General features: G+C 45.9%; 5 protein-coding genes and 1 pseudogene across 24 annotated transcripts in view; 2 read left to right on the forward strand and 4 right to left on the reverse strand.

Moving 5' to 3' along the window:
- The first annotated feature begins 4,467 nt into the window (after positions 1-4,467).
- Positions 4,468-20,779, forward strand: LOC104335619 (elongation factor 2-like; annotated as a pseudogene).
- PIAS2 (protein inhibitor of activated STAT 2) lies at positions 20,757-53,249 on the reverse strand. 10 transcript variants are annotated; one of them, XR_012761986.1, is made up of 16 exons: positions 53,141-53,249; positions 44,561-45,035; positions 41,388-41,472; positions 40,726-40,776; positions 40,510-40,600; positions 33,519-33,653; positions 30,626-30,731; positions 29,945-30,018; positions 28,922-29,082; positions 28,195-28,328; positions 27,579-27,750; positions 25,222-25,361; positions 24,683-24,741; positions 23,798-23,845; positions 23,435-23,472; positions 21,711-21,759 (listed from the first exon to the last, which is right to left on the reverse strand). XR_012761986.1 is itself a non-coding variant. In XM_075411812.1 (15 exons), exons 1-15 carry the CDS (start codon positions 53,162-53,164, stop codon positions 21,653-21,655), a joined length of 1,821 nt encoding a protein of 606 aa, XP_075267927.1. In that variant the 5' UTR covers positions 53,165-53,249; the 3' UTR covers positions 20,757-21,652. The 10 variants fall into 10 exon arrangements, 7 of the variants coding, with proteins under 7 accessions (XP_075267927.1, XP_075267923.1, XP_075267926.1 ...); XM_075411812.1 differs by lacking the exons at positions 23,798-23,845; positions 24,683-24,741 and adding an exon at positions 22,505-22,558 and having other exon boundaries at positions 20,757-21,733; XM_075411808.1 differs by lacking the exons at positions 23,798-23,845; positions 24,683-24,741 and adding an exon at positions 22,505-22,558 and having other exon boundaries at positions 20,757-21,759.
- A 5,810-nt stretch (positions 53,250-59,059) lies between these two features.
- Positions 59,060-94,480, forward strand: KATNAL2 (katanin catalytic subunit A1 like 2). Of its 3 annotated transcripts, none has more exons than XM_075447053.1 (16): positions 59,060-59,222; positions 65,737-65,807; positions 66,199-66,365; positions 69,527-69,569; positions 69,982-70,105; positions 71,194-71,304; positions 72,138-72,236; positions 73,006-73,083; positions 75,557-75,655; positions 76,185-76,248; positions 78,224-78,342; positions 81,175-81,266; positions 83,162-83,272; positions 90,700-90,862; positions 92,519-92,621; positions 92,960-94,480. In XM_075447053.1, the coding sequence occupies exons 1-16, from the start codon at positions 59,172-59,174 to the stop codon at positions 93,097-93,099; spliced, it is 1,635 nt and encodes a 544-aa protein (XP_075303168.1). In that variant the 5' UTR covers positions 59,060-59,171; the 3' UTR covers positions 93,100-94,480. The 3 variants fall into 3 exon arrangements, with proteins under 3 accessions (XP_075303168.1, XP_075303169.1, XP_075303170.1); XM_075447054.1 differs by having other exon boundaries at positions 71,194-71,289; XM_075447055.1 differs by lacking the exons at positions 59,060-59,222; positions 65,737-65,807; positions 66,199-66,365; positions 69,527-69,569 and adding an exon at positions 69,675-69,791.
- Positions 94,481-94,530: 50 nt separating this feature from the next.
- HDHD2 (haloacid dehalogenase like hydrolase domain containing 2) lies at positions 94,531-112,714 on the reverse strand. 8 transcript variants are annotated; one of them, XM_075447061.1, is made up of 8 exons: positions 112,569-112,714; positions 110,880-110,921; positions 109,618-109,719; positions 106,789-106,997; positions 103,477-103,561; positions 97,249-97,465; positions 96,724-96,787; positions 94,531-95,741 (listed from the first exon to the last, which is right to left on the reverse strand). In XM_075447061.1, exons 3-8 carry the CDS (start codon positions 109,716-109,718, stop codon positions 95,638-95,640), a joined length of 780 nt encoding a protein of 259 aa, XP_075303176.1. In that variant the 5' UTR covers position 109,719; positions 110,880-110,921; positions 112,569-112,714; the 3' UTR covers positions 94,531-95,637. The 8 variants fall into 8 exon arrangements, with proteins under 8 accessions (XP_075303176.1, XP_075303175.1, XP_075303174.1 ...); XM_075447060.1 differs by having other exon boundaries at positions 109,618-109,723; XM_075447059.1 differs by having other exon boundaries at positions 110,777-110,921.
- A 1,879-nt stretch (positions 112,715-114,593) lies between these two features.
- On the reverse strand, positions 114,594-120,569 carry IER3IP1 (immediate early response 3 interacting protein 1). Its single transcript, XM_075447065.1, has 3 exons — positions 120,405-120,569; positions 117,385-117,486; positions 114,594-116,109 (listed from the first exon to the last, which is right to left on the reverse strand). The coding sequence occupies exons 1-3, from the start codon at positions 120,493-120,495 to the stop codon at positions 116,054-116,056; spliced, it is 249 nt and encodes an 82-aa protein (XP_075303180.1). The 5' UTR covers positions 120,496-120,569; the 3' UTR covers positions 114,594-116,053.
- Positions 120,570-140,616: 20,047 nt separating this feature from the next.
- LOC104335617 (SKI family transcriptional corepressor 2) overlaps positions 140,617-141,816 on the reverse strand; it is a 28,937-nt gene continuing 27,737 nt past the window's right edge. For both annotated transcript variants that reach the window (XM_075410828.1, XM_075410827.1), the window contains one exon: positions 140,617-141,279. The gene's annotated coding sequence lies outside the window, so the exon portion shown is untranslated. The remainder of the gene's footprint in view (positions 141,280-141,816) is intronic.

Genomic DNA, 141,816 nt, shown 5'->3' on the forward strand with positions numbered 1-141,816 from the left:
TCACAGGCGAACAAAAAGCTGAACTGCCTTCCTGAAGTGCCTGTCTCTCTACATCACTAAGCAAGGCCTCCAATGTAGACACCTCTGTTAAATGCTTAATACCTTGTGAGATGGACACCGGCACTTCAGAAGTGCAGGCAAAATCTGAAGAGGTTGCTTGACTATAACCAAAGCACAGTTCAAAACAAAAAAAGTAAAAGAACTCATCAGCTTTCTGATTAATAGTTTTAAAGGAACTGCATGCTGTTTGAAAAAGCCTATGAGGGAAAGAAAAGTTAAAGTCACATGTAATATATAACTATCTATCCTTTATTATCTGAATTTCAAGATGAAACTAAGTTTAGTGGGATAGTTAAGGGTGCAAAGCAACAGGCTGCTGGAGATGAGAGGTTACAAAGTTAAAAAAACCTATGGCAACGGATAAAGGAAATTTTCAGCTTTTAAAGCAGTGCTACCCTGGAAAATCCCAAAAGATGGTAGTAAAATTATTCACAGCCTTTCAAAGATTATCATACCATACAGCTTCAACTTACAACTAACAGAATTTTCTTTTCACAGTCCTGAAAATCAAAAATTTTAGGCTTTTCCTGCTCTTTACAAGGTTTACTGCCATCAGTTTCACACCTTTTCTAACACCGTACTGGTCAGGTACCTTCTTGCTGCCATAAGCGCAGCCATCGCAGGCTTTTATTCATACAGAAATACTGTAACACAGAAGATTCACGGTAGTATTTTGAGGTCAATGGTCCACTGCTTCCTTGATGAAAAATTTGCAGGACTGGTCCCTGTTAGCAGTCTAAAAATTACATGAAACATCAATTGTAAAGAAACAGTTGCCTCATCAGGCATTTTGTATCAGCAAAAGCTTTTCTTGTAGAGTGGCTTAGTAATTAGTTGCATTTTTTTCTTCTCATGTATCACTACTAGAAATCAGATCCAAACACATAATCTACTGAAACATGCGTAAACCTGCTGTCTTCAGAGGATCCCCTCAGAGGTGTTAATGGCAGGTTTAAAGAAGTGTTTTATTTGGTAAATAAAACAAATAGGCTACAGATTGACCTCAGTTAACCGCAGTGTCTTAACAATACTAATACCGCATGTGAGAAAATAATTTAGCCAATACATTTGAATAAGACATGAGTAAGACCCTGGATTCACACAACAAGCTAGGCTGTTGGCTAAGGTGGTGCCATTCTTATCCAGGCAGTGTTCTGGGGAAAATTCTATATACAAGCAGGCAAAAGCAGACTTCAGCTCTTCAGATGCACTTCAAACTCTCAACAGCTGAGGCAACACCGGCAAGGAAGCTATACAGTAATGATAATAGAGTGCCACCCCTGAATTTAAGACTCTTGTTGAGAAAACATAGACATTATTAGCTCAAAAACAGACAAACGGGCTATCTAGCTTTCAGGTCAGAGCTGCCTTCTGCGTGTCTAACCTGGATGCTGGCCAGAGAAGGCCTTGCCTGTCTACACAAATCCAGGTACAAATAACCTTTGACAACACCCATTCTCCAAACCACTGAATGTTATAAAAAATAAATTGTATAGACAATGGGACCATTCAGGTCAGCTGCAGCCATGGAAAACCAAATCTATCCGAATCAAACAGAAAACAGAATCCAGACCAAAGGGCATCAGGCACTACAAAGGTAAAACCTGTGCATGTGCATGAGAAAGAGTGGATACAGCGCAAAACAGGGCAAGTTAAAATGGATTAAAAACTCTGAGAGGAAACCTCTCCTCCTGTTCCATCACGGCTCCTCCTGCTGCGCAGGTATTAACTAGCAAAGCAATCTTTTCCCTGGTCCAGGACACCTTACTGAATAAGGACTCTGGCTCTTTGTACTCTCAACACAGCAGCGAAGCAATACCAGGTACAGTTTGGACCGGCTTCTTTTCATGAAGCCTCTGCTGCACTTTTACAAAGCTCTCTTTTCAAAGTTATCCAAGCCTCCAAAATTTGCTACAGTCTACTCTTATTTAGACTGCTCTAAACACAGAACAATTAAGCACTTCCATTAAATCATCTTAGACTCTCCTAGGCCATATCACAGCGTATGAAAAAAAATGCAAATCTGTGCAGAAGGCAGGTACAAAAATAATACATCACTTCAATATTCCCTTAAAACATGTGCTGAATGGCACACAGCCCTTGGGCTGAGGTATATCTACAGGCACTTCTTTAATTCTTCGGGCACAATTTAGCTGACTCGATTGGTTTTAGTGAAGCTACAACTAAAAGGGGTTTAGTACAGAACTCCGCATGTCTACAGCTGAAGGTGATGCTGTGGAGGAGACAATAAGGACAGTAATTGCTCCAGAAATACGGAAGCAGGCTGTCCTCTTAGGAAAAAAAAATTTGGGAAAGGGAATGGTTAGCACCTGTAAGAAGAATTCTGTAGGTAGTGCACAGGCTGAAAGATACTTTGTGTAAGAGTTGTCATTTTTAAACAGAAAGGAGGTCGTGTAAAGAATAAAATGTCCATAAAACCAGCAAGCCAGTAAGCACTGAGGGTTTTTTTCAGGGAGCCTGTTAACTTGGAAACTATTCAACTGTTCTATAAGATTTGTTCTCCTGCACAGATTGGCATAAATCAGAGTGCAAAAAAGGAGAGAGGAAAATAAAGTTAATTTCAATGATATTTATAGGATCATGGCTGAGCACCAGCTGTGCAATATGGTCCTAAAGTTGCGTGTGTGCATGCACACAGGCACGAGGAAAAGGTTTCATAATCAGCCATCAGATCTTTAGAAAAAAATCTCCACATTGACAGAGAACTGTGCACAGAGCTGAACTTCAGCCTGCGTAAAGAAATCCTACGAGTGCTGCCCAGCTCTTCAGAACAAAACAACAGCGCTTCTCCTCTGTTGCGACACGACCAGGTTGATTAAGGAAGCCATTTGATGTCTGCATCACAACCCCTGGAAGATAGGCTGAAAGAAAAATGAGTCTTCAGGTAGAAAAACTCACCAGTGGAGTATCTGGTGAGTATTTCCTCTTGTTCAGGGAAAACAGACGAGTAAAACAGCACATGTAAAGTCACAGGGGCTGAATGGCAAGAAGCTCTCAGCCTTCTTTCTTGGCCAGCTAAAGGACTTTGGTCAAACATTATTTTTTAAATAGAGGTGCTGACCAGGCAGCAAAAGCACCGGCCGTATGGCCTATGCAGCGTGAAGTTGCTAAGCATCTGTGCGAAGCAGGTCTGGAGCTCTCAGAACCAGCTTTTCCTCTGTTATAATATTGCTTTGAGAAATATGGTGCAACTAATACCTGTTCTTTAATAAAACGAGCAATGCCTTTGAGGCAACGTGTAATTCCGAACCCCCGCTGGCCATTTCGACCATTGAAATTGCCATTTAATAAAAAGAAACCCGCAGGCCACAATTTCCTAATCACAACCTGACTTTCTGCTCCTTTCCGCCCCCGAGTGCTCACTCTTGCCATTTTGCTATCTTAAATGTATTTGATCGTATTAAACTTTACCTAATGGAGTGGAATCTTGCAAGCTCTCCTGCGGCAGAATCCCGTTTGAAAGTAACAGGGCAGTATTTTCCCGCAGCTGAGGCTGGGAGCGGTTTCTGACCAGGCCCGTTCACTCTGCGTGGCTGCCAGGGCTGTTTATTCCACCCATAGTGCTTTATATATAACATTACGCTTGTGTCGTAGTTTGGTTTGATAGCTGCCTTTTCTGATCTTCAACGCTTGGGAAGCACAAGCGCGTGAATTCTCCTTCAGTTCGATCCTGCCAGAAGCTGGTGCTTTCAGTGCTTTTCAGTGAAGGCCTTCACACGCTCCCTCTGCGCTTGGCAGTTTAATTACAAATATTCCTAAAAGACATTTTTCGGGTGAATAACGCTTTTACCTCCTATCTTTAGCAACGCTGACCATCAGGATTTAACCCCAAAGCTTACACTTGAATAAGTGCTGTTATTGCCTCAGTGCCTTTCCCTGAGAGCGAGCTGTTTTTAGATATTTTTAATCATATTTTTAATAGCGATGCCATCTTCGCTTTTCAACGGGGAACCGATCGGCCATTTAACTTATTTTTAAAAGTCACTGCTCAGCTCAAAGCCAGCGGTCAAACCCGCCGCCGAACGCCCCGTGAGGGAAAACCTGCCGGGGCCGCCGCGGCACCCCCCCCCCCCCCGCTGAGGGGAAGGGTCGGAGAGCACCAGCGCCATGGCCCGGCGCCGGGGAGAGCCCGCGGGCTCCGTGAGGCGTCGGGGGTTGCCCGCGCCCTCCCGGGGCTCCCGTCCCCGCCGCCCCTCTGAGGGAGCCTCGGGGCCGGGGGATTGCTGAGGGGAAAGGGGGGGCACGGCGGCGGGAAGGCGGGAGGAGGGAGCCCCGCCGCCGTGAGGGGAGCGCGCGCGCCCCTCAGCCCGCTGAGGAGGGGTCGGCTGGGGGGGGAGGGGGGGGGTGGCGATGCTCGTTCCCGCCTCCCGGCTGAGGCGGCGGCAGGGGGGATAGGAGCCATCCGCCACCACGGTGAGTGCTGCGGCGGGGACGGGAGCAGGCCCAAGCCGCCGACCCGCCGCCGCACCCCGAGGCAGCCGGGCTCTGCCCGCGCCTCACCTAAAGGGCGGCTGCCCGGGACCGGGGGGCAGGCGCGGCGGCCATCTTTCCCACCGTGCCGGGAACGGGTGGCGGGTCGGAGCCGCCCAGCTGGCCCTCCCCGGAGCATGGCACTCCCTAGGAGCTGCTCCTTATTCTCCCTCAGCCCCGGGGGCCGACGGGGGGTGAGGGGGGAAGGCGGTTCCCACCCTCCCGGGGCTGGCAGGGGTCGGTAGCGCTGAGGCGGTCCCGGCCGCCTCCATCCCCGCCGGGCTTGGTACCGGGGCACCGCTGAGCTGATTTGTTTGTCTTTATTCAAGTGTAAGCTTTGGGGTTAAATCCTGATGGTCAGCGTTCCTAAGGATAGGAGGTAAAGGCGTTGCTTCCAAGGTGACTGGGAAAAGGCTGTGCCTGCGTGCAGAGGTTTCTTGCACAGCGCTGGAGGAAGGACGGTCCGGCCTAGCTCCGACCAGCAGCTTTTTCTCAGGGAAATTAGTCCCTTAGGAACACCGCAGGGTGGGTTGCGCTGGGTTTTGTTTAACTGATTTTTCCCCTTAGCAAGCCTGCCCCGTGATTTCAAATCGCTACAGTAAGGCATTTCACCCGTCGTGCGTCTCTTATTCTAGTGACTCAGGATTTACCAGCTGATTTCCGTGATAAACGGACGCTTGTACGTCTCTGCATTTCTTGGCAATTAATGCTATTGGAACCCTTTTTTTTAATTCTTGTCATCTCTCGTTGTATAAGTATCAACATTTACTGAAATGGACATTCTGGTTCCCTATGTCAGCTTCAAGAAGTGTTTTCAGTTTGGTTTTCAGAGTATGTATTTCTGAATCAAAGCTATGCAATGGCTCGTTACAATGGGAATTTGAACATTGTTAAGAGAAGGAGATGCTGTGCAGAAGAGGAAGGTGATCTACGCCCGAGGCGCTACTGACAGCCAGGGATAAGCCACGCTGCGGCATGGGCCACCCACATGGCGTAATGCAGTAGCTGAAAGGAGCAAGGTTGTTGACTGGCTCTAGTGGCCATGAAACTTGAGGGTTTTGGTGAAAGTGACATTCTGCTTGTAATAAAGCAGTGATGTTTCTCCGTTTTACAAACACAGCTTTCATCTCCTTTATTTTCTGCTTGCCGTTGCACACAGAAGACCTTAACCCCTCTGCAGCAAGCGTTTCATAGCGAGATAACTTTGATCCAGTTGCTGCCTATCACAGCAGAAGAGAAACTCTGTAACAGCTCTTTAATGACAACTTTGATTTGAAAATTGTTATTAACTTTTAATCTGACTTTGTGTTTTCAGTTGTATTTATGACAAAAGAAAATTGTGTTGCCAGTGCCTTTCTCTCTTATGGAGCAGCACGTATCACAGAATCACAGAATAGTAGGGGTTGGAAGGGACCTCTGTGGGTCATCTAGTCCAACCCCCCTGCCGAAGCAGAGTCACCTACAGCAGGCCGCACAGGACCCCGTCCAGGCGGGTCTTGAATATCTCCAGAGAAGGAGACTCCACAACCTCCCTGGGCAGCCTGTTCCAGGGCTCCATCACCTTCACAGTGAAGAAGTTCTTCCTCATGTTCAGACGGAACTTCCTCTGCTTCAGTTTGTGCCCATTGCCCCTTGTCCTGTCACTGGGCACCACTGAAAAGAGCTTGTCCCCATCCTCCTGACACCCACCCTTCAGATATTTGTAAGCATTTATAAGGTCCCCTCTCAGCCTTCTCTTCTTCAGGCTGAACAAGCCCAGTTCCCTCAACCTTTCCTCGTAGGGGAGATGCTCCAGTCCCCTCACCATCCTCGTAGCCCTCCGCTGGACTCTCTCCAGTAGCTCCTCATCTTTCTTGAACTGGGGAGCCCAGAACTGGACACAGTACTCCAGATGAGGCCTCACCAGGGCAGTGTAGAGGGGAAGGAGAACCTCCCTCCTCCTGCTAGCCACACTCTTCTTGATGCACCCCAGGATCCCATTGGCTTTCTTGGCAGCCAGGGCACACTGCTGGCTCATGGTTAACCTGTCATCCACCAGGACACCCAGGTCATTTGTGTAAATGAAGCAGTAAATAAAATGTTTGGAAGCAGACAGCATTTATTAATACATAATCCTGAAGTTCCTGCCAGAATGCCTGGTGAGACATTAATATTAATACTTGAATTGAGCTCTTTATCTTTTCTAATGCGCTATATTTTATTAACAAGCTAATTAGCAGAAACTTAAGAATGTTTTACCTACTTATATTAACAAGAACAGCTGCTATGATATAACAAAGTGAATTAAAAGTGAGCTAGCGGTGTTAAGTTCTTAAAAATACTCATTTAGGCCAAAGGATTGAACCAAGTGATGTTAAAGGAATGCCACTTACCAAAACTCTCAGAACTAAGTTCCTACAGGCTGAAAGCTTCATGCCCGGGTGTATTACATCGTTGTGGGCCTGGGAAAAAGTGCTAGTGCAGTAGTAACTAAGACACCTGACCTTCAGTTTCTGAGAAGGGATGCAGTGTTGTAGTTGAGTGAAAGGATGGGAAGATTGAAATAAAAATACGTTCATGGTGTTGGGATTGGCTTGCCGTGAGAATTACCAGCGGAAGCTTTGAGGTCACTTACGGAGGCCTGCCTCTTTACCTCCTTGACTGTGACGTCTTCTTGCTAAGCTATAATATTCTAGAGTTTGGGGTCCCACAGTCCATCTAATCCCTTAAACTTGGTTGTAGATTGCAATTGCTCTTGTCTTTGCTTTACCCCCCACCTCCCACCCTGGTAATGCCTGACCCTGCTCTTCCCTCATTGTGTTTCTTGGCTCTCCTTCCCTTCACCATGACTTGGTGATTCTTTTCCGTCTCAAACCCGAGTTGCTCAAGCTCAAACTAATAGCAATATATTAATGATTTTTTGAAATGTCACGCTACTAAACCCATGAAACTAACATTTTACATCCACATCTCGTATAATGGTCACCCCCTGTATCTGCTTTCATTTTACTTTTGTAACAGTGGGACAGCTGGAGAGCGAGGCTCCGTTAGTTTTAAGCACAAATCAAGGTTTTTACAACTCCACTACCATCCTTTCTCAGATGATATGAATAGCTTCAACAGTCAATAGGAGAACATCCAGTCCTATCAGAGGACATGTGCATGAGGTTTACATTTAGAATTAACATAAATAGACATGCATAGGAGGCCTGTACGCTTAAAATATGAGGAAGAAATAAACTGGTTTATGGTCATCTCTTCTCCTTGCCCCGAAAGAAAGCTGCAAGGTAATGTAGCCTGTGTATTTAAATGTATTGGAAACTTGGAGACAATGGAAAAAATACAAGTTTCAGTTCAAAATATGGTATCTGTGCTAGTTAAATATTTATTGTGCCATTAAGAAAGTGCATAATTAGCAAATACGAAGAGCACGTAGGTATCCTTCTCAACACTTAAGTATTTATTTACATTGTGAAACAAGTGTATATAGCACAGCTCTAGCACTGGACTTAATTCTCACTAAGAGTACTGATTTTTTTTTTATTTTTTTAGCACAGAACAATTTAAAACCAGGGAAAATCTTAAGAGTAGAAAAGTGGTGGTGCTGTTTTCACTACATGGAAAATAAACAGAAGAAAGAAATATTTCAAGGTCTCAGAAGAAGTATGTTGATTTTGCTGTGAGACTTTGGATGCCAGGACGCCCTGGAACGTTCTAGAAAGAGGTATCATTGTTTTTTATTAAACTGAAGAATAACTGAACAGAACAAATTCAGAAATGAAGTGCCTTCATTTGAGGTCGATCACTGACAGAACCATAAGCATAGTCTAAAAGTTTTCTTGTTTGTACTTAATTTTTTTTAGCAGAAAAAAAAGGGTTGGGTTGGTTGTTTCCTCCATTGCAGACTTTGAGGTAGGAAAGAAACTATAAATGTAGGGGAGGGTGGGGAAATAATACATTTTGGGGGGAAGAGGCCAGGCTGCTGCTTAGTTTGGATATTTCTCATCTCTAAAAAGAACTTGGCTATTTTAATTAGAAGTCTTCCCTTTTTTAATAAGAACCATTTTCTTGAGAAAATGTATAATGAAAAAGTTGAGCTGAAGATCCAACGCTGGTATGAGAATATGCAGTGGCAAGATATATATTAGTTCATGTAAAAAAAAAAAACCAACCTATTTTGTCTCCTACATATATTCTGAGCTGGACTGGGTTGTTTGGGGTTTTTTTAATTACTATCTTATCCTTGCAAGAAGACAGGTTCCCTGTGTTCAGATGCACTCATGAAGACCCAGACTATGTAGCAGGTGTTCAAAGAACATGTAGATGTGGCATGGTTTAGCAGGCATGGTGGTGTTGGGGTGACAGTTGGACTTCATGATCTTAGAGGTCTTTTCCAACCTTAGTGATTCTGTGATTCTGTGAAACCTGTGTTGGTGTAACAATAGAAATGCATGTTTCATTATCTCTGTGTCATTTACAACTCAAACACAGATGAGAAACCTATTTGTTTCTTATGTTATTTTTTTCTTCACTTGAGCAACTAGCATAAACTACTGATGTGGTCTTTGATTTTTGTGTGTGTTTGTTCAATATTCCCCGTCATTTTTTCCTCCCAATTCTGTCTTTTTCCGTGTCCCTATGAAGCGCTTCATGTATTAAAGGGATTTGCAAGAATAACCACATTAACTGTACTCCTGTGACCTACAGGAGACTCATTACAGAATGAGACAGGCCCAGATTAGTACGATCTCATCTTCCTTTGCTAAGTTGTCATGTGTTTAACAGATAATTATGATGGCTTCTGAGGGTCAAGATTTTTTTTATGCAGATTGGAGGAGGGGAATTGTTCTTAGCAAGAGAGAGAAGAATTATGGAGATAAGAAAAATTTCTTTCTGGGATATCATTTGTGAAAGGGGCTTTAAAAATGTTGCACTTGGCTAATTAAAGTCTTTAAAGAGGTTTTTAGAGCTGGTGTGTTGGCTGAAAAAGGAGCAGGCCCAGCCTCTTCTCAAAACTGGGAAGGGTGTCTCACCGGGAAGCCCTGGGAGGTGACGAGTGGGTGCAGGAGGAAGGCTTGGCAAAGCAAGGGGCAGCAGTGGGAGGGGAGGAGGAGGATATGCGCGGAAGCTCTGATGAGAGCTGCGGCTTGCGGTGGCGTGCGCTAACCCTCCCGTGACATTGGGCAGGGATGAGGTGTTCTGTCTCCTCAGGTGGATTCTTCATTTCTGTGGTAGCTGATGTTTGGTGATATGAAATGTGAGCTGTATTTTCAGTTATGCCTCCACTCTTCGTACTTGCAAGAACATGCCGAAAATGTGAACAACTATGTGGAATACTAAGCTTAAAAGTATGAACAACTTCATTTCTTCCTGAGATTGTGAATTTAATAAATAGTAAAAGTTCAAAATTTCAGATAGACATTTGTATTGTTTAAAAGGAAGCAATCACTGTTTGGGTTTTTTCCCTTCCCCCATCCAGGTGAGCTTCACAGTACACCAGATCCAAGCAATCGAGGACAAGAAGTCCAGCATTAGGAATATGTCTGTGATTGCTCATGTTGCTCACAGCAAATCAACCTTGACAGGCTCCTTGGTGTGCAAAGTGGGCATCATTGCGTCAGCCAGAGCCGGAGAAACGTGATTCACAGACATAAGGAAAGATGAGCAAGAAATATGTATCACAATCAAGTCTATGTAAGAATCTGTTTGTATCTTTCTTTTTTTTTTTTTTCTTTCTTTTTTCTTTTTAATCTGAAGACAGAAAAATGGTTTGCTCGAAGCCTTCCATCTTGTCCAATCTCTTTTAAGTTGACATGTGAATCAAGCTGTGAATTACGGAACAAGTTCACAGTCTTCAGAGCGCAATACGGGCAACACTGGAGTAGAGCTTTTAAGTGATATCTAGCGACCATTCTTACCTGCTCCTCACTACGGAGAAAGATGCTTTCAGAAAGAGTTTTAGTAGTAACCTTGGTTGTTATTGGATTGCTTATGGATTAATACCCTGTTCCTCCAAACCACTGTGGTGGGCTGGGTTTTGTTATTGTTACCTCCGTCTTTGATGTCTGCATCTGCAAAGTTAACAAGTTGTAAAGTGATGTGGAGCATAACTCTGTAAGTGTCTGGCAGTGATATTATGCTGTGACTGCTATCTTGAGGTGTTGATTTTGAATAAGAATAAAAATTAATTACACCCAAAGCAGAGTTTTAGTACCTAAGAACTTCAGAAATTGAAATATTGAAGTCTCCTTGTGGTTTTTCCTTTAAGTACATCAAGAAATATTTGCACGGTCATAGAGTGGATATAGTTGCCTGACCAGTGCAAATTTTAAACCCAGCAAATGATGAAACATTATCCAATTATTAAAATGAATTGTCTTCTCTTACAGGGCAATTTCTATGTAGTATGAACTCTCAGCAAATTATGAAACATTATCCAATTATTAAAATGAATTGTCTTCTCTTACAGGGCAATTTCTATGTAGTATGAACTCTCAGACAATGACTTGGCCTCCATCAAACAGTGTAGGGATGGTTCAGGTTTTCTTATTAACTTAATTGACTCCCCTGGACATGTTGATTTCTCCTCTGAAGTTACAGAAGCTCTCTGATGGTGCCCTTGTTGTGGTTGACTATGTTTCAGGTAAGCATGCTCTTCTATTAGAAAGACCTCAGTGTATTTTGTTTTCTTCCTCTTAAGAAAAAAAAGAAAAACCATGAGTGATGGAAAAAGCTTCTTTTCCTGAAAGTTTGACTTCCGATGGTATGAATTCTGATTTGCAGTCTTAGCCTATGGCTTTTCCTGTACCTTAGAGGATTACACCCACTCTGTATCCAGCTTGTGGGTTGAATGTAGGGTAACTGAAAAAATAAAGTCAGCCTTTCAGTAAAATCCTAGGGAGTGGAGCTGCCTCCAGTTAGAAAATGGAGCAATACATACAACTGAGTAATGATGATTTTGGGGAGCACGGAGACTACCACCACATTTCCAGTTTGAATTTCCCAGTCACCACTGTACAAAGTAGATTAGAGATCTTGCCCATATATATAAGGCATGTTTTAACTGTGCTCATGTTTTTTAAGGGGTTCATGTGCAGACAGAGACTGTTCTGTGGCAGGCTGTTGCAGAACAGATCAAACCAGTGCTGATGATGAACAAAATGGATCGTGCTTTGCTGGCACTGCAGCTGGAGCCCGAGGAACTTTACCATTGCAGCGTATTGTCGAAAATGTCAGTGTCATCATTTCCACCTACGGAGAGGGTGAATCTGGAACAATAGGTAACACAATGGTAAAGAAAATTTTAAAACTTTGCTGTGGTTGGAATCCTATTTTGGAGAATACCAGCCTTGAGATTAAACAACTGCATACATTTATGGCAGTCCAGATCTCTGGCGAACCTGAAGGAGCTGTTCTTCAGTCCCCTTCCGCCCCCACTGCTTCGTACTTTTTGTTTTGGGGATATTATTTCAGACCGACCAACTAGGGAGCGAAAACAGCTAGGAGAGAGAGGAGACAATTCACAAAGCAAATCATCCTCTAGTGATGCTTTCTCACTAACAAAATGTGTAACCTCAAGCCACTTGCTCAGTGTCATTCAAACATCGGATGTCAGACATTTGCCTGGAGCAAACTGCTGAAGGGAAGCTATGGTTGGAAATTTAAGGCAAAGGACCAGAAGCCAGAAGATTAGCTTTCTGTGCCTGGCTTTGCTCCTTTTTTCTCTTACACGACAAAAAGCATGGCCTTTCTGCTATTCCTGACTGATAAGACATTTAATTTGCCCTTTTCTGATCTGAAGATGTAGGTCTCTGTTATTCTGTCAGTAATTATATCATCGTATGCTGGATATCTCAGGAAGGTTGGTTTGAAACTAGAAAGACAAATAATATTTCCCAATATTGCAGCTGAGAATTGCAAAATTAGAAAAGCAAAGTAAACTGCAAGTCTCCTCTGGTGGTCCAGCTGTTAAGAGTAAGGAATTGTCAAAATCAGCCTGCTTCAGATATTATTTTTTACACCAAATAGCTACAAGACAGACCTTCTCACCAGAGTTTTCAGACCTGGTTCCCTTTGTTTAAATGTGATCGTCTTGTACTAGCTTGTTTTATGGCTAGAATTGATTGCAGCTTAATCTAGTTCCTGGAACAAAGGGTTCTCAGCTAGGATTGTATTCTGATTCTTATATTCCATGAATCTCAGGTATTCTTCAGTCAGACCAGTTTTATCTGTGAGGCAGGCATGAGCCACCTGTATTTTAATTTCTAGAGAAATAAAGTTCACTAACAATGCAGTTAATGTTCTACGCATGGGATGGATGTACAAACGTGCTTTGATACCACAGTGACACTCTGAGGATATCAGTGACACATACCAGTGCGTGCTGAGTTCGTGCTTCTGTAAAACCAAGCTTTCACAGGCAGCCTAGAAAGCTAATTAGACACAAGTTTGTAACTCTTGCACCAAAAATATTTCTGTATCTGGGAAAGGCAATTGCTTGTAATGCAGATACGCTGTATGTGCCTTCTGTGGTGAGTTCTGATAACCCGCTCTGTAAGAGCAGAGAGAACTTCAGAACATAAGTGCTTTTATTGAACTGCATAGGTAAAATCAACACACAACACGAGATTATGGACCAAATCCAGTCTTTTGATACCAGTGAGCATTCCTGGGAATTTAATTAACCTTAAATTGTATCTTATAAATGATGGAGTTAGTTTCCTATTAGATGCGTACGCAACTTGAACTGAATGCTTTATATATGTGTGAAAGCTCCATATATTTCCTTGTCTTCTGATGCCTTATAATAAATTAACCAACCTTGACTCATTTAGCCCACAGTGTACTCCAAGATTTATCGTGTCTGGTATTTAAATGATTTTAGCAAGGCTTCAAAAGACAGTTATAGATAACAGGGTGGAGTAAGAGAATTCTTGGCAACAGGTTTGCTTGCAGTGCCTAGTTCCCTGTAAAAGCCTAAAAATGCACGTTGAAGTCAGTGTTTTTAAGTGTGTTAAAAAAACCTCAAAAATCTAAACAAACAAAAAGCCATCCTTTGCCTCCCCAAACCTCTAACAGTTATTGCCATGTTTAAATAAGGATTTACCACTATTCTGCTATTTTAATCACTGCTTAAATGTGAAACTTTACAGAGTTTTCTTTTAAAAATAACTAAGTGGAAATTTATAGGAAAAGTGGATACTTCTCAATTTCAAACTGGATGAGTAAAAATAAACATCTTCTTTAGATATTTTGATCCAGCAACTGGAACATTCGGCAAACCAGCCACTAGCCCAGATGGAAAGAAGCTGCTAAGGTCATTCTGCCAGCTAGTTCTGGTTCCTGTCTTGAAGATTTTGTCTTGATTGGATTCCAAGGGCATAAGGGGAGACTTTTTTTAGTTCAGCAGGTTAGCTCTTAGGAAAGCCATCCCACTTACAAAGTAGGTCCATACTTTCTGTATAGGCTAGAAAAGGTCTGCAGTGTAAGAACAATGTGCAAAAGGTGGCACAGAAGCAGAAGGCAGCAAATCTGAACAGTCTGTTCACTGAAATAACATGTTTTGCATATTGTTAAAGATTTGTGTGTCTTGTGTGTGAACCTCTTCTGACAGGAGTTTGGAATTTCCTTTGGAATTAGAAGCATTTGCTATAATTTGTGAATCTTGAGCAGTATGACCCTTGGGAATAGTTTCTCAAACGGAAGCCCAGAACAGAGAAACCAGAGGGTTTTCAGACGTACACCATGTTTAAGATAAATGGTAAGCAAAACCTGTCTCTGTTATATTACTTAACTCCACTCACTATGAACTTGTTTCAGATCTTTGATGCCATTATGATTTTGAAGAAAGAAGAGGCAGCCAAACTGAAGGAGAAACCTGATGTCAAGCTAGACATTGAAGATGGAGGTAAAGAGGAATAGCCCCTTCTTAAGGTAACTTGGCTTTTCTACTTCATTAGAATTGCCAGCGTGGTAGCATTTCTTACCCTTGAGCTGTGTAATGAGAACAGTCTTTTAGGTCTTTCCAAAATCCACAGAAACTTCCCTTCATTGTTTATTTTTTTATAATCTGGTCAGTGGTTAATTTGTGCGTCAGGAACATCATGATTTGAAATAAAGTGCTTGGTAATGTATTGCACTGAATTTGCTAGAGAGATAACAAGACTTCAGTGTGTTGCAGCATACAAAAGACATACCTGTTTTAATTTAAGAAAAGGGAGAACATTTTTATTTCATATTTGAAAAAAGCCACCAATACTGCTTCCCTCCCTCTTCTCAAGGTGTAAATGCAATGCTAATACAAAGTGTCTGTTGCCACACATCTATGCTGTGGCTGTGGAATCAGAACCAACATTTGTGGCTGGATCTCACTAATTCCAATATACTGAGTCTAGTTGGAGGCCGGTAACTAGTGGTGTCCCTCTGGGGTCAGTACTGGGCCCAGTCTTGTTCAACTTCTTCATCAGTGACCTGGATGAAGAGTTAGAATGTACCCTCAGCAGGTTTGCTGATGACACCAAACTGGGAGGTGTGGTGGATACACCAGAAGGCTGTGCTGCCATTCAGTGAGACCTGGACAGGCTGGAGAGTTGGGCAGAGAGGACCCTGATGAGGCTCAACAAGGGTAAGGGCAGGGTCCCACACCTGGGGAGGAACAACCCCATGCACCAGTACAGGCTGGGGCTGACCTGCTGGAGAGCAGCTCTGTGGAGAGGGACCTGGGTGTGCTGGTGGACGACAGGTTAACCATGAGCCAGCAGTGTGCCCTGGCTGCCAAGAAGGCCAATGGGATCCTGGGGTGCATCAAGAGGAGTGTGGCCAGCAGGGCGAGGGAGGTTCTCTGGCAATAAAAAGGAACAGGAAAAGGGGACACGTTTTTGAAGAATCCCAAGGGGCATGAACTCCGATGTTTGTGGTCAAGGCGTAGCTACCTGTAAATGAATCATTTGGTAAGATGATGCTTCTTTTGTTACCCACATGCAGTTAAAGACCAACATCTGCACGATCGAAGAGACTTAAGGATTCCCATTTTATTAGCTCCAAGCTGCTTCCTGTTGTCCCTTCGCATCTTCAGTTCAGAACAAAGAGTTTACTCCTTTTTTCCTGGCAGCCTACTCCATTGTGACAAAAAGATGTGGCAGCTTCCACACGTGAATACTTTTCAGTGTGCACCAGATTCGGTTTCTGTCACTTTAGATGAAGGCCTTCATTTAAGGCAAGCCTGGAAGAAAGAATTGGTCTTGAGCGGCAGCAGGCTGGAAAACCTGGTACCAATCTGACTCTTTAAAAGAAGGACAAAGCGCCAGCCTGAGTAGCTTCAATGGCGTTATACCTCTTGCCAACCTTAAGACTGCCTTTAAAATAATAATCTGATCTTTCTTATGCTGTCCCTGAAACTTCAACTTTCCAGTGCGGTACAGAGCCCTTCCTCAGGTATTGTGGTTTGCTTGTGTGTCCCATTTCCCTCCTCCCCGTTCAAAAATGTGCTTCAAGAGCATCCTGTGACACCGTGACAGAAATTGTCACGTTTCGTGGGGCGCGTTTGGAACCCCCGACACAGTAAAACTGTAAGAAATGTCATGTTTTATTTTGGAGGGGGCTTCTTTGCCAAAGTACATTAGCGTGGTACCTGCTAAAATAGTCAGCGATGAAATAAGAGATGCGTGCCTTTTGAAGTCTAAGCTGGCAATTTAACTTCTTACAAGAACAATGTACACATGTGTTTGTGCGGCTGGGTTTTGAGTATTTTGGGTTTTTTCCCCTTCTCCAAGTTTCCACAGAGCTTAAACCGATTTCAGAAAGAGACCCATTTTCCAAACGTGGAAAAACAAAAAGCAGTGTAAGCTCAGACGTGGTAGGATGCGTATTACACTGGGCTCTCAGTCTCAGCTTACAATACCACATTAACATCCGTGTTCTGCAAAACTGCCTTTCTAGTTCCTTGCCAAAGCTGCCATTGAATCTTGCTAAAACAGCGATCTAAAGATGGGGGGAAATATCAGTATTCCCATAAACTAGTGGTTCGAAGCGGTTCTACAGGAGCAAAGTCTCAGTTCACAGGCAGCAGCTCTTCACCGGGCTGAGGACTTGGGAGAAGGGGATGACGCTGCTCTGAAGATGAGGAAATGGCAAAGGAAACGTCTATAGATCTTCAGTTAAACGTAAAGTCCCTGTGCTGTCAGACTAAATGTCGGGTTAGCCCAGCATCTTGTTCATGGAAATGACAGCGCTTAGGGAAGAGAAAGAACGAGGCCAGCAGCTGTAAAACTTCCCCAGGTGCTTTCTTACAACCACTTTCGGAGGCTTCTTGGGGCAGAAGTCGTTTCTAGATCAATTTAGTAACCCTCGACGGATTTCGTCACGAAGGTACTCGCTCTCCCCCTCAGCGTAAAACCTCAGCATCCACAGCACCGACCTAAGTGTGCGAAGAACTGCCTCCTCTTCTGGCTGCCACTAGCTTCAGCCGATGCTTCTTTGTATCAGAAATGAGCACAAACTTACTTTGATCTTTATCCGCTGTGTCCACGTTGCTTAATTTTTAGCCCTCTGTCTCTTTCCTGCTACATTGCTGCTCTCTCCACGCTGAAGAGTCCCAGCTTGCCAAGCGTGTTTCCTTACGTGGAAGCCAGTTCAGGGCTTCGGTCAGCTATATTCCCCTTCTCTCAGCCTTTTCTGCAGCAACGGCTTTCATGAGAAAGGAACCATAACCGCACACCTTTGTAATGAAGGTGCAGGCTTTCACTGGATGTAGTGTCTTGTTTTCTGCTCCTTTCCTAGCAGGTAGTGGCACTTCTCTTCTTGCTTTGGAACACTGAGCTAACACTTTTGTCCTTAGGATAACCCTAAGATCTCAGACTGAATGGTAGTCATCAGTTCAGGTCCTGTGACACGTGAAACAATTTTCCCCACATACTTTTCTATCTAAATTGAATTTTGTTTGCCTTTTTATTGCCAGTTTACTTGGTCACATGAGATTTTTCTGCAGCTCTTTGGAGTTGGCCTCATTTTTACCCACTTGAAAGAATTACCTGCAAAGTAGCAGTTTCCTAACAGTACCGTGCCCAGGTTCTGGAAGAGCGTTCTTAGGGTTTTGCCTGTGCAGAAATTCACAACAAAACAGTTTTATTTTTTTCCTGTAGCTGGTTCATCCTTTTTTTAATTTTTTTCTTCCCGACAGGTTTTACTGCTGACTTGAGATCCAACGCTGGCGGCCAGGCTTTTCCACACTGTGCCTTTGACCACTGGCAGATCTTGCCTGGAGATCATTACAATGCAAATCCTCGTCCTTGGCAAGTTGTGGCTGAAACCTGTAAATGTGAAGGGTTGGAGGAATTCCACCTCTGGGTAACTTCCTAGATAAGTAATAATCACTTCTGTCTCGTGTTGTGTGATGCACTGCCCAGTTTTGTCCCGATACTGTTTCCTCCTAAGACCAGGAAGGAAATGGAAAGCTTTTAGTGTCACATCGAATATACACACAGCGTCAACGTGTTGTGATGATGGCATGATCACCTGCTAAAAAATGTAATAAAAACAATGTGCTAATTTGACTTACTGGATTGTTGCTGCCTGTATCTTGTCTGGGGATCACTTGGTGCCCGTGTCAAAAATCACAGAATCACAGAATGGTAGGGGTTGGAAGGGACCTCTGTGGGTCACCCAGTCCAACCCCCTGCCGAAGCAGGGTCACCTACAGCAGGCTGCACAGGACCTTGTCCAGGCGGGTCTGGAATATCTCCAGAGGAGACTCCACAACCTCCCTGGGCAGCCTGGGCCAGGGGTCCGTCACCCTCAGAGGGAAGAAGTTCTTCCTCATGTTCAGACAGAACTTCCTGTGCTTCAGTTTGTAAATACACATAAAAAACCAAAACCACAGATAAATCAGTTGTGTAGGACTAAGGGTGTTCTTTACAGTTTGTCTAATCCACAACTGTCTTTTAACCTAGGAAGCAGCTCTCTTCGTTGTCGCTCTTGCAGAAACTCTCGTTGAAGGGTCAGGTTTTGTCATCTCAGCCAGAAGATGAATTCTTTCATTTCCCAGTCTGAATCCTCTGTGCTCCTGCTCCTGAAGACCGACAGCAAAAGGCTTGCAGGTCCAGGTGAGCTTTCTAGCATCTTCATCCGACCTGGAAGTGTGAAAATCAGAGCCCAGCTCAGACTAACAGTCTTCAGGTGTGTTGGTACAGCCTGTCTGTAACTAGTACTGGAGCAGCTAGCTCGCTTCCAGAAGATGGAGGAAAAAATGTAGCAAATGGATGGGCCGGCTCTTGCAGCGTGGCTTTCATCGCCTGCTGGTTGTCAGTGCAGTAGAGGGACTTTGTATCGGTCTTACGGAGCTTTACTTTCCTTCTGCAGTTGGTTTGAAGGGATCTGTGATACAGCCCGCTCAAAGCAGTAACCAGATGCTTCCATGGTGAAAACACGAGGTAAGCAGTCATCTAACCTTTTCTCCAAGATTTTTCTTGTGTTGTAAATTCTCCGCTAGACATTCTGATGTGGTTTAGAACTTAGCGAGGGAAAAATACACCAAAACCCCAGCCAGCTACAAGGGACAGGTTTCCTTAAAGCAGGGCTAGAGCAGTACGGGCTTTGATTGAGCTGCAAGCCCCAGTCCCCTCCCCACCCACCACTGCTCAGGTAAATTCTTTGTCATCTTGCGAAGAAGCCCCCCTCGATACACCTCCTCCACAAACTCCAGCAATTAAAGATTCAGGCATGACACAAGCCTGGTAATTATTTACCATGCGTACAGCAGCACTGCAGGAAAACTACGTTGTTCACCTGCGCGCTGCCCTCACACCAGAGCCCGCGACAATCTCACTCTCCTATACCAGTAAGGCTCGGGTGCCTTCAGTCAGCATTTGACTGCGCTGTCAGGGGTCTAGATGGTTTAAAGCTAAACGCAGCTGCCCAGCTCCTGCCCAAAACAGCTGGAAAACACAACTGCACCTCGGCCCTGAGAAGTAACTCCTCACGGGGCACAATAATGAACTTAAAATTCCAGCCATATTTCATAAAGCCATGAATGGTTTAGAGGACACGTCCTAAAAATGGCACTCACTTCACTTTTCTGACACACACTGATGTTTACATCCCTTCAGCCAATTCAGCAACTGGGTCCCACTTCAGTTAGCATTAGGAGTATAAACAGCATCTTCAGCAACAGATACCGGTTTCAAACACTTTATTCAGAATGACTCTGGAACCTCTCTTCAGACGTTATTTATAGTTATTTATAGTTCAAGTCACTGTGCAATCGTGATGCAGAAAGCACTGATCTCCTGCAGGCCGTTAGGAAAAAACTTCATGCTTAGCATGGCTTTATTGGAAATAAATCACGCTAAAAACTGATCCTTAACAGGTACAAAAAATTCAACAGATAAGGAAAAGAGAAAAACGATTGGATGCAATATTAAGACCAACACGTGGATTGAGGACTGCTGTGCAAGATCATACAAAAATGGCAACGAGGAACAGGAATGCAGCATTAAAGGTGGGAGTACAGGGCAGACACAGTTACAATACATCCTGCTTCGATATTTCTTATCTGTGTACTTCATTCAAACACTGTAACAGTAACAGAAGGCAAAAAGCACCAGACACCTGACTAAAGAAATAAGGAAAAAGGAACACAAAGTTAGGAAAAAGTGAAAGCTGGTAAGTAGGGAAGGAATTATCTCAGACACAGAAACACCATTTGGAAAAGCTGCTATGCCAACATATATCGACACCACCATTATTCCAGCGCTATGGAAATGATTTGATTTTCCTGGTCTGTAACCTCTTCCACGTACAGGTTATCCTCAGAGGGGCGTGGGGAGACACTGCACACACACAAAGCAGCAGATTTGTCAGAGGAGTAAAACAAAAGGAAGTTATTCCCATCAAATTAGAAAAGCCGTGATTAGAAGGCCATGTAATGTGGGACAAAGCATCCTCAAGCCCTAAACACATAATTCCAGTTAAGTGGGAAGACGGTGCAGCTACAGCTTTTGTCTTCCACAAAGCCAAGCCTCCCCCCTGCGGTATTCCCAAGTAGAATACGGCAGTTACTCAAGCAGCAGAAGCCCTGAGCATGAGATCCTAGAAAACTGTCCTGTGCTAGAGAAAGTAATTCCTATTTTGTCTGCTTCCAGCTGCCAGAGAAAGCATGCACTTCACTCCAGCATCTGGGGAGGGGTGGCAGGTTCACAGGACTCCTAAATTTGAGTTTAAATGCTCCCCCCCCCCCCCCCCCCCCATTACCTCTTAAAGGTATGAAACCAGAAAATTCAACTCTGGCTCAGCTGCGGAGGTTGGAGGGTTTGGGTGGCGAGGAGGTGTCCAAATTCTGACAGGACAGCACAGATTGGGCAATGCAGGGTTTGCAAGATAGCTTGTCCCCTCCCCAGCCCAAAGGACAGTAAGAGGAAGAAGTCACAGCTTCGGAGTTTGGTGCATTTGTGAAAAACATGAAATCAGGACTTAAAACAAAACAAACCCCCATCCCATTTACAGAGGCTCACCCTAGGTAAGGGGGAAGTGGGGAACAAGAGACATCAAGCACCAATCATGGCTGTTTCTCAAAGCTTCATTGTCTTCAGTGAAGTTTGTTACAGGCCCCAGTGAAAATATTACAAGTTTAACCAATGCATATACTTCTGCACCTTTGTCCAGGTTGGTGGTGTTCTAGAGCAGTTAAGTGCCTTCTTTTTTTATTAAAAAAGTTTTTGTTTGTTTTTACATTATTGCTGTGTTTTACAACAAAATTAAAAACCATTTGTGGAATCCCCTCAGCAACAAAAAGTTTCCCCAGAACAAGCCGAAAGCATAAAAGCATGTTCTGAAGGGGCCTTTTCTATACCAGCTATTTAATGAGCAAGGAAAAAGAAAACAAAAAACCCTATCGCTTCTGTTCCTAGTGTGGATGAATTTACTCCATTTTCCAGGAGGCAAATCCTTTCAATAAATATCAGAGTAACTCCCGAGATGCCGAAGTTCCCGAGACAGAAGCAGCAGCAGCAGCTCTGCGCGCTCTCTCCTGGAGTCCCCGCGCCGCCCCGCGTTTCAGTCCAGCGAGATGATGTCGGGAGCGCTGCCTCTGCTGCTGGTTATCACTCCTGCCTCGCTCCTGCCAGAGGAGCTAACGTGCGTGCTGCTCTCGTGGTGACTGGTGGATGTGATGATGCTGCCAGGCGTGCTGCTTGTTAAGGTTGAGGTGAGACTATCCAAAAACATAGGAGGACAGTACTGCTTGAAACAAACAATGAAGAATGAGGAGACTAACTGCACAAGGGAAATGTATGCTCTGAAGATACATCTTCCCTACAACGAGCACAAACCACATTACTAGCAGAACCTCGGTAACGCGTGCAGGGCAAGAACCGCGGTTCAGCAAACCAGCAAGTAAGCAAGCAGAGATGGTAGCCGCAAGCCCTTCTCCCTCATCCTCCCCATGTTGTTTGTTGGTTTGTTTTCTCCTAACTGGTTAGCTCAAGCCTTGAGTAGCGTATTAAGAAAGGCTGTCACGTCCCCAGGATGATAAAAAACCCTTAGCCTTTGGAGAACGTTTGCTGCCCATAGCTACTGGGCACGACTGCATATTGCGGGCTCCTTTCATCATGAAAGGTAGTGGAATGCTTTTTGCTGCTTCAGTAGAGGTTAGAATTGTTTCATCCCCTCAAATGGCCGCTGCGGGACTAATCCACATTTTCATAGCATATCCCTACGATGACACATGCAGGTCTCAACAGTTCAGCAGTGATAAGTGAGCCCTTTGTTAATCAAGCCCAATTAAGAAAAATCACTAAGCTGATTTAAGTTCCCTGAAGTGGAAGACGAGCCATCTCAAAGCAGAGCTAGACGTTTTAAGCATTTAGAAAGAGAACAAGGTTGCCAGGTGCCAAAGAGGAGGCTAATACAAGGCACCTCCGCACATGCGTGCACACACACACACACACACACACGTTGCTCAACACACCTTTCTGTTTCTTACCCCATGGATTCCAATCTCGGGCACGTATTTGGGACCGAGCCTGACCTGTTTGAACTGTCCAAAGGGGACACTCGATAGCAGCATACCTGCTTCCAGCCTCCCACATGGAGCAAGCTTCTGCTACTCCCATTTATGGCAGTTCAGATCTCAAGGTCAGGCACAGAGTAGTGCAAGATGCAGTGTATGGGAAGAAAAGGAGGGAGTTCATCCTCTGTGTTTAAGGCACCAGGAAGTCAATTCTACAGCAGAGTCCTATTACTGTCTGCTTCAGACACTCTTGTCTTAGTTAGGGAGCCAATACTCCCCCACACTGAAAGGCTGTGGTCTGTATAAGCAGCCAGACACAGTAAGAATCATTCTCCCTAGCTGTGTAAGGTTTAAGTTTCCAGGGAAGGGAAAGCACTGCCTAGTTACTTTTGACCTACAGAATTTCCAAAGCCAATAGGGCCTAGGTGTTACATGGAGGGATTTATTGTGAAAGTGTTCATCCATGTGCCCATTAAATTAATGAAGATATTTTCTTTAAAACTTAATGTTCTACTAATATCAAAACTAACAACAATCAGTGAAGTATATTTACAGAGCTTAATCTGCCTTACGGATACACAGTACAAACTAAGACCGTGAAGTGCACGATGGGTGTATTCACGTTAGTGCTCTGCAAATATCCAATTTAGAAAGACAAACTCTCAATAAGAAGCGAGTTTCCACGCCTGGGTTTATATCCCAATGAGGCTAAACCGAACCCTCCCTTACTGTGCCTTCATCACTACGTCTTCATGGGAAAGTGGATTTTCCTGGTCTGTGGTTAGGGCTAAGCAAGTGGACCGCAAACATGATATGGATGATGACAGCATCCCGATAGTTACTCAAGTACTATGTCACAAAAAGAGACTCAGAAATTAACCCCGCAGCAGTTTAGAAACATACCTGTGAATCAACGGGGATTAGAGAAAGAAAATCCAGACCTAGAAAGAAGAGAAGGATAATAAATTGATGCATCTTCTCTTTTATTCATACACAACTTTTTTTGTGGTCGTAGAACAGATTTTGCAATTTTGTTACACAGTTTCTAAATGGAATATACCACGGTGACACCATTCTCAAAGACTACTTCAGGCAGCAGCAAAACAAGTTATCTAGTACAAGTGGCTCTTTTTAACAATGAGAATGACATAATGATGTAGTATTATTATTCACGGGATATTGCAGGGTGGTTCAATGCGGTTGCTTAGATGGAGGTTGCCGTTTGGAGCTGTTGGTTCACAATGCAAGTTTCACTGCATATTGTACCTGACTTGGCCAAACTGGGACATGAAGAGTGTCATCACATTAAAGATGCTGGAATGAAGTAAAGTCACAACATGCACAAGTCCAAAAACAAGCAGCAGGTCTCTTCCTCCACCCACGGGCAGCCAATAAGGAAACATTTCTAATATCATCCCCGTTTTGTGTCTAGACAAATAAAAGGAACGAAGAAGAGGAAACTACAAGTAGTTCAACGTATATCCTCTATGAGCAGTGACAACTAGCGTCCATCGTTTACACCATTAGCGTGTAAGCATTTATGGCAAGACGTTTAAAATCAGGAAACCAATGAGAAATTACAGCCTTTTTTGGTTCGTTTCTAAATATTGGCCTTGTGTTTGCTATGTCAACAGAAAGAAATGGTAAACTTACTCCCTCCCTCCTCCCTCGCCTCCAAATCTATTCCGGCCAGTGACATCTCTCCTCCTCCGTTAGAGAAAAATTTTGAAGGAGACTCAAGCTCAGCTTCTTTTGTTCTTGCACGTTCTAGAACTTCAGAGATGGACAACAGTTCTAGACTTCCATTCCAGCCAGTTTTGGAAGACAACCAATTCCTTAACGAGGGAGAAGTGGAGGGAGGGAGCAGTAAGGGAGCCAAAATGGACAGAGAAACAAGGGGAATGATATCCATCCCATTGCCAAACTGGTGCTGAAAGAAGAGGAAAAAACCCAGAGATGTTGCAGGGGAGAAATGGAGACAGGCAATGGAGCGGGAAGAGGGAAGTACAGGAGGCCAGTGTGACACCTGTCACCACAAGTCACCATTTCCCGGGCTCTGGGTTCGCTACGGCCGGCAAAGAGAACCCCCAGAGTCCCTACACACAGTGTTCTTTTCAAGGAGCCAGGATAGAAAACAATCAGTATCCCCACCTTTTGTCTGATATTTAGCAGCAGTGTTGAAGAATACATCATAGGCATTTAGGGTATGTCTAGGTAAAGAAAGTCAATAGAGGTCAGCTTACATATTGTAGCTCACCTTAACCTTTTTCATACAGTCTAGACAGAGCACCACGAGAATCAGCTAGCAGAGTCTCTCTACGTCTAGGGCTGGGATGAGTCAGTGCCATCGCACGTCCATAACTTAGGCAGCTGCTCTCCCTCGCGTCTACGACACGTAACGACCGGATGTCTACACAAAGTCTAACTGCGTCTAGCGAGAAGCGTTTCTGGCTGCTGTTCCAAAGGGCCCGTCTGTACCCCAGGAGCAATGTTTTTCACATCACTGTTGCGAAGTGCAACCTGAAACTGGAAAGACAGCCTGTACTGGTCTTGTCTAGACACCACATCAGCACAATACTGCATATAGTCTTGTTCCATTAAAAAAACAAGTTGATCAGTTCTCCAGTTGTCACCCACCCCGCAAATTAATCACGCTGTCAGAATACACATTAAAAATAGCCACCACCTACCTGGCAAGTCTGATGAAATACTGGATATTGGTGGGTGATGGAATGGTACTGGGTAGTCTGTTAATGAAGGAGGAATAGCAGTAGCGTCGACCGTTGTCACGCTGGGCACTCTGACAGTAGATGGCTGATACATGAGAACCCTGTTGCAAACAGCATGGGAAATTACAAACAACCTGGCCATTAGTTACAGAAGAGAAACGATGCACCGCTGTGCACTCATTCACAAGGTCACTACGTTACAACACAGCTACAGCATGGCTACTCACTACACAGTATTCCACTCTAATTTCCTCTTTCATAACAGTCTTCATAATAACATGACCGTATCTTGGCTCTTAACAGCAGCTGTGACATAAGAGCAAGCTGGCATTAAAACAACTGGAGTGCTGGAGTCATTGAGAACAGTCGACCATTCAGAGACAGAAATGGCTGGCTGTGTCTGTGGAGCACCCTGGGAGGGATGCGCAGGCTGCCAGAGTCGGGAGGAGAGCGCTCCTTTCCGTTTCTCCAGGTAGCTGTTCCTCAGTGCTAACCTGTCACGCCAAGGACATGACTGACCCTTACTCAGCCCCTGGAGCACAGGTTACACGTGGGAGTTCACCACTGACCCCATCTTTACTCACAGCCTGAGCCCAAGCTAAGTTCGGCTCTCCAGGAGCACACAACCAGTTCAAACCCTTCTGCATCCCCACCTTCTGCCCAGTTACTTTGTGGCACTGTTAAGGGTGGCACTACAGCAGTTCTGGCACCAGACCCATGCATAAAATCCTTCATAAACTCGAAGTCGGGTGGAAACACCCAGAATCCCGCTCCCAGCTGCTCCCACCAGCCATGAGCGTCACCCACTCAAGTCTTCCTCCCCAGACTGCTGTGTTGCGGCGTTTATGCTACTTCCTATTTCAGAAGCTTGAATTTCAGACCCTCCCTTCTCCAGCACCTCTTACACTTCTGCCTGTGTTTCTTCTGTCTACAGGAAGACACCCCACAGTTTTGCCAAAACTAGCATTCAGGCAACATGCTTTACGGGAGATAAGCTATTCCCCAAAAGCCTGGCTTCGACTTGGATTTGAAGAACGAAAACATGCCATTTCCATACCCAGACAGTAAGGAAAATACATTGGTCACAGACAGACAAGAAAACTCAGTCCTTCTACAGTTAGGGTTGGAGGTAGCCATCTCAGAGAAACACAGGAGGATGGAAGGAAGTCTTGGTGCCTTCTGAAACGTCACCGAGAGATGTATTTGTAGCTATTTCTTTCTTACAAACATAAGAAACAGAGTCTCTCACAGGATTCCTCCACAATCCTCACAAAACCCAACAGCCTTTCAGTATCGTTGCTGAAAGGTGTCAAAGAAGACCAACCATCTGCTCAAACACCACATATTTCCGTGGACTAGAGACACTGTACACCTACTCATTGCTTCAAGAGCTGGCAAAACAGGAGGGCTTTGGTTTTATTACTATTACTTTAGTACAAGACGTAAGCCGCTATGCTGAGAGACACAGACACACACCTCATGCAGGCAGCAACACTAACTAATAAGCCATCACTGGAATCGCCTGGTGGAGCAGTGACTGCTGGTGAGCCTAATCGATGCCCCTCGCTCCCTGCGTGTCTCCTGCACCTATGGGCCAAGAGCAAGAACTTTATGGAAGCCACAGTTACTGCATCCGAGCTGCACAGGTCAGGACAGACAGAAGGAGCCACAACGGTAAAGCAGCTGGTTAAGCCTGCCGCTGAAGTCAGGCACGACTACAAAGATGGAGCAGTTGACAGAGGACTTGGGAAGTTGTTGGTTGTGCTAACCAAGGTGCAGGACTGACTGACAAACACGGCCAACAGTGTCCACGACATTCCAGAGATTAACAGAGAGGTGGAGGAAGAGCTTGTCTTGATTCAAAACAGCAAAGCGCCTCGCTTCCAAGACTGACAGGACGGATGAAACACGCGACACAGCCTAGCTTCCTGGGCACCGGAGCAGATTAGGCAGAGGGTGTAACAGACAGCGAGAGAAAAGCCTTAAGACAACACTAACTTAGCAAGAACGCATGAAACTCCTCCACTTGGCACAATCTGCTTTCTCAGGAGAATACTGTCCGTTACCTTAATCAGCTTCCTTTCCTATGGAGAAATATCCCTGCAAACACAGCAACAGTCAGCTAAAGTCTTTTGTGAGATGTGTGTTTTGCCTGTACAAAGGTACTGTCTCAATACGACCTTCTGCAAGGAGAGGCCTAGAAACTGCCCTCTGGAAGTGTGGAGCTGGATCCCGAAGAGAGATTACAAGTCCATTTGTCTACACATCAGTTTATCTGAGACATTACAGCATAACAACTAACTTTAAAATTGACAAACCCTTTGGTTGGGCTTCCTTGTGTTTCAGACATAAATATGCACTTCCTTTTGGCAGGAGGATCTTCCTCTTCATCGGAAGAGCTTTCTATTGTCAAGTCAATAACGTCAACTTTCTTCTTGCTGACCTCATTGGCCACCGTCACAGAACATGGTTTGCTAACAACACTGGAACCTAAACAAGAGAATAAAATGTCACTGTTTTAAAAGGGTGTTGACATCAGCAGTCTCTATTCGCAACAGAACCAGGAACTCAAATCCTGTTTTAGCTCATCTTCCTGGCCGCTACAGAGAATGTTATGGCCCAGGAACTGTTTTATTAGTGTTCTGTATCACACCGAGAATATTAAAGCGCAAGCTTTAATCTTTTAATTATCCTTTTAATTATCAGTTGAAGGACCTAAAACAAGAGCAACCTTTCATCTTCTTAACTGCTATAATAAAGGGCAAAGACAAAGCCCAAAACCTCATGCTTGTAGAGACACAAGCCTTTCTTTTTAGTTCAAATGACAAAGGTTGGAAATATGAAGCCCTCCACAAACCAAACATCAACATCCAAGCTACGACCAAGTCTCCAAGACTTTTTGTCGGTTTGCAACCAGTACCCAGGTGTACGTACTTTCTATTTTGGTGCACTGTGGACTTGAGACTTTCACAGCTTCTTTCTTTGGCCTCATGGGGCACCAGGAGCCATCCTCTTGGAATTTGATCTCATCCACATCTGAACATTCATTAAGGATTTCCATAAAGAGCCTGAAAAATAAAGTGGTTTCATTTTTTATTCCAAGTGAAATTTTTTTCTTCTAAGTGAAAAGGAGACACAGCTGAAAAGCTCTATGATCACCTTTAGACCCACTGGATGTACTCTCTCCCTAGTTCATCTTACCCAAAAGCCCAGAATTACAGTCTTTGCAGACATCAAAACCTGAAAGGGTATCCCAGCCTACCCATACCCCACTCCAGCACCACAGCAATTCATAGATTTCCATACAGAAGCAGAAACCATCACCCTTTGAATCAAGTCTGACACTTGTTTATGAGTTAAATTTTAAAGTTAACTTCAGAGACAGGGCCATGTAAAAGGGAGCCCTATCCTTAGATGTCCCATCAGGATTGCTCCAGAGGAAATACACTGAGGCTCAAGAGTTTGATGATGCAGTAAGGAGATAAGTTGACGTAGTTCGTTACACAGGAATAGAAACTATGTCTAATGGTTCCTCCCAGTCTAAAGTATTTTGACACAGAAAATAGCATGAAATGTGTAAACCTCAAGTCACAAAAGTAGCTATCAAGTACATCGTGAAAACTTTTAAGCAATTGTGTAATCTGCAAACCCAGTCTCTTACCCATCTAATATTAGGCTCTCATAAGCTGCCTTTTTGTCACAGACAGGGCAGATCCAGGTAGGCTTCTTTTCATTCATTTGAAGATAAAGAGCAGCATCAAAACATTGCAAGTGTGTGCAAGTAACAGCCCGGCATGGGATTGTCAGTCTCATTTTTCCCAGCTGCAGGAGATGCATTTAAAGAGCGTCAGAACAGAAGACAGTGAAGTAGCCCTGGATGGCTCACAATGAAATCGGAGGCAGGCGGTGGAGTTACTGTCTCTCCTCACTACAGAGGTGCCCAGCGCTAACGTCGCTGCAGGCAAACCGAACCCAATCAAAGGCACAATAAAGCCATCCTCGAAGTCTTCACAGAGTTGAAAATGGTCAGAAACATTTCTAATGGACCCGCACCAACATTATTTCTAGGATTTTATTTTTTATTAATAGACCTACTGAAGCACCCGCTTTTACCATTTTCTTTCAGCCACGTTTTGTGAGCTCCAGTTACGTTAGACTCAGAATGGCGTAATCCCCATTTTAACCTTTAGCTTAACAGAGGAGTCACAGGGCCAGTTTCTACCCGGGAAGAGCAACCCCACAGCAGCGTTACCTTGTTACACAGTGATCAATTTTTTTGTTTGTTATAGCAGCTGGCAGTATAAGCAATACCACCAAGATGAGGGGATCCAAAGTTTTAGTTATCACTGTGCCCATTAATTATTCTGTCACCCAATTAGTCTCAACACCTCAACATACACGATTAATCCTTCTAAAGGCCTCACTCTACGCACACGAGGAGCAGCAGTCTGATTCTGACCGCATTACAGCCAAGGCATTCGCAGTTCTAAACCACAGCTGGCTGAGTGCTGCTACAATCAGGTGCTTGCAGATGCACTCTTCTCCCCCACTATTTTATATTAATGAATCAGTATGTAACAAAAACCAGCGAAGTTCCTAAAGCGAGGCCTTTTAAAAGCAGCCCAACTCTGCACCAAAAAATGGAAATACAAATCAGTATTTGGTAATTTCCAGCAGTACTTACAGGACACATCAGAGATACCCGCAGACTGGTTGTGGCAATCTCACTATCAGGATCTGCAGTTAGTTTTTCTTTAACTATTGAAATAAATTAAGAGGTTATACACAGACATCGTTATTTAAAATGCTATTCTTGATTCACCAGTACATGTACTTTATTTCCAGCTACCTAAAAAAAATAAGCATCTAGGAAACTTGTTCACAGCAGTGTCAAACAACAATAGTTTCACTGTTTATAAGCAACTGGCAAACACCGTGCATCACGAGATTGTTTGATGTGCAGCAGATGCACTAACAGCCACAGCGGTTAGTAGAGCAAACTCAACCCAACGTGCGAAGAGATAATCAATAAAATAATCATCGGTGAGTGAGGTACAAGGACAATGACCATCACATGCAAGTGAAGAGAATTCAGGACGTCTGCCTGCACCTCACAGCCCACCACAGTAACTGGTGCTCATGGCATCCCCACTAGAACGTTTCGCATAGGATCTCTAGGCATGCTCCCTACCAGCGCAGCGACCCTCGCTGAAAAAGCACACGATGCCTCAGTAACACCAAAGGGAACCTTTGGGCATGGTCTTTCTTTTCAAAATGCTGCAAATCCCCCTAGTATTACCTAGTTCTATTAGAGAGCCACCCACCACCCTCAGAAAGCACAGACAGGCAAGTTAATTTGACTTACTTAGTGCTCTGGAATGATCGGGGTTTCTGATACCTTTCATTTTTAGCCTCTGCAAAAGCATAGCCGAAGTCAGCTGACGAACGAGATACACAGACATGGAGTAATTCTACAAAAAGAGTGATTAAAGATTAAATACTGATTTCATACCGTACTTCAACCATGACAACAGATATTTACACTAGTTGTAGCATACAGTAAAAACAAAAACATGCCGATTTTTTGCTTAGTGGTTGTGAAAAGCCTTGACAGAAAACTTTGTTACTGTGAAAGAGTCCAACACTCTGCCAGAATACTCCTGCCAATCAAATCCAACTATCCTACCCCAGCTGCGACTTCACCAAGAAGAGGAACTCCACAACCGGGAGACAATCCGGGCTCTTTTCTTGGAAAGATGATTTAGCCTGGCAACACACACCTTCTCATACATGCAGTCTCTAGAGAACTTCTCCTAAATCCTTCCCTTTTTTTCCAGCGTCCATCTGTCACTGGGGAGCTCAGAGACAATCACGTGACAAAAGAAAAGGCGAATGCTCTTTTGGGTGCAAACACACCCTTCGAATGGCACACAGCTGCACCCATTTCTTTGTGCCTTCAGCTTGCTCTGCACTTTTTATCCAATCCTCCTTACACCATACCCACTCCTCTGAGGCTGGCCACGTGCCCTAGCATTTACTACTTTTCCCTAATTCACACCACTTGCCAGCTTTTGTTCACTGTTCACTCTTCAAGGTCACTAATGAAGAGAAAATTCTGCAAGTCCCACTGCTGCAGAATAATAATGGTTTCATCTGTACAACAAGCACAGCCTGCCATGTCTTATCACCACTCCCTGCCAGCCACCTTCTCATGGCTTCTACACCAACTGGGTACAGCACAAGAATTTTAAATAAGAACACCTGCCGCCCTGCTCCTCCTTTACCACCTACAGGAAAACCAGCTTTTACCTAGATGAGCACATGAAGTTATCCAAATGCGTGGAAAACCACTAAGAAAAGATTCCCCCCCCCGCCCTTAAAGAATGACCATACATTGCATTGTTTATTGCCTACAGAATGAATTCTGCAGGCTCAAGTCTGACCAACTCTGTGGGATTGAGGCTTCCTTTGCCCAAAAGCCCTCCACTGTCAGTCAAGGACACACCACTAAGCCCACCGACACTCCACCCTGTCCCAAAGGGTCTCATTTAGAGGACACAGAGACGGCTGCTACGCGAGCTCTGATACTCGGAGCAGGGCACCAACATTAAACCACAGAACTCGCTTTACCTCTCAGGGCAAGGGCAAACGCTGGGACAACCTCCGATTCTTCTGCTTCCAGAAGATGTTTTGGCAGACACAGGGAAGGAAGAAGGCAGGGGTCAGCAGGAGAGGCCAAGACCCCCACACAACCCTACTGTCATTTCAGGGTTCTTGGGCTTTATGACTGGGAAGCAACAGCTTAGATCTTTTCCCCCCACCTCTGTTTTAGAAGAAAAAAAAACAACTTTGCTGTCAGCACTGCCCTTTCATTTATTTTCTAAACATTAGCTTTCTCCTCTCCAATTTCTTTTCAAAATTTTAGTTAGCGTATAAAAGTTTATACTGGAATCTCACTTTGAAACACATGGTGTCTCTGGTCCATAGATTTTGATTTTTGATGAAAAAAAGTTAAGAGGGAAGCTGCTTTGATAGCTGAATGCAGAAGCATTTACACAGCTAACCACAGAGGAATAAATAGTTCTTGACTTACCAACAGCTATTTAAACCCAGGAAGAACTCAGAAATTCCTCACACAGTCCCCTTCTTTCCTTAGTAAATCCATAGGGGGATTTCTGAACACCCACGCAGCCATTTTAAAGGCTAATTCCTTTTCAACTATGATTAATGACTGCAGGCACTAGAAAGCAGCAGGTACCGCATCTCAGCCACCACCCCCTTCACCTCCTGCCACCTGAAGCCTAGCATGCTTTTCCCCCACTGCAGCTTTCCATGAAGTTTAGAACTGAATTATGAAGAGGCTTCAATTGTCTTTTTTTTTCTCCCCCCAGCTCTCCATCCTTCCCCCCATCGAGCCACTTCTCCCTCAGGTCATCCAAACTTCCAGAATACTCTTCATCTGTAATAAACCACACACTGCTCAGATATCCCACATTACAAACACACGCACCGCACAAGTACGGTCCAGCCAACCATGTCTGAGATCCATCAAGCCCAGCTGACACCAATGGCCTGACACCTCCCCAGTAAACCCTTGCCAGCAACCTGGCATCTAAGAGCTTTCCGAGCTGGAAATTCCACCCCTGTTTTGGTTTATTTGCAAGTAGAATTTTAAAATCAACTCAGAGAGGCCATTTTCATGTAAAAAAAGGAATCTCAAAAGAACAGAGACGGAAATATCCATCAACGAGTTCTTCCTATGAAATAAAAATTGCTTTTGTAAAACTGCTCAGTATTACTTGGTTAGAAAATACAAAAACCTCAAAAGCAAGTGTCTGTCTCCACCTCCACAGCCTTGGCACATCTGGTCAGTTTAGAAAAAGTCTTCTCCAATGGACAGTCACAACAGATACTGCGAAGTGTTATTTTGTCATATCTGAACTGTTCTGCACCATTTACACCACGAAAAGATTTTTGGTATTTTGACACACATTTCAGACAACTTCTAACAGTAGGTTTTCCAGTGTGAATTCTGTAATAAAGTCTTTGGAGTCTGTATGCACGTTTTATGAACATGACTGTAAGCTGCCATACTTCCAGAGCAAACTTTGTTTCCTGGCACTGATAACAAGTTCAGCCATTTAATACTAAACACTTGCTGGCGTATGGTTTGCAGCAACACCAGACAGTGGGGGAGAACGAATGCTAGGTGAGCTTGTTCAGACAGCTTTTCACATCCTGCAGAACGTACAGTTTACCTTTCCAATTTCAGAAGCCCAGGAAATGGAAATCTGGTTTGGCACTGCTGACGACAACCTAACTAGAGACGTTATATTCAAGGGGCGCCCAGGTCGCTTCTGCTCAATTCCATTTTTTGGCGGTGGAGCGTATCCCTACGGGAAGAAAGGACAAGAAAAGTGTTAACAAGTCTCCCTGCTGTACTCTGAAACCTGCTGAAACAGACTCAGTTTTAAACAGATCTATGGGAAGCAGGTAAACCTTACTCTGAGAAATACCAGTTTTTGCCAGTCTAACACCATAAGTCAACCACAACTTTGAGGTATTTTTGGTTTCAAAGAGGTTTTACAGAAGTGCTGAAGAGGTGGAAGAGAACAGAGTTTTGATCAATGTTGATGCTTTGTCCTTTCCTCCCCGCCCCCACCCCAAGGACACAGAGCAGAACATCACAAAGACACAGCGAGTCATGAGGAGTTAATTCAGTTTTTCACATCCAGAAAACACCGATTCTATTTAAGAAACAATAAAGTCTTGGAACAAGACTCCACGTCTCCTTGGTGTCTGTTTTGCCTCCCATCAGCTACACCTGGCCCCATCAGTGACAGGTTGTCACCTGTAGTCTGCCAAGGCCCCTGAAAGAAGGCCTGTACATGGAATATCAGCTGTATTTAAGAACTAGTAGGCTTCGCTGTTGTCTGCGGAAACAAAATAAACTAGATATTGTTTGCTCAGCTTTGATGAAGAATTTCATAACCTGCACAGTTTGTCTCTGTAGTTTTATTTCCTATACTATGTGTGCGAATTGAATCAGGAGCCATCCGGTTCAGTTCTGCTTCTAGGCAAGCGCCGGCATCTCGTGAGCAGAAAGTACTCATGTGATGCGAAGGAGCACACGGCCCGAGTGCAGCTTATTCACCTCACCCTGTCACTATGAAAGCAGGCCAGATCTGTAACGGGAACTCTGACAGTCGCTGTTCGGAGCTCATACAGACAGCCTGCGGTCCACCCATCTCAAAACTCCTCCCGCACCAGAAGGATGTGGCCTTGCACAGAAGCAACTGCTGGATTTCATTCGCATCAAGACAGTTCTACACAAGAAACTCTCCCAGAAAGGATATACTGGAAAAACACACACAAATGTACTGATTTTATACCCAGAGAAACACACACATTCACAGCCTAGTGCTTAAAAAGAGTTACTTTGAAAGATGCTAAGTCTGAAAACAAAAACCAGAAGTAAACAGCCTCTTCCACTCCCTAGCCAAGTATACCACAGGATCATCACTGCCTTTAATCCAAGGGGGAGTCAACAGCTGTCCCACCACTTCCCAGGTTTCCAAAGCCCCTGTTAGTAGCCCACACCTTCCACCTGACAACCAAGCCCTGGCTGTGCCTCACCACTGCCCTTGATTAATTTCTGACAGGACTCTTGCTTGCAGTGACGGAATAAGGACTCGGAGCTCCTACAGGCAGGTCTGTCAGGCCAGAGCGGCAGACAGCAACTGCTGGAGAACTCTCTCTAAAATGGTTCTCGCCCCAGCTGAGGGCTGACCCAGTAGCTATCAGGAACCTCACCATGGGTGCTTTAATCTCAGAATATAGAGGCAGCAGATGCGTGGGGACTGCTGACAATTTCACATTCAAAAGAATGAATGGTTTGCCATTTCTTTAGTCAGATATAACAGCTGCAGCCATTGAGAGAGTGTATATCCCAATGGCTTTGCTGTAGTAGGCCTTTCTCCACTACGGTGACTTTACAATGAGCTTACGTGGACGAACACACCATCACTGCAATATTTAGGAGAGTATCTCCACACACACACTGTACCAGCCACAATAATCCTGTTGGTCTCCAACCTAAAATGAAGCTGCCTTGCTTTCAAGAGAGCAAGGATGCAAGTTCTCTTACCTTTCGCAACTTTTTTTTTTTTTTCCTTTTTCAGAGACAGAGTCTGCAACTCATACCCTTCATTTCAGTCAAGGTTTTGATGTGTTCATCCACACAGCAATGACCTTGAGATCAGATTCCATCTTGTACTCCTAGAAGATTAAAACCTTCCCTTCCTACCCTTCCAGGACTTAGGTAAAGAGCACTCCGCTTGCTGATCGCAACCAGCATCATCTAGCACCGCTTAGCTAGGCTGCCAGTGCTAGTGGCTACCAAGCTCCAACATTATTCGGGTAGAAGTCTCCCACTCTCCTTGCCAGAACCATACTAGTCAAAGCAGGTGGAATCTGCTATAGCCAGAAACTCTAACAGAAAGCATAATTGCTCTTGTATCTGGCTATTTCCAACCTGCCCTGACACATTTGATTTCGTCCGTTGAAAGAGACCTGCAGTGGTCTACAGAGCTCCCCAAGAAGAAAAGCAAATTACCTCTCTGAACTTTTGCGTTTTGTCTTGCCTACAAGAGAAGTCAACAGGAGAAGCAGCTGCTGTAGTGCATTATGTATAAAATCCTTCTTACTTGCCAAGACACCATGCAAGGCTCTACATTTACTCCTTTTAAGTCAGAACCAACACTGCAAGAGGACGACAAGGACAGTTGTAGGAACACAAGAAAACACCGTATTAATATGAGTTGGCACAACCTGAAGCAGTACTGGCACACAAGGGGCAACGGGCACAAACTGAAGCAGAGGAAGTTCCAGCTGAACGTGAAGAAGAACTTCTTCCCTCTGAGGGTGATGGAGCCCTGGCCCAGGCTGCCCAGGGAGGTTGTGGAGTCTCCTTCTCTGGAGATATTCAAGACCCGCCTGGACAAGGTCCTGTGCAGTCTGCTGTGGGTGACCCACAGAGGTTTCTTCCAACCCCGAACATTCTGTGATTCTGTGATTGCAGCCAAGGAGATGACCAACAGTAATTCAGACATCTGCAGAGGCATGAACTGCTATAGCAGGGAAAACAGAACAGTACTCATTTACGAATTGTGCAAGCTGGCAGTAGAGGCTGGCATCACTGATTAATTACCTAACAGAATCACAGAATGGTAGGGGTTGGAAGGGACCTCTGTGGGTCATCTAGTCCAACCCTCCTGCCGAAGCAGGGTCACCCACAGCAGGCTGCACAGGACCTTGTCCAGGCAGGTCTTGAAGATCTCTAGAGAAGGAGACTCCACAACCTCCCTGGGCAGCCTGGGCCAGGGCTCCGTCACCCTCAGAGTCAGGAAATTCTTCCTCAAGTTCAGATGGAACTTCCTGTGCTTCAGTTTGTGCCCGTTGCCCCTTGTCCTGTCACTGGGAACCACTGAAAAGAGCTTGGCCCCATCCTCCTGACACCCACCCTTCAGATATTTGTAAGCATTTATAAGGTCCCCTCTCAGCCTTCTCTTCTTCAGGCTGAACAAACACAGCTCCCTCAGCCTCTCCTCGTAGGAGAGATGCTCCAGTCCCCTCACCATCCTCGTAGCCCTCCGCTGGACTCTCTCCAGTAGCTCTTCATCTTTCTTGAACTGGGGAGCCCAGAACTGGACACAGTACTCCAGATGAGGCCTCACCAGGGCAGTGTAGAGGGGAAGGAGAACCTCCCTCGACCTGCTGGCCACACTCCTCCTAATGCATCCCAGGATCCCATTGGCCTTCTTGGCAGCCAGGGCACACTGGTGGCTCATGGTCAACCTGTCGTCCACCAGGACACCAAGGTCCCTCTCCACAGAGCTGCTCTCCAGCAGGTCAGCCCCAGCCTGTACTGGTGCATGGGGTTGTTCCTCCCCAGGTGCAGGACCCTGCATTTGCCTTTGTTGAACCTCATCAGGTTCCTCTCTGCCCAACTCTCCAGCCTGTCCAGGTCACGCTGAATGGCAGCACAGCCTGCCAGTGTATCCACCACTCCTCCCAGTTTGGTGTCATCAGCAAACTTGCTGAGGGTACACTCTAACTCTTCCTCCAGGTCATCGATGAAGTTGAACAAGACTGGGCCAAGTACAGACCCCTGAGGGACACCACTAGTTACGGGCCTCCAACTAGACTCAGCGCTGCTGACAACCCTCTGAGCTCTGCCAGTCAGCCAGTTCTCAATCCACCTCACTGACCACTCATCCAGCCCACACTTCCTGAGCTTCCCTAGGAGGATATTATGGGAAACTGTGTCGAAAGCCTTGCTGAAGTCCAGGTAGACAACATCCACGCCTCTCCCCTCATCTACCCAGCCAGTCATGCCATCATAGAAAGCTATTAGATTGGTCAGGCATGATTTCCCCTTGGTGAATCTATGCTGACTACTCCCGATAACCTTCTTTTCCTCCACTTGCTTGTTGATGACCTCCAGGATAAGCTGCTCCATCACCTTTCCTGGGCTGACCAGCCTGTAGTTCCCTGGGTCCTCCTTCTTGCCCTGTTTGAAGATTGGAGTGACATTGGCCTTTCTCCAGTCCTCGGGCACCTCTCCTGTCCTCCAGGACCTCTCAAAGATGATGGAGAGTGGCTCAGCAATGACATCCGCCAGCTCCCTCAGCACTCGTGGGTGCATTCCATCGGGGCCCATGGATTTGTGGATGTCCAGATTGCTTAAGCGATCCCTCACGCAGTCCTCCTCGACCAAGGGAAAGTCATCCTCTCTGTGGGCTTCTTCTCTTACCTCCGGGGCCTGGGATTCCTGAGGGCCTGCCTTGGTACTGAAGACTGAAGCAAAGGCGGCATTCAGTAGCTCTGCCTTCTCCGCATCCTCCGTCACCAGGACACCCGCCTCATTCAGCAGCGGCCCCACATTGTCCCTGGCCTTCCTTTTGCTGCTGATGTAGTTGAAGAAGCCCTTCTTGTTGTTTTTGACATCCCTTGCCAGCTTCAATTCCAGGTGGGCCTTGGCCTTCCTTGTCGCATCCCTGCATGCTCTCACCACGTTTCTGTACTCTTCCCAAGTGGCCTGCCCCTCTTTCCACATTCCATGCACCTTTCTCTTCTGCCTGATGTCTGCTAGAAGCTCCTTATTTAACCATGCAGGTCTCCTGCCTCCTTTGCTCGATTTCTTTCTCAGGGGGATGCATTGCTCCTGTGCATGGAGGAAGTGACGTTTAAAGAGCGACCAGCACTCTTGGACCCCCCTGCCTCCAAGAGCCCTGGCCCACAGGATTTCTGCCAGTAGCTCCTTGAAGAGGCCAAAGTCAGCCCTCCTGAGGTCCAAGGTTTTGATCCTGCTTATCGCCCTGCTTCCTCCACGCAGGATCCTGAACTCCAGCATTTCATGGTCACTGCAGCCGAGTCCACCTCCAACCTTCACATCCTCCACCAGTCCCTCCTTGTTTGTTAACACAAGGTCCAGCAGCGCGCCTTTCCTTGTTGGTTCCTCCACCACTCGCATCAGTAAGTTATCATCGATGCTCTGTAGGAACCTCCTGGATTGCACCTGCCTAGCTGTATGGTCTTCGCAGCTGATGTCAGGGTGGTTGAAGTCCCCCATGAGATTGTGAGGCTGCTTGCAGCTGCCTGTGGAAGGCCTCATCAATTTCCTCCTCCAATATGTGTTGGTGGAGTCGCGCAATAGTAGTCTTTGAGGCAAAGAAGTTACCTTACATTTTCTGCAGCGGAAGGGGACTACCACTGACCAAATCGACAAAACACACTTGCAGGAGCACTCACACTGAGACTATTGGTCATTCAGCTCATACTGATAGAAGACAGGAAAGGAAGTTGCCAAGACAATAGTCATTTATTCGCTTTCTCACCTAAAGTTTTTGCTGAACCAATTAAAGAATCATCTTATGATGTGCAGGAGCAACCCACAGGGAGGGTTTAGATCTAAAGCAAAGCAATAATCCAAGACTGCAAACAATTTTTGCTACGACTGACATATGCTACACACAAAATGGATGGCACAACACAGCATAGCAGAACATAAACTACATTAGCAAGACTGAGCGCCAGCAGACATTGACATCCAGAGGATAACATCAGACCTAATTCTTTTTGTTGGGTGGCTTAAAGAAAGGAAGACAATCTGCAGAAGAAAGGAGAAAATCCTGCAAGGTCGTCACAGAGAACATAACTGGCATTTGCAAAAAATACTGACCAGAAAACACATGAAAAAAATCCTCTTACACACTGAAGACACAGATTAAAGAACAGTGATGCAATGGTTAAAGGAGTGGGGGAAGAGAAGCTAGGGAGTCTCACTGAAGTTGAGTAGAGGCAGAAAAAGCAGTCGTGGTCGCATATAGGAGTGAGGCTACGGGACGCCACATCTGACACACCAAGAAGGTGACAAACATTCTGAAAAAAGAGGTTTCACACCTCCTCTCTCCACACAGCATTTTTCCAAATCCACTGCTGACAAAAACCTCTGTACTACTACTATTTCCATCTTCTGGAGCTTCCAGAACTATTTCAGAATGGGTTTCGTAAGAGTTTCTCTCTGTTCTATTGTACAGAGATACCTGTTCCAGAGATTTTTTTCAAGAATAATGACAGCTTTTCCTTTTTTGTATATACTCCAGCCTTGAGGTGGCCCTGCCTACATACTAACTTTTGCCACATCACACACCTGTAAAGTGTATGACTGCCAGCACTGTTCTGCTCCAGTATCGTCAAATGCCAAGAACACTAAAGTGTTTTTCATCCCCGCAATGAATTCTGCTCAGACCAGACAGATGCAGAGCAGCATACAAACTCGTACACAAGAAGGCGATACCATTGCCTCCTAACAAGAAGGAACTCAAGCCAATCACAAATATAGATAGCCCAAACAGCGAGGGCTGCTATCAATCAAGTCAAATAAACTCAGTTTGAAGACCTACGAGGAGGATTCCCCATGCAGACATTGGTTTGGTTCTGACATGTTTTGTTGCGTTAACTGCAACAGATGAGGATGGCTAAAACACAATTAATCCAGCAGTGGCTGTAACATGATTAACAGCAATAATGGCCACCTCCCACAGCAAACATACAAACCATACATCTAATGTTAGTCACTAGGAAAATTTGAGTGATAACAATAAAAAGCTTGTTTTAGCAAGCTAGCATTATAGAAAACACACACAGAGTCACAAAGAAGCCACAAATACATACAAACAAGCTTACCGGCAACGGAAACAGCTTCCCGTTTACTTTAATACACAAACTATTAGGGTAATTATCTTCTTGCGGGCAGCTCGTCTCTGCTAGGCATAACCTATATCCCCAAAAAGAGAAAGTGTCATTTTCAAGTGGCACCACATTCACACGTCCCCACAGACATCCAGACTATGTTACGTTAGCCAGTTAAGAAGTTACAAGAGAATACTGTGAAAAAGGTACCTTAGCTGAACTTGGACAGTGTAATCCCTCCTGCCCCCGGGCAAGAAGTCCCTGTGACAAAGAGAAAGAAAAAGAGAAGCACCCATTTACACAGCAGATCCATATTCAGTCATATACAGAAAGAACCGGCATGCCTGCCCCAGCACCACTAAACTTTGCTCTTATTTTTTCTTTTATTGAGCTATGAACACATCTTACGAGCGACACCTCTGTTCAGCTATTGCAGGTTAAGCAGGACTGTAGGATCAGCATCCTCTATCAAGAGCTTCTAGTAACAATAAAGTATGATGTTGCCAGAGAGGAAAAAACCCTACGAATACTCATGGGTTACTCCATAGGTCTTGCAACAACATGAACCCTCGGACAAAAGATAAAAGCAGCCTTCCAATCCTGCAGCCAGGAAACATGCAGGGAAGAAAACCTCTCTAAATCGTCACAACTATTTGGAACCAAATAATTGTTAACTCTTTGGTGGCACACATAAATGCTGTGCGCAGTAGTTCCCGAAGAAAACAGAACAGATAAACTCAGTATAGCTTCGGTGAGGATTATAACGCTGCATCTGCAAGCTTACGCGATGCGTAAAATTAACCCAAAACCCACACTTTCTCCTGAAATTTTGTAAAAGTTTACCTTTATTATGCCATGCTCTTACTTCTTACCTGGAAATACAGATTTCTCTGACCTGCTGAGGTGTTAAAGCAAAGATAAAAAACTTCTCTTGGAATCTCTGAATACTGCTCTGTACTAGAAAAAAAAAAAAGAGACACAAAAGAGGTTTAACCGTGGGGATTAAAGTCATTGATTAAAACAGGATCTGCAATTGAGTTTTGCCTGGAACAAGGCAAAAGTCAATTAATACAATCAAATTCTGGCTGAACTGCATGTAACCATCAACAGGAACGCAACAGAACAAATCACTCATTCATCTATATTCAGATGGCTTAATATCACATTACACTTCACTACTAAAGCAGCTTGGCAAACCATGTTATAATCCCTTCTCCCAAGGGAGAAAGGCTCAAACACACACACACAACAAAACACTGGGTATCTGGTGAAAAGAGTACCACAGAGAAGACGTTTACAACTATTTTAATGTACTACAAGAAGAGAACATGCACCTGAAGTTATTAATGGACAGCTGGAAAACTACTCAATTCCAAAACAGCTAAAGGTAACTAAGCCTTTGGGGAGGAAGGGAGGGAGCACAACCCCTAATGCCACAGAAGCCAGCTAAGACTTCACATCTGGGAATTACCCCTCAGTAGCATTAAGCAAAAATAAATAAATGCAACTTTCATATCAGAATCCTCCTTGTCTGTCAGTGATGCGGAGCAGTAATATTTTAGTATTAAGTGTTCATAACAGGTACATGTTACTTTTCCACTTTCTTTTGACTTGAGAAGTTAGAAATCTTGACCTGAAATAAAGGTAGGTTGGACTTGTCCAGCAGTTTAACCAGTAAGGAGGACAAATGCAAAAATAGCACAGCTCAACCAGGCAAAATTGGAAGAACTAGACTGTCTTGTACACTGTAACATTCTGAGAAGATGATCTCTATGTCCAGAACAAACACAAAAAAGATACAAACACAAAACAGAATCCAGGTGGAGCACACACACCTCAAGTTCCTCAAACAATTTAAAACAACTACATTGCGCATGTACGTGTGTGCGCATGCACACACCCCACAGACAGCATTTTCTATTTGAAAATTATAATTACGCATGTGTTCAAAAGATAATGGAAGTATTTTGTTACTGAATTGAGTGTGGGTTAAAACTGAGCCTCACACCTATACCTGCTCTTGCGTTCTCAGTGCAAACACCTACACTCATCCCTTTAAGAGAGTCACGGTAAAGTGGACTATACTCCTAGCTCTGACCTCTTTGGTTTCCGAACCCTTCATTCTCAAACACAAAAAACCCTGTTTGTTCCATGTCCCAGTCACCTGGGTCTGCTAACTGGGACTATAAGCTATCTATATCGATCTATAAACATTAAATGAAGCCTCATTAACATGGATTCATGAGCAAATTTGGAAAAGTGATTTTCAGCCAATGTTCATATCCTTCTAATATTGGAAAGGCCCATTATTTGCATATCAAGCCATTCCTCACATCTCATTTCCCCACTCCTCCTCACACAGATCTGAGCTGTAGCTACAGCTGCTGCCACCTTCAGCTACTGTGCTCTGGAAGGAGTTTGAAGGCAAGCAAGTACTCAGTTAAATTAATCTTGTCCCCCTTTCCCGTGTCCTAAGAGGACCCAAATGTCACAGGACTAGAATCCTCACTCCTACGAAAATTAGGCAAAGAGCCTACAGTCTTCAAGTGAAAAGGAATTTACACGCAGCTCTAACTATCATGTTGACACCCCTAAGGAAGCATTCTCCTTTCAGGAAAAAAGGATCACATCTGAAGTTGAGGAAACAGCTGTTAAGGAAGTTTCTAGCATATCACCGCCACCTCTAGATATCATTGACCAGGAAGCAAAAGGTAACCACGTAGCAGAAATATGCTGCAGAGCACACACTGCATTATATGGGACAGGGTGGCAATGTGGCTGGCAACCAATCTGGTTAACTATAAGCCAACAGTTGTCCCATCATACAGAATAATTCAGGAAGCTAGTTAAGATATCCAGCTACTGCGCACAGTGAACATAAGCAGGAGTCAGGCAGGACATCACGTCACTGACAGATTATCTCTGTGAAGGTAATGGCAGGATGAGCCATCAATGTTTGCTGCTTTAGGTACTGGAGGATGACCAACAATCAGTATATACCTCACTGGGGTACAAATCACAGCCTAGAAGGCTCTATTATCAGTTAGGAAATAAAAATGTCTAAGAGGATGCAAACAGCTTGCAAAAATGCTGCAGTGTTTCTAAACCTTGCTACTAAATAGTTAGGCAACATTTTCTACCATGTAAGGTAGGACAGGTTGAATTTCAAGACAGAAAACAACGTATTTCCAAATAACTAAATATGTTCAGGAGTGAGGGGCTTGAGGAACCTAAACTGAAATTTCAGGCTATCTGGAAGACAAAAGTCCACTCCACATTTTAAGCGAGAGTTTGGCAACAACTGCTAAGCTGAGAAATCTTTGCTAAGCTCAGTACAACACTCAGTATCTGTTGCACAAAGTATCTATTTCAGTGCCAGATGCCAGAACCTGCAGAACTGTTGCAGTGAGTTAAGCCTAAACTAACAGACAAGAGAACTTGCTCTCTTTCTGTCGTTGCAACTTTTTAATTACTGACCCTGAAATCCTTTTCCTGCTGGCCCCGACGGATGCGTTCCTCACTTGCACCAGGCAAAGACTTCAGGCCCAAATATTTCAGCCAAAAGTGGAGGTTCACACTAGATATTAGCAAGCATTTATTTACCAAGAGGGTGCTCAAACGCTGGAACAGGCTTCTTGGAGACTTGGCCAATGCCCCAAGCCTATCAGTGTTCAAGAGGCATTTGGACAATGCCCTTAATTATTCTTTACTTAATTTGATTTAATTAATTTACTTAATTACTCTAAGTTTTGATCAGCCCTGAAGTGGTCAGCTAGTGAGATGATCATTGTAAGTACCTTCCAACTGAACTATTTACTCTATTATTTAATATTCAAAAGACAAAGATCTCAACCATATAATATCACAAAAGACAACACTATTTTCTGAAGCGTGGCTTGACACTTTTGGGGAGTAGGGATGAGGAGGGAGGGGAGTTTCCCCCTTTTCCCCAGCTGCAAAAAGCCATTTAAGTCCGGACTCAGCACTGTCAGAAGCAACACCTATTTCATGAACTAAGCAACCTGCAGAGCCCTTAAAGACTTACCTAGACTTGTAGGTTTTATGAGCACATCAAGCACATCGTAAAAAGGCAGGCTTTTCAGTTGAACATCAGGATGAACAGGTGGAATCGGTGGGGACGGCTGCTGCATCTCAAAGTGGGGCTTCGTATCTTGGAGAAGCACAGAACTGACAGGCGACGAAGGAGACTGAGGCGTGACCGAAGTCGAAGGGAGTGGGTGAATGCCAGCAACTGCCAGGTCAGGCTCAACAGGAGAAGAACTACTGTCCAAATTGAAAACTGTGGGTTTTATAGCCGATAAGTCTGAAAGTCCCTCAATCGTCTTTGGGTACCGACGCCGATAGAGTTCTCGGATTTTTATCTGAACTGCTGGGCTGCAGCCGCTCTTCAGTAAGTGCAGTGCCCTCATCAGGAGGTCATGTTTCCGCCCGCTTTTATTACGCCCAGCAAACCCCAATAACACTTGTAGTTCAGAAACACGAAAACTTGATACCATATTCTAGAAAGAAAAGAGAAAGAAGCACAGGTGAACCAACAGTACCCCAAGCAGGCCGTTTTGAGGAGCATGGAGACGCATCTGAACTTCCACCATCTAGTTTCACACTGGCCACCTCAAGTACCACACGTATCCTTACCCAACACAAGAGTGAGTTAGTTTAAAATGAGGAAACAAAGCATCCAGAATGAAGGTTGTGTTTGGTCGTGTTAATGGTTTCAAAGACTTCTAATTGTTTCCACACTCAAACAACAACAACACCTTAATGCAATCTGTACAGTGCTAGCTTCAATTCACAGGCAGAAGCATGAGCTCTAATACAAAATGTGTCTCACTTCAAACAAACAAAAAAAATCAGATTAATCAGTATCATCACCTGTCTTCCAACATACTTTAAGAAATAAAATAAGGAAGCATTTAAGTTCTGTATAGTTTATTCTGAAAAATCCTTTATTTTGGTCAGCATGTTAAATGCATGCATGAAGAGAGACAGGCACATCAGGTTTCACTCTTGAAAGGATGCACAACAAGGTGGACACTTTTTAAAAAGCTGTATTATATCATACTAACAAACCATTTAATCAACCGATTCTTCCAGCACATCACTGAAAACTTCCTGTCCTTTTTGTATCAGCTTCTAGTATCACAGGACACAAAGGTCTCTTACAGGAAATAATACTATTCACTTGGTTATCCGAGTTAGTTGTGGAAGACTGAGGACTGAACTATGAAGTTCATAAAAAGAAAGTTTCTCATTTTAAACAGACAAGAAATAAAAAAGTGCACTATGCAAGAGGAAGCGATCTTCTCCCCCCATAACCACCAATGAGTAACTTGGCATAGACCCACCATCTCACATTTTTGTGATCAAGCTCTCTTTTTAGAGATATAGAATTGCTCATAATTCTTCTAAGCACTTCTTTCCTGTTTCTGTGGGACTCTTCCATGCTAACAAGGAGGTTACGTTTTAAAGATGAAAGAACATCTGACTTCAATCTGTATTGCTGTACCATACCAACTCCAGACCCAAGGACTGGCAGATGAAGGCCCTAACATAAGGTATGAAGTATCATCCAGGATCATAAAAGATACTTTTAAGAACAGTTCAAAAGTGCATTTTTGACTTTTAAATTGTAGTCCAATATACAACATTTAAAGCTCTAGGCATTGATCTCAGAAGAGATACAACTCAGAATGCAATGTTTTGGGTTTACGTTCCCCAATCCTTATTATACAGTTACAGAGTTTACACCTATGTATTCTAACAGATCTGATCTCAACTGAAGTTTTAATACAACTATGCTACAACCACAGTCATCCACCAAAAAACATCTGAACTCCCCCTGCGCCCCTAGCTGCTTGTTCCCCTAATGCTGAGAAAATTGTTTTTACAGTAAAACAGATCAGGGAGTTGAGCCAGGTGAAAACTAAACCTGTGCTATTACAAGACAGCAGAAGCAAACAGCCAGGACCTGCCTCTTCAAGGGCCACATTATTGGTGCATATCAAAATAACCATCTAAAATGCATCTAAAATAGCACTCTCATCAGGCACACCCTTTCCTCATTGTTGAGGGGACAAGAGCATCCCATTTCAGATATTGAATTTCAACATTTCCAGAGAGACAGTATGGGTATGGTGACGCTTCTATCAAGTAGCTATCAGGAAGCTAACCCAGCAGTCTTCAAACTGGTATTCCCCCAACATCCCATCTATCAATGCACGAGGGATGCAACTGCCAGTGAAAGCAGTGTCACATGAGGTGTTGAGTGGCTCACCCTATCTGAAGAAGCGACCAATAGCAGATGTGACCTTAATTTCATCCCAGTGACTTCTCTCAACAGCAAAACGATATAAGAGGAGATGGAGACAGAACCCCATCCAGTGTGCAAGCTGCTGGAGGAGGTTAGTTTCTGCCTGTCCTTCCCTTGTTCTGTTTCCTTAGGGTGAAGAAAATAAAATATTTCAGTGTTCACAACAAATAACTTGAAGTACTGTAACAGCTTTATAGCATGCCACATAAAAGAATTAAAAGTTAATACTGATATTCAAGAATTTACTGAGAACTTCACACTGCCTGCTTCCACAGATACTTGCATAAGCTTGACAGCAACATCAGCTCCTTTATCTCAGATGCAGGCACTAAGCACGAGCCTGGATTCCATAATCAGAATGCAAATGAATAAAATAATCCTTTACACTGAGATTAAGGAAACAGCATGTATTGCAAAACACTGCCTATTACCCCGCCTGCTGCCTTCTGTGCATTCCTGCTAGTTAATCAAGGTGAAACGTGCAGTCAGTCACGCCTTGAAACAGCTAACATTTTATGTGGAAATTCCACAGAGCAGCATTTTGTTACAAGATGGATTTAATTTTATTAGAAGACACAAGCTGGCTTCAATACCATAGTCAGCAAGATTTTAAATTTACACCTCCATTAAAAATGCTTGGGAATATAAAAGAACCACACAGTTTTGTCCATCAACACAAAAATCTTACATATGCTTTTGAAAGAAGCCTTGCAAAAGTGAGCTTTACTGGAAGTAATTAAACAACGGCTTTTGCAACATTCTCCCCCTAAAGGAGATTCTACTTGCCTTTAAGGCAACAACAATCACATGCATGAAAACACAGCTAGTCTGATCTACACACTTCAGCTTATTACTCCATTTACACACATATCAAAGTGGACACTCGTTACAATCAACCAAGTTTTATGAAGACATGACATGTGCTTAGGAGTATTTGTAATCATGGTGCTAGACAGATACTACTTCCAACAAACCCTACCAAGTTATTCTCTTTTGGGCTCCCAGCAATATTGCAGAAGGCTGCAGCTTAGCTATTAACATGCTTTTCACATCTCTGAATTAGGATTAGACATTCAGGTTGTGTCATGTAAATGCCATCAATTTTCTCTTAAGGGAAGTTCTTTACAGCTGCGCAGCCCAATAAAAAGCTTTTTTTAACACAGAAGACCAAAGCCATTTTATTTTTAATGCTTCTCCATGAATACAAAGAGTAGTTTGACAGAACTTTCAGGAAGGAAATCAGACTGGATAATACAAATACTTTCATATTCCAGAAACATTTTTTTCCCCTGAAATTCAGCCTTGAAGGTCATAAGAAGTTTCACAGGGTTTTTTGTTTCTTATTGTTAAACTATAGCAACCATGATTCATAACAAGAAATATCATTCTGCACCTACGTCTTAATGCTGTATCTGGAATGACATTCATTTCACAGGGAGGAGGATGGTAAGATGTCCAGGAAATGCTGACATGCTGCTGAAATTAAGGGCAGGCATGTTTCAGAGCAATGTAAGGGATCAAACACGTCTCTCAAACAAGAGGTACATGAACCTCCACGCTCCCCCTGGCAAAGCTAACAGCAATTTTAACAGTCATTGTACTTAGATATATGAATGAAAGGTAACCAAGAATGCCTGCTGAATGCTTGACGTGTCTACAATAAGCACCAACGACTGGTAGCTTCCAGGGCAACCGCAACGGCTCAGGTAGCAAACCCTACACTTGAATCTGCAGAAACAATTCAAGTCGACTCAAAAGTTCCAGTCTCCCCCTAAGAGCCCTGCTTCAGCCCCACTGGCTTCCAAATGCCTTCCAAAGCATCCGAAGGCTATGTAGGGAGGGGACGCACCAAAGACCAGCCCCACAAATCCTCACTCCTGACTTTTAAGCCCTGTTCTGGGCACTCACAGCAGAGAAGCACATTTGTGACATCTTTCGCAATATACTTGCATACATGCTGATTTACAGCAGGCTAGACATGTGTCATATTGGTAAGAAAGAGCAATTTGTGTCTTGGCATGGCTGAAGATCTCTATGCTGACCCTAAATACAAATATAAGTGTACCCTGGAAACCAGTGTGACTATAGATAAAAAAACAAGTCCTGGGAAAGAATGAAGCTGTCAGTAGTTAAATCTGTATAAGTAGTACGGCACAGTAAGAGCAGCTCTGCAGAACAACTGGTGCAAGCAGCATGACCATCAGGTCCTCAGTAATGTGGGGATTTTTATTTAGACTAACTCTAGCTGGGCTCCTAAATTAGGCATCAGTCTTCAAAGTTGCATGCACTTAAATGTAACAGTGAAAATCCTAAATCAAATACTGACACTCACATAAGATGTTCAAAAGAAAGCTTGATCCATTTATTTGCAGCATCATTTTTTAAGTACCACAAACTACATTATCTTCTTTTCCCTCATCACTGTATCTCAGCACAATCATTAACTGTCAGTTATTCGAGACATAACAAACTTAAGGCACCACAACAAGCCTCACTGGTCTGAAAAAGTGACTATACATCTAGGAAGAACAGGGGAATTATGTACAGATACAAAATAACAATATATTATCATAGGTCACTAACAATGTTTTCTCAGAGGCTATCTTAACACACTCAATGTTAACTGCAACTAAAGATCACTACATCACCAACAGAAACTTCTCAATCTCTGTTCTGTCCATAATGTTAACCTTACCCCAGATCAACACACAGAATTTGATTTCTACATCAAACCCCCAAACGGGTTGGCACATACAATACAATCTTCACACAGCTAAAATAAAACAGAGTACAACAGAGTGTTTGGCAGTGACCTTGAGGACACGTGAAGACAGCTCTCAGGGTTTTCTTCCTGGCTAACAATTTAGCACTAAGCACTGCTTCACCTGGTGAACAGGCAAACACTGTCCATTCAGACTGGAAAAATAAAGCAAGAGAAGTGGAAAGACACCAACTCTGGTACGAACAAGCAATCCAATACATACAAGAATGAGACTTACATTTCTGTATTTTAATATGGTTTCCAAACCATACTGCTCTTCATATTTGAATTGCTTGACTTCAGTGCTGGGTGTGCAAGAGCAAAAATTAAAAGTAGGACTTACTTTCAGCATTTATAAAGCCTGATTTTCCATTAAATTTTGTGTTCTCTCCCCTTCCACATAGGACATATGAGCACACTTCCATTTCTTCTCACTAAAACGAGGTTTTTCCCACAATGGCCATGGAACTGATGGCTAGTGTCACACAAATTAGTTTTGGCATAGAAGAGCTCATTTCCCCCCCCCCATAAAGATGAAACTCACACATTACGTTAAAACCCAAATAAATACGAACTATGAGATTGAAGCTGTTATCTTCTAAATTGGGATCTGCAATGTTTCAAGGATAGCATGCACTCCGTATTATTTGTTTCCAAACTAGTCAGGATGCCAGCAGAAACGTAAGGGACCTAAGAGATGTTCTCCCTCTCTCTGTCTCCAAGTAATAATACATAACCGATTCACTTATCTGCAGTATTTTGCTGGGATGCAAACCGTAGCTTCAAGCCAAATCTCAGTCAGTTTAGAATTTGTTGGGAACTGGAATTGTTTTCTCACAGATGGCTCTCAGAAGGAGCTGTAGTTCCCCACTCCTAGGCCAATTCTGTTCAAAAATGCATTCACATGCCATCTCTGGCCTCCACATCAGACTGCCGACTTCTGTTCCACGCCCGCCTGTGCCTGTGTAATCCCTCTGACATCCATCCGGCTGCTCGTGAGTGAGGGTTACGGATAAAGGTATGAGCCATGTTTAAAAACACATCTGTGAACAGCAGGTCTGGAAACTGTATCTCAAAATGTAAAACAGGTACAGTTGTGCTCACCACATCTTCTCAGCACCTCCCTAACATTCCAGAAACTGGTAGCCTACAGAATTCAATAAACACTACTAATTAATTGAGGGTTTCTATGAAGTTCTGGAAGGGATCTGCAGTTACATCTACTTCCAAATCCTTTAACAAAACTGAAGATTTCCAAAAGGCGTGATGTAACAGCAGGTTCCTTGGAGTCTTTGTTTTCCTTCACTACAGCCTCTTCGTTACAACCCTCTGGTCATAGCTCCCCCGAATTTTTACTCTGCAGATCCAGAGGACGGCAGGGATGGTACTAACAAGTACTAAAACAATCCTTTACCGCGAGAATAGAAAAATGCTGTCCCTGCATGTTTCCCTTGAAAACAGGATTTAAGAGAGAACTCTGACCTTCTGCCTTTGGTCAGTCCTTAACAATTTACTAACATAAATTCAAGCCTCCAAATTGCCCTAGCGGCCCTTTGTAAGGCAGGTAGAGATCACATACTACAGGAAATTGCAATCAACAAGAGAGCAGCAAACAATACTGCCATAAAAATGTCCCATGTGTTAATCTATAAAGCAGCGGTTTAAGATCACTCCTAAAACAAAAATGGCAGTAAAGGCCTTGAAGACATGAGGCAATTACTATACTCTCTTCCAAAAAATATCTAGAGATTTCCCAAAACGGACTATGAATTATTATCAGACAGATGCTGAACATTTAGAGAAGCTCCAGGCTAACAGATTCATTTCACCGGCACTCCAGTTAACAAATAAGATGAATGGGAACATCAAAAGATATTTCTTCAGACCAGTATTTTTTTTTTAAACTACTGATACCTATTCTTTCGAGTGATGAAAGGGCAGTCCTGTAGTGGGCCTGAAACCCCATTCCCTCTTCCTCCCGTCCTTCCTGTGTCACTTTTGGCAAGCAACTCAGGTACATAGATAATTTCAAAAATATTTCAGTACCCAGTTCGCAGAGGAAGTCCATCAACACTCACACATATCTAGATAACTAATGAGGGTACTTTGGAAAAGGCGGATTACGGCTCTCACTCAAGCCTGGAAAAGAGCAGCTACACTATGAAAAGTTCTCTCTGCTACACAGTTTACACTGGGGGTTTAGCCACCTATGTAGCTACACCATTTGAGAGACCTTGGAAAGTGACCAACGACACTAAACAAGAAAACATGTAAACAAATACAAGTCAAAAAAAGCGCTTCACTTATGACTAAATAAGCCAACACTTTTTAAACCTAAGACTGAGATAGAGCACTATTGGCCTCAAAGGAATACACTCATTTTTTTCCATGAGATTTTTTGAAACCGAGCTCCTCAGGTACGCTACAGGCACCTCAACCCAAACAGTATTAGCGCTGGAAGAATCCTTGGTGTAGGAAATTCTCTGGCGATTGCAGCACATTTCCCACTGTTGGTCAGACTACAGTCAGTTCAGCCATCAGACCTTTCTCTACACTAAAGCCTAACTCGCAGTGGTTCCTATTTAACTGACTTTTATTCCTTCTGTAGGAAAGTCTAGGTTGGGTGGGTTCAGCGAGCACGTAGCATTCCCTCGGCAGCATTTCTGCAGGTGTGGATGCTGCAGAAGGACAAGTCTCCTTCCAAACAAAGATAACTCACAGATTATTCAGGAAACACAAGGAAAAACTGAAACGACGCAGTCGGCTCTTTGTGTACACACCTGAAAATATGAAAGGTCACCCCCCACCGAAAAAAATCTGTTACAGAAAGTCCACGAGCGCTATACGAAAGGCATTCAATTGAAGACAAAACAGGTCTGAAAAGAAATACTGGATTTCACGCTTCACAGGCACGGTTTTCCCGGTCAGCAAGCGGTTAAGGGATTTTCCAAAAATTCAATCATTGCTAGCGTTTTCAAAAATCCGGTAATCATTCGGCATTCTCCCTTCAGTTCGCCGTCAGGGCGCTGGGCCCCGCCAAGCGAGCCTCCGGCAGCGGGCCGGGGCCCGGCTCCTCGCCCGGTCGGGCCGCAGGCAAAAACCGAAACGGCTCGTAAGATGTCGGGAGGTGGGGGAGAAGCCCCACCACCGCCACAACCCTCACGGCGGAGCCGGCAAGCGGGCTCCCCGGGGAAGCGCCAGGGAGGGTTCTCCTCAGGGAGGGCCGCCGGCTCCCGCCGCCCCCCGACCGCCCTCCGGGGCGGCCCCGCTTCCTCCCTTCCCCCGGGGAAGGCGTCGGCGGGCCGCGGGGCCCCGCTGCTTTCCGGCCGGCCAGCCGTCAGGGGCTGCCGCCTCGGCGAGAGGCGGCCGACGGCTGCCCGCTCCCCCGGGAAGCGCCGAGGGGTGCGGCGGGGGCTCCCCGTGAGGAAAGGGCCGGCGGAGGTGAGCGAGGGGCCCTCCCCCTGCCGCGGGAAGGGCCGGGCGACATCTTGGCCCTCGTCTCCCCCTCCCTCCCTCCCTCTCTCGCTCCTCACCCGCAGCTCCTCGAAATCCGCCATTTTCTACCCTCCGCTGCTCCCGCCGCCGCCGCCGTCGCCGGGCCCCGCCGCCGCCGCCACCATCGTGCACCCTGCGCGCGCCCCCGGCACGTGACGGCGGAGGGCGGCTCCGGGCGGGGGGGGGGGGGGGGGAGCGCGCTCCGCGCCGCCTCCCGGGGCCGCCCCTGAGGGAAACCGTGAGGGAAAACCGGCCGGTACCGGGCCGGGCCCCTCCGCGACCCCCGGGGGTCCCCGGCAGGCCCAGAGCCGCGGGGAGGAGGCAGCCGGAGAGGCCTGGCCCGAGCCGGGATCGGCACCCCCGGGGCTGCCGCCCTCCCGCTCCCCAAAACGAGACGTCGCTGAGGGGACGCTCGGCGGTTAGACAGAAATGACTGTATTCACCGAAATAAAAAAGGAATAACAGCAAATAAAACAGCCTCGCGATGGAAGGGTATTAAACAGAAAGGTCAGACTCGTGCTGGGATTTGACAGCTTGGTTAGTTCTGTCCGTCTCCTCAAAAACGCTGTCATAATTCGTGTTATAATGATGTGACACGCTTTATTAATAAAAAACGAAGTGAAAAATGTCACTGGCAGCAAGCTTCAAAACCAGATAATGGGTTTCCTGCTGCAAGGGAGGCATTTACAGAAAAATAAACACCGAGGTGCAGCTGAGAATGTGATTTTCCAAACCAGCCAGAGCTCGTTATCTAGTCACAATAATTACCTAGTCACAATTACCTAGTTCCACCGGCAACTGGGCCGTCAAACCAAACAACCGATTTATTGCAAGAAAAAAGAAAGGCAAAGACCGAGCTGACAAACAGGCGAGCAGCCAGACAGGCTCAAACAAGAAGTTGAAGATAGACAGTGCGGGGGGGAAGGTCTGAAAGGCAAAATGTATTTGCCCCTATTAACCAAAATTCAGCAGTTCTTGCACGGTTGATGGATTCGGAGCCAGGAGGGCATACGATTTGGGGGACTAATTAGGTGAGATTTTACAGAGGGTACCGACGCAGCCATAGACACTGGCTACCATCACTCCATATCGCTACAAGATCTGGACACAGAGGAACTCAATAATTCACCTTTTTAGTGGTAATTTCGCACTAGCCTTTTGAAGCAGGCTTTCCTATTTATTTACGATCAACTAGTCCAAGATAAACCCGTAGTTCTGCGAAAGTTTTTAACCATAACGGTGGCTAGCGAGTCCTTCCCTGCATTCTGCGCTTGGTCTTACAACAGTCGCTTCCTTGAGGATTTAAACATAAGGACTTTATTAATTTCAAACGCCAGTCATTAGTCAAAACCAGGGATTCGCAGCCGAATAAAGCGTGCTGCCTGCCACGCAGCTGCGCGAGTCCAGCTCCCACGTCCACCAGACATTTATTTTGCCCCGCAATTCAACACCAAAACAAAGGGGCAAGCTGCAGGTTATGGGCTCTCAGATCGTTAAAGCGCACACAGCGCAGGCCAGACCAAAGCCCGCTCTCCTCTGCTTCCAGCACGCCCTCACACGTTTCTTCTCTCTGGCACGCTGGGAACAAACTCCCACCAGAGCTGGGCATTTTTCTTTCCTCATGAACACTCACGTCTCACTTTATAATCACATCTTTCAACCTTCCCGTTCATCTCATCCACTACATCGGCTGGGATAAAGGCGAACAGTTTATAGTTTGTGTTTTAATACCTCACATGCATAAGACAATAAGTTTCCGTATTAGCTTACCCTAATTTTTTGCTTGAAGAGTTCCTTAGAGTTCTTTTCTTCACCATATGTTGTTTTCCCCCAGCCTTCCCTCACAACCTTTCTCCTACTCATCACTGGGCCGTACCCTTGAAAAAACACCTACTCCATACATCTGGTCCTCCTCTAGCCTCTTCCTAGGTCCACAAAAACATAGGGCCTATCCTCTCCCACTCCATTATCTTATCTCCATACCAAGGTTTCTTTCAAATCTTCCCTCTTTCTGGTTTTTCCAGTAACTAGAACCAGTCTCCCCTTTTCTTCCGGGTCTTCCAATTCCTGCTGGTTTTTCCAAACTCCTCGCACACGCATCAGCTCCAGACTCGACACTCCTCAGACACCAGGCCATCTTAGCAGCTTACCAAAGGTTCACACTTTCCAATATTTTTCTTTCCAACAAACTTTCAAGAGACCTACCTCAAGTGTCAGGCATTCTTCCAGCTTCTGCTGCTTCTTCTTGCACCTCCCCTTCCGATGCTTCCTCCTTCCCCTCTTCTTTCTCCTCTCACAAGCCCCTGCTGCTGCAGCTCCTAAAGCATTTCCCCCACTCTCCCCATGAGCCCTTTCTGATTTTGCAATACAAGCTTTAAAACTCTGCCCAGCACTAGCCATCAGAGGAGCACCCAACCTGCCCTTTTTCAAGGCAGCCACTTCATGCTCCCATCTGACAGGACATCACTGCAGCAATTAGTTTGTTCTCCCAACAGGCTCTAACAAGGGTAAGAAGGGAGCCTATATATGCTAAGGATCCTACCCCCTAAATTGAGTTAGGCTTGCTAGGAAAACGAAAAATACATCTGGGCTTCAACCTGCTTTAGTACTCTTTCTAGGACTATGCACAGTCTGTCCACACAAGCACTGACTCTTCCCACACCCGTGTTACCTACTGAAACGGAGACATCCAGTCATCAAAATCAACTCTGCCTGCCTCCCACAAACACACTGAGACTGCTGGGGAAAAAAAAAAACCACACAAAAACCCCCACCCCACAGCTGCTCCCAGCTTTGCAGCAATTACACTCCTCAGCATTACACCTCGACAAACTCCTCCTGTGCTGCTTAACCAGCTGCTGACAGAGAGCTGAACACCAATTACAAGCAGCGCTAGGATGGAGATGACTGGGTTGAAGGGAGATTTTTTTGTGTTTGCTGTGTTTAAAGGAAAGAACTTTCTGAAACTAGCTTCAGGCTTCTCCATCATCTTTCCTGTTCATAGCCATTTATCTTTTAACGTAACATCAGAGAAAGTGGATGGCAAAAATGTAACCACGTGGTGCTCAGTGCCCACACCTCTCTCCTGTTAGGTCTGGAAGTGTCAAAGCACAGAGGCTCACAGACCCCCTTCATTGCTCTGCTGTCGATAAAAGCACGGGCTCTGATTACAAGACAGGAGATTCTGAGTTGGATAATTACTGTATTTATTGGAAAGAAATAGTTCACATGGGTGCTTTGCATCCACACTCCTGGGCAGCCAATTGACAAAACAGAACTTAGATGGGATATAACCTTCTGCCTGTTATGTCAAGACATGCAGTGAAGTTATATAAAGTTATATATAGCTACATATATGCACTACTATATATAACTATATACTACCGTGATGTCACTCATATTAATGTTTAGCAGAAAAAAATGCAACTTAGGAACCTAATTTATTCTGCTTTACTTTTTATATTCTAATCAGTTTTGATGACGAAATTGTGTTAATTAGCTTTGCTTGCCTATCCTAACATACCAGAGTTATACACCTGTATTTTTGTTATAAGGACAGCAAGGAAATATTTAAATGTTTGCTATAAAGTTTTTTACCTGACCATTATTATTTTTATTAAATGATGTCTATTGAATTAGGTTGTGGAGTCTCCTTCTCTGGAGATATTCAAGCCCCGCCTGGACGCGGTGCTGTGCAGCCTGCTCTGGGTGACCCTGCTTCGGCAGGGGGTTGGGCTGGGTGACCCACAGAGGTCCCTGCCAACCCCGAACCTTCTGTGATTCTGTGATTCTGTGAATGTAAGGCCTAGATAATGAGTTCCCTAGCAAGGTTTCTTTGGAGGCTCTTGACTTGCTCGATCCTGCCAGCCAGCGCTGTTCGGCCACACAAGTCCGCCCTCGCAGCTTTAACCACCTGAGCTTTCGGGGGATTTCAGAGCCCTGAACATGGCCTCCCTGACTGCGGGTGTGTGTTTGTCTCCATGGTCAGTTTGAAAGATTCACTGACAAACATACGGTGAAAATTACCCTCAAGTTTGTGTTCTAAGAATTGAAGACTCTCTCTCTGCATCCATTAAAGCAGTAGCAAACCGCACATTAAGTTACCACTACCCCTTTTAGAGACCCATCAGGAAACTCTCTCCAGTCAAGCAAAGCCGAGAACCCAGGCGATTCTCTCAACAGTAGTGATATGATCTGGGAAACCTAATTGGGATGGGTTAGATCCTAACTTCAATTATAGGAAATTCTCCTTCACAGCCGTAAAAAAGAAGCGCCCAATAATGGGAAATTAATCCATTGCTTACTCTACTGCCACATCAAGACCACAAAATTAAACACAAAGGCTAGCAGGAGAGGACCTAAATGGATGCAGGAACATTAATCTGGTCCACTTTGAAAACTCCATGTTTTATGGGATGAATTTAATAAAAAAAGATATGTATTAAGTTGTATGCTTAACAAGATGGTAGTACATTACATTTGCAGCACAACTAAATGAGCAGTTCACATACGCTGAAGCCCTGTTTTTGCTTAGAGAATCCTTAAGATTAAGACACATCTGAAGGAGAGAGAGAAGGGTTATAAGAGGTATGTGCAGCTGGAGATACTTAGCAAAGGGAGCTCGAGGCAATAGAAAGCTTGTGTTGTCATATACTGGATTGGGAAGGTGTGGGAATATACTACATCAACGAAGGTCATGAGGTCCTTGAGAGTTTCTGAACAAGAGAAAAATAAGGGCGTTATTAAGTGCAAAAGAGGACTTTGGCAGAACGCCTCGAGCAAACGAAGGAGAAATCATGCACAGCTAATCTAGCCAATTGAATGTTTATAATAGGCGCATGAACGATGTATGTCAACCAATAAGCATTTGGGTTGGAGCGCGTGGACAGCTTTGCAAGGGTATAAAACGCAGCTTTCTGATAAATAAAGGGTCTTCGATTTGGATATCGGAGTCCGTATAGTCAGTCTCCTCAGGAAGGTTTAAGAAAAGGGATGGAGAAACATTCCTGACCAGGAACGGGGTTGCACCAAAAGGATAAAGCCTTTTGGGGTATTGACGGTTATACTGTGGAGACAGCATTTGCGGGAAGGTGTAGATGTCTGAGAACATGGGGTTGAGGAGGCCAAGCAAGCGTGACACGGCATGGATGTGAAGAACCTGGTAGTCACCCTGTCCGAGAACAGCGGTTGGCCTCCAATGGGCAGGACTTCGGGACAGAACGTGCACCTGCAGCTGCCCGGCTGGGAAGCGCTCACGTACCAACGGGCAGGGTGCTTCCAGAAAATTGCTCTGCCTCATTTCGACCCTTTCTGTCCCACCTCATGCCCTGTTGTGGCTGCCACCGAGCAAGCCTTTCGCACGCTCTAACCTCCCTTCCACGTATTTTCAGGGTTGGGTTTTTTTTTTTAATGTTCTCCTCCAGCCGGACTGAGCACAGTTTCCAGCAGGCACAGATCACCCCAACAGTAATTCACACCCCGAACCCAGGAGGCTGCAGCAACCACCCAGCCGAGTTTAACAGCGGCTTTCAGGTGCTCTGAAGAGGGCCGTTCTCACAGCCCTGCGTTCCCTCAGCGCCAGCGTGCCACTGGCCTCCATTTTAAGCCCCACCGCCATCCTCAATGAGAGGGGCCAACCAGGCTCTGCTTCTTTTCCGGCGCACCTCGCCTGCCTGGGTGAGGTGGACACGTTTAACGGCGGGTTATGGCGGGCAGGGCTGGTTTGGACCGGTCTGAACCAGCCCAGCAACCCTCCGCCGCCCTCACAGCCCGCCAAACTCCCCCGCCTCCCTCCCCGGGTGCTTGCTGTTCGCCCCGCCTCTCCTCCCCACCGTGATTGGCCCATCCTTTAAACGGCCACGCCCTCCTCCGCTCATGATTGGGCAGCCCTTCGGGCAATCTGTCACTCTCCGGCGTCTCGAGTGGCTGCGTGAGGGAGGTGGGGCGGGCCTCTCCCTCACGGGGCCCGCTGGCCGCCGCGGCGGTACCGGGAGCTCGCCGCGGCCTTCCCCGCGGGTTGTACCCGCCGGTGGTCGGGCCCGCTGCCCGCCCGGCCCGCTGCCTGCCCCGATGGAGCTCTCCTGCCGGACGCTGAGAGCCGCGCACCAGGCGAGGGAGGCGGTAAGAACCGGGCGGCCGCGCGTCCCCCGTTGCTATGGGAACCGCGGGGCGATTTCTGCGCATGCGCGGCGGGACGGCGCTCATGCGCCTGGGGAGACGGCGGTGTCGTGGCGACCGGGTCGTGGCGGGGGGAGGCGGAGCTCGGTGGCCCGCCGGGACGGCGGCCCTGGCTCCCCTTACGCGTTGGGGTTTCCCGCCGCCCCCCCTTCTCGTTTCCCTTCCCTTTGCAGGAGGGAAGCGCTCCTCGTCCTGCCGGCCCCTCAGGGCGCGGCAGGCCCCCTTGCTCCTCACAGCCCCTCTCCGTTGTGTGGTCATGGCGGGAGCAGACAGAGCGAAAGGGGACAAGTCCGTGTTCCTTCCTCCCTCAGCTCCCTTCGCCATAAGTCAAGGCTGTGCAGTCCCTCCGTGCCTCCATCCCACGGGTGGGTCGAGCTCCAGGAGGCCCCGAAGCAGCGGGATTTTGCTATTAACCTGTTCTTCTGCTTCCATCTGCTGGTCAAATAAAGTAAGACAAGACTGCAGGACTGCTGACCCCTTCCCAGAAAGGGGTCGGGTGCTCTGTATGCAGACAGAAATCCCCGCTGTGCCCGAGCAGGGCGGGATTGCTCACAAAAATGGTCGGTTTGGGAGGAGTTCTGAGACTTTAGGTTATGCCAAAGTCTTAGGTGAGTAGATTACATATTTACTTAGGAATGGGACAGGTCAGTCCCTGTCTGAGCCCCAAAGTGGATTCGGATGCCAGCCACGGAGAATGGTGCCCTAAGGTGTGGTATTGAAAGGGTGTTGATGTGCAGAAGAAAGACAAGAGAAAAAGGGTCTGATTTGTAACCTCGCCAATAGGGATTTGGGTAGCCCTGGTCCCAAGAGTGGTTTTGACTGCTAAACACAGAAACATTTGTGGGAATAGGACCTGGAGCTCAAGAACTCTTCCCCCCTAAGCTGTACCACTGGGTTTGGGTTGGTTTGCTTTGTAAGCTGACTTCTCTGTAGCTTTTTAGCATGGCAGGACGAATGTGTTGATCAGATTTTATATTTTGGGTACAGAGTAGAGGGAGATGTGCATATTCTGCAAAGGAGCAGAACTTTGGAGCCTACTTTGTTTAAAGCCAGTGGGTGATTAAGGAGCAACCTGAAGCTGCCAAGAGGATTTTTTCATTCTTACTCTCAGGTTTTTGTGTTCTGTGAAGGGAGCCTAGACACTTAATTTCTGTTTTCCGAACTTCCAGTATTCCAATGCAGTATCAAAAAGTCAGGCTGCTACATCTTTAATTTGTAGCACTAAATAATTACTGGACTTCCTGGTTCCCCAGCTCTGTCCTTATCTGTATTCCATTTTCCCATTAATATCCTCTACAGAATGGAGATTATTATTCTACCTGTTTGGGAAAAAGTGTTTAAAAAAGATAATTTCCTGTATAAATTCCTAAATGCATTACAATTCTATGGCTGTTCACAGCTACCCAGTGTAGTCTTACAATCAAATAAGTTTGTTTTGTGAGGCATTTCACTGATTTTATTTATGAAGTATTTCCTATGTTTGTTCTGTAACTCACTCTTGACAAGCAATATTATTGTAAACTGCAGTAGAACTTTGCAAATTCATACAAATGACAGGGAGAGTTAATGCTTATTAATTAATTTGTAAATTCAGCATCCTTAATTTGTATTGTTTATTAATTCACCACACTTTGTGTCCATTCATTTGTACGTATTTGTAACACATACTGCTTCAAATTAGTGAAGTCTCGGCGGTGCAAAACCTGGCTTCAGCAACGTTCCTGTTCAAAGAGGGACATAATAGTGGTCTGTAAGTGGCTCTGAGCATCGGAGCATGAATTAATGAAAGCTGGCAAGTAACTATTGCGGTGGGGGAGAAATCAGAAGGTTTCTGTTTCCGAACTCAAGTTGTAAAATGTCTTTAGATTTTAAACGTAACACCTCTCGGGTGCACCCTAGTGTTACTACTAGGACAGCCATAACTTCTGTGGTGAGCTTGCTGTATGTCTTTAATTATTAAAGCCATTTGTAATCCTTCGTGAGAACCTTTGCCAATTCTATTGTTTGCAGCAGGCTTGTATAATTTGGAAGAGAGAAGAGAGAAAAGCAGCGCCTCTTCTCTGTGCTGGGAAATTCTATTCAATGGCAGCCAAGTTATACATGGTTTAAAACTTGCCATTTCCCTTGTCCGCTAGTGTTTCTCAAAAAAATGCTGTCAGCAAGCCAAACAATAATTGAACATCAGCCTTCTAAAAAGCCTGGCAAGGCTGCAAATGTAAGATGCAAAGGGCTAGGGGAGTGGGAAAGCTGTGGGGATACAGGAAGGTGGAAGAAAATTGGGTGAGTCGTCCCGCCTCAGCTGCTCTCTTTGTCCTGGCGCATGGTGTCAGCTTGATCTTGAGGAACCCCACACTTGGCGGCTGTCCTGGGATCCCAAAGGTAAATAGGGCAGGGACAATGTGTATTATGATAAGATCTTTCCTTGCTTGCCTCTTTTCTGAGCTCCTCATCCCAGATCCTTCTGAACACCTTATTGACTGCCCCCGCGGGATGTACAACGGAACAGTATTACAGCAGGGTAGTTCTTAGTTCCAAGCTTCTCAGACCATGACTTACTCTGTAACTTTTTTCTTCATTCTATCAGATATATTTATGCAGAAATATAGGGTCAAATGGTAATGAAACATTACGGGGTTAAATTAATCTTTTAGTAGGTCCATTAATTTGGTGGAATTCCACAAGAGACCAGGTTGATTTATAATGTAAATGCATTTTAGTAAAAGGTATGGAAATGACTACACAAACAATTGCATTTAAAGATGCATGACTCTTAATAGAGTTTAATTTTAGACGGCTCAAAGAAAGTAGTATGTACCACTCTCGTTAAGCTAGAAATAAATAAAATACACTAGAAGTGTTGGAGCTAATTAGTTAAGTGCTCAACTATTTAGTTTTTAAAACAAGATCACGCTTAAGTGCCTTAAGCTTTTATTAATTGCATGGACCCCAAAATCCCCTATAGTAATTGAAAATTTAATTACATACTTTTTTTGTTCTTTTAAGAATGGAAGCTTATTAAACTTTAAACACTTAAACATCTATTGAAATACCAGTGGCTATAAACAACGTGCAATTCTAAATACTAATTAAACAGAAAGGCTAAATCGCTATAAAGCTAAACTGAATTTTAAGTAACTTTGCACTGGTAAGTACTCCTATTTTTTTTCACGCTGTGTAAGATTTACCATTTCCTCTCTAAGCACAGCAGAAGTCCTGGGCAGTGTTAGTATCTGTCTGTACTGTGGCAGGCATGTTGTTTTGTGGACGTATTTGCAGCGGCAGTCAGGCCCTGGAGAACAGACTGGAGTTCAGGAAAGGAGACCAGCGTGGGCAGAGAGCTGTTTAAATGGACAGCTAAAGCTGCTGGTGGCACCAACACGTGCGGAGTTTCATCTGTCCCTTGGAAAGAGTGCGTGGTGGAATAAGACTGGTGAAAGGCACGGAGACGTGGCTTTGTGGGGCTGGTCAAGAAAGCGATAGTCCATGAGCTACTGGCTCACAAGATTTATGATTTGGAAAGAGTTATGTATTGAAAGGTCCTGAATTCTTGTTTTAGAGAAACTTCACAGAACTGGGATCAGAGATTTTGATACCTCTGCTCTGTTTTTCAGGTCCAATCTAATGCAAGTCTTTGTCAGTTGATCGGCTGGTTAACAGCTTAGTTTTCTTTGGACAGATGTCTGACTTCTCAAATTAACCTTTCCTTTTTGCATTCGTATTAACACAAGATAAAGACAGAATGAACCTCTCAGTCTCAACTATCTTCTGATTTTTCAGTGGAGCTCGTTTTTGATGTAAATTTTCACTTTTGCTCAGCACAATAAGAACAACATTAAGCATGAAGTGGGTTGCTCGTACGTAGACACAATGTTATCCTATACCCAAAGCGAATCTCTGCCTAGAAGGGTATTTGAGATGCTGCCCATCACTGCATCACTGTTTGTACTAGAACTTAAAATGCTTCTATGGATAGCAGAAGTAACCTAGTGGGATTAACAGCGGCAGAAGACACACCAGAATACAAATTATTTTAAAGGAATGTTCCAAGCATGGATTGTAAGCCCTGTCAGTTTATCAGGCAGATGCAATTCCTCGCTTGTCAAAAGTGTTACTGTGAATACTCAAACATTAAACACGTGATGCATGTGTCTTCTGTGGCAACCACTGTGTTTTCATATCGTGTTTAAATATTCAGAGGTAGCTGTGATCTTGCCTTTTGATATGTGGGCAAATGCAACAGTTAATTTTTCTCAGCATGAAACAGCAGGAGCAGTTGCATTTAGAAGAGCGTACAGGTGGGAGTCTCAGCAAGTGATGACCCTAGCCTCCTTCTTTCACTTCCAACCCTATTTCTGAAAATTCAGATCATCCAGGAGAAATGGTGAAACGTCCACAGTTCAAAATCTGTTTTTTTCAAACACCAGCATGTCAAAATAGTAAGAAGGGAAAGACCATCTCATCCCAGAGTGCCACTGTTTTCTCTTTGCTCGTGACAGCTCTCGGAATTGATTCATTTCTCATTGCAGCACCTCTAAGGGACTGATCAAAGAGTTACTGATCTACCAAGCATTTACACAGCACTCTTCCTCCCTAAATAATTTTTTAGAAAAATCATCTTCATACAACGACTGAAAGGCAAATGGAATTGTAGCTTGCTTATGGACTCAGAAACAGATTGGCTGCATAACTTTATCAGCAGGTATCAAAGGTCATAAAGGCTGGAAGTGTGGTATGGTTTCTTTCCGTTTCCCCAGCCAGTTTGATTGATCTCTCTGGAAAACCAGAACGAAGATTCTACCAATCTTTTTATTGGGGTATGAAATACAGATACACTTTCACGCCACAGGAAACGTTGTTAAAAGCAAACCTTTCTTAGTTGTGTCACTAGATGGCCCCACGTCTGAAGCAAACGTCCCAGAAGATACCTGCTATACTGGAAGACCTTTTGCCTGGTCTGCCCAATACTTTTTACAGGTTGGCAAACACACGGGGAGGTATTAGTTTTCAAAGAAAGCAATAGCTGATTGCACTGTCTCAAGTGTTTAAATTAGCAGCAGAATGCTGTATGATATCCACCGCTGTTTATGGAGCAGAGGGAGCAGATAGGTCTCATCTGACAAAAGAAAGGCACACAGAAGAGGTGAGCTGTTTTTTTGCACCACCCCAAAGCACCTTTGCTCGTAGGAGTAAATGGTTTTCCAGTATCCACAGTTTGCTATAATGATACTTCCTTCCAAGAGACCTGGAAGGATAGGGTAGTTGTCTTTCTGTATGGATATTCCTTTTACGCATCTTGTGGGACTATGTGTGTGCTGTGCAAGCAACATAAACTGCTGCTGTTTCTCCATCCACTGAGTAAGTGCCAGTCGTTCCTGCTAACGCTGGGTCCTCGTAGATAATGCTGAATGTCAGCAACCTAAAAGAGAAAGGAAATCATTTATCTGCCTAAATGTGAGTTTGGCCATACCTGCTTTTACTGTGGTCCCAGCTTCAAATCCCAATGAGGCAGACCAAAGTGGATACTCTGATTTCTAGAGCTTTCCTTGCAGCAACTTCTGCTATGACCCTAAAATCTCAGGGTTTCTCTGCAGGCACTCAGCATATATGGCACATTTCATCAGAATAAGGCTTTGTCCCAATATCTTACAAGATTTCTGTTTCTAGTGTCCCTTTTGCTGTACTTGATGTTGCACTTTATGCTCCCCCAGATGTAGCTTCACTGAATGATGGCAAAGATGTTTTACGCTGCCTTGCTTTTATCGCTGAACCATTTGTGAATGACTTCGGGTTCTCCAATCTGTGTGAAGAAATCCATGGGACTGACTCCATACTGAGATTCCTGCATGCTGGGGCCTGACTTTGGTTACTCCTGTGTTAAAATCGTGCAAGTCTGGTGTTATCCCAAACTCCTGATTCTTCAAGTGCTCTGTATTTCACTTGTGTTTGTGTATATCAAGGGCCATGAACTGGGAGGTGCCAACAGTGCACAGCTGGTCTTTGTAGCGTGGTTATGCAGATCCCAGACCCTTTCTTCATCCTCCCTTCTCCAAGCACTCAGAAAAAGGGTTTCTAGAGGGAGGGACACAGCCATGCTGTGGCACAAGGTTTCCTCGCACAGCCGCTGGAGATACTGTGCGTGAGGTCTGCAAGAGTCCTACTCTGAAATTCACACCAGCCTGAACATGTTGGAGATCCGTAACCATAGTAAGGGAAGTAAGTTATTTTTTCAACTTCAAAGTAATTTTCTCTAAGAAAAGCTTTCTACCCATCCAGTAGCCCTGATAATGTGTAAGAAAAATTACATTGAAAACCACTTCTGTTTATTAACAGTGAGTTGTTTTACAGTTCTTACATGCTGTTGTCTTAATTTGTTTGTTTCCACAGGCTACATTTAGATGCTGTTTACAGCAATAAAGAGAATATTACATTTGATCTAGACTTCTGTCTTAATTCACAGGATGAGATGCGAACAGAAGCTCGTCGAAAAAATCTCCTCATTCTAATTTCCCATTATTTAATGGAGGAGGGGTATGTTTTTTTGAAATAATAGCGCTCTACATTTGTGGGTTTATGTGTGTCTGGCTTCCCATAATGTTGTCCTTCAGTCCTCTGTTGCGTGGATGGGTAGCATGGCCCTTTGGTTTGCTGTGAGAAAGAGGTAAACTACTATTATGTATCTTGGCAGTTTGCTTTGCTAATTTGTTTCAGTTTCTGGAACAAAAATGTCTTGTATAATTTAAAAATACTTCAAAGCAATCAGCAAAGGGTTTTTAGATAGAGTTTATACTTTTATAATAGAGTTGTGGACAGGTTAAAAATACCATATACTTACTAATGCTATTGTTTGCTTTTTCTCTCAAAAATCAGAGTAAGGTAATGACTCCCAGTTTTTTGATCTTTGTTTTTTTGAAATTGCCAGGTATATTGATGCTGCAAATGCTCTGGAACAAGAGACGAAATTAAGTTTACGTGGCTTTGAAGTTTGTGACAACATTGATCTTGAGACAATTTTGATGGAATATGAAAGCTATTACTTTGTAAAGTTTCAAAAGTATCCTAAAATTACCAAAAAACTCCTGGACACTGGTATGTGGCGGGTTTCCAAAAAGAAAGCTTTTGTTCCTCAAAGCCTAAAATGTGTATTTGCCTGATATACTCACAGCACTTCTCACTTATGTCAGCGTTTAATGTTGGAACACTCTTTCAGTTAGAGAGCTATGGTTCTTGCACGTTGGACATAATAATTGAGAAATGGAGCTTGGAGGCCTTCTGCTCTTCCTTCTCTCTTTATGTAGAGGAACAAATGGGATATTTTTGTCTTTTGAAAACTGCTTTGGTATTGGGAAATGCCATGTAAGCACAAAGTATTGTGGAACAGATACACTCACATGGAGAGAAAATAGTAAGTCTGTTCGATTTTGCATTTAATTTTTAAATTACAATAAATCACTTAAGTGAAACACTGTATCTTAGCTCATCCAAGCTAGCGCTTAAAAGTTTATCACCACTAGTCTCATTAACCATTTATTCTGCACATTTTCATATACTAAAGGTCATGTGCCAAACAAGAAATAGGTTTATTTTCTTCAAAGGACTTAAAGCCTGAGGTATAAATGAATAATACAGAATAAGGCAAACCAGAATATGAGTATTCTGTTATGACCCTGAAAGCCTGATGGTTTTATACTTGAGCACAAAATGCAGCTTATAGAAGCCATAAGAACAACTGTGTAAGAGTCAATTATGAAGAGCTTGGATGGTATAGAAAACACCAACATCTCTACCTGTTTGTCTTGTAAGAAAAACATAATCATCAGAGAAGAGGATGATTGGCCAGGGAACATCTCTGAGCAGTTGTCATTCTTTCATATGGGTGCCAGCAACTTTGAAATCGCAGCTAAATGAAACATTATATCAATATAATAAAATTACCTGCATAGGTGAAATGATTTTGAAAGGTACTAAAGCTACTAGTCATCATTACATTCACAGTGATATAGAAGATCAGTACTAGCTGGAAGCAAACATTATCTGCACAAAGAGGAGATGTACGGCTAGAACCTATTGATTGGTGTTAATACAAAGAGGAGCAGCCTTGCAGGACAAAACCAAAGGGATTTGTTATGAATCAAGAAGGAAAATGTATTACAAAGCATTTATCACATCATACTTAGTCAAACTGAGTGGTAGCCAAGGCCACATCCATGAACTTAGATCCACATGAACAGTTCCCAAAAAGCCGGTAAATCTCTTAGACGCTTACAAGCTCTGAGTACCCATTTTTTGGGCAGTAAAGCTACTCAGACATGGGGCGCTCTGCCATACACCAGAAGGCTGTGCTGCCATTCAGCGTGACCTGGATAGGCTGGAAAGCTGGGCAGAGAGGAACCTGATGAGGTTCAACAAGGGCAAGTGCAGGGTCCTGCACCTGGGGAGGAACAACCTCATGCACCAGTACAGGCTTGGGGTGGACCTGCTGGAGAGCAGCTCTGCGGAGAGGGACCTGGGTGTCCTGGTGGACGACAGGTTAACCATGAGCCAGCAGTGTGCCCTGGCTGCCAAGAAAGCCAATGGGATCCTGGGGTGCATCAAGAAGAGTGTGGGCAGCAGGTCGAGGGAGGTTCTCCTTCGCCTCTACACTGCCCTAGTGAGGCCTCATCTGGAGTACTGTGTCCAGTTCTGGGCTCCCCAGTTCAAGAAAGATGAAGAGCTACTGGAGAGAGTCCAGCGGAGGGCTACAAGGATGGTGAGGGGACTGGAGCATCTCCCCTACGAGGAGAGGTTGAGGGAACTGGGCTTGTTCAGCCTGAAGAAGAGAAGGCTGCGAGGGGACCTTATAAATGCCTACAAATATCTGAAGGGTGGGTGTCAGGAGGATGGGGCCAAGCTCTTTTCAGTGGTGCCCAGTGACAGGACAAGGGGCAATGGGCACAAACTGAGGCACAGGAAGTTCCGTCTGAACATGAGGAAGAACTTCTTCCCTCTGAGGGTGACGGAGCACTGGAACAGGCTGCCCAGGGAGGTTGTGGAGTCTCCTTCTCTGGAGATATTCAAGACCCGCCTGGACAAGGTCCTGTGCAGCCTGCTCTGGGTGACCCTGCTTCGGCAGGAGGGTTGGACTAGATGACCCACAGAGGTCCCTTCCAACCCCTACTATTCTGTGATATTCTGTGATATTACCTGAGCCCAGAATTGCGACCATGCCGGCAGGGATGTATCATCCTTTTTTCCTGACGCCTAAACAACCTCCCTCCTGCATGTGTGTCTCCTGAGAAGCTGCTGCCTGGTAGTTTGTGACCTGCCTTAAATTGTGTCCGTGGTCAGACTGTGGTATACACAGGCCAAACAATATGATTACTGCAGTGGTCCTTCCTCCTAAATTCTTTGTAATACTCTCAGCAAGTCCTACAGAACCAACTGGGTTATTTCTATGCTGAATTGCAGTTTGCAGTGTTGTAGGTGTACCCGCAGGCTTCCAAGTTTCACGTGTGGGCTCTGCTGCCTCTAAGTCTCCCGTGTTCCCATGCTCTTTCAGTGAAACATCCATTTGGGAAGGATTATTTTGTGTAAGTGTATGAGAATCTGGGTGCAAGAGCATTTACAGGGAACACTGATAGGAGATGTACTTTGAAAAAACTGGGTGTATGCTAGTACGATACAAACCCTCGGGCTTTGTGAGTTCACACATGGGCTTTGTGAGCTGACGTTTTACGAAGAAAGCTTTCCTTTGACAGAATCAAATTATATAACAGCAAAAAATAACATAGTTTGATAACCACCATTGCAATGTGGCCTTTATGCTGTCTTGGTATGTTGAACATGATAAAATTACTATTAAGAAGAGTAAGGTAAATTCTTATTTCCCAATTCAGCAATGAAAAAATTGTTAGCGTTAAATAAGCATTCTGTGTGACATATTAAATTATTGTGCTTGATCTAATTTCTGGTAGTGTCTGTTTTACTCTGAAAATGATACTGGTTTTAAAATGTAAGCAAAGAAACCAAAGACTGAACAAACCTCAAATTTAACAAGCCTGAAGCCAAACTGCTCTCGACAAAATCAGTTTGTTTTCAAAATATTTTTGCAAGCTTGCATTGCTTATAACTGTGCTGTTCCTGTTCATGCATTGTTATTTCTAAGGTCATTAATGTGTGCCTAAAAATATTTTTGAAGGGGAAAGAAAAAATCAAGTTGCCCTTTTTTATATCCTTAATTATTTTCCATTTTAATATTAATTTTGTCACAGGAGACAATAAACAACAGCTGAGAACTGGAGTAAGACCAAGAAGGTAAGAGAAATTCATGGGGGTTTTTTTCTGGGCATAAAATTTTCCTATAAAATCAATATGCAGCACAGCTGAAATAATGTTGTGGTACCATAGGAATACTAAAGCCTTGAGTCACGCTGCTGACTGTGTGGTGCATTTTTCTGCATCTTTGAGAGGAAAATAGAGACTAGTTTCCAAAATGGAGACGCAGACAATTTACAAAGTTTCTGCAGCGTGGATAAGGTAGGGTGGCATGTTTGAAAGAAGTGAATATTGAACATTGATGTGATTGAAATTAATATCTTAACCTCAGTGGGAGTAAAGATAGCCAAAAACTACTTTGTTTGAAAACTCTGCCTTTTAATCTTTTGGTATTTTGAAGGAAAAAAGGAGTTGTGAAAGCCTTTCAAGATACTATTTTTTTAAATTCTAGGACAGCAAGCTCTTCTCAGAATCTCCCAAGGCTCAGACATCAGACAGTGCAACAACCGTTGTCAAAAACTTTACCTAGGAGCACAGCAGAATTGAAATTGTCCACCATGGAGAGCCCTAAACAGGTTTAAATATGTTTTATCTTGGCAGCATTACAGTTGAAATTAATGTGATTTTCTTTTGAAAGGCTATAGGCAGCAAGAGGATGTGAGTTACACAGTTAATAGTTGTGTAACCAACGGGTTTTACTAATTACGTAATTTAAGGATTATAGATACAAGACTTCAGGAGAATATGCTTTCTGGCTAGGAGTTGAGGAGCAAGTCACAGGCAAAAATTGGAGGAAAAGGAGGCCCGTAATGCAACCTATACTGAAAGGAACTGGAGTTTTCCCATTAACACCATCAGATTCATCCTTTTGTGCCAGAAAGCGAAACAAACAAACCAAGTAGAAAGTCTGGTGTCAGTTGTAAGCATTTTCTCAGTGCATGAGGTGTTTGAGATCGGGGGAGTAACTTGACTCTGTAATTTTCTGATTCTGTGAGTCTCTTTTTGGCAAGATTGCTGTGGAAACTACTTTATTACCATCCCTTACAGAGGATGGAGCAGGAACAGCAGGTTGGTGGGCAAGCACCATGTCTGTTATAGCTCTTGAGGAACTGGGTGAAGGAGAACCTCTTTTTTTAAAAAAAAAAAAAGAAATCTGCTTGTCTTTCTTTCTGTATGGAGAAAAGCTCATCTCTAACCACTTCTCACCCCTAAAAAAAAAAAAATTAGCTTTTGGATTTTACAGCAATAATTGCTGTGCAGTAAGTGTCAAAGTAACTTATCATCCAAACATGGCTTCTTGTTTCTGAGCTGACATGCTGTGCCATACACTCGCGTGTCGTTTCCACTGTTTATGAGTGTTTCTTCTCAAAGCTATGTAAAATGCACACTTCAGCAACTTAAAATGGAAGCTCTGTGCCTGAAAGAACTGGAATGCTGAGCTCTAGAGCCATGCCTTTCACCACCATTATCACCAGTCGGATGAAGTCTAAATGCACAATGGTGTTTGTCTGACAAATACAGGATTACTGTTGGAACTTCCACGTAACGATATAGCTCATCTGGGCATGTATGAAGAGGGGGGATGATAGCTATAACGGGATGATAGATACCTGCAACTCATCTACTTGACAACACATCCGTTTTAAATTTTATTTTTCTTTAGAATAATGACAGTGCAGTTACTCTGGAACAATCTGACTTTGGCTTAAGCATCTCGGCAATCAACAAAACTGGAGGAGACAGCACTCACCCAAGAAGGGTTGGTGGAAACCTAGTATGTGATTTATGATAGAAATGCGTACGTAGAAAAAACACATGAAAGTTTTTCACAAATATCAATTGTGAGCTTTTTGCGTCTCTTTTATATAAAATCACAGAATGGTCGGGGTTGGAAAGGACCTCTGTGGGTCACCCAGTCCAACCCCCTGCCGAAGCAGGGTCACCCACAGCAGGCTGCACAGGACCGCGTCCAGGTGGGGCTTGAATATCTCCAGAGAAGGAGACTCCACAACCTCCCTGGGCAGCCTGTGCCAGGGCTCCGTCACCCTCAGAGGGAAGAAGTTCTTCCTCATGTTCAGCTGGAACTTCCTCTGCTTCAGTTTGTGCCCATTGCCCCTTGTCCTGTCGCTGGGCACCACTGGAAAGAGTCTGGCCCCGTCCTCCTGACACCCACCTTGCAGATATTTATAAGCATTTATGACGTCCCCTTGCAGTATAATTAGCTGAAGGGTCAGTTTTATTATTTGGGCAGTAATTGTTTGCGTAGGAGGATCTGCTTGCATTAAATAGTATTTCAAACATCATCAAGAAGGGAAAATATTTCTGTTTTTAAAGCCCAGTGGTAATAGCTAAAACTGAAGATAAATTTCGAATTCCTGCATGAGATGATAAGAGGCTCTGCAGTTAAATTGTTGCACTGACTGAGGAGATGTGCGTTCTTTTCCCATTGCTACCATCGTTTCTGTGGTTGGTTTTTGCCATATTTAGGACTGTTTGTGCAGTAAGGGAACTCATTGCTGTAACAGCAAGCAAAATTTGGCCCAATGCAGTTTTCGCATTAGAGCTACCATCATGGTAAAGCTATCACAACGTTATTTTCTCCTTTAGGGCCAAGTACTTGACTTCCATGGGATGATTCAGGATGCTGTCAAAGCATCATCAAATGGAATAGCCTGGAACAGCCTTAACTGTGATCCAGATCCATCAGTAAGTGGTTCTGTTCGTATTCTTATCCAACAAGCATGAACATCAGTTTTATGCAACCAGCGACAAAATAAGATACCACAATGAAATTGTCTTTGTTCCCAGGTGCTAAAAAAGGGCTTAGATTTCTGAGTGGTGTAGTTCCTTCTTGAGTGGAGACTCCTACTTGATAATGGTCTAATTTGTTCACATTGTTTAGTCTTTGAACAAGTTAACAAATACAAATGATACCTTATGATTCACAAAAAAAACCTGCAGAAACGCACAGAACTTCAGAGGGTGAAATTCTGGTTCCTTTGAATTCAGTATGTTATTTACCATTCACCTCATCTGAGACAAGAACAGGGTTTAGATGGTTGAAACAGAAAAGTTTCAGTAAAGTAATGGCTCCTGGACACAAGCCATAGCTTCTAGGAGAGCACGTTCAACTTACTCGGTGCCTCTCTGCCTGGCAACTGCTACACTTGAAGAGACTTCATGTGGCAATGGATGAACCATATTTATATTTTTTTACTCCTCTTAATCTATGTAGGGCATGTTTAGGACTATATGTGCAATAACAGAGCTGCTCATTTTAGTGTTGATGCAGGATTAGATTCTGTCCTATGAAAAGTTGAGTCACTGAAAATATGGCTTACTTCAAAGTCTTTATTATTATCCATATTTTTACAGCTTTAAAAGTTGGTATTATGATGATTTACCAGCTTTTTTGAAACTATCTCGTAGTTAAAATAACTGAAGTCTGACAAGAACTTATGTTTGTCTCTTTTAGGAACGATTGTTGAAACCCCTTAGTGCTTTTGTTGGCATGACTGGTGAGATGAGAGAACTTGCAACGGTTGTAAGCAAAGTAAGATTGGATTTCCCTTTCAGTTGTAAAGAGATCTTTGTTATCTTTGTCATCTGAGAATGCTGTTTCTTTCTTTTTACTGTTGCTGATAGTGCTTATTTTTGAATGTGCAAGCTATTTCTCTTATCATGTGACTCCCAGCAAGTCATTTCTTTACATGCAGCAATGTTTCTTTCTGATACACAATGGGAGGAAGTAACGAAGACCGTTCCTTTCTAATGGGCATCATGTAATCTAATCATGCTGTACCCAGGAGACTGTTAGAGATTTTCCCTTTATTCTTATTGCTGTAGAAAACGTACAACACTTCACTGAAAAGAGAGGCTTAAATATATTCGCTAATACCAACTATTACCTAATATATCATCTAACTGTGATGAAATGGTGGGAAAACCCTTGATTCAGCTCTGTGGGCACCGTTCCCGTTCGAGGCATTGGGCTGTATTCAGTGCGGATGGTGTGCCAGTATCGCAGCAGTATCCTGATTCTGAGCATACCTACTAAATACCCTGTGCCAAATTTGTTAAACCCTGATATTCCCGTGTTTATTGTGCCGGTCCTGTGCCTTTGCGCTGCCTGCATGATCCGGACTCCAAGTCTTTTCTCGCTTGGTGCAGCTGAGAGATGCTCTTACTTGTAGGCTCTGCTAGCAGTGCCCTTCCCTCATCCCAGCAGAGGAGCTGCGTGGGCAGCATCAGTCATACACCGTATCCCGGGGCAGACTGGGGATTCTTCCAGGATGGGCACTTTGGCTCCTGGAAGGAATCCCAAGCATTGTCAGCACCGTTTTGTTTCCCTCATGGGTCGAGGTGCAGTTTAGCAAACGGGCCCTGGGCTGCTGGGGATCAGCCTGGCTACAGAGCAGGTAAATGATCTGCATCCGTCACCTCCCAGACACCGCGAGGCACTTGTCCAAAAGGCTTCATAGCATCGAAATATTTGGTAGTGTTGTGACTCTTTCTGGATACAAGCATCAGAAATGCTATCAGCTCTTGCTCCCACATACTTAAAATCAGCTGTTTAAAAAGCCTGGAAGACTTTCGCTGATTTTTATAGCTGTGTATGGCCCAAAGTCTTGGCCTGCAACTTTTGGATTTGCAGTTTAGTAGAACTGAAGTCTAAGAAATTTCCAACGTTAAAGTAAGAAAATTTTCATTAATTTCAATCCCTGTCTAGTTCTTAATTTATGGTAAACATTTAAAATAGTGTTGCTCTTGCTGCCACTTTAGCAAAAAGCAATAGGGTCGTTTTAGCCTTCATTATGGTATGTTTTTCAAATTGTGCTGGTATGTTCCTAGTTGCTATGGTAATCAACGCTGTGTAAATCAATAAAAATAAATAGCATGTGGTATCTGTTTCACAACACAATCTAATTTAATTTGGAAACAGTTATGGAAGCTTCTACTTAGTATCATAAATATGATTCCTCTTAATTTGCTGTTAATAGAAAGGGAAAGTGTAATCTACTCTCTATAAATAATTTTTTAAATTGTATTAAATCAAATTTTCCCCTTGGATATAAGCACATAATTTTTCTTCAGTCTCTGGGGACTGCCTGTTTTTATTGGAGAGCAGAATTTATCCCAAGTATTTGTATTGAGGATATGATATTTTCTGCAGAACAATTAGTCTCTGGAACACAAAGCCACAAAATATTACTAAGGCAAATGGAAAGATTCATAGAATATTTGGAAGATTTGATGAATTAAATGAAATTGATTTAGTGAGTGCTTCAGGGCATAGACTAATTACCGACTATCTTTCGATAGATGCTTAGGGGAAAATTTTCCTCCTGCTACAGAGCTCCTCGCACCTTTTCTTGCAGCATATGACATCTCACATAGTGTGGAGTAAATAGTAATTTTTCACTGTTACTTACAGGTAATAACATAAGTAATAGGTGCAGCCATAAAGTTACTGAGCATCAAGTTTAAAACAAACAAAAGTATTTTCACATTGCCCACGATTAAACTGTGAAACTCATCACTGCAGAATAAGCATGTTCAGAAAAGAGGTCAGAGGACTTCACTGAAGAATGAATATCAAAAGGTGTTTGAACTCCAAGGCTAAGACTTAACTGTAATTATCAAAGTCCTTCGGTTGCAGATTTCAGTGGATGTAAACATGAACCAACATGTCACTGCTATTGCTTACGCTTTCTTATAAACATCCAATACTTGCCAGCATCCGAGACAACGTATTAGGCTTGGTGAACCTTAGTATCATGATAGCTCTTCATACATTAACTAACAGAAAACAGGTCAGAGAAACAGATCTGCTCAGCATATAGATTTGGCAGATTGCTGCGTGAGCTTTCCTCTTGGGAGGTCCCTAGTACGCAGGGTTAAATAACACAGTTTGTATCACTTGAGAGCACTCGTATTTTAGAACTGAGTTGATTCTTTTCTTTTGCCAGAGGTCATTGTCTCAGTGCAGAAGTTGTTTTACTAACAGGAGGCGATGTGTGTTGCAGGACATTTATCTCCGTAATCCAAACGTGAAGTGGGATGATGTTATTGGACTGGATGCAGCTAAAAGGCTAGTGAAAGAAGCAGTTGTTTATCCCATAAGGGTAAGGCGCTAAATAGTTATGAGAAAACCAGTGGTGGGCTCCTTAGCATTTTCCTTGTAATTACAGTGATGTTCTGGACTTCTCACTATTGCTGTGCTTTTGTTGGCAGTTCATGTTAGAACTAGTCCTGTTGCTGTTTCATCTGACAACGGCGTACACATTCTCCTATAGGAAAATGGCCTTTCAATATTAAAATTATGTGTTGGGTCCTGTTCTGTGGCACCTTTGGCAATGTAAGAGGTGCTGGATTTGACCTGTATTAATCAAATGGAAAATGACTTATAGAAGAGAATATCAAACCAAATGCATATGAAGAATTCACTTAATGGTAAACACAGGTTTTTTTCTCACTACTCAGATTATATATATTGCATTGTTTTGGAGGGGTTTTATCCCCCTCTCTTTGATTCAAGGAATCTCTTTGATTCCTTGAATGCGATAGGAGCAGTGGGTGTAGGGGTTAGAATTCCTTGCATTTTGTTATAGATGATGTATTTTTAATCCCTGAATTACTTTTTGGTTTCCTCAGTACCCCCAGCTGTTTACAGGCATTCTGTCTCCTTGGAAAGGATTATTGCTGTACGGACCACCAGGTATGAAAAGCTTTCTACCATATCTGTTTATCACTACTTCTGTTTTTGTCCCATGGATAAATCATTGATGCTAATTAGATGAAATGCATTGATAAAGAACATGTTCTGTAATGTGGAATAAAAGGAGTCAAGGGTGGCTGATTACTTCTGTCTCTCACACTCAAACATGTCCATTTGCCTTTCTCACAACCCTTGACTATTTCTACACTTGAATCTTCCGAAAGACAGTACTTGCACTAACCATGCAGAGGGGTGAGAACTCGTGTTATCTACAGTCATAGAATCATAGAACAGTAAGGGTTGCAAGGGACCTTAAAGATCATCTGGTTCCAACCCCCCTGCCATCAGCAGGGACATCTTCCACCAGACCAGGCTGCTCAGAGCTCCATCCAAGCTGGCCTTGAGCACTGCCAGGGAGGGGGCAGCCACAGCTTCTCTGGGCAACCTGGGCCAGGGCCTCACCACCCTCATGGGGAAGAATTTCTTCCTAATATCTCATCTCGGTCTGCCCTCTTTTAGCTTAGAGCCGTTCCCCCTTGTCCTATCACTACACACCCTTGTGAAAAGCCCCTCTCCATCCTTCCTGTCGGCCCCTTCAGGCACTGGCAGCTGCTCTAAGGTCACCCCGGAGCGTTCTCTTCTCCAGGCTGAGCATCCCCAGCTCCCTCAGCCTGCCCTTGTAGGAGAGGTTCTCCAGCCCTCGGATCATCTTCATGGCCCTCCTCTGGACCCGCCCCAACACGTCCATGTCCTTCTTTTGTTGGGGGCTCCAGAGCTGGACGCAGGACTCCAGGTGGGGACTCATAAGAGTGGAGTAAAGGGGCAGAATCCCCTCCCTCACCCTGCTGGCCACAGAATCACAGAATGGTAGGGGTTGGAAGGGAGCTCTGTGGGTCATCTAGTCCAACTCTCCTGCCGAAGCAGGGTCACCTACAGTAGGCTGTAGAGGACCTTGTCCAGGCGGGTCTTGAATATCTCCAGAGAAGGAGACTCCACAACCTCCCTGGGTAGCCTGTTCCAATGCTCCGTCACCCTCAGAGGGAAGAAGTTCTTCTCTTGATGCAGCCCAGGACACGGCTGGCTTTCTGGGCTGCAAGCACACATTGCCGGCTCATGTTGAGCTTCTCATCCACCAGTACCCCCAAGTCCTTCTCCTCAGGGCTGCTCTCGAGCCACCCTCTACCCAGCCTGTACTTGTGTTTGGGATTGCCCCGACCCACCTGCAGGACCTTGCACTTGGCCTTGTTGAACTTCATGTGGTTCTGGTTTTACTCAGCTTGGGCCATATTAATCAAGTTTGACTTCACCTGATCTTACAAAATGTGAATAAATCTGGCATGGACTAACCTTCTTAAGGAAAATGTCCTTGCTTTCTTCTGCTTTTGGGGGCTGTTTTGGAAGTGGGGTGGAAGCTTTGCCCATTGCTGCGCTAGCTGGGTGTTTTCCGTGTCAGCATAGCTTCACTGCTCCCTCTGCTCCACCTTGGCACAAGTCTGGAGAAGAGAAGTCTCCGGTGAGACCTGATTGCGGCCTTCCAGTACTTAAAGGGGGCTCATAAGAAAGGCAAGGACAGGCTTTTTAGTAGATCCTGTTGCGATAGGACAAGGGGTAATGGTCTTAAACTAAAAGAGGCAAGATTCCTTCTACAAGGAAGAAATTTTTTAAGATGAGGGTGGTGAAACCCTAGCAGAGGTTGCCCAGAGAGGTGGTCAGTGCCCCATCCCTGGAAACATTCCAGGCCAGGTTGGACGTTGGCTCTGAGCAACCTGATCTGGGTGAAGATGTCCCTGCTCATGGCAGGGCCGTTGGACTAGATGGCCTTCAAAGGTCCCTTTCCACCCAAACTATCCTAAGATTCCATGACTTTTTCTATTGTACTGCTTTTATATGACCAATGGTAGGATGAGTGGAATTATTCAAACAATTGCATTGTTTTACTTCAGAGAGTGAATTTCTTCAGTGCTGTTATTTGCAGGTACTGGGAAAACTTTGCTTGCCAAGGCTGTTGCCACAGAATGCAATACAACCTTTTTCAACATATCAGCATCCACCATTGTCAGCAAATGGAGGGGTGATTCAGAAAAACTTGTTCGGGTAAGAATTATTACCTTATTGGTTCTACTTGAACAAACCTCAGGTTCCCACTTAAAGAACTGGAGTTTAACACAGAACTGGAAAGTGAGAATTCCTCTGATACTCATAATCTTTCCTGTCTTGGACAAAACACGTGACTATGTTCGTATCTAGCTCTTAAAATGGGAATAACATTACTTCTGTAGAAGTCTCACAATGGATTCTTGCTGTGGAATTTTAATTCTGTAATGTAAGATGAAGCAGATGTCCTGAAGGCAGCAAAGATTTTGACTCGCTGAATAAGAGCCAGGCAAGTAGAGTTCTGAACTAAACTATTGTTTAGTGTTTGCTAATACTTGCTTATATTTGCTTAGTGACCCCTTCAAAGCACTTCACATCCTTTCTGCGAGGGTTGGCGCCTAGGTTCCCTGCAAAATGTTATTTAGATTCCCAAATTCCCTACTATTCATAGTCTTAAGGGCACAGAATTGGCAAATAATTCCCTTGTCATAAAGATATTGCAGTCAAACACAGATGTGATGTTGGTTTAAGGAAGGTAGTTTGTAGTGGCTGGAGAGCTGCATGGAGCACAAGGACGTTGGGGTGCTGGTCAGCAGCCAACTGAACATGAGCCAGCAGTGTGCCCAGGTGGCCAAGAAGGCCAATGGCATCCTGGCTTGTATCAGGAGTAGTGTGGCCAGCAGGACTAGGGAGGTGATTATGGCACTGGTGAGGCCGCACCTGGAGTACTGCATTCAGTTTTGGGCCCCTCACTACAAGAAGGACATTGAGGTGCTGGAGCGTGTCCGGAGAAGAGCAGCAAGGCTGGAGAGAGGTCTGGAGGACAAGTTTTGAGAGGAGCGGCTGAGGGACCTGGGGCTGTTTAGTCTGGAGAAAAGGAGGCTGAGGGGGGACCATATTGCTCTTTACAACTACCTGAAAGGAAGTTGTAGTTAGAGGCAGATGTTGGTCTCTTCTCCCAGGTAACCAGCGATAGGACGCGAGGCAATGGCCTCAAGTTGCATCAGGGGAGATTTAGACTAGATATTAGGAAAAATTTCTTTACTGAAAGAGTGGTCAGGCATTGGAACAGGCTGCCCAGGCAGTGGTGGAGTCACCATCCCTGGAGGTGCTCAAAACACGTGTAGATGTGGCATTTCAGGACATGGTTTAGCAGACATGGTGGTGTTGGGGTGATGGTTGGACTTGCTGATCTTAGAGGTCTCTTCCAACCTTAATGATTCTATGATTCTATGATTTTTGCATGTAGCAAGTAGCATGCATGGCTCAACAGTGGCACAAAAAAATTCAGGGATCCAGGTGCAGCACCCTTGCCCTAAGATGCCCATCCTACTCTCTCCATAATGCCCACCACTTCAGTGTAAGAAATCCACGAGGACTTAGCATCCCTTTACACTCATCTCTTAGGCTACGCTTTGGATAGATACAGAGCTCTTGAAAATGAATAACTGTAACAGATTGCACTTGACAAATGGCATTGCAAGCATTGTTAATCTCTCTTGAAATTTCGGCAATGTCTGCAATGTAATTATTCTTCATGTGTCCTTTGTCCTTTAAAATGGCACATTTTTCTCCTGACATTTACCTCCTACATTATTGATCCTTTGACATCTGTCTCAGTGGCTTCCTAGAAAATTCCATTCTGACAGGAGCAGCGATGGAACAGTCTGGTTTTTGACACCACAATCCAAAGGGGTTTTGTTAACATGCTGCAGCATTTGCAATGATACTGCATTTGTGGCATTTCACCCTTAGTCGAGTTTTTGGCAGAAGTCAGAAATGAAATAAGATTGTGGACTGGGATAGCTCTAAGAAGTGTGTTGTGTGAATTTATATCCTAAAATGACACGAGGCTGGTGCAGGAGTTTTCTAAAGTAGTGTGAAGTATATGTGGGTTTTGTGGTCGTTTGGAGGAATGTTCACTCATCCTGTTCTCCTCAGTTCTCAGCTGTATTGCTGTGATTTTGTATTTTAGATCTGTAGTAAAATTGTAGACTGGTCATGGACTACTTGTGACTCTGGGCAAATAATTTAAACCCTGTGCTTCATATCCAAAGTGGAGAAAATAATGTATTATCTTTTTAAATCTGTTTTTTTAAGTGTTCAGATTAAGAAGTGCTGAATTAATATATATTGTTAGTGATATTTATTTAAAAACTTGGAGCACTTCACTGAAGAAGAACTGACAATATGTTCTTACTGCTAATATAAGCCTCTCCACGTTTACAGAAAAATAGATGAAACTTCTTTCTCAAAAGGGCAGACCCAGATTTTGTGTGTCAGCTTAATATTCCATTTTTTAATCTTCATTGTTCAAGCAGTTTATGTGTGTTTTCACCAGGAAAAACAAAAGAATTGCTTGATTCTTATCAAGAGAATCAGTCCATTTTCTTTCATTATGGTTCAGCTGACTTTTAATTTCTGTTTTTCTCAAATCCTTATTTAAAAAACTACAAATGGAGCAACCACAAAGGACGGATGTTTAATCTCTGTTCACAATTTAGGCGTTCCCAGAATCCTCTGATGGATCATTTTCTTCTATCCCATTATTCGCAGGGTACTCTGATAGGATTTAGCCAGAAAGATTTACATATAAAGACAGGCTTACAAGCCTGTGTTCTTTATATCTCCTTTACAAACCTTTCAGAATCTGAGAGGATTCAGGGACCCTCAGCCTACCCAGAGCTTTTTCCCAGCAGATATCCCTTTTTATCCTAGAAGTTTGGAATGTGGCTGCTGTTATTTATCTTGTGTGCCAGTGGCCCTTAATGCCTTTTTCTGTTAGTTTCCTTGTTAATCTTTTCTTTTGCATTTACTCTTCTCTCTGAACAGGTGTTGTTTGAGCTTGCCCGGTACCATGCTCCTTCCACAATTTTCTTGGATGAGCTGGAGTCAGTTATGAGTCAAAGAGGCACTGCTTCTGGGTAACTGATGAGAACATTTCTTACAGTTTTAGGAGAATATTTGTCCCCCTTTTACTGCATCTTTTCAATTGTGTGTGTTCAGGTGCTGATCAGTGTTTAATCCTACGATGTACCTGTTAGAAACAAATCTTAACTAAACTAAAGACCGAGGGTGCTCTAGAAACTTCAACAGGAGCATGACTGGGCCCCTGAAAGACTTGTCTTATAGATTTTATTGAAATTATAATTACTTTGAGTGATAACAGTAATTTTCATGACTTTTTATTAAGTGTTGGGGTTTTTTTTGTTTGTTATGTTGTCAACGTTAGGAGCCTCACAGTGTGTTATTGTCAGAATGCCCATCGGCTCTGAAAGCACTGCTTCATGGAAGCATCATGTACGCTGCGGGGATTTAAAGAGTGAGACGTAGTGGTTGTTACCCACGGCAGAGGAGATCCATAGAGAAGCAAGCGTGAAAGACAGGTTGCATGAAGATTAGCAAGGGACTATGGGGTCCAGCAAGACTGCGAGAAGAAGGGAGGTGCAAGAGCGTACAACCAGTGGTGCTGTGTTTTAAAATAAGGGATATGAAGTGGAAGTAAAAGCAGTGGGGGGTTGGAAACAACAGACGACTTGTTAGAGGCGAGTAGGAAGCAGCTGATTCTGTGACACTTTGGACAGGTTTAGGCATAGCAGGGTGAGACAGAGTGTACACGGTGGAGTGGCATTTTCGTTAATGGGACAAATTTTGGTGGCGTTGCCAGGACTTCCAGCTGCAGGAATGGGAGGATGTTGTTATTGTCATCTGTGGTGGAGACAGTTTATAGTTAAAAACAGGTTGAAAAGGTTAGGGATGGGGAAGAAGTTAGGGATGGGGAAGAAGCAGGAGAACTATAAAAATATTGTTATAACCATTAGGAGCCCGTTACAGTGGATTTTATATCCTGTAAATTATATGCTCATAAAGGTGTATAAATAGAATATGCCATATCATAAAGAATCAACCTGTAATAATTGTCAGTTGATAGCTATAAATTACGGGCCAAGTTTTGTCTTCATACGTATTTTTAAAAGCGCATTAACATCACTGGATTATATATTTTAATGAGAATTTTAATCTAAGATTATGTAGTTATTTTTACATATCCTTATTAAATATTGACATAGCACCACTGCGTGGATGCCTTTGCGGAAATAAGCCATTAAATGTGAATTGTAGCTCTTACCATCGATGGCCCTGATGTTTTCTCTGGGTTTGATCCAGGAGTTTCCAGGAACTCCAAATCTGGGACCAAGGGTTCAAGCTGGTTTGCTGACCAGATTCTTAGCACTTTGCTTAAGTTCCCCCTTCTCTTTTTGAGGAAGGATCCTTTTCTGCGTGGTCTCTGCCCCATTTTTATGTTCATTTCAATACGGCATATTTTTCTGTTTGCTTTTGATAGAACATTTTGCAAAATATTGAATTCGGTAGTAGGTGTGTCTTCTTGTGGCTGCTTGACATTCACTCAGAGAAATGCCAGTAGTTGCCCTGAATAGGTAGGTGTGTTGGTTATTTAACGGCAACTATCACGTTATAAAAATTCTCTTACATAGATCAATCAGTCAAAGCTTTAGGTGTTTTCCAGTAAATGTCAACAGTGCGTGGAGATTAGTATGAAGAAAAAAAATAAAAATAAATGTTTTCTTTGGGTTCAGTAATAGTGAATTCTCCTCACTTTAATGCACTGAAAAGAGTACATTTAAGTAATCATTAGAAAGCTTGATTTTAATGCTTAGATGTTAGCCAATGGAGCTTAATCATGCTTTGAACTGGGGCAAAACTGTGATAAGGGCTCAGTTGCTGTGAATGACACTGTATAAATAAAGATGATTACTTTAATGCACTGAGCAAATAATATTTCTCTGAATCTTGGTAGTGGTGAACATGAAGGAAGTCGGCGGATGAAAACAGAATTACTGGTGCAGATGGATGGCTTGGCCCGATCTGATGATCTTGTATTTGTTTTAGCAGCTTCCAATCTGCCATGGTAAGAGATCCAGAGAGTACATTTTGAATACATTTGCATGAGCTTCTAAGCACAGATAAAGATTTTATTTAGACTTTTGCAGAAAAAGCCTTGATATTTGGTTAAAGCATTTAAAGATTAATTTGGAGCTTTTACTTTTAAACTCTACAATTCTTGCTATTTGTGCCACATGAGAATAATCCATAATAAAATCAACATATGCTGGTGCTACCAGCTGCTAATATTTAAAATGGAGTATTTTACTTTATAGGCAAGTTATTTACTATGTTTAAGCTAAGAAGGGTTTCAGCCTGGAATCAGCCTGGAACTGTAAGGTGCTTAAAACATCTAGTGCTTAGAAGGATATGCTATAAATAGGAATGTTGGATTTTATTGGTGTCAAATGTGACTTTTAAAAGTTGAGAGACAGAATTCTTCAGCTTCTTTAACGCAATTTAGAATAGAAGAACAAACGATTGAAGACTGGAACTTGGGCACTTCATCATGTTGGTTCTCAAAATGGGCAGGACACATTGAGGACAAGACCGATGGGAGAGGATGAGGCAGGGAGGTGACATCTGCAGTGTAACATCTGTGGATGCTGGGGGAGATCCAGCAGACTGCAAAAAATGGCCAGCTCATGCGCTCGCCTTGAATCACGTCTCCCATGGCCGCTGTCAGGGCCAGCATGTTGATCTGGCTTGATTGTTCTCTGAACTCGTGTAGTCTATTTCTTTTTGTCATACAAAGCATTATCAAATGGTTGCAAGCAGTAGATGGGGAAAAGAACGGCTGTTGGTTAAGCACAGCTATTTTTAACAGTCTGATTTTGTAGCTCGCTAATCATTTTCCAGAGTAGAAGCCAACACCTGTACAGGGAATTGAATCACACGGAGGATGGGCTTGTTTTTGAAGTTAGTTTTCATAGGTCTGGAACTAGTCTGTGGATTTCTGTCTGCCCTGAGATTCTCCCTGTCCCTGGGCTACCGATCCACGAAATCTTCAGTAGAGGAACATCTTTCCTTGCTGAGAAATCTGTGCATTGAAAGCAGAGTGGGGAACCTCAGCAAAGTAAACTGTGGAAGTTATGTGAGGGACAGTCTTGGAGGCAGATGTCTGCGAAGAAGATGAGTTATGCATAAGAAGGGGCTTTTTTCCATGCTGACTCATCTCTCTGAAGCATACATGAAGCAGAGAAATACACGCTGTCTGCTGGGGGCAGACTGAATGGTGAATATTTCTGCATTTTGCTGACTGTCGCAGCGACGAGGTCTTTCTTGATATCCGTGTCCCTGAAGGCATGCAGACCTAAGTGGGCCTATTCATGTCTGACGTGCAGAGTGGTCGGCTAGGAGCCTGAAAAGGAGAAGACAGCAGTCCTGTTTGCAGGGAACTTCAAACCGTGCTCTGGGAAACCTTCGGCAGAGCCCAACGGCAGGTGTTGACAGGAACAACCTCATGTGAGCAGCGGCTCAGCAGCGTTTCAAGTGGTGATACTTGAAGTTTGACTGAAAGGCACGTTGCTCGTTGACGTGACGCTTGCCCAGCTCTGCAGCGTGACGGCCACCGAGCAGGGCATCCTAAACCAGCCGGGAGCAAGAGAGGGCTCTGCCCCCACAAAACCACAGGCTTCCCTCCTCGGTTGTTTTGCATGATTAGTGATTTTTGGCTCATTCTCATGAGGTTGCCGTAGGGAGACCTGTTGGAAAAGCCTCTCTGTGTGACTGGAGGGCTCTGGGCTATGATCAGCAGGCTGGTGCTGAGCGCCCGAGTCTGAACGATGTGGTGTGTGTAATCCACAGCTGCTTGCTTTTGAGTGCTTATGGAAAAGCATCAACTCCTAGGGACTATTTTATTTCGTATAACATATAAATGCACTTCTCAGTCATGACACACCACCTAACATTCTCTCACAAAGTTTGTGGTAACGCTTTATTCCTTTCCTCAGCTGATCCCCTTCGGCTGAAAGGCCAAGGGAACAGGCAAAGAGAATATTAAACAACAGAAGTGATGTTGGTGACTCAGAATTTGTTCTCTGACGTAAAGGCTGGAGTCTCTGTCCATCATGCGAAGAGATCGAGTCCACCTCCTTCTACAAGCCTGCCTCTCCCTCCACATTTTCTTTCCTAATGCAAACCCTTATGTTTCCCATACAGTCAGGGAACGATGCTTCTGAGAGCCGCCAGGCAGACATCTCACCTGCTGAAATGCAAGTGCCGAAGAGGCGACGTGTTCAGAGGCTTTCACCTGCCTCTCTCTAGGGCCTGCCCAGGGCTTTCAGGCTCTTTAACTAGGAGCATGGCTGTGTGGGCACCTAAAATTTATGTGGAAATCAGATGTACAAGTTAGGCTCGTTCCTGCCCTGTCCCAACGGTGTGAGTACAAAGCCATTGCTGGCTTTTATAGCCGTAATAGCAGAGTACGTGTGTTGGTTTGGGGGATTTATGCCTTGGACAGACTCAGGAATTTAAATCAGTACAAAATCCACCCTGTTTTGTGTTACAGTATCTACATGAAAGGAATTGAGACAAATTTGATTTAATTATGTTCCAGTTGTGTAAGAAAATGCTAAAAAATAAATAGCTACAGCGTGTGTGAAGAGTGAAGTTTGAAAGATAATTAATGCATTAATAATCCATTTGTCTCTTTATGGTTCATTAGTAATACACCATAAATGTTTAGGTTATTGTAGCATTGTTACCCTTTTAGAAGGAGAAACTCTGAGCAACGCATTACGCCTTTCCGTGATCTCTTAAAATTACCCTGCAAGTAGCTAAGCTTCCCATGTAGTGCTGCAGCATGGCAGTATTGAAAGAGATCAGATGTCTTTAGACGATCCACATCTTTCTACCCTTGCATGCTGGTTTGATAGGAAAAATTAGCTATTTGAAACCCACCGAGGAAGAGTTCAGAGACAGCAACTGGCCTTGAAGGTCTCTGCCTGGCTGGCGCTGGCTCTGGGGATCTCAGTGATGTGTCAACGTGAGCACGAGGCCGACCTCTCTCTGTGTGCTTCTGCGGAACGGCATTCCTGCATGCATCTTGTTACCGGGTGTCTTGTCTGCTTTACGCAACTGGTAAGCTCTTTCTGGAAAGTCATGCAAAAATTACAGAATTGAGTGGTTTACACATTTGATTTTGGATCGGTTTGCAACTCTGAAGTGCTAATTTGTGCAAAATCACCTCTTTGAAACATCAAAAGTGCCACAGCTTTTTTTTTTAAGGTCAATACGAAATGACAAGAGTTCTACTTTGGGGGAATTGCTCCCACGGAAAGCTGGCAATCTGTGTTGGGATGAGGGTGGCAGCTGAGCCGCTGTGAGAAGCCAGCTCCCGCTTTCCGAAGTTTTATACCTGAGAGCTTAGAATTTCCTCCTGGACTTTCTCAACTTTGCTTGGGGGCAGGTTGGATTTTACCATCTCTTGAGCAAATGCAACCTGTGAGTGCAATGACTGGGCTGTCTGGCAGAAATGGGTCTGCCCCAGTGAATATGCTTTAAGATGTGGCCGAGTGTGTGCTTGGGAAGGTGTTTTAGGGGGATGGAAAGCTAGTGAAAGCCATGAGCATCTTCCATCGTTGTTGAGGCTCATGGCCTCGAGGACTCTAGGAGCGCCTGCTTCCAGAGAGGTTGGCGGGATTGGAACCCCCTGTAAGATCTCAGCTGTATGTTTACTGATTATTTTTATGTGTATTAGGTGACATTCAGTCTTACTGTAAGCCCCGGACTTCAGCTTCACAGGGATATTTTGTAACAAAGTTTCAAAATACCTGGCACTACAGGCCGAGGTTGTGGCTTCACAGCACAGCCCTTTGTTCCTGCAAACATTTGCTGTTAAGCTGGATTTGAAGAGATTTGTTTAACTTGGATATTTATTGATTCTGAAAAAAAATTCGTACCAAGCTGCTTTTCAGTGAGTGAAAAGAAGCCTAAACAGAGCTCTTTACACTGTCCTAAGCTGCGCTGCAGCTATCGATCTTCCTCTTCAGCCAGAGCTTGCTGTCCAGCCTCGCTTCCTGCTGCTCCTCAGCCAAGGCACTTTCTATTGATAATTTACTTGTTGAAATGATTCAATGCAATTAAGTAAAACAAAGGCCTTGTTAGTGAAGAAACAAAGTGATCCTTAACCACGTAGTGAGCGTTTCCTAATGTATTAGTGTGTTTAATTTGACTTCCATTGCAGTGCTGCTTTCCTCTTTCTCGCCAGCCTCAGGGTGGGTGAACCATGGAACGGTTTGGGTGGGAAGGGACCTTTGAGGGCCATCTAGTCCAACCCCCCCTGCCATGAGCAGGGACATCTTCACCCAGATCAGGTTGCTCAGAGCCAACATCCAACCTGGCCTGGGAAGTTTCACGTGGCCAAGATGAGTTCAGGGAGATGTGGGCTGCAAAATCCCAAGTTGGATCTGGGATTACCCCATAATGAGCCCTTTCCTTCACCCTCAGCAGTGCATGGTGGAGGAGCAAGGAAGGAGAACGGAGGGGGACAGTGTGGGGAAGACCTAAGAGTAGCAGGAGAAGACATGGAGTGAGAACAAGCCCTCAGCTGGCAGGGGCTCTGCCCAGGCTGTCTGCATAGAAGGATGGGAGGTGGGAAGGGTGAGAAACTCACTCATTGTCAGTGCCTTTTCCTCCAGAGCACTGCGGTGATGATCAAACTAGGTGGGGCTCAATTACGGACCAGTGAGCCCTCGTTGCCGTTTCTGGGTTCATCTCTGGAGTTGTTGAGGACTCTTAATTTCTGGCTAAAATGCATTTGTTACCATTCTTCCTTCTGGAAATGAAAATAGGTGTTTGTCTTGTTTGTCTTCACGTAATTTGGGAGTGATAACATGGTGTGATGCCTCCCGATGTCAAGCTGGGGGAGGTCTGAAAAGTCCTCCGCTTGTATAGGTCCTGTACAGCTTTCTGCGTCTTTTGATGAGCATTTCTTGATAGTTTTATTGGCTATTTTTTCAGAGACTATTTTGCTTGGCTCAGTGCTTATTATTCTGTTCTGGTTAATGTCACTTAACCTTGTATTTGATCACTAACAAAACAATTTAGCAAAGAACCTAAACATGGAAGATAACAAAAATATTATGGCTTTATTTTCCTCTTTAGCCAACAAGCAGGGTCACTGTAACCTTTCTGGATAAATAGAGCAACTTTGTCTACCAGCAGACAGACTTACAGAATGTGGCTAGGGAGTTCAGGAAAGTGGGGTCTTGGGAGACACCCCAGGAGTGCTCTGAAGCAGGATGGGTGACAGAAAACATCACCATTTAGGGGATTTGTGGGGTATTTTTAGAGGGTCTGGCTGCGGTTGTCCTTTGCCTGCGAGGATGGTCTAGAGTACCTGCATGGACACCTCTATAGCCCTGAGAACTTTGGCCCTGTTTACACGGAGGATGCCAATATGGGTAAATAAGAGCTATGGGATTGGTCAGCCAGAGAGTAATTATTTCCAGCCAAGCGAAACAATTTTGAGAAGTTGAGCTGAAAACTACATTTGGAAGGAGAGCGGGGACTAAAGTGGTTCTTGGTCCGTTCTGGATGGGACCCTGTGCGAAAGGTGTTGCACTGAATGTCGGACAGCATCTTGAATAGCCTAAAAATATAAATAATATCAGTATACTAACAGCCATTGATTAGCAACCTCTGGTATTTACTTCTGAGGCCTGGATTAGAAGTACTGGGATGGATCGGAGTGAATTCCTTTTGTCCTTTGAGTTCCTATTGATCTGCTTCTTTAATCTTCGCTTCTGTTGACCTTGGCTCAGCGCACGTGGAACAAGCTCTCCCAAAGCAAGAGGTCCTTTCTAGGGAGAGGGACGTTTCTGCTCCCCCAGTGCTGAGGTCTGTGGAAAACCTAGGCAGACACCTAGATGGGGATTTGGGAGCCCATTTTTGGTTTTCCTCATCATGTGCTACGCTGGTGGAAAGAAACATTTGCTGTTAAAGAATGAGGAGAAGTCACCAAAAGCTCTGTTGGTGCGCTACAGATCCGTCTTGAGCTGGCTTTCAGCTCCCTGTAAATTAAAGAGGAGCTTCATACAAGAAGCGTGGCTTGAATGTTGACTTGGCTGGCATAAAGTCTTCACCCAGGGAATCAGCAAAGGTGGAGGCAGGTTTATTTCAGTGTATCCACAATCCCAGATGCAGGCACCACCCTCCAATGGCTGGCTGCTTCTGCTCAGCCGACACGAGTGGAAGTAGTGCCTAGAGCCTCTGTTTTTCTGTCTGCACAAGACATGTTGAGGTGAGTTTCCCTTCAATGAGAGTTTCTCGGCAGGTGTGAGGACTGAATTCTATTTTAAACTGAAATTACAAGTCTGTGGCTGAATGGGGCCAGTAGAGAAAGATTGGTACTGTGCTTGGAAGGATAATAGCTCAGAGCAGCTCCTGGAAGGCACCAGAGACTTATGAGTGAGTAAATATTTTGTAGCAGCTATTTCTTCTTGAAAATTGTATGGATGATTGGGGTACTTATAGACCCCATTACACGAGAAACAAGGGATCGACTGGAGCAGGAATTCGTATTCAGCTGTTTGGTTGTGTTACCGTTAGATGCAAACAACTGAAAAGCATTTGGGAAAAAAAAACTAGGTTAAAATGGGTGTTACTAAAACTAGGTTAAAACTAGGTTTGGATGGGTGCCTGAGAGGAGCGGGCGTGCCAGAACTCCCAACACTTGATAGAACATGTGGCTCTGGCAAGAGGGGCTATTTCTAGATGGTGATGAAATGCACAGAGGAAGGAATGGAAAGAAACATGCATTTTTCTTTCAAGATTCCTTTGTACACCACAAGCAAGTAAAAATGAAAAATAGTCCCAATCTTTTGTATTTGACCTTTTTCTGGCCTTATTTTTTTAGGCAAAACAACTGTATCAGTGCTGATGTTGACAGCATCATGGTTTTTTGGCTCACCGACACCTTGATCCAGCCTGCCCATCCTTCCCATGATCCTTTTTATACGGATACTTTCCTTTGGGGCTGTATTATTTATTATTTGTATTGCAGGAGCAGTCTCAGATCGACGTCTTGTTCTGCCACAAACATGGCCTCACAACCCAGACCTTCAGTCTGTGTTTTAGACCTACCAGGCATCCCTTCCAAAGTAGCAATTAATTAGTCCTGACAGACAATTTGTAGTGTCTCCTTAACAGCAGAGGGAGAAAGGGAGAGGCTGTTGCTGATGAGACATGCTGCAGGTGAGTAGCAGGGCCACGGACAATAACGCCAACTTCTGATTGTTATTGTTACGCCTCATTGTCACAAGCCAGCGTATCGCTAACACGCTGAACAGGAACACATTGGATAATTAATCCTTTTTATGAATTTCTTTTTTCAAAATTAGGTTGAGGTGATTACAGGTGGGGTTGAAAAATGTCAGTCCTTGCAGCGAGGAGCTTGCTGTCAACGCCACGAGACGCGCTGAGACGATTCCTCTCCTCGTTTGCTTGCAGGGAGTTGGATTCTGCCATGCTACGGCGGTTGGAGAAGAGGATTTTGGTTGACCTTCCAAGTCAGGAGGCACGGCGGGTGATGATCCAGCACTGGCTGCCCCCTCTGAGCAACAGCGGGGGAGTGGAGCTGAGAACGGATCTGGACTACGGCGTGCTGGGCCAGGTGAGAGCGCGGCAGCGGGGACTTCCGGGGTGGGAACCGTAAGCGTGTTATGTCGTGACAGAAGAGGTCCAGAGGGCTGGGACAGCACCTCTGTACGCAGTGATGGAGAGGGACCGCAGCTCAGTTCGAGGCGATGGCCGAAGGGAGACCACCGAGACGCGGGGCTGAGCACTCCACGGGCACATACCTGGCCGTGGAAATCACGCTGCCGTGCTTGCGAAATGGGGCGTGTTCTGACCCTCTCCGTTGGGCCAACTTTTCAGCCTTAAATACAGGGAGACTTCCAGCATCAGCGTTATTTTATCACTCTTCTCACCAAGCTGGGAGCACTTCCAATTCATCGGGGTAACGAACAGTTAATTGTGTAGGGAAGGTTTGTCACAGCTCCACTGCTGCGGGGGAAAAGAGCATTTAGACAGCGAAGAGATTCACCAGATACCCAGGCTTTCTTCATTTAGCCCTTTGTCACGTCCTAAATTCTTTGAAAACATCTCACAGCTTACCAAGTGGACCCTTTTTACATCTGGTCACAGAGACAATACTGCTCAGTTTTTCTCTCACAAATGTTAATAAGGAAATACAGTTATTTTATTAACAGGGGAGCCAGGAAGAGACACGGAAAGATGAGTTTTATCTGACTTAGGGAAAACTGCCCTTTAGAAAAAAAATGTCCAGTATTTTCCTTGCTCCTACAAGGTACTGTGGGCATTCAACAGAAGAACATGCAGCATAATGTTGAGGGGAGGATACACATAGAATCATAGAATCATGGAATGGTTTGGGTTGGAAGGGACTTGAAAGATCATCTGGTTCCAGCCCCCCTGCCATCAGCAGGGACATCTTCCACCAGACCAGGTTGCTCAGAGCTCCATCCAACCTGGCCTTGAACCCTGCCAGGGAGGGGGCAGCCACAGCTTCTCTGGGCAGCCTGGGCCACTGTTTCACCACCCTCATGGTGAAAAATTTCTTCCTAATACCTAATCTAAATCTGCCCTCTGAGTTTACAGCCATCCCCCCCTTGTCCTATCCCTACACGCCCTTGTGAAAAGCCCCTCTCCATCCTTCCTGTCGGCCCCTTCAGGCGCTGGCAGCTGCTCCAAGGTCACCCTGGAGCCTTCTCCTCTCCAGGCTGAACAGCCCCAGCTCCCTCAGCCTGCCCTCGTAGGAGAGGTGCTCCAGCCCTTGGATCATCTTCATGGCCTCCTCTGGACCCGCTCCAACACATCCATGTCCTTCTTTTGTTTGGGGCTCCAGAGCTGGACACAGGACTCCAGGTGGGGTCTCACGAGAGCAGAGTAGAGGAGCAGAATCCCCTCCCTCACCCTGCTGCCCACGCTGCTCTTGATGCAGCCCAGGACACGGTTGGCTTTCTGGGCTGCAAGTGCACATTGCCAGCTCATGCTGAGCTTCTCATCCATCAGTACCCCCAAGTCCTTCTCCTCAGGGCTGCTCTCAAGCCGCTCTCTGCCCAGCCTGTACTTGTGTCTGGGATTGCCCCGACCCACTTGCATGTATGTATATAAATGTATTTCAGACAGGAACAGACTTTACAAATATTCTATACAAATTTATATGAAATAGATATGCTTGTTAATGCCGTTCCTGTCTGCTCTGTAAGCCTGCAGGCTGTAACGTATCCTTCTGATCCCGTCACAGGAAACGGACGGGTACTCCGGCTCGGACATAAAACTCGTGTGCAAGGAAGCAGCCATGAGGCCAGTGAGGAAAATTTTCGATGCCCTTGAAAATCATCAGCCAGGTACCACAGCTCCGAGTGGAGAATCCGATCTGGGAGATGCCGATCTGCTGCTGCAACTCTAGAAGTTATAATATTAAGCCCAGCAGGTGGAGCTCTGCTATCTGCTTAGAAAAGTTTAAAAATACATTTCTAAAACATCTGCCTAAGCTAACATTTCTGAAAATCAGGCCTTTTTTTAAAGCTGTCAGCACCTGTGCTCTGTGCAAAAAATATGAATTCTTTTCTTTATCTCACTAGGTTTATTCTTTTGTTTTCATATATGAAGTGTTGCATCAGGCAGAGACATAAAAAAATACCTTTTGGTAATAACAGCATTTAATTGGATTTTTTCTCTTTAGGTAACAGCAACTTAGCTGTGATCCGGTTAGACACGATCACAACCGCAGATTTCCTGGATGTGATCGCCCACACCAAGCCATCAGCAAAGAACCTAAGCCAGAAGTACACAGCTTGGCAGAGAGAATTTGAGTCCATTTGAAAAGAAAAACCCCACAAGACTGAAAACGGATTCCAAGATTTTTGTTGTCTGAAAGGACATCACCTTGCCTCTGAAGGACTGAACAGCGATGGGGAAGGAAGTGCTGTTGTTTCCAGGAAAGGGAATGCAGTGAGAAATGTCAGGGGAAATCTTCACTTTCAAAATTAAGGGGGCGGTGGGGTGGTGTTTGGTTATTTTTTTATTAACCATTTTCACTGACCACTCAAAAAACATTCCTCATGGAAATAATGTAATGGCAGTTGCTGTGTAAGGAAGACTCCAGCCTTAATTTGATGTATAAAGACTTAAAAGATTACTTGCTTGTCAGTTGTTTATAGGTTTGGAGTAGAAGAACTGGAGCAGAAAGCTTGCTTGTTAAGAACAGTTAGATAGTTAGTGTAATTCTCCCTTTCCGAGACTCACTAGAGCATCACAATCAGCGTAGCTTTACCAGCAGTGACCCTTTTTAAGGAACCGTGACTGGTTTCAGTGAAATTCAGGACCTTAGCAGTGCCTCGTAAATTTTGGTTAGCTTGTCATCATTTTCAGCCATGCTCAAAGCCTTGATGTGCTAAATGTGTCACTCTGCTGGGGGCTTGGGGTATTTCCAAGGTGGAAAAGGCAAGGAAGTAAAAGGAACTTGGAGACATTGTAGAAAATAAGAAGATTTAGGCTGATGCAGCTACAAACTGGCTTGCAGCCAGTCATAAAAAGCAAACAGTGAGTCTTTGCAGCGCAGTGGAGTTGGAGACTTTTCTGCTTAGAGAGGCGGCCAGGGAAGCAGTCAGGACTGCCGCACGTCCTTTAATGTTTTAATCAGAAATTCTAATCGGTCACGTTTTCAGGCTCTCGGGTCTCGCCGCTGCCCCTCTCTCCCCCTCCCTCTTGCCTGGCAAGGCAGTTACCCTCTTTGCGGCTCTCCCCCTCTTCTCCTTGCATGGGCTTTGCGTGCAGCTGCTTCTCTGGCCTTGCACGCTCCCCAGGACCTCGGAAACATCGACAGTCTTTTTTTTTTGTTCCAGCGTGACTCACGTTGTCACAAGTCTTTGTGGGAAATGTCTTCAAAGGACTTTGCTTATAGATCTGTCGCCTCCTGAGCCCGACTCTGACTACGGGCCAAAGACCGTACTCCAGCCAGAAACCAACACGCACTCAGAACTGTTGGCGTGAACGCTAGACGTGTGAGTTTATTCTGCAATTGCAGGCTGCGATTTATGAGGGCACACAAACAGTATCTAAAGATGGCTTTTGTTCCCAGGGGAGGGTTTATTGTTTCTTGTATTTCTACTGCAAAGTCTACTCCGTCCACACGTTCTGAATTAAGTCTGAATGTAGGCAACCAAGCCAGACTGCAGACAGACAATCCTTCACCTAAGCAGAGCTTCCCATTCGTCCATCACGATGATTTTTCTTAACAAGAACGAGCATGGCTCATTAACACAAAACTGTATTTTCAATAAGGTTAATACTCCAGTAACATATAATTACAATCTAATAATTTAACACTCAGGAGCACTGTAAAACAACTGTAAAGGACTTTGATTATTACAGTTCGCAAATGGACCAGAAAAGCTATTTACTGTCATTACAAAGTTGGTTCACATCGGTGGATTTAGCATATAGGAAAAGCATCGCATACCACAGAATTAAATTTCATTTTACGGCTCTGCTAACCAACTGTGTAAAAACTGGAATCTGTCCCCACGGCTCGTGAAGGATTTTTCCCATAACATTAAAACCAAAAAAAACACCCCAACAACAGTGAAATTTTGCAACTGTAGCATTAATAGGACCCTGCTGAAGTCTGATTTCAAAAATTCACAGTCTCTAAGGCATTTAATACCAGATCTTTGCTTCTGTGTCATTCTTTTTAATAACAGCATCTAATTAAAACATCTGTAAAAAGCTGACAGTTTTATGTAAAATTTGAAAAAATAAAAAAAAAAACCAAAAAATAGGAGAGGAAAGATATCAACAGTGGTTATTATTAAACAATGGCGATATTTTAATTTAAAAGTCACTTCTAATCGTGCATAATCTCTACCTTCAAATTAGAGCAGAGCAGAGGCACACTCAGCGAAATCACCACAGGCTGAGTATGGCTCCGTTAGTCTTTATCCAAGTTTATCTACTTGCATACTTCCAGTGGGTTTTCCAGTTTAGCTTATTCAGCAGAAGAACGTGACACTTCCCAGACAGAGCTTTTCATCAGTTATTTCTTGAAAACTGACAGTAAGCGGAGCTGTGTGCCACGCTCCCGCTGTCACTCAGGACAGCAGCTGTGTGAGCCGTGGCCTCTCTGTCTCACCTGCCAGGTGTCTGTGGGTCCTCACCACACCCTCGTGGAACTACTGCTACGTGGAAGGGGCTTTGCCGTGACCCACACCCCTCCTCTGACCTTTCACAACGCCAGCGGAAGGAGCTAACAGCTGGGTTTCTGAGGCAACGCATGCACTGATCCTGCAACCTTAATTTTTGAAGCAAGAGTAAAGGGAATTATGTGACACGGATGTTTCTCCAGACTAACTATTCTCTTTCTCACAGCAGACGCTCTAGGATGTGTTCCACTGCCTCTGGGAAATTCTCACAGGTTAAGTAAGGAGCCGGATTGATTTTGGCTTCATCTGCCGGTCGGTATTTACCTGTAACAGATTAACAAAACGATGCATTTACCAAGCTCCTTTGGGTATCTCTCTCTTCCCTGAAAATTACAGCCCCCTTGGACCGGTAACAACCAGGCACAGCAGGAGGAACGCCCACCTGAGGTTCTGCAACAAACGTTCCCCGAGCCTTCCCTAGACAAGCCCTGAGCCTTCCTCAAGGCTCCTCCAGGGGCAGCTCTGGCCCAGAATTAGTGTCACTTAGGCAACGGTTTCCCTCTGACTCTGCAGATATTTGTGTTGTAGGTTCTTGAAATAATAATGTTACCATCTTCCCTTCTGGGTTTTATGAGGAAGAGGAGGATTACTCGCCTTCATCTTCACCATAATGGACTGTGAGGCATCAGCAGCTGGCACGTCAGAAAGACCTTACCCAGCCCATGGTACTGTCAGTAACATTGATAATACCTGTCAGTCCCTTAAGGTTCCACTTTCGGAAAAGAACCTTTATAATTACCAGTGTAACTACTAAGGAATGCCATCAGAGCTCCTGAATGATCAGCGGTGACGTTGCTATGACGGATTTTGGCAATCTAAGATGTCACAGTAACATTTCTCTCTGTTCTTTGCCTGGTGCTTGGGATTTTAGAGTCATTAGAGCAAAAAACTCACACCTACAAGCTCAGCTGCCCACATCTATTACTTCATATCATCCTGCTACCAGTTCAGGGTCTGTGCTCTAGCCCTGTTGTTAATGGCCTCTCCTGATTTAATCACAATCTACTACTTAGCAGGCTGCCAGCTGAGGCAATGCACCTGCCGAATTCACCCCAAAATGACTGGGGTGATGGCCCTGGGGTCTCCCAGCAGCCCCTCGGTGTCACAGATGGCAGGAACAGCGGGACTCTGAAGCACCAGGGCTCGGGGTGTACCTTCGTGTCGGACACAGGGGCTGCCGGTACCCAGGGCAAGGTCACTGAATGCACCGCTGCCTCCCGAAACGACCGCTCCGGCGAGTACTTACCGGTCCTCACCAAAATCCCACGCATGCCCGCGTTCTGGGCGCCGCCGACGTCATCCCTGCAGTCCTGGGACAGAACGGGAGAGCAGCTGGTTAGCGGGCACGGACACGCGTTTTTCAGTGCATTCCCTGCTTTACACATCACAAACAGCTACGCTGAGTCAAATCCTGCAGCTACCTATTAGAGAAACCGTGACAGAAACACTTGCACTGCGTGCTTTTTGCCCGAACCAACAGTGAGATCCAGTCATGCAGGAATGCGGGATTTTAGGAAGGGCCTCGGAGACAGGGCAAGGCGCTTCTTGTCGACAGACCGCTCGTGCTCTTGGGCAGGATGGTGAGGGCTTCTCTGGAACCCACCAAAGTAAAAGAACCAACCCCACGACCACACATTAAATCCTGCAGGTTCTGACCGTTCGATTTTCACCCCCCGTCTTTTAGAAAGCTGCGTTTGTGAAGGGCTCGGCACGCAGTGGAGAGGAGCACTGCCTTCGCAGGCAGGTGAGAAGGTGTTTGGTCCCCACGTACATCACCAATCATGACAGCCTCCTCTGGGGCACAGCCGGTCCCCCGCAAAGCTTCCAGGAAGAAGGTTTTCTCCGGCTTCCCCACCACTGTCGCTTTGGTGTCCGTCGCGTATTCCAGCCCAGCCACAAAAGGTCCAGGTCCCAGGGCCAAGCCATCTTTTTTCTTGAAATATCTGGCTTTATGTATAGCTATAAGGGGTGCACCATCCAAAATCAACCTAAAGAATGAATGAAGATGAAAGCAGAAACATTATATTAAAGAAATGCTATTTACAGCTGAAGGCCTCAACTGGCTTTCATTTAAATTGATGATAAAACTCCCGCTGACTTTCATGATGCCCCAAATTATAATGCAAGCCAGCATTCATTTGGAGAGTTAAATAAAGTTCCTTTCTTTCTTTTCCCCAGAAACACCTAATCAAACAAATCCCCCAAATAAAGAATTTGTTATCTTGAGGATTTTAACAGGTAACTACTTTTAAATCCCATCTGTATCTCTAATGCCGTTAGGTCCATGACTCTAAGCAGCCTCACTTTTCACTAAGGCAAACACCCTAACGTTAGAACCTGTCTGATTTCGCCACGCAACTATTTTAAAACACATTAACCACAGTCAGCGGCTGGAGGTAACAGTCTGATGGCCGCCGCCTTCATCTCCTTGCCTGGACTGAGAACACAGCTGCACCTTCAGGCTGCTGCTGCTGCCAGCAGATCTGCAGCTCTTGGGGCTGTTGGTACCCCCCGTGACAGCCGAACAGCTACGTGTTTCCAGCAGAGATGGGCGTTCAGGTGAATCCCATGCAGGAGGTGAATCGTTTAATTTATATTTTAACATTGGAGGAATGACAATAGCACGTTACACGAAAAGGCACAAATCTATTAGGTGCGTTCATGTCCCACCAAATTTTCCAGTTCACAGCGCTGTTACTGAGCCATTTACAAGAGCTGGAGTTGGGCTCCTATATTGGGAACTAAAAACCTCAAGTGGAAGACAGTTCAAAGCACCAAGTCAGCAGATTCGTAACGCTTCCGAGCACAATAAAAGGGTCACAGCGTAAGGGCCATAACGCACGGTGTGGCGGCGTTACAGGAGGGTCTTGGCTGTGCACAGCGCCTGGGAGCCTTGGGAAGCGATGGTCTGAGACCGGGAACTGCTCCTTGCCGACAGCCGAGATCCCCCCACCTTCCACGGGCCCATTTCTGCCCCGACACACCGTGTGCTCCCTCCCTGGGGTCCCACAGACACCCTCTCTGCCTGCCAGCTGCCTGACCTACCTGTTAAAAACCTGCACGGAACACAGTGCTGCCTGGAGCACTGGAAAGGGAAGAAGTAATTAAGAAGCTGCTGTCGCTCCACCGATCCCCATCAGCACCTCCGCAGCGTCACCACCCTGTCACCGCTGTCAGTTCACGTCTGCGGGTCTTGTAAAACCCTTCCGGCAGGGAGCGTGGCCGAACAGCGGACCCGTGACAGGGAAGTAATAAACGGGAGTTTAGGAGGGCTTGCTTTCACAGAATCTGGACCCAGCCTTTGGTTCTTCCATTTCTGTCACCCGCCCGGTGGTTTCTCCCCGCCGCAGACACAGCAGCTACCTGTCCTGCAGCACAGGGAAGCCTGCGCAGCCGCTGCGCTGGAGGAATCCTCCGGGTACTGCCAAGCACAGCAGCGTTCTCGCAGTGCTCCCCCTCCCCAGCTTCAGAGCGATGAAAGCTCTCCAGAAAGTACCCATAGAAGTTGAGGTAACGACTGCCAAATGCTTCCCGTTCGATCTGACAGCAGGCACTGCAGGCAGCGCCAGTCTTTATCACAACAGGCAGGGATGTAACTACCAAAGCTGGGGGACAGAGAGTTGGTCGTCATCTGCAGGGAGAAAAGAAGGATTCCTTTTCCCCTTAACCCTGCCCAATTTACAAAAAAACCAAAACAAAACCTTTAAGAAAACAAGTAAAATCTTGCGTGTCCCCTTGACTGCCTTTCTGGAGCTGTGCTGCGGCTCTGCTCAAAGAGGCTGGCTTAGGTGAGTTGCACGCTCCTTGGAGGACGTCTGCTCCTTCCCTCGTGCTTGCGGAGCAGCCTGGGTGCCCTAAGCACGACGTAAATGAGAATATTCCATTTCACTTCATTATCACAAAACACTTCTGCTGAATCAACGCGCTCCAAAGCAAGCTCAACAAGAAGAGAGCTGACGTGTACCTGTGAGCAGCCAGATACGTTCACGACGGGAGGATGCCTCTAGGACACAGACGAATTTAATTTGACAGCAGCACCACAACCACTTACATTCAGCAGGCTGCAGGAAAGATCTCACCTGAGAGAATTCTTTTAAATGTGGCATCAAAATCCCACATATACAAAAAGAGAAATTACATCTCAGTCATTTCAAAGGGTGCCTAGAGAATGGCCTTACTCTGTGCATCTCGGTTTGGGACTTGTATTGGGTTAGATTTACCTAACCTAATGCTGGATATCAGCCGAGTAGTTGCCAACCAGGTAATTAGTCAGCCTGGGCTCTTCAGAGTCAGTGGAGAGAGAAAAGAGCACTTCCTAGGGCTCAGTTCAACTGTCCTATTTTAAGCACGACAAAGGGAAAAACGAACGATGCCTTACAATCGCCTCGTGTCTCCCTCAGGAGCCCAGGTCGCCAGCTCACTGCAGATACCTGCATTTAGTCAGAGTCACCTTAAAGGTTTGCTGTGAGCAAGGCAAATCCCAAGTGACTTCATTATCGAGCAGTAAAGGATAAGGAATACGGATGCGGCATAAGGCTCGAGAAGAAGAGACCGTGGCCAGTAGTTAGCATTTCCCTTAGACCAAACAAAACTGCCACCAGCAGAGCAGTTCACACTCAACAGAGGACTGCTGGAAAAACCCAGAACAAGTCAGTGAGACGTTAAAGATCAGACAGAGCCCGTCCAGGGCCTCTGCTCGGCCTGAAACACAGGACCAGTAAAACACTGGGCAAATCCAGGCCAGACTGACAAGAGGACGAAATCTTCCTCCAGGCAGACAAGTCAGCGGAGCGGCTGGGAACGCGTCTGTCACGAGGCGAGGTGAGCTGAAGGGCTCAGCCTCGCTCCGTCTTCAGCCGCAGCACCCAGACAGCCCTGGATACAGGCTGCTCGGGCAGCACGCGCTCCACGCTACCCCCTCAAACACGGCTCTCTCGGGCAGCAAGGCCACGCCGTGCCCACTGCCGACTGGATTTGGCCTTCAGCATCTTCCTTCCGTCGTCAGAGCAAGCATCCAGTTCTGTGTTTAATGCAAAAAGCCCAAATCCAGCCTGGGACAACCTCGCCCCCTCCGCAGGGCCAGTTCTGCCGGCTGTCCTGCGTGTGCCGGCCGGGGGAAGCCTGGGGCCCCCAGGGACTCGGGATGCGATGACTGGTTTCTTGCCTTCAGCGTCCAGGTCTCCAGCCCGAGGCAGGTAATGACTATTATTCAACGGTTAATATATTCATGACAGAAATATCAATAAATGATGTAAGCACTGGAATACACGATGGGTTAAGTTCACGCAGTTGTGAAATTAGAGTCCACTCACGAGTGCGCTGTAAAACTGCAAAATCGATGCCTTCGCCAACACGCACTAATGAGGCTGCCAGAGAGTCAGTTTGGGTCAATACATGTTCATATGACACAGAACTTGCACGCAGACAAGGACAGAGTTGGGCTTACTACTCCAAGGAGCCTCTGTGAGATACTGGCGAGCAGCAACTGGTACACCCTCTTTGGATTTAGTGGTTACAAACACAGGTTAAGGCACTTGAGATCAGTTTTTTTCAAATTCCAAGGCAAAGAATTGTGTGGTAGCTGTCACCTCATCAGCAAAGAGCAGAAAGGACTCATCACACATGTCGTAGCACAGCAGGGAGCTAAACTGAGCATTACCAGGTGTCCTCTTTACCTCTGAGATAGCACTGAAGTTGGTTACCAGCTGCTCACAGAATCCCAGCATGGCAGGGGTTGGAAGGGACCTCTGTGGGTCACCCAGTCCAACCCCCCTGCTGAAGCAGGGTCACCCAGAGCAGGCTGCACAGGACCTTGTCCAGGCGGGTCTGGAATATCTCCAGAGAAGGAGACTCCACAGCCTCCCTGGGCAGCCTGGGCCAGGGCTCTGTCACCCTCAGAGGGAAGAAGTTCTTCCTCGTGTTCAGCTGGAACTTCCTCTGCTTCAGTTTGTGCCCATTGCCCCTTGTCCTGTCGCTGGGCACCACTGAAAAGAGTCTGGCCCCGTCCTCCTGACACCCACCCTGCAGATCTTTACAGGCATTTCTAAGGTCCCCTCTCAGCCTTCTCTTCTTCAGGCTGAACAAGCCCAGTTCCCTCAGCCTTTCCTTGTAGGAGAGATGCTCCAGTCCCCTCATCATCCTCGTAGCCCTGCACTGGACTCTCTCCAGTAGCTCCTCATCTTTCTTGAACTGGGCAACCCAGCACTGGGCACAGCACCGCAGATGGGGCCTCACCAGGGCAGAGTAGAGGGGAAGGAGAACCTCCCTCGACCTGCTGGCCACATTCCTCTTGATGCACCCCAGGATGCCATTGGCCTTCTTGGCAGCCAGGGCACACTGGTGGCTCATGGTTAACCTGTCGTCCACCAGTACACCCAGGTCCCTCTCCACAGAGCTGCTCTCCAGCAGGTCAGCCCCAGCCTGTACTGGTGCATGGGGTTGTTCCTCCCCAGGTGCAGGACCCTGCATTTGCCCTTGTTGAACCTCATCAGGTTCCTCTCTGCCCAACTCTCCAGCCTGTCCAGGTCACGCTGAATGGCAGCACAGCCTGCTGGTGTATCCACCACTCCTCCCAGTTTTGTGTCATCAGCAAACTTGCTGAGGGTACACTGTGACTCTTCCTCCAGGTCACTGATGAAGAAGTTGAACAAGACTGGGCCGAGTATTGACCCCTGAGGGACACCACTAGTTACAGGCTTGCAACTAGACCCTGTGCTGCTGATGACTACCCTCTGAGCTCTGCCATTCAGCCAGTTCTCAATCCACCTCACTGACCACTCTTCCAGCCCACAATTCCCAGGCTTGCTGATGAGGATGTTATGGGAGACAGTGTCGAAAGCCTTGCTGAAGTCGAGGTAGACAACATCCACGGCTCTCCCCTCATCTACCCAGCCAGTCATGATTTCAGCATGATCTCAATATGGATTCACCAAGGGGAAATCATGCCTGACCAATCCGATAGCTTTCTACGATGGCATGACTGGCTGGGTAGATGAGGGGAGAGCCGTGGATGTTGTCTACCTTGACAACAGGGGTCGTTGCAGGGGTTGCGCTCCCGCAGCTGGGCCAGGCTGCTCAGGCGGGTGCTGCTCCTCCTCTGTTACAGGGCCGGGCTGATCAGCGTGGCCTAAACCGCTGCGGAAGGACAGCGGGCTGAGCGAGCGCCCAGCGCAGTGAAGGGAGGCACGGCAGGCTCTGCTGCGGTGCAGGGGAGGTGGGATGCTCAGACGACCTCTCTCTGCACATTTCACAGCAGATAAACCAGGGCTAAACTCAGGAACAGGTCCGTGTTCGAGTCTTTGAAGCTAAAGGTTTTTTTCAAGTTAAAATCAAGAGCCCTGTGCTTGAGCTAGAACTAGAGAGAAGGACGCAGGGCTGTGCACCTCCGCACACACTACTGCATCCTCGCTCATGTACAGTCACAGATAAATTATCTGATTTATCTCTTAATCAACACACAAAACGAAGACCAGATCAGATCTATCGTTCACCTACCCAGCATATTGTGCTGGCCACTCCTGAACACAAGATGCTTCACAAGAAAGTGCTAGGAATCCTGCACTAGGTAGATAAGGAATAATCTGCCCTGAACACAGGACTTCATTCCCTGTGATAGCTGAGCTCCGAACGCTGAGGTGTGAACACAGAAACCATCTCCCAAATACTTCCCAACATCCTTGGGTTTGTGTATTTCCCATTGAAGCATTGCTAACATTCTCCCCTCGATGACAACCATGACTCTACTTCTACAATTTATTTGCAGACTGAAAGCTACGAAAACCAGGGCTGGACTGCCTTAAGTTCACGGTTAAGGCCCCAAACGCAGGTCAGTGGCTCTCTCTCAGACACAGAGGAAGGCACCATGGTCACGCTATGTAATGGTGACATTGCCACCACCCTCTCCTGCCTGTACGAGAAGGATTTCCTCGCCTGTGCAGAGGTACAGAGCCCAGCACAGGGCAGCCACCGCTCAAAAAGCCCCGAGGAGCGGCTGACTTACCGAAACGCTCTGTTCATCATCTCGTAGTGAAAGTGCTCGGGAGCCAGTCCTACCACCACTGCGTTGGGGTCACCAGTGGCTAACCCTGGAAAATAGAAATGTGACTCTGAGCCAGCAGAATTTTATTCATAATTAGCAGCACACAGTCAACAAGTGCAACAAATCACTTTACAGCAAAAAATGAGTATTTTTTGACACAGATACATCACATAGACTAGTTTTATGTCTTTTAGAAAGGATGAAAGCATCTGTGGAAAAGGTGTTGATCTATGCAGACCCCGCCATCTCTCACAATGAACACGACTCTGCATCTGGACAGCCCAAACAGCAACTGCTGAGCAGCGATTCTCTCACTGCCTCCACGGAAATGCAGCAGGCCGCACAAAGCACTCTTTTAAATGACTTTTTGTTATCTGAGAATCTCTTTCTGCATATATTTATCTGCTTTTTAAGACAGTAAAGCAGGAAAGCTAGTGAACTCCATCCAGTTTTTCTGTCCTCTCTAGTCACAGAAAACTCCACTTAGGGTACAAAGCCCGACGGTTGTTCTACGTCTCAGTCTGGTTGTGATGGCAAAGCTGGTACTGCAGCAGCGCCTAGAGGTGGTTACCCTAGATTAATTTTGACTCTTCTGGAAGGTCCGTTTTTTTAATGTGGTTTAGTCCCCTTGAGACCAGCTTGCACCTCCTCTGTCCCGCACCGCTCCAGAGGAGCATAACTGTTTCTACATGAGAATTAGCATGAAAAGTAATTGGCTAAATAAGGTTCTTCATGGATTGGGATTTTTGCTGACTGGATGGTTACAGGGTCTGTTACAAAGTATGATCATATTCATTCTACTGATTCTAATATTCTGTATGCTTCTTAGGTGTATAAAAAAACCTGATAATACAGTCTTCAACTCAACAGCCACAGCATATAATGATAGTAAGGAAAGAAAAAGTATATAGACTACAATGGACCAGTGATACGGAATTGCGAGAAAGAATGAATGAGACTAATGGGAGATATCTGAAGTTAGATCCGTAAATCTCAAAGCGGGGAACTGATGTCAAACATCTAACAGAAGGATAGCAAAAGAACACGAGGAACTCACAAGGACTAGCACTACACAGCAGTGTTGAAGCTGTAATTCAAACAAGGTACTAAGATAAGTGCAAAAGGAAACAAAACTGCGGATAAAAAGAAAACTAGTTGAACTATGAACTATCCTAATTAGCACAGTAAAAAACCCGCCCTCGAGTAGTGAAAGCCCCCTACCAAAAAAATCCCCTTCCTGACTGAATGTGCGCAGCAAAATGGGAGGATGCTGTGACTTAAGCGGAGAGGAGACATGTAAGGATCATCGGGAAAGAGAGCGATTAAGCCCAACTGTCAGAGTACTGAGAACTGCTGCTCGAAATGTGTAAATGTTTCCTGTGTGTTACACAAAGCGTGCTGGCTTTGCAGAGTTACTACCCAGCACCCATCTCTGCACAGTCATGAAATAAACACCCATCTCGGCTCCATGCGTTGATCGGCTTTTTGCACACCGGGTAAAAGAATCCTGATTTTGGGACGAGAGGGCCACCTCTGAACAGAACCAGCAATGGAAGCAGAGTAGCATCTATGGGAGGAACAGGAGTACCACAGAGCTTTATTTATGGCAGGTTCGGTTATCAGCTGCCTCCTGCACTTGCCGGGGTTTTTGTTCCGCCCTCACACAGAACATCCTCTACACCTTCACTGGGACATCTGGAGCTCCTGGTGTCTCCTGCCCCATGGCCTTCAGGTAGCTCAGACAGCGAAATGTACACTCAGAGGCGGCATGTCGATTTGTGACACCACCCAAAAGCAGCTCGGTCTTTTAACCAAGAACGGATTACGTTCATCCATCTGCGACCAACTTTATAGAGAGATTAGCCAAGAATAGTTCAATCGCAGCCATTACCAGGAATTTAAAGGATTCTCCATTGTACTTCAATGTTTCAAGCGCTGTTCTGAGAGAATACGAGCCGAACCGCTTGCAGCAAACAGAAACAAAACAACCCATCCCGGATCCAAGCGACACAGACAATGCCACCAATGTACTCTGCTGACACCTCTGTCTTTGTCATCTTTTTACAAAATTCACATCAGCTACTGTAAAACTGAAGGAAAGATTCCAAGTACAGGGAGATTAAACTGATTTAACTACCCTCAGTGAAATAGCTGCTGGCTCTGCTGTTTCTGACCCCAGAAAGCCTTCCCGAAACACAAACACAGAATATTGTCAGGGGTGTCTTTCTCTGGGTACGATGTTAGCTAGAGCAGATGATCAGATTTCCTTGCTCTCAGAGCCCACAGAGGCTTTTCTCCTGAACACTTCTCTTTCTGAAGATTACCAACTAGACTATGGCACTAAAGTTTAACAGGAAATGTCTAGCTCCTAGCAAGACTAGAACCTGCTTAAATTACACAGCCATACGGATTTCAGCTCATAAGGGAAGGGGCAGGGAGCAGTGGCAAGTCATCCACATTTTTGGTGCCTTAATTTTAAATGCAAGACTGAATATACAACACACGGTTTTCAACTCCGAGTACGTTAAAAATGTGGGTATCTTCACCACTCTTCAAACAGCGATGTGGTTACGTCAAGGACTAACTGTCCTAGCTTCAGGCACCTGCCAGACATGTCCAAGTTCGAATATATTATCTTCTACTCCCCTTACTGTTGGGGGAGGGAAATGGGAACATCTGAAAGTAAAGCAAGTTTTAACCAGGTCTTTCAAGACGACAATCAGGGCAATGAACCTTCTGTCACCAACTGAAGTATTGAAGTACATGGAGTGAGACCTGAATGTTCAATACAAGGTAACAACAACTACCTGGAGATTTTACATTTAATAATAATCTATGAAGGGAGAAACAGTCTCCTGTGTGTGCCTCCACACTGGCTTTTCAACGCTTTACAAGCAAAATCTCTATAACATTAGCTGAGGGAAACCCGATTTCCAACAAATTGACACAGCCTCACTATAAAATAAATCAGCACTGGTAGGTGCAATAAATCTCCAACGATCTAGTCAGTAAAAAGTATTGAGTTTTACCCAAATTCCTGACTATCTGAAGGTTTTGTCTGCCACTTCCACTTCTCCTCAAGAAGCTATGACTTCAGACTGTTTAATGTTAATTTAAAGAGAAGAAAGGACCTTTACCACTATGGAGAGTTCCACAGTTGAGGCTGCATCATGGCTAGGGGTGTATATATGACTGCCACTCTACAAAACGGAGAGCACAAGGTTTCCTTAGCTGTTCAGTAACTTCCCCCATGCTGTTTTCTGACCACCTCACCTGTGAAATCAGGTAGGGCCTTGTCGTCTACCAGGAGGAGAGGCCGCACCTGCTTCTGCTCCAGAAGATTTCTGACTGCTGTCAGAGACGTGAAGATCTCATTTTCTGCAATGTCAAACCCCAGTTTCGTCAGCCTCTCCAGCAGGTCTCTCTTGCACTCCTTCGTCGTGTTCGTCACGAACCGAATGGTAACCGGAGCGCTGCGCAGCCTGAGGGATGAAGAGCAAAGGCAAATTGGCCACAGCATCCTTCTATTTACATGCTCGTGCGTCTCTTTGGGACTGAAAAAGGAGAGTTTGTCTAAAGACTGCAGATGAAAAGACCGTGTACATGCCAGAGTATTGGTGCCACAAAACAACCATGAGGCTGTTAACGTCTGTGGGCTGGAGGGCAATGTGAAACAGATGGCAAGAAATACAGCTACCACAACAAGACCAAGTCTCCTCGGCTTTGCTTTTACCAGGAAAAGCCTGGAGGAAAATGGTGAGATTCCAAACTCCATCTTCACAGCAGTAGCAAACACATCTATGATCAACAACTAGTTTGAAAAGCCTTTTAATTCAAACCAGATAACAAACTAGCCCTGTACTCTGGATCAGCAGCATCCTGAACCAAAAATAAACAAACAAAAGAATCTTGTTGCTAAATTAGTATCTCGAACTCCACATGCCGGGTGAACTTCACAGCAGCTGTGGCTCGGAGATGCAGGATGCTCTACGAGCCTATGTTACCTGCGTGGCAATTTTAAGTCAGCTTTTGCAGCCACTTCTCCCTTTACTGAGGAACACCAATATCACATAAAACCACGTTATTGCCCTATACTGACAGCACATGCTACCAAACAATCAAATAATTTTAAGTGACAATTTCAATGGCATTCCCTTTAATTATTCCCCCACCATCACTTTCTCTGTTGCTATAGAAACAAACACTGGCATCAGGACTGCATGGAGAACATCAGAATAAAGTTGGTCAACACTGGAGACTTGCTTGCACCTGCCACTTCTTTCTCTTGTCTGGTCTGCTGCCCAGCAACATACACAGACCCTTCACAAGTATGAACCGGTAAAAAAGTCCCCTGGTTGCTAATAGAATAAACACTAATCTATTTTTTTTTTTCCTATCGACGTCAGCACCAAGAGGTAACTCTACAGATGGAATCTATCCATTTGTTCCCTAAGCAAACCGCACGCCAGTCACTTCAGCCTCTCTTCAGGAAGGACAATGATACGGCTTAGCAGAAAAGAGCATGAGAAAATACTTTTTTCCAGCCTCTTAGAGGAGAAAGTCCTGGCTGTTCTTGGCAGTGAAATGACAACTGCTCTCCATGCCTGCGCCAGGCTCCCTCTGCACCCTATCCCTTCTTTAACCCCCTCCCTTGCCAAAGCCAGTACAGGGCCTGCACAAGCACAGCTCAACAGGCATCAGGTAGAAGACAAAGGAGAATCAGGTGCTTTATAAAAAAGTTCATCTTCTGATTCAACAGAAGCTGTTTCTTCCGTCCTATCTACTGCCTGGGGGTCTGGAGGTGAGCAGCAGACAGGACAGATACTGAGCTTTTCTCGACAACATCACTGCTTTTACATATATATAAATACATATATACATACGGATTTTTAAGAATACTGACTCTCAGTTGGCACAGGTTTTCCTTGCAGCATGAAACACCCGGCAGACAAGGTCCAGTGAATGAAAGGGTAATAAATCAGTACCCAACACTTTAGCAGTTTTTACTTCCTTGCAATTTTACATCTTCAGGAGGTAATTATTTCCACAAAATTTTTTATGAAAAGAAATGCAGAGTTTCCTAACCCCTCTGTGGGCTTTTCCTCTGAGCAACAGTCTAACTTTGTAAAAATCTAAGCAGTCAATACAACTTCAGTAAAAACTTCTCATCCTTAATTCAGCCCTATTCCTCTCCCCTGGTTAATTCTTACTGTCCCAGCACCTTAAGCTGTCCTCCCTCACTCACCATGACAGCGTTTATCATGTTGTGTTTTTCTTCACCCACTGCAAGGTGTCTTCTCCAGGAAAACAGCATCATTACATAGTACAAAGATCCCTGGCACTGCGTATCCTATTTTGCCACTGACTCGGCCAGATTAAGTCATTTTACTATGGCTCAGTTTCTTCAGGCACCCTTTCATCAACAGAGAAAGAGGTACTTCACTGTCCTGTTTATTAATAAGTTGAAATTCCTACGAAAGATGGGCTGTACTATCAAATGTTTCTCAAACTAAAAAACAACTGAGACGGTTTACCTAGCAGAGAAACTTTACAAATAACAAAGCAAAGCCTTGGCTGGAAGACCAGACGAAATGAGAACTCTGTAAAGGATGCCTTGCTCACTAGGCCAAGTTACTCTGTTTTTCGGCTTTAGCCCACCACAGACCTAAGGGCTCAGACACACCATCAGGTTCCTGGAGTTAAAACACTGAGGAACAGCTTGGCTGAAGTGACTTTGGGTAATTCAGGTTAACTTCACCACTTTCCACTTTTGTTAAAGGCTGCAGTCCCATGTAAATTAGCTGAAACATTCTGAATATTAAGTCTTTCTCCACCTAGAAAAGACTTAGATAAGAGCTAGAAAGCAACTTGGGAAAGCTGCAGGGGCTCATGTGATGCATGGCAACTTTTCAATATCTAGACCCTTTGCTGATTTCTCTTGGTATTAACACAGGTGTAAACAAAAGCAGAGTTTGGCCACATATTTGCTTATCCATGACAGCGTAAAAAGGCAGAAGCGTCAGGCTCGTTTACTCAAATCAGCTTCTTTGTGCAAACAGCGCTGACATAACCTACCAGAGGAAATCGAAAAAGGTAGCTTGCCTTTTAAGAGCTTCCTGCGCGCCTGGCACAGCTGAGTCTTCAACGTGAAGCGTGCCGCTGAGATCCACCAAGACAGCTTTCAGCACGCGCCGAGCTGCCATCCTTCCTTCCCCAGGGAAAAGGCAAATAAATGAAACAACGAAAAACTGGTTAGCAGACAATGGATAATAAAAATAAGGAACTCAGTTAAGCGTCTCATTTGTGCCAAGCCCGGTATTACTCAGAACATTACTCGCAGTATTAAATAGGCCCCTTTAGACAGAGAAATAAAAGGCTGTGTTTAAAAAAAATACATAATTGATGGGGTGGTATTTTCCCAAAGACTCTATATATGGAAATCAGGTGCTATTTGTTTTTTAAGTGCCTTTATTTGTGTGTGTCAAAAATTCCTCTAAACAAGTAAGACTGTTGGGAAGAGGATCATTAGGTCTGGTACTGGTGGTTCAAGGCCCCAGCAAGCACCTATCAGCAAGTCCCACTGACACCAGTGGCGCTGATCAAGTAAAAATAAATATAATACTACTAGGCAATGATACAGCGCTCTAACTGTAAAGCTCAAAATGTTCTGCAAAAGTGGATATTGTCAATTTTATTTTTGTAAGCCAGATCTAAGGTGGTCCAGCCCACAACACAACACAGGTGCCCTAACTCTTAGGTTATTCGGCCATCGACTGCCTGTGTGCCAGCGTGGATTAAGTCTGGAAGCTCTCACGGCTCCAGGATACTCAGCACCCCAAAGGGTTACCCCCTCCTCTTGCGAAGGGGACAGTCAAGCCGCTTTCCTACAGCAAGCTTCTGCATCACACAAACAGGTACAGGAGACTCATCCCAAAATAGAAACCAGTATTCATGGGGTAAAGACACTGGGGAAGAAAACAGTGAGGTTACGTGCAAGTCATCTGGCTGAAAAGCTGGCTTTAGAAACGAGTACATCTCCTTATGTGTTGTATTTTGCTTGACAAACAAGTTTGCTGAGCTATTTCTTAGCACATGTCCAATACGGAAGGTTTTTTGTTAGACAATAACAACTATCTGATCTGCCATCACTAGCAAGTCATCACGATTTTATGTTGAGCTGTTTTGGTTACAGACAGAACATGTAGCATGTATGTACTTTTAAAAAACACGCAGAGTAATCAACACCACAACTAAAACCTGCCTTGATAAATTTAAATTTCTATCAGGACAGTTTTATCTTTGCAGGCAGTTTTATCAGTGATCCAGATCATGTGAACTTGATGTCTCAGGTACAAGACACGCACAGAAAACTTTGAGATGCCACTTTCACAACTCCTGCTGGTACCCTGCAATAAGAAAAAAGAAGATACTTATTTTATAGTATGTCTGTTGCTACACAGGCCAAGGTGAAAACTCTACGATGAAAGAGCTGATAACAGAACCCCTAAGGGAGCTTCATCAATTGCATGGGAAAAGAGGGCACCAGGTTTCCAAGACATATTCTCCAAGTAAAATACTCTGCTCTCCAGCAGGTCAGCCCCAGCCTGTACTGATGCATGGGGTTGTTCCTCCCCAGGTGCAGCACCCTGCATTTGCCCTTGTTGAACCTCATCAGGTTCCTCTCTGCCCAACTCTCCAGCCTGTCCAGGTCTCGCTGAATGGCAGCACAGCCTGCCGGTGTATCCAACACTCCTCCCAGTTTGGTGTCATCAGCAAACTTGCTGAGGGTACATTCTAACTCTTCATCCAGGTCGTTGATGAAGAAGTTGAACAAGACTGGGCCCAGCACTGACCCCTGAAGGACACCACTACCGGCCTCCAACTAGACACCGCGCCGCTGATGACAACCCTCTGAGTTCTGCCAGTCAGCCAGTTCTCAATCCACCTCACCGACCACTCATCCAGCCCACACTTCCTGAGCTTCCCTAGGAGGATGTTATGGGAGACTGTGTCGAAAGCCTTGCTGAAGTCGAGGTAGACAACATCCACGGCTCTCCCCTCATCTACCCAGCCAGTCATGCCATCATAGAAAGCTATCAGACTGGTCAAGCACGAGTCCTACAAAACTTCAGTACCTCAGTTTTTGTAACCGCAGCCCAAACCATCGGGAAACCTCGTCTTTGTGCTGGCATTACAGCTACAGCAACGGGATGAAGCCACGCAGCAACTCAGGCTGATCGGGACAGGAGGAACCATCCCCTCACGGGTCTCTGGCGGCCTAAGGGGCCTCCATGCTGCACAGGGATGCAACGAGGTGCTCGCAACCTACGGGCAAAGAGCCCTTGCCGCCTTGAGGGAAGGCCCGTAGCAGGGCAGATGCGCTGGGGCCATGCAGGGGCTGCTCCCCATGGCGGAGGAGCCCCGCTCCGCCCAGGCAGGGCCGGCTCCTGCTCCTCCTCTCCCCCAGACCCCAGCACAGGGCCTGCACGGTGCTGCCCTTCCCTCAGACCACGGCACAAGGCGGGCAGCGAAGCCGGAGCCCCTCGAGCGAACGCCGGGACAAGGCAGCAGAGCAGCCCAGGCCACGCTGAGGGGAGCGGGGCTCCAGAGCCGCCCACCCAGCCCCGCAGAGAGCCCACACGGCCTCCCCTTCGCGCCTGCCATTGCACCCCCCCCACCCCCCCCCCCCCCCCAAGGACCGGGGGCAGCCAGTGCCTCCCTGCTCGGTGGGGAACCTCGGGACCGGTCCCCAGCCCCACGACGCCTCCGAGGACGGATGCCTTCCCCTCACCATACTGGAAAAAGCATGAGTATACAAATACGCCCCCCCCAGCCCAAGAGATGGTACCGCCTCTTTCCACCAGTTTACAATGGGCAGGTGGGCTGGTCCATTCGCGGCAGGGGTGGCTCTCCTAGCTCAGAGGGCTCCCCTTTCCCATTAGGCGGATGGTTCCGCCCGCCCTTTCGCTCCCGAGGAAAGCGGGTGGGCCCACTCACACAAGAGGGGAGAGCAGCCTGGCGGCAGCACCCTCCCCTCCCCGCCACTCACCTACCTCCAGCCGCCCCACTGCCGCCACCGAGGACTGCCCGCCGCGCCGCCCCGCCCCGCGGGGCCCTCCCGGAGCCGGGGCTGCCCGGACGAACGCCGGTGCCCCGCTTTCAGCCCTGCGGTGCCGGTATCCGCGGCCGGGCCCCGGCAGCCGCCGGCAGGCAGCGCTGCGGGCAGCCCGCCGAGGAAGGCGGCGGGCGCGCGGCGCCTCAGCGGCGAGGGCGGGAAGCGGCGGCTGAGGGGAGGGGAGGGAGCGGCGAGGGGGGCGGCCCGCGGCGCGATGGGCACTCGCAGTTTCATCTTGTGATCGTACGTCAAAACATCCCACGGTGCGTAAGGCCGTGCGGTTCGGAAGTCGTAACGCCGCAACCTGAGGTGTCGAGGATAATTAAAGTGAGCTTGAGATCCATTTATTTGCGTACAAACCCGCTGCCGTCCCGTTTTTCCCTCCGCCTGTCCCCGTGCCCTTCGAAACAGAACCTTTAACAGCGCAGGTACGCAGAATCCATCCCTTGTTCCCGTCCGTGTTTGCGCTAAAGACTCTGTGGAGCGTCCCACAAGCTTCGATTTCACCACGCTACTGGTACCACCACACAGCAATCGACTGTTCTTCCCTCTGAGGGTGACGGAGCCCTGGCACAGGCTGCCCAGGGAGGCTGTGGAGTCTCCTTCTCTGGAGATATTCAAGCCCCGCCTGGACGTGGTCCTGTGCAGCCTGCTCTGGGTGACCCTGCTTCGGCAGGGGGTTGGGCTGGGTGACCCACAGAGGTCCCTTCCAACCCTGACCAGTCTGTGATTCTGTGAAAGCATCTGCTGCTTACAAATCTTCACTAGAACCCATGGTTCTACACTGTAAAGTCTTCATCCTCGTCGTGATCCGCCAAATATCCTGGTTATCGTCCTGTCTGTGCCAGGTACGAGCGATGACACTCTTCACAGTGTGAAGTGACGACCAGACCGCAGGCTCTTGGCCAGGTGGAAACTTTTTTGCGTGTTCCCCGGTACCGAAGAAGCCAAGCCCCTGGCAGGTTTGAGGCGTTTCATTGAACTTCATCGCAGCGGATTCGTTTCAGGACTGCTCAAAGCTGCATGAGGCAGCAGCGGCAGTGTAGTTACTCCCTCGCCGTTTCTCCCCATGCTCCGTCCTTCTCTGCCTGTCTGCTCTCTACCCTTTTTCCCCTCGTCCCTGCCCATTACCTGCGAGACCTGATCTTCAGCTGCTGCCCCACTTTGAATCGCTATTTCTTATCTGCCGGGTAAATCACATCCCAGTTTTGCCTCCAATGCAGGATTCCTGCCACGCAGAACTGCCACTCTTTTTTCCTGCTAGTGCCTCGTTGATTTTGAAATGATCTGCCTACGTGCTGCAAGCCACGCACTGAAACTTCAGCCTTTCCGAAAGGGCAGGAAGATGGCGAAATCGCTTTTCACCCATTTTTAAAGCTGCTGCTTGTAATCTTTAGTACTGGTTTTTATTTTAGTAAGAACTAGTGTTTTTACAGTCAATAGGTACGAAAAGGAAATGATAAGCAAGCTGTGCTTCCAGTCATTCAGCATTGCAATCCAATGCATCAGCAATGGAAACATCTGCCGCTGCTTCTTTTTTGCAAAACTTTTACAAAAAGGCCCACATACCTTCCACGTTTTATCTGTTCCACATACGTACTGTCCAGTTTCCATGAAAGACAGATTTATGAAAACAACTGATCCAGACTGTACCCTCGTCACCTCTGAATTACACAAAGATCATTACGAAGAAATACTTTATAAATAGATCTACCTACTCCAGAATTTAAAGACTAGCATGATCCTATTCTGCCTCTGGCCAGCGTTACCGCGGCTCATTAGGTTTGCTACATAAACCAAAATACAGCTTCACAGCGGAGAGATGATACTCGCAAGTGCCACAGGGATGAGAAAAATGTGTTTCATGTAAGAACAGTCACTCTGGGATCTGCAGCAGGACGAAGCCGAGTTTTGAGATACTCCTCCTGTATGCAGATTTGGAGAGAGTTAGGAAAGACAGCGCTTAACTTAGAAATTCAGAATTTATTTCCAAGTTTTCACTAAAAAAAAAGGAAACAACATAAAACTCTCCTCCTGGATATACTCTACTCTGCAAAACACCACAACCGAAGATCATTAAATTCATTTAGACATTTTGCAGATTTATCTTTGTATACAACAGCGTATGCTTTAGTCATCAAGACGTCAGAAGAAGAGACGATAAACTAAGCTGGTTTAAAGTAACGCAACTGCCAGGTTTCCTTTGGCCTTCCCCACTTTAAAAAGAAGCTGAAACACTCGAGCAGAGGAACAGACATAAGACTTCTAACTTTTTAGAAAAGGTACATGAGAATCAGCCTTCTTCCATTCATGCTTGCGATACAACATTGGACCTAACCCAGCAGTCTTAATTGAGCTAAGATCTGTACCAACACAATTAGCAATATTCTCGGCAACAGAACTGCAAGGTCATACCCATAGTTGCAATTTCAGTAAGCTGCTAATTTAACAGAGGAAGACAGAGGGCGGGGGAGGAAGCAGCAGTGCTAGAAGAGGCTGAAAATTCGCTTTTTTTTTAACACAGAATTGCCTTTGAAAAGGGCCCGGTATTCCCCTCCCGCATTTCCCCCAGAAGCTCAGAATACAAATGGTTCCCCACTTCCACCACACCAACCACACGCATAAGTTTCACACACGTTTTAAAATATGTATAATAATCCCTGACAGAACAATAACAAATGCTAATCACTAACATCACCTGCTAGTCTAAAGGAACAGAGAGTTGCCCGGCTTTAGGTACAGCTTTTTTAGATTTTGCATAGCAATTGCACCTATTTCCAACTTACTTCACCATCAGCACGAAACATTATTGATTTTAAAAGACTACCAAACACCGAGAGAAAAATCCTGTTCTCAAGCAAACCGGGAACATTTGATTTCCAACGCAAACTGAATCTTTGCTTCAGTTTTAAATCTGGGACTTTACCCAGCCAGTTTTGTCTCCCTCAATATCACAACTGTACTTGAATGCTCGGTAACATGTTTGCAGAGCCTAATTCGTATCCTCTTAAATAGTACTGTCACAGTAACTGAAATAAAAAGTTTTCTTCATTTAAAAAGAAATTGGGAAGCGTACTGAAGGAAACTCATCCCTGAGTAACGAGATGTTGAAAAACCGCATCCTATGGACAATCACTGCATTATGTCACGACGCGTGCGCTAACAGTCGGCGCTACGAACAGGCAGCAACAGAACTTGTCATAGTCCAACGTATTTGCAGCGGTGTTGCATTGATCCCATCATCTTGTTTAATGAAACTGCAAGTGAACATTAAGAAATAGGATAAATAGAAATAGTGTCTTTATTATTTGAAGTTGAATGTCAAATTGACAGCTAAACCGTGCTGGACCCCAGAAAACTCGGGAGCGGCGATGGTCAGCAACTCGCTTCTTTCGATGTCCGAAAGATTTTCACCAGGTGTCTTCAACCAAACAACAGGAGGAGAACGATTGTAATGGAGTTCACTGCTATTAATGGTACTGTAGAGGGAAAAAAAAGGAGAGCAATTGTGAAAATTTTCTTCTGCACATCACAAGGTGACAGAACTTCTTGTTATCTTGAGAGACTATCTTGTAAGGTGCAAAATCAATCCAAGTTTTAAAAATACACTGAATTTTCTTATGCAAAAATCAGGGTTAGTGGAAGGAGCCAGGATCACAGCCTAGGATACTAAAAATTTGTAGGAAGCAACAGCGTAAATATTTTTCCACGGCCCATCACGTCGTAACTTTGACCTGAACAGCCCTTTCTCCAAATGAAACTAAACCGTCTCGAGGCAGTTTCTGTCCTTGGCTTGGCTGTGATTTAGAAGAAATCATAGAATCATAGGTTGGAAAAGACCTCTGAGATCATAAGGTCCAACCGTCACCCCAACACCACCATGCCTGCTAAACCGTGTCCCACAGTGCCACATCTACACGGTTTTTGAACCCCTCCAGGGATGGGGACTCTACCACTGCCCTGGGCAGCCTGTTCCAATGCCTGACCACTCTTTCAGTAAAGAAATTTTTCCAAATATCCAATCTAAACCTCCTCTGACTCAACCTGAGGCCATTTCCTCTTCTCCTATCGCTGGTTACTTGGGAGAAGAGATCAACACCCGCCTCACTACACCCTCCTTTCAGGTAGCTGTAGAGAGCAATGAGGTCTCCCCTCAGCCTCCTCCAGACTGAACAGCCCCAGCTCCCTGAGCTGCTCCTTGTAAGACTTGTTCTCCAGACCCCTCACCAGCCTCGCTGCCCTAAATGTATGGGTTTTTACTCCATGGTGAGCAGGACAGGCAAGATTCGTTACTTCCTCTATATCACCGCAGTAAAAGGGAGTTTTGGTCTGCTTTACAGTGAAGAACACTACCAGTAACTTACAAATTAAAGTCTGGTTTCCCCCCCACCCTCTGAGAGACATCAGCCTGGCCCACCTTGAAGAACTGCAGGAATTACATTTCCCTCCCAAGGTACTTCCCCGAAAATTGAACCTAGCCAAGGCAGAGCTAACTGCACCCTCTGGTTGATCACCCAGCTTCCCACCAGCTCCCCAATCTCCGAGGAAAGGCAAGACGCAGTGGTGGTGTTTACCACAATCAGGGCGCAAGGACCTGCACCCGTGTGTGAAGGAAGGAACCCGCAGGAAGGGCACGTTGGGAGCAACGAGCAGAAATCGGGTAAAAGGGTCAAAAAAACCTGATGTTACTTCATGAAAGCACAGAAGCGAAACTTTACGGACAACGACGTTCAGGCAGAAGACCGTCACCTTACCTCTCATAACGGTTCGTACAGATCGAATCAGGTTCGTTAGCTGTGCTTTAATTCCCGGCTCCTCTCCAAATCCTCCAATCCCTTGGTCGCTCCCCCAGCCAACTGCAGCACAGAAAAACAGCCAGATGTGTGAGGGGAAAAAAGAAACCAACTCCAAACCGCGCCGCAAACGCTATCAGAAACATTACCACTGACGACAAAGACAAACGACAAGCTTTATTTCAAGATCAGATTTTTAAAACAATACATTGAAAACTGCTCAACCTTTGAATGAACGCAACAGTAACAGAATCACAGAATCACACAATGGTCGGGGTTGGAAGGGACCTCTGTGGGTCACCCAGTCCAGACCCCTGCCAAAGCAGGGTCACCCAGAGCAGGCTGCAAAGGACTGCGTCCAGGCGGGTCTGGAATATCTCCAGAGAAGGAGACTCCACAGCCTCCCTGGGCAGCCTGGGCCAGGGCTCCGTCACCCTCAGAGGGAAGAAGTTCTTCCTCCTGTTCAGCTGGAACTTCCTCTGCTTCAGTTTGTGCCCGTTGCCCCTTGTCCTGTCGCTGGGCACCACTGGAAAGAGTCTGGCCCCAACCTCCTGATGCCCACCCTGCAGATATTTAGAGGCATTTAGAAGGTCCCCTCTCAGCCTTCTCTTCTCCAGGCTGAACAAGCCCAGCTCCCTCAGCCTTTCCTTGTAGGAGAGATGCTCCAGTCCCCTCATCATCCTCGTAGCCCTCTGCTGGACTCTCTCCAGTAGCTCCTCATCTTTCTTGAACTGGGGAGCCCAGAACTGGACACAGTACTGCCGATGGGGCCTCACTAGGGCAGTGTAGAGGGGAAGGAGAACCTCCCTCGACCTGCTGGCCACACTCCTCTTGATGCACCCCAGGATCCCATTGGCTTTCTTGGCAGCCAGGGCACACTGCTGGCTCATGGTCAACCTGTCGTCCACCAGCACTCCCAGGTCCCTCTCCACAGAGCTGCACTCCAGCAGGTCCGCCCCAGCCTGTACTGGTGCATGGGGTTGTTCTTCCCCAGGTGCAGGACCCTGCCCTTGCCCTTGTTGAACCTCATCAGGTTCCTCTCTGCCCAACTCTCCAGCCTGTCCAGGTCTCACTGAATGGCAGCACAGCCTGTCGGTCTATGCACCACTCCTCCCAGTTTGGTGTCATCAGCAAACTGGCTGAGGGTACCTTCTAACTCTTCCTCCAGGTCATTGATGAAGAAGTTGAACAAGACTGGGCCCAGTACTGACCCCTGAGGGACACCACTAGTTACCGGCCTCCAGCTAGTCTCAGCGCCGCTGATGACAACCCTCTGAGCTCTGCCAGTCAGCCAGTTCTTCTATGTAACGACAGATCAATGTTTGGTAGCGGAAACCCCGACCTTTTTAACACACTAGTGTTCCCCGCCTGCCGGAGGACCGAAGGAGTTTATCCAGGCTTCGGATAAACACCCACCAGAACAAAACCGACCAAACACCACCTCTCTTCGCAGCCCTGTACCGGCAGACACACCGGCAGGTAACTGTCGGGCGCGAAGCGATGCTTCAGCGCTGAGAAACGAGCTGCAGGCCAGGGAACGGTCAGCACGGCTTCGCAGTCGGGACGACCATTTTCATCACCGCTACATCAAAACATCGCGACTCGGGAGCTGTTCAGAGGGCGACAGGAGCGCTGGAGGTTACAGAGCCCTTCAAGCGAACACGGCGCAAGAAGGCAGTGCCACGGTCGGTGCCGACAGGCACTGGAAGGGGACTGAATATTTAGAAATGGTGGTGGCTGTGGCTGGATTCCGCATCGAAGAGTGGAAGAAAATCTACGTATCGTTAGCGATAGCTTGATAAATAGTCTCTGCTCGGCGTGCAGTAATAGGTAAAAGCAGATAAAGGGTTAGGATGGGTGCAAAGTCACGAAGAAAAGAATAAAAGTATTAAAATGGCTTTACATCAACTGCAAAGATTGTCTGCAGTGCGATTCTTTGCACCTGGACAAGGAGAAACGACAGAACACAGGCGGCAAGGCCGGTGACCAACGGCCGTACGGAAGAATTCCCAGCAGACAGAAGCGGAAAACAAAGGCTGTGGCCTGGAGACGAGAAGCAGGACTGCGGGAGAAGAAACCGGGAGAAACCCTTCCGCACCGGCCGCAGGGAGCGGAGCGACGGGACCGGGGATCTCCGCGTCCTGCTGCCGGCTTCGGGATGAGCGGAGCAGAAAGGGGAGCAGCTCAATATCCACCGTGCAACCCGCCACTTTCTTTCCTCCAGAAACAACTTCTGAAGAACTTTTCTCCCCCCCTTCGTCTCCCTTGCTCTGGCTCCGGGCTGGGGGCAGCGGGCGAGCTCTCTCCCTCCGCCAGCCGCTGCTTCCCCCTGGGATGCGCCTGGATGTTCCCGGGGAGAGAGACACCCCCAAACCGAGCGGATCCCTCGCGGCGGATCCTGCTGAGGAGCTGGAGAAGGGGGCAACCGTCTGCGCTCCGGTCAAAAATCCCCGCTCGGCCCGGCTGGGAGAAGTCGGGATGCTCCGGATCGGGAGATGGGGAAGCCTCGGCTCGCAGGTCGCTGCAGATCTCCGGCCTCGGCGGCTTTTCTGGGGCTTTGTGGGGCTTTGCTGTCTTTCACAGGGCGAGGACGGGCGGCCCACCGTGGGGATCTGCCTTCGCGACCCAGGAATGCGGCAAAACCGTGGGGAAGAAGGGGCAGAGCGATGACAGGAGCGGCACCGGCCGGCTCCGAGCCTGCAAACCCGGCAGCCGGTCCCCGCTTGCCGACACCCAACACCGGCAAGGAAAGGCGGAGGATGAGGGGGGGCGGGACGAGGGCCCGGGCCCCACAAAGCCCCGCGGGCCTGGAGCGGCCTCCGCGGCACCGGGCCCAGCATCCCGGCGCTCGCCGAGAACGGGGCGGCCGCGGCGCGGTCCCGCCGGGCCGGAGCGGCTCCTCCCTCCCCCAGGCCCCCGCCGCGGCCGGGCCCGGCCCGGGCTGCCCCCCCGCTCCCCGCGGCCGGTCGGCCTCGGCTCACCGTGCCGGAGGAAGCGCTCCTCGTGCAGCACGGCGACCGCGTTGACGATGAGGAGCGCGGCCTGCAGCAGCGAGTACAGCGTGAAGGCCATGGCCCCGCCGAGACCCGCCGCGCCGCGCCCAGCCGCCGGGGCGGGGACCGGCGCCGAGCGGGACGTGGCGAGGGGCGGGGCTTCTGTCAGGGGCGGGGCCTACGCCGGGGGCGGGATCGGGGGCGGGGCCTCCGCCGCGCAGGCGTGGCCGGGCAGCCCGTGTTAACAATGTAATGCGAGTAGAATCCTTCCACGCCATAAACCGCTGGGGATGCAAAAGTGGCTTTTGAAGTACTGAATTTTACAGACAATACCTGGTTTTTTTTCCCCCACTGTGTTTTTTCAATAATACATTGATTTACTTTTTTGTTCTAACAGGAATTATAATTTATAAATTATAATGCCTCTAAATATCTGCAGGGTGGGTGTCAGGAGGACGGGGCCAGACTCTTTTCAGTGGTGCCCAGCGACAGGACAAGGGGCAACGGGCACAAACTGAAGCAGAGGAAGTTCCAGCTGAAGATGAGGAAGAACTTCTTCCCTCTGAGGGTGATGGAGCCCTGGCCCAGGCTGCCCAGGGAGGCTGTGGAGTCTCCTTCTCTGGAGATATTCCAGACCCGCCTGGACGCGGTGCTGTGCAGCCTGCTCTGGGTGACCCTGCTTGGGCAGGGGGTTGGACTGGGTGACCCACAGATGTCCCTTCCAACCCCCACCATTCTGTGATTCTGTGAATTCAGCTCAGATCTTGTCATTTATCCCAAAGGCAATGACTGCCAAAGTCCAGATTCCTTGCAGAATCCAAAGTAAAACAATTATATTTTATACCGGGTACTTTGGCTGCTTTCGCAGTCAAAGAATAAAAATACCAATACCTGGAGCTCAGGGATGCTCTGTAGTTATTGATGTATAAATACACTTTTTTTGCCCTTGCATCTTTCAGTCCGATTGACTGAAGGAGGTGATTTGCACAATCACTTCGCTTTTATTTCTCAGTAATCACACGATGTGCAGACCCCTTAACTCCGGCTGGTTGATAGCTTTTATTACTCAGTCAGGGTACAACGATTTGCCTAATCACTGCAGTTTGATGGCTATTAGACTCATTCGCCGTGTTAGAAATGGTAACTTTGGGCTTAATGCGGTGGACTGGAGAGACCCCCACCTCGATTCCTTGCCCTGCCACAGACTTCTGATGCGATCTGGGTAAATTATTCACACTTTACCAATATTATAGATCGCCGTGCTGCAGCTGGAGGTTAAGATCCACTCACCAGCAAGCACAAAGTGATCTGATCCTTCAGCCGTGTGTCGAGCATCGGGATCGACAGACGCTCAGGCACCGTGCAAATTAGCCACGAAGTAGCCCACACCTCAGCTTCCTCTTGCCTTCAGCTGCCCTTTCCGAAACACTTGCTTTAATACAGTCGATGACGTGTTATGCATCGAAACAATCACTACTGTTAAATTAAATCATGTTGTAACAGCTGGAACTGGAAGTGAGAGAAAGCAACCCATCATCAGAGCCAGAGCATTTTTTTTTACTAATTTGCCCCCACATTTACTAATATTAAATAGAGATGGAACAAAAATCAAACATATTCATCAGAATTTTGTCATCTGGTCAAAAGTATCTGTCATTTCAGTCTGGAAAAGGAGTTCAGTCTCAGTTCATCGAATCAAGTAAAACATCCATTGTACTTCCAGTGAAATCAATATTATTTAAGCGTACGGCGAAGTGTTTTGTTATACGAAAGCTCAAAGTATTTCCAGATGTTGGTTCCGATTCTGCAATTCTTCATGCACGTCAGCAGTTAGTGGCACTACGCGGGGGTACTGCCACATGTGAACACACACTCGCAAGCTCAGGAATTCCAACATAACTTCTTTATTTCCCACCTCGATCTTTAAATTTTAAACCTCCTCAAAACTAGCAGCTTAACAGTTTAAAATGGAGCCATATCTAGTTACCCAGAGGCCCCCAAAGTTTGCAAAAAGCTTTTTTTAATTATACAAACCATCTTTTTCCCTGTGCCTATGAATAATAAAAAAGGCTGATCTTGATTTTTACCAAACTCCATACATACAAAGTCAATACTGGGCTGAAAAGATTTCATCCCGAAGGTCATTACTGTTTCTTAAGAAGCTGTGAGTGCTGGCCTATAATGGTCTCACAAATGGAACTGCCTTTTGTTCTCAGACATAACTTAGGGCATTATGGCAGTAGTTCTATAATTAAATACAGATAAATATGAGGGGTCGCAAACAGGCACGTCTAACAACCACCATCAGCAAGCAGCATTTCCTGGGCTACCTCCTTACGGTATCCAACCTATAAATAAATACTAACCTCAGTGAAGAGCTAATGTTTAGAATTATGGCTCTGGAAGTAAAAAAAAAATTGAGGTTTTAAAAGTAAGTATACAAGTTATGGCTTAGTATTTTTACCCCTAATTAAGATGTATTTACAAAGAGCAGCTGCTATCAAGCTTACATAAACTTGACGTGATTTTTCCCCTTTGTAAAATCCATCATGGCAACTTACCAACCGCACGAGCCTTATCTCTGAATCATCATGTTACGTGGTTGAAGGGAAAACCAACCAAAGTTGCTCGCATTAGAAGGAAAGCTTTTTTTTTTTTCTTCATTAAGGTGTTACGTTTCAGTGCAGTAAATTCCTGCGCTGCCATCTGCAGCGTGCAGTCGATCACCATAAAGGAGGGTTTTAAACCACCTTACAGATATCAAAGGATTAAACTTCAGGCTGGTGAAGAATTGTGCAGACCTCGGTATTTTTTATTCTCAGTTCATCGTTCGATATCGTCGGACAGGGCGTAGCTCCTCGGGCCTAACTATCCTCTACAGTTACCGAGACTCGAGCTTGTTGCATGCAAGTTTTCAGGATTACCTTAGCTTATTCCTGGTGAGCGAACACCAGGATCAAAGGCAGCCTTCTCACCGCTTCAGTCCCTACACCCGTCGCCTCGCTTGCCACCATCTCCCGAGTTTATTTTCTGGACTAGCTTTGACAATTTCCTCCTCCAGACATTCGCCCATGGGCCTGGCAACGCCTTGCGAGCTGAAGATGAGCAGACTTTAAATATTCACCCTCAGAGTCCAGAAGGAAGCTTGCTACGTCGTGGTTTTACCTTAACAGGGCTCTGAACGGACACAAACCATCGTGCTATGTGGAAGGGGGCACTGAATCAAGGAGAATCCTTACGCCTGCCTGCCATGTACCAACCTCTACCACAAATAACTCCCTTAACTGAAAAATTCTGTGCCTGTGAAAAATTTAGGTTCTCTGACACAGTTAGGTGCTATAAATAAATCCCATGGCTACGTCTCGCAGTTAAACTGAAGCCTTTGTCACCCTTTAGTCATCACCCCTATTGCACCGTCGAACTGCTGCAAAGGTTAACGATGCATCCTGCGGATGTAACGCATCTCTCGTAAGCACAAACCGAATGTTTAACTGATTTAATGTCCAGCTGTTTGGTTTAACCACCAAAGCTGGGAGTGGCAGTAAGATTTTGTACATTTGCAAGAACAAGTGTCTGGTTCTTACCCTTCAGCAGTGAAGTACAGAAAAGATCTTGGTCTTGTCCGTGACTCTAAATGTGCCGCGCAGTATCATCTCTGCCCTGGCTCATTTGGAAAGTGAACAGAATCACAGAATCACAGCCTTTCTAAGCTTTCCTAAGATTGGTACCTTGAGAGGACATTCATATGGCTCCACATACAAAAGAAGATTGAAGAACAAAGGAAAAACAAAGACAAAATTCTGAATTTACACCTAAATTTATTAATGCCATTTCCTAAGTTTATCGTGCTTGACTCTGTAACCGTTAATTGCCTTTAAATGTCGTCTGTTGTCTACCGCGTGCACACAGACACGCACACACACACGCTGCTCTTCATCTTCTTCTCATCAATAGTACAGCATCACATTATGTTACACCATATTGTACTGTGGTTATCGGCATCTCCACCCCAGTCACCGTTTGTGCTGTGTTCGTGCTGGAAGACACCAATCCGCAACCAAAGCCCGTTATGCTCGGTACCATACAGATACTTTTCAGAGACGAGAGGCGTAGGGATTTGCCAGTCCATGTCTCAGCTGGAAGACAGTGGATATCAAAAGCAGGCCAACACGGGGAACAGGGCAGCAAGAAAACAAACAGACTTTGTCAGAGAATTGGAAGTCTCTGCTCAGCCCTGCCTTACCGCTGACAGACAGTCAGGATTTGCCGGCGTTGAGGCAGCGGCAGGTCTTCAGGAGGGATTTAGAGGAGGATGAGGAAACAGCTCCATGACTTGTGACAAGGTGGGGGGAATTTTGTCTCTGCGCTGTGAGTGGTGTGAAGGAAGAGCAGGGACATTAAGGAGAGCAAAGAGAAGGGGTGCCTGAGGCTGCTGCTATGGGCAGCGGACAGCCAGGAGCAGCTCACCGAACAGAGGTGTGGGAAGCGGGAGACCAAGGCGTCACAGCGTCTTACAGGCGAGGAGCTGGCATTTGCCACCACGGACATGGTTCCATAGCACCCTGGAAAATGGGGTCAGTTGCAATATTTTGAATGGGAATATGGCTAATGTTAAAGGACCCTCCTGTGGCCGAGCCGCCGCCACCGATGGCTGGCATGGCCTCAGCTTCACACTCACGTCTGGTTTCCACCTCTGCTAACAGAAAAGTTACTCAGACTGCCTTTTTGGGGCAAATATGGATGTGGTTCAACCGCCTCTGCAGCACAGGGCACGGATTTTCACTCGGGTCTGTGGAATGCCTAACACCTACGTGGATCTGTGCATGAGAGCCTCATCCTTCTGTGCCTGCCCTGAGCCTGCGTTTCGAAAAGCATCACGTACGGGAGTGTGCACGAGCGTGTCGGTGTCACAGTGTGTCCCGCTGGGGCCAGACCCTCCATCAGCAGCTTCCCCAGGGAACGGCTGGCCTCATCTAAGCCTGGAAGAGGAGGAAATTCAGAGGCTGTAGCCTTCCTGTTCATACGTTTGGTGGACCTTAGAAAACATGAGTCCTGAGAGCATCACCTCCACCGAGGTTAGCTAAAGCCATTGGCTAAGGCACAGCCGCTGATGCCAACAACCCTTCTAATCTGTTAAGTGCCCTAAGGATCCTGCAGATACTTCCATGCTCTGCAACACGTGAGCACAAAGGAGCAACAGACCACACCAGACCCCTTTTTTGAGGAACACCCACCGGTCAAAGGGCTTTTCTCCTGCTTCCTTCAACTTTCCATCTACTTGTATGGAAAACACGCAGGAGGTAGGCCAAGAAATTGGTAAGATAAACGGAAAAATCTATACCCCGCAGTTCTCGCAGGGTTCCTAGCAGTAATTAGCAACGGGGATGAAGTTGGGCTAGGCTGGCCAGATCCAGGGAGCACACCTACCCCGCTCCATGCCAGATCTCAGACTAACCCACCTCTCTAACTGCCACCAGCCAGGCTTCTTCCTTTGCAAGCCGGTGTCACGCCAGAGGCAGAGGTCATCAGCGCTGGAAAGGCTGCAGCACTCAGGTTGAAGGTTAATAAGATAGTATCTTCCTTCCGGCTGTAAAAGTGGGCAGATTACAAAAACCCTCATAGACCTGGGGATTTAAGAGACTGCAATCTGTCTGATAACGTTCGCATAGCCGCAGAGTGTACAGCTAGCAGGAAACCGCCTGCAAAAGGCTAGGTCTTGGCACAACGCCTGGGATTCACATGGGGACAGAGGAGTTGGGAAATCTTTGTAAACATCACCAGAAATCCCCCCCTGCATTTTCTTCCCATGACTCATCCCACAGAAGGAGATAATATGGAAAGATGTGTGTCTCTACAGTAAATTTTTAACACATCACTGAGGTAAGGTACATACGTCTACGCTTTTTTCTCCGCTTCCATAACAAAAATCCAATTTTCCTGCATTTTCTAATACCAGTGTGGTACAAGTTCACAGTCCAAAGCTATGTTGGAGAAAACAAAGTGGGGAATGTCAGTCCACGGCCAGCATCCACCCCCGAATCCTCCATCCGCTCTTCCCTCCAGAAGAAAGCGGCTGCTGAAAGAAGCTGTGGCCGATCACTGCTCCAGCGCTGAATCGGGGGGTGTTACTGAGACAGCAAACGAGAAGAACGGTAACTCAGAAATGGAAATTGTCTCTTCAGAGACGGCAAACTCCGGGGATACGGTTTGACTGTCAGAAATGTAACTTATACACACCGGGCCAGTCAAATCCACCACTGAAATCTTATCATCAGAGCTACGGTTCCTCACCGTAGTATTTTCCACCACCACAAGTGTATTGAGATCTTTGGAGGAATTACTCGACATGCAGCGCCTGGCACAACAAAAATGGAGCAAAACAAATCATCAGGTGTCAGACAAGCACAAAGAGCTGTTTGTATTTTGAACCCAATCCAATTAATAACAGGATATAACCAATGGCAGCACAGAACTGATAGCTGGGGTAGAGCTCATTTCATTAATTACAGAGGTCACCTTTTCCTCTCCCCCTCATCTTCCTGTCCTTTAGCATAAAACAAGTCTTATGACCCCATCATCCTCCTCCATTTGCCTAGACGCACTCAAACTAAAGCTGAATAAAATTTTTGTTTGAAGAGCTCTCTCAAAACATATTGTTTCCTTTCTCGTTATAGAAATAAAGATCTCAAGGAACGTCCCTCTTCTTGTGACTTCAGGTTGTGCTTGGAAAAAAAAAATTAATGTGTTGGCGGTAGTGAGAAATTAGGGGCTTGAGTGTCTTAATTTTCTTCCATAAAATTTCAACACGTATAAATATGCATTCCAATAGAATGTGGGGAGAGGGAGAAGAATTTGGTCCAGATATAAAACAAAACCAAATGTCATTGCCCTAAAGAGTACTGAAGCTGGTGAGGGGCCTGGGGAACAAGTCCTGTGAGGAGCGGCTGAGGGAGCTGGGGTTGTTTAGTCTGGAGAAGAGGAGGCTGAGGGGAGACCTTAATGCTCTCTACAACTGCCCGAAAGGAGGTTGTAGTGAGGTGGGGTCGGGCTCTTCTCCCATGTAACTAGCCAAAGGATGAGAGGAAACTGCCTCAAGTTGTGTCAGGGGAGGTTTAGATTGGATATTAGGAAAAATTTCTTCACTGAAAGAGTTGTAAAGCATTGGAACAGGCTGCCCAGGGCAGTGGTGGACTTCCCACCCCTGGAGGTGTTTAAAAGATGTGTAGACGTGGCGCTTAGGGACAGGGTTTAGTGGTGGACTTGGCAGTGTTAGGTTTGCAGTTGGACTCAGTCTTAAGGGTCTTTTCCAACCTAGATGATTGAGTCTAAATTGGCATTATCTAAGCCCCCAGCCTAGCAACTCGCCAGCCACCACTAATGACCCCTGCTGCGGGCTAATGGAGAAAGAGCCCACGTGAAGGAGGACCCCACGGAGCACTGGGGCTTGGCAGGCTCTTCCCGCGGGCTCCCTGATCACACCCGGCTCCCAGAGGATGTCAGTGCTGCACACCTTTCCTTGGGGACCCCAGGTCCTCTCCTACCGCCCTAACGCTCACCTCCGGAGAACGCTTACTGCTACGCTGATGGTGACCAACAGCAAGATGCTTCCGCTGAGAGACACCATGACAATGTCGTAAGCAGATGGTGATGAACCTTGAAGAGAGTATGGAAATCACAGGTGAGTTTCGCCAACAAACAGCTTTAAGAAATGCAACCTGTCGTCAAATGACCCCAGGGTGTTACAGGCTGCAAACTGTCCTGCTGCGGCCCGTGGACGCAGGGGAGTGACCAGCTCTGCGTTAGGAGGGCGTTCCTGGGAAACTACTTTTTCTTCAAAAATCTCACAGCTCAGTTAATTAACTCCTGAGTCTTTATAGAATCACAGAATAATGGAATGGTTTGGGTTGGAAGGGACCTTGAAGATCATCGGGTTCCAACTACCCTGCCATCAGCAGGGACATCTTTCACCAGACCAGGGTGCTCACAGCTCCATCCAACCTGGCCTTGAACCCTGCCAGGGAGGGGGCAGCCACAGCTTCTCTGGGCAACCTGGACCAGGGCCTCACCACCCTCATGGGGAAGAATTTCTTCCTAATATCTCATCTCAATCTGCCCTCTGTTAGTTTAGAGCCATTCCCCCTTCTCCTATCACTACCACACCCTTGTGAAAAGCCCCTCTACAAAACTTTATCTACCAAAGTACAAACCAAAACTGCTTTGCGGGGCTGAAACCCTGCCCTACGGATCTGAGGGTGCAGAAGCCTGCCCTGCACGCTGTTCGACCACCAAGTCATTTCACATTACCCACCTATTCACGGTAAAGCTGCAGCAGGGTCCCACACCTTACCGCCTCTCTGGCCAGCACTTTCCATCCACTTCCACTCTTACCAGTTTCAGTTTCCATTCTTTTTGGCCCTTGCATTTAATTCCAAATTTAAAGGAGTGAAATTTAGCTTATGTCCCCTATCTACCCCTGCCTCCAAGTTTCCCAATCCTCTCTTCTGTGGCAATAGCTCCTTTTATTTCCACCACTCTTCCCTCTCTAAAACCCCAACAGAAACGGGTCTAACCTGGCTGATTCATTCATTCCTTCTGAGCCCGTTCAACGCTCTGTATCTGCTAATCTTACATACTCGGTAACACTGCTGTTGCCTGGCACCTCTCTGCAGTGTCACCACACAAATAAACACCGCAAAACCAATTTAAAATGCTAATGAAAACATACAGGAGAGTAAAACACCATCTTCCTTGGAAACTGCCGTGTTGTGGAAACCTTCGTCACCAGCACGGACCATCCTGAAAAAGGGAGCCAACAGATATTCAGATCACAGTTTAATGTTCAAAACCACCAGGTTTATTTTAGATCCACTTATGACATCTGAGTATTTCACCATCTCTACTGTGAATTATCTTTACAACTTCCTTGTGAGACAGATTCTGCTATCATTATTTTGCAGACTGGAAATCAAAGCAAGAAGGGTTAAGGGACAGATCCAAAAGGCAGGATTTAATCTGACATCAAAACCTGGATCGCTTCTCTTAAAACCATGAGTTTCCCCAGGTCTCTTGAGTTTGACTTCATGCTTGCCTACAGCATCTAATCTTGGCATGGACAAGCACGTTGGCATCACCCCCTAGCACATCTAGCACACACTTTTACCTAATCCCAGCCAATCTGGCCCAGGACACAGAGGGAGACTTTAGCAGAAAGGGTAACTGAGGCCAAGTTCCTCGAGTGGAGGTTATGCCTTTTCTTTTACTGCCTCCAGAAGTGCAGTGCTTAACTCCTGCAAAAAAAAAAAAAAAAAATCTGAGCCATCACATAAGAAAGTAACTAGGAATGCTCAACAACTAGATGGCAAAATGAAAGGGGCCCAAAACACAATTTTTTGCTTTGTGGCCAACAACGTTACTTTAGCACAGCAATATTGTGAGCAAAACCCTCATCCGAGCACCCAGTTTCTCAAAAAGGTGGGTGACGCTTTCTTCACAGCAAGCACGTGACGCAGGGGTGGATCGTTAACCTGATGTCGAGACGGGGAAACCAAGGCTAACAATTTGTCTGGCAGCAGTCAGACAGCCAGTGGCATGGCTGGGAATTTCAAGCAGATCTCCCGTCTCTTGGTTTTACCCCTTCACCATGATAATACTCCTCTTGTAGAAGCTCAAAGCTACGTCGCACCTTATTACTGGAAAGTATAACAGATAAAAAGCAAGTGTTCAGGTCAGATTCAGGTGTCACCTCGTGCTAACACCACCACACAAAGACACACACACACACGCACTCCCAGCGTGCATGTGTGATATGCAGATTTCTGACCATTAAGTTTATTCTATTCTAGCTCCTCTTCCGGAACAGAAATAGAAAGTGGAGTCACAGGATGTATCCCGATGACATCCAGTTAATAAACACAAGAATAAATTGTCTGCCAGTATGTTCTCAGGTATAAAAAGTGCTTGTGTCTAAAGTCTTACATGTTGCACTTTAAAATCTACTTTTTGCATCACCGAGCTTAACTTCAAATAGAATGATTGTGAAAAATCTGTGTAGCCACAGGCTGCAGAAGAAAAAAGCAAGTGACTGAAGAAAATACAACCCTATAGGAAAAAAGCCAAGCCAAACCCACACTCACATTTATACGAAGAATGATACCAGCTCTGAAATGCTGCTCAGACCAAAATACTGTATATGACATAGTCACAGAATCAGAGAATGGTTTGGGTGGGGACCTTTGAAGGCCAACCCCCCTGCAGTGAGCAGGGACATCTTCACCCAGATCAGGCTGCTCAGAGCCCCGTCCAACCTGGCCTGGGATGTTTCCAGGGACGGGCCAGCAACCACCTCTCTGGGCAACCTGGGCCAGGGTTTCACCACCCTCAGTGTAAACAATTTCTTCCTTATATCCAGTCTGATCCTCCCCTCTTTCAGTTTAAAACCATCACCCCTTGTCCTGTCGCTACAACCGTCACCTCTCCTATCAACATGAATCAGAGGGATCTCCAACAACTCCTACTTTTATAAAGCCTGGACAGTAAACCCAGGCAGTGTAATTTTGTAACTAAGCAGACTGTCCAGGCTTTGCCTCTTCTCCATCGGTGCATGTGTCTGCAAATAAACTGAAATGTTGGCCCAGAAGCTGTTCCAGAACCTCATGTGAAGTTTCCCCCGGTGCTTGCAGGGGAAGCTGGGCTGAGTGTTACTGAAAATGCAAGATCACTTGCTTACTAGAGTTCTCCAGCCCCCCAGGATCTCTTTTTGTCCCGTCAGTAAGATGTCCTAAGGAGCACCTCAGTCTCGCCCTTCAGCTTGAAAAAAGTTAAAAGAATCAAACATGGTAATTCAAATCTAGAGCAGAGTAAGATCACAGATTTCTGGATTACCTTGTGACTGCTGGAGATCCTTCCATCAGCATCACGCTGCTAAGACCTTGCAGGAAAGTAAAGCTGGCCTGAAGGGTTTCAGACTAATTGCTCACTTCATTTGCCTCTGTTGATTGCTTTCTTCTCTCCTTGGTTTTTATTAGCGCAGAGTAATCTGCCAATCAATAAAGTGTGGAGGTGGATCAAAGAGCGGCTTTACTCACGTTCCTTTTGTTAAACAACTCTGTTCACAACCTTTCTGGTGAGCAGGAGACACGGCTGGACTCCACCCAGAAGCTGTCCAGGGCTTCTGTTCGGCACTGGACCCCTTCTGGCATGCTATGGTTGCCCGAGCCCCTCCAGCAAACCTCCCTCTGCAGCTTGCACTCAGGAGTCACCGCAGAAACATGCCACGTCCCTGGAGCGGTGCCTTTGGGCCCCTCCAGCGGCCCGGGAGAGGGCAGGCAGCCCTGCGGCTTGGGTGCTCTCCAGGCGAAGGAGCCCCACCAGCCGAGATGGCTTCTGGCCAACGGGTGGCTATAGGACCACCATAAGCCTGAGCCCCGCCCTTGCTTTTAGGGTGTTGCGCAGACAGACCTGGCTCTTCACACTGAAAGGAACGAGGCAGGAATTTAAGGAGCTGCTGCTGCGCTGTTAATTGGTGATGGCCAGTTCAGGGCTGGGTTTCAAACGGGCTTCACTTTGGCTTTTCTTGCAGCCTGACTTAGATGTTCCTCAGTGCACCATGGGCAGGAGGGTATCAACAACCTCGCTGCGCAGCACCCACCTCTTCCTGTGCCTCTGTTAGGGAAATCACACCTCTGCACATCTGGACCTTGTTTTGCTCTGCAAAAGCCCCTAGTCCTTACTGCCACACTGGAGCTGAGCTGGCAACCACACCGAGCTATCTGATAAAACATATGATTACCTGTGCTTTGTGATCAGAGAAGGAGTGGTGCTCTAGGGTGGAGCCTCCTTTTTCGCTAATAGGTTCACACAGCATACGTTAATACACTCCACACTGGCAGGTGTTTCACAACCAACAATAGAGACTGACACATTTTTCCGCTGTGCCTAGATAAATAGCTCAGAAAACAATGGCAGCCCCTCTTGCCTCACTGCTAGTATCAAAGCGCCTCTCCAAATCCCCTGGAGATTGTTTGGCAGGGTTTCAGATGTGCACAGTCCAAAGCACCAACCACCTTTAGATAATGACCACGGCTGTGAACTTTCCTTTATGGCATTTCCTTTATGGCAGGTTCTCCTCCCCCTCCACTCTGCCCTGGGGAGGCCCCATCTGCAGTACTGTGTCCAGTTCTGGACTCCCCAGTTCAAGAAAAATGAGGAGCTACTGGAGAGAGTCCAGCGGAGGGCTATGAGGATGATGAGGGCACTGGAGCATCTCTCCTACGAGGAGAGGCTGAGAGAGCTGGGCTTGTTCAGCCTGAAGAAGAGAAGGCTGAGAGGGGACCTAATAAATGCCTATAAATATCTGCCTCTAAATATCCGTCAGGAGGACGGGGCCAGACTCTTCTCAGTGGTGCCCAGCGACAGGACAAGGGGCAATGGGCACAAACTGAAGCAGAGGAAGTTCCAGCTGAAGATGAGGAAGAACTTCTTCCCTCTGAGGGTGACGGAGCCCTGGCCCAGGCTGCCCAGGGAGGCTGTGGAGTCTCCTTCTCTGGAGATATTCAAGCCCTGCCTGGATGCGGTCCTGTGCAGCCTGCTCTGGGTGACCCTGCTTGGGCAGGGGGTGGGACTGGGTGACCCACAGAGGTCCCTGCCAACCCCGACCATTGTGTGATTCTGTGATATGAAAACAGGGCATGAAACAGATTTTATGGAGAGGTGCACAGCGGAGAGCAGGCCTGCAGATACGTGTAGGTATGTTCTTGGTTACGCCACACATCAGTTACCCATTCTGTACCATCCACAGAGGAGGACACGCAGTACGTAAGTGCCTTCTCTCCCTCCTCCAGGGCATTAATGGCCTTTTATTTGGCTTTGAGCCAGAGCAAGCACGATGTTAAAACTCGTTCCCCATGTTGTATGTGCCACAATTGACTTTCTGAGAAGGGAGTGCTTTATATTCGGGCCAGTGCATTCCTTCTTTATCAAACAAACAGAAAGCTCAAACCAAAACCTGAATTGCCCTGCGAAACCAATTTGTGATTTTGAGACCGCTCCAAAGCTCACCAGAGTCACTGGGAGTCTCTTTACCAACTCCTCTGGTATTCAGACCCTGCCCTGAGGGGAAAAGATGCGAAATACACAGCAGACCTCACTCTCGCAAGCCACTGAACATCTGCGTGGTAGATCCCCATCCCTCCTACATGCCCAGTGTGAAGACATGATGGAAGTGTCTGGGACATGTTCCTCTCCGCAGACTTCTCTTCTGAATGGAAATTCACTTTCATTGACCTTTCAGAGACATTAAAGCAATGGGATGCTATGAACACTCCTGAAGGTGAACTATAACATCTTAATTGTTTTTTTTCTTTATTATTCTGGTATCCACCAGACTCCAAACTCAGTTTTGTGGAGAAGCTGGAGATCACAGAACGGGGAGCTGCGGCGGCGAAGGCAGCTCTCTCCTGCAGGAACATCTTATCTCACGTGGATTGGGTGCAGTCCACCACTGCAAACTGCCAGCACAGGTAAAACAAACCCAGCGAGACCAGGGCAACCAGCCAAGTGTGGACGTGGTCGCAGACATGTGTGCCACAGAACGCGAGTTTCTGAGCCACATGCAGGGCCTGAGCTTCTTGGTACAGCTGTCGGTTATTTACCTGCTCTGGGATTTACTAGCGAATATTTGACTAGTAGTTTGGAGATGGAACACTTCCTACCAGCGTATGTATCAAGGATCATCTTACCATAGTGAAAAAAAGCCCTCTCAAAAATCACAGAATCATAGAATCCTTAAGGTTGGAAAAGACCTCTGAGATCTTGAGGTCCAACCATCACCCCAACACCCCCATGCCTGCTAAACCATGTCCCGAAGTGCCACATTTACATGTTTTTTGAACCCCTCCATGGATGGGGACTCAACCACTGCCCTGGGCAGCCTGTTCCAATGCCTGACCACTCTTTCAGTAAAGAAATTTTTCCTAATATCAAACCTAAACCTCCCCTCACCCAACCTGAGGCCATTTCCTCTCGTCCTATCGCTGGTTACTTGGGAGACCAACACCCGCCTCACTACACCCTCCTTGCAGGTAGCTGTAGGGAGCGATACGGTCTCCCCTCAGCCTCCTCCAGACTGAACAGCCCCAGCTCCCTCAGCTATTCCTCACAGGACTTGTTCTCCAGACCCCTCACCAGCCGCACTGCCCTTTCTCTGGACATGCTCCAGCACCTCACTGTCTTTCTTGTAGTGAGGGGCCCAAAGCCGAACACAGTACTCCAGGTGCAGCCCCACCAGTGCCGAGTACAGGGGCACAATCACTGCCCTACTCCTGGAGGCCACACTCTTCCCTATACAAGCCAGGATGCTGCTGACTTGTTCTCCAGACCCTTCACCTGCTTCGCTGCTCTTCTCTGCACACGCTATGTACTGAATAATGTACTAAAATGTAGTGAATAATCCAAGCCAGTTGAGTAAAACTGTGTCAAAACACACACAGAATCATAGAATGGTTTCGGTCGGAAGGGACTTTAAAGATCATCTAGTCTCACCCCCCCTGCCATGGTCATCTGGGCATAAACTCCATGGACAAACCCCACAGAGGGAAAAAAAGCTACAAAAGATGACAGGAAAACAGTGAGGTGTCCTACAGGAGCTCTCCCAACAGTTTTGCTTAGTGGAGCAATTCTGTTTTGAAAGCCAGTGGGGTAGAAGTGGTTATCCAAGAGGGTGAGAGCAAATGCTAGGCTTTGTTTTTGTTAATTCCTTCTTGATACAGCCTAAAAAAAATACAGGTTTGCTGAGAAGGTGCTATGTTTTGTACACTACAAAATTTATGCAACGCAAACTTGAAGTTGTACATGAAAATTATGAAAAAGGAAGAATAAATTCTGAGGAAATCTGAACTTTAATCCCTCAAAGATGAGAGATGCAGGAACAGTCAAGATTTGATCAGCAGCACAAAAAACATGCAAAAATTTTATTTACTATTAATTAGCAGGGCCTTATCCTGCTTGCCATACCCATTTCAGACAAAACCTCCAAATCACAGAATCACAGAATGGTCAGGGTTGGAAGGGACCTCTGTGCGTCACCCAGTCCAACCCCCTGCCGAAGCAGGGTCACCCAGAGCAGGTTGCACAGGACCTTGTCCAGGCCGGTCTTGAATATCTCCAGAGAAGGAGACTCCACAGCCTCCCTGGGCAGCCTGGGCCAGGGCTCTGTCACCCTCAGAGGGAAGAAGTTCTTCCTCATGTTCAGACAGAACTTCCTCTGCTTCAGTTTGTGCCCATTGCCCCTTGTCCTGTCGCTGGGCACCACTGGAAAGAGTTTGGCCCCATCCTCCTGACACCCACCCTGCAGATATTTATAAGCATATATTAGGTCCCCTCTCAGCCTTCTCTTCTTCAGGCTGAACAAGCCCAGCTCCCTCAGCCTCTCCTCCTAGGAGAGATGCTCCAGTCCCCTCATCATCCTCGTAGCCCTCCGCTGGACTCTCTCCAGTAGCTCCTCATTTTTCTTGAACTGGGGAGCCCAGAACTGGACACAGCACTGCAGATGGGGCCTCACTAGGGCAATGCAGAGGGGAAGGAGAACCTCCCTCGACCTGCTGGCCACACTCCTCCTAATGCACTCCAGGATCCCATTGGCCTTCTTGGCAGTCAGGGCACACTGCTGGCTCATGGTCAACCTGTCATCCACCAGCACTCCCAGGTCCCTCTCCACAGAGCTGCTCTCCAGCAGGTCAGCCCCAGCCTGTACTGGTGCATGGGGTTGCTCCTCCCCAGGTGCAGGACCCTGCACTTGCCCTTGTTGAACCTCATCAGGTTACTCCCTGCCCAGCTCTCCAGCCTGTCCAGGTCACGCTGAATGGCAGCACAGCCTGCCGGTGTATCCACCACTCCTTCCAGTTTGGTGTCATCAGCAAACTTGCTGAGGGTACATTCTAACTCTTCATCCAGGTCGTTGATGAAGAAGTTGAACAAGGCTGGGCCCAGTACTGACCCCTGGCGGACACCACTGGTTACCAGCCTCCAACTAGACTCAGCGCTGCTGGTGACAACCCTCTGAGTTCTGCCATTCAGCCAGTTCTCAATCCACCTCACCAACCACTCATCCAGCCCACACTTCCTCAGCTTCCCTATGAGGATGTTATGGGAGACTGTGTCGAAAGCCTTGCTGAAGTCGAGGTAGACAACATCCACGGCTCTCCCCTCATCTACCCAGCCAGTCATGTCATCATAGAAAGCTATCAGATTGGTCAGGCATGATTTGCCCTTGGTGAATCCATGCTGACTACTCCTGATAACCTTCTTTTCCTCCACTTGCTTGTTGATGACCTCCAGGATAAGCTGCTCCATCACCTTTCCCGGGATGGAGGTGAGGCTGACCGGCCTGTAGTTCCCTGGGTCCTCCTTCTTGCCCTTTTTGAAGATTGGAGTGACATTGGCCTTTCTCCAGTCCTCGGGCACCTCTCCTGTCCTCCAGGACCTCTCAAAGATGATGGAGAGTGGCTCAGCAATGACATCCGCCAGCACCCTCATCACTCGTGGGTGCATTCCATCGGGGCCCATGGATTTGCGGGCGTTCAGATCGCTTAAGCGATCCTTCACACAGTCCTCCTCGACCAAGGGAAAGTCATCCTCTCTGTGGGCTTCTTCTCTTACCTCTGGGGCCTGGGATTCCCGAGGGCCTGCCTTGGTACTGAAGACTGAAGCAAAGAAGGCGTTCAGTAGCTCTGCCTTCACTGCATCCTCCGTCACCAGGACACCCGCCTCATTCAGCAGCTCTTCACTATAATGCCTTTAACTGGCCCTATTCACGTGGAAATAACATTTTAATAATCATTAAGGTATTTATTCTTCGGTACGATCGACCTCAAGAGCAGCAAACGCTCAGATACGCTGTCCGCTTCAAATCACCTGTGCAAGATTCCGTTGGATTTCACCTGCCATTTCAGAACAAGGTCAACAAAAGACAGACAAAGGTCTTTGAGGGAGATGATTTGAAGGCACCTGAAAGTACAGCCCTAAGAGAAGGCCCGTTCCTACGCTCTCAAGGAAAGGAAAGGACATACCTTCACGCTTTCGCTTGGTGCACTTCCTCACCAACATAAATCACTGTGCTGAAGTATCTCAGAAGCAAATGAGGTGAGTCGTGAGTCCTGAAGAAGCATCACCACGTCTGAAGGACAGAGCTCAAAGCAGTTTGGAGGTGGTGTGGGCAGTACAGGGAAGCCCAGCTCTGTGTGTGGGGAAAAAAAACCCCCATCAATCGCTAATGAGCTTTCTCTACTTACTGTCCATTCAAGCACCCAGGAAATTTCCAAGCGCAGCTCAGTGCGCAGCCTGTGCTGTGGGTTTTGCCATTCTCGGGGGATTCTGATGAAAGAAAGGCTGAAACTAAGGCCTGCAATACAGCTATTACCTTTTGCCTCTCCCGTGGTCACAGCTGTAGAAGTGATACTTGGTCAGTCACGCAGGTTCTTAAAGGCCTCGACAAGCTGCGCGTCACGTGTAAGAAAAGCTGAATGTTTATCTTCCACTCAGACACGACATTCATTTTATATTAAGGACAGCAACAACACGGGTGATGCGATACCGGTAAATTAAGCGTGGCTGGGACGGTCCCCACGTGGCACCGAAGAGCTGCACCCACACCACGCACCCCTTACCTCTCAGCTGAAACCACCGTCGGGACAGACCGTGCGTCGGGGCTGACTCGCCATCCGTGCCGGGAACTGCTCCCCAGGACATCGGCGGGCTCAGCCGTCACCCTGCCAGGGCCGCTGCAATGATTTAACCACGCAGCTGAGGTCAAGAACAGGGGAACGTTAGTACGGACACAGCCTGAGGGTACGCATACTGCACGTACAACCACATCGACCACCGGGTAAATCTTCCAGCATCCCTTTTTTTATTCTTTTATGGTGCCAGCTGAGGGCTGAGTCTGTGAAACACAAGATGGGATCCTCATCACTTCAGAGTGTACAAACTTTGGCATGAGAGGAAAGGAAACAAAAAGCAACCAGCGATACGAAGCTTCCTTGGATGTCAACCGAAGTAGATTTGCTTAGGCGGTGGCTGCTCTGTGTTTGTTTTCTAGGATCACGTTCTTGTGCTTTATCAGTGCGAGGGATGATTTTTTGATTCAAAATACTTCATTCACACTTAATTCCGAGACATATGTTCCATCTCCACATTCGCAGTTGCGGTCTGCAGCTCGGTCACAAACCAGGCAAGCGGTGTTTCCATTTCCTGACTGGGGAGTTTCGCAGTTTAGCATAACCAACCAAGCGCAAACTTGACATTTCAAGTCTGAATGTTCAATTTGAGACGTATTTGTTGCATATCCATTCTGTCATTCGTGTGAACTATGCATTTAATACACACTTTGATAACTTCCACAGCATACAGACACGCTACTTACTTGCTGTGGAAAGTCGCTGGGGAACACGATGGTCTGAACACCACCGGGCAGAAAGCAGAAAACAAATAAATCTGCTGTAGATCTTCCATGTCTGGTCCTGGGCCTGAACCGGCTGGTTCTCAAATGGAGAGGGACAACGGGTTACTCTGCATGCCTGACCACATCCAGGAGCTCCGGCACTCAGAAGCCACTAGAGTAGTAATTTCTTATTGAGCAACGGGATTACTTTATGCCTGGGCAAAATTTTTGATCTGTAGCGGTAAGACATTTTACCACCACACTACAGTCGAGTTCATTCATCAGGGAAAACACCATCATGTCCCTCTGTACCATGATCTATACAGTATCCTGTATCCTAAATGCTCTGCGCAGCTAATTCTCCGTCGCAGAAAAGGATACGGCTGATCAGGAAAAGGTACACGAACGCTACAAATCTACGGGACTGCTTCTGATGGAGGGATGACTATGACTCTTCAAGCTGGAAAAAAAAAAAGACAATCGAAAAGGCTCAATAGGTGCCTACGGAATCACGACTGGCATGGAGAAGGCAGACAAGGATTGCCAGTGGTCAGCTGGTCTCATCCAGTACAAGAAGCCCAGGGCATAAAATCAGGCTAACGGGTGGCAGCTCCAAACATCAGAAGCTCAGGGCTTTTTTCCCCCTTCACAAGTAAGCTGTGGAGCTTATTGCCATAGGATGCTGTAAGCTGCTAAAAGTGTGCCTAGGTTTTTAAAAGTCACTGGACAAGCTCATGGAAATAAAAATCCATTGAGGGTTATTAAAAACAAGACATCGTGTCTGGATCAGAAAACCCATGAGCTGCAAATCATTAGATGCTAAAACAACATTCTGGGAACATACCTCCAGCTGCACACGTGCTTTCACAAAGTATCTGATTTCAGCTACTACTGGGAACAGCGTACTGGCACAGATGAACTTTTGGTCTGACCTGGTCCAGCTTTTCTGGTGCTTTCATTGCTTTTTTCACCACGCTACAAAAGCCGTAATGCTGCCAGCTCAGCAAGTCTTGTCAGCTCACCTACTACAAGGAGCAAACTACGCAGGGAAGGGCAGGTCAGCGGGCTGTGCCCTTCCTTCCTGGCATTCCTGATCCGCCGGGCTGCCCCAGGGAACTGTAAAGCCAGCTGATTTAACCTCCCAGGGATCTGCTGGGAAGGAGGGGAATACGGAGAGAGCAACTCTGTGACGTATTCAAAGGCCAGGGGTGGCCCAAACCGCTTTCGGATGCCAGTGGTGCTGTGTTGGTGTGGACGACCTTCTACGCAGTTGCATGCTCGGGGATGACACTGCACCAGGGACCGAGACCTTTCACACGAAGAGGAATTCCACTTGGGAAAGCCCTGGCAATCAGGGCACTGCACATCGTTGGGAAAAGACCTAGAAGACTATGGCTGCGGTCATCAGAAGCTGCCTGACTTTGGCATAATCACAGAATCATAGAATCTGCCTTTATTTCTGTGGAAGCAAGAGTTAAATCAAATCCACAAGGCACTTCCTGACATTCGATCAAATCTCCTTCCAAAGGTTTTCTAAATAACCAGAGGCAGAGGATTTCTGCTGCAAAATACTTCACCACATTATCTGTGAGTTAAAATACTTCCAAAAAGATATTCTTGGGGATAAATTTCCCAGTTCTTCAGTTGAGTAAGCATAGCATTAAATTACAAGGAAGCTCAACTATTATCTCATAGTTTTCTTTTTTTTATTATAGACTTTTTATCCACATGAATGATAAAGAAACTACAACAGTTAAATACCTTTTTTGATAACAGTGATTATATTCTTAATTACACTCAATATTAAATTGTAAAATATTTCCAGAGGAGTACAATCTTAATTCATACAGCAGGCAAAATACCAGAGGAGGAAGGGGCCGAGGGGTGTGAGAATTTCCAGTCCACTTTTAAAAAGCGCTGTGTATGGCTAACGCTGCTCTATCCATCCGTCCATCCATCCACCCAAACGTGGTTCTGGCCCGTCAGGTACAACGCGCGTTTCCTTCCGTAAAACAACCACTATTCAAAAGCAAAAGATGAACTGGCGGATGTCGTCAGTGTTTGTGGCGTCGAAAGGCTCGGCAGTTCCTTTCGCGGCTTATCTGTACGAGTCGTTAAAAGCATTTTCTCTATCAAGTTCAGTAGTCCTTCTAAAAACACAAAGACTTCAACTTTGGTACCACCAAAAAAGATCCAGGACAGGCATTTTTTTGATTTTTTTTTTTCGTTGTTTTGTTTTTACTAATAAATGGCTGCTACATTCTATTTTACATGGTTGTCCATGATGCTTTGAGGTCACTTGTCCGTGGGTTCAGAGGAACCCGATTTGTTTTGTTTGTTCTTTCAATCCCCAAGCCGCTCCATTTTGTCAGTCTTTATACAAGTCAAGTTATAACTTATAAGGTAACAGCTGCAAAAGATCCTGTGCTTCTGGGAATAAAAACAAACAAAAAAAAAAGAGGAAATGTTACCAACACTAAGCCCCAGTTGGAGATTTCTTTACTCACAGAGTTGGAACATTTATTTACAACCCTAGAAAACGGGAGACACGTAAGTCATCTGCTCCAGAGGCATCCTCCGAGACTTTGGTTGTTAGTACCCGTAGCATCACGTGGATATACTCACACTAAAGACAAGGTGCAAACTGTAACTGGCTGAAGTATGACTAAAGACAACACGACCTGCTGCAGAAAAAGGAACACCAAGCCCAACAAGGGCAGCAAAGGACTGAAAGGAGAAACGCAGAGCAACAAACGCACAGGGTCTTCACCCCCTTGGTGTCGTGTGTAGGGAGGGGTGCGCGCACACGTTTCTTCTCGAGGCGCATTGAGAATCTGAAATCGCTTCTGAACAATATAGTTGAGATTCTCTGCTTGACTGGTTTAGTTTAGCAGTTAAGTAACGACTAATCTTTCAGAAGCACTAGGGCCTACTTAGAGAAATCCCTGTTGTCTGCCGGGATGGCGT

The sequence above is a fragment of the Opisthocomus hoazin genome, chromosome Z (assembly GCF_030867145.1).
Source record: "Opisthocomus hoazin isolate bOpiHoa1 chromosome Z, bOpiHoa1.hap1, whole genome shotgun sequence".
NCBI classification, from domain to species: Eukaryota; Metazoa; Chordata; class Aves; order Opisthocomiformes; family Opisthocomidae; genus Opisthocomus; species Opisthocomus hoazin.

Excerpts from the sequence above, each read along its gene's own strand:
- KATNAL2 (XM_075447053.1), top strand. The coding sequence starts at position 59,172 with ATGGAGCTCTCCTGCCGGACGCTGAGAGCCGCGCACCAGGCGAGGGAG. Across the intron at positions 65,808-66,198 it reads CATTATTTAATGGAGGAGGG|GTATATTGATGCTGCAAATG; the intron begins GTATGTTTTTTT and ends TGAAATTGCCAG. Across the intron at positions 71,305-72,137 it reads GAAGGGTTGGTGGAAACCTA|GGCCAAGTACTTGACTTCCA; the intron begins GTATGTGATTTA and ends TTTCTCCTTTAG.
- HDHD2 (XM_075447062.1), bottom strand. The coding sequence starts at position 109,718 with ATGGCAGCTCGGCGCGTGCTGAAAGCTGTCTTGGTGGATCTCAGCGGC. Across the intron at positions 96,788-97,248 it reads AGGCTGTCATGATTGGTGAT|GACTGCAGGGATGACGTCGG; the intron begins GTACGTGGGGAC and ends GTTCTGTCCCAG. Across the intron at positions 95,742-96,723 it reads TGGGATTTTGGTGAGGACCG|GTAAATACCGACCGGCAGAT; the intron begins GTAAGTACTCGC and ends AATCTGTTACAG.
- IER3IP1 (XM_075447065.1), bottom strand. The coding sequence starts at position 120,495 with ATGGCCTTCACGCTGTACTCGCTGCTGCAGGCCGCGCTCCTCATCGTC. Across the intron at positions 117,487-120,404 it reads GGAGCGCTTCCTCCGGCACG|TTGGCTGGGGGAGCGACCAA; the intron begins GTGAGCCGAGGC and ends TCTGTGCTGCAG. Across the intron at positions 116,110-117,384 it reads TGTACGAACCGTTATGAGAG|TACCATTAATAGCAGTGAAC; the intron begins GTAAGGTGACGG and ends TTCCCTCTACAG.
- PIAS2 (XM_075411808.1), bottom strand. The coding sequence starts at position 53,164 with ATGGCGGATTTCGAGGAGCTGCGG. Across the intron at positions 40,601-40,725 it reads ACTGTCCAAGTTCAGCTAAG|GTTATGCCTAGCAGAGACGA; the intron begins GTACCTTTTTCA and ends TTGGGGATATAG. Across the intron at positions 23,473-25,221 it reads TATTTCATCAGACTTGCCAG|GTCTGGATTTTCTTTCTCTA; the intron begins GTAGGTGGTGGC and ends TCTTCTTTCTAG.